This window comes from Myxocyprinus asiaticus, chromosome 16 (genome assembly GCF_019703515.2).
Source record: "Myxocyprinus asiaticus isolate MX2 ecotype Aquarium Trade chromosome 16, UBuf_Myxa_2, whole genome shotgun sequence".
NCBI lineage: Eukaryota > Metazoa > Chordata > Actinopteri > Cypriniformes > Catostomidae > Myxocyprinus > Myxocyprinus asiaticus.
This window is the reverse complement of record NC_059359.1, coordinates 21,166,258-21,280,716: the sequence shown is the minus strand read 5'-3', so window position 1 is coordinate 21,280,716 and position 114,459 is coordinate 21,166,258. Positions and strand designations below refer to the sequence as shown.

The window sequence follows — 114,459 nt, the reverse complement described above, 5'->3', positions numbered from 1 at the left end:
AGGGGAGGCGTGGGGAGAGGGAAAGGGTGAACGGAGACACACAGAGAGAGAGAGAGAGGAGAGCGAGAGAGAGAAGAACTTGTTCACCGGCTCCTGGACGCGGTGTTGCCTGGTCCTCAACCACTCCCCCACCCTCTGCCGGACGCCAGCTCTCTCCTCCCCCGGTGGATAGCAACGAGTCCTCCGGCCCCTGGTGGACGGAACCGCTCCTCCCCTTCTCGGCAGATGGCCGCAGTTTCTCTGGCTCTCGCCGGCTGGCAGCGACCCCTCCATTCCCAGGCAGATGGCCGCGGCTGCTCCCCTGGCGGATGGCAGTGGCGAGGACTCTGAGACAGTGCATCTCTCCTCCCTCCCGGGTTTCGGCACCACTGTAACAGTATAAGGATGGGCAAGGCGGAGGCAGAAACCAGCTGAACAGTCAACATAAACTTTAATGATATAAATGAACTTAAAACAAACATAAACACAGACACACATGCAACATGGCCGCGTGCGTCTCTCTCTCTCTCGAACTGGCGTCTCCGGCTGCCCCTTATCTCGCTCTCCCGCTGGTCAGCTGATTCAGCGCCAGCCATGCTCCAACACGGCCCGGGCACACCCTCCTCCTCGTCACAACAACCAACACAATCAGGACACTGTATCAAATGAGCAAAATAATATCATTCAAATGGACAGAAAACAGTATCACTGATTACACCAATGCCATTGAATGTACAGAAATACAATCTCTCTTACATTCATTCCAAATACATGAATACTCTAAAAATGAATTTGGCATCAATCAGGCAGTGAAAGATCTAAATTATATATTCTACAAAACAGCACAAAAGTTATTTGGCACTCATTAAAACTAAGAAAAAGAAATTGGACACTGACAACAGTTTGATTCAGACTGTAAGGCTCTGAGAAAAAAACTCAGACATGTATCCAACCAAAAACACCATCAACCAGACAATCAGGACCTTCACCTTCATTACTGTGAGGCACTAAGACAATATAAAGCCACACTCCGAGGGAAAAAGGCACAATTTTTGCAGAGCCAGCTTGAAGAAATGGAAAAATCAAGAAATACAAACAAATTCTGGGATAAATGGAAATTATTATACAAATCAGATCTGGCAATCTAAGACGGAGAGCTGTGGGAAAAACATTTTCAAGAACTTTTCAGCTCAACTGAAATTCAAAATTCAAATCAAAATGAAATAATAAAAAAATTAGACAATTTGGAAAGATCAATTAAAGCAAATGAAAACCCCTTAGATTTCCCCATCACAATGAAAGAATTGAAAGAAAAATTGCAAATACTTGAGCCCAAAAAAGCCTGCAATGTTGACAGCATCCTGAATGAGATGCTGAAACACACAGAGCAAAACTTCAAACTGGCAATCCTAAAACTCTTCATTGATGTTCTGTGTGTGGGTTATTTCCCTGAGATCTGGAATCAAGGCCTCATCAGCCCCATTTATAAGAGCGGAGACAAATTAGACCCTAACAACTACCGAGACATCTGTGTGAACAGTAACCTAGGGAAGGTTTTCTGCAGCAATTTAAACACAAGACTTTTAAACTTCCTTATGAAGCACAATACAAAAGTAAATGTCAAATTGGATTCCTGCCAAAATGTCGCACATCTGACCACATTTTCACCCTACAGTCACTATTTGATAAATATGTACATCAAAATAAAAGACAAATTTTCGCTTGTTTTGTAGACTTCAAGAAAGCATTCGATTCAATCTGGCATGAAGGAATATTTAAAACGTATTGACAGCGATTGGAAAATTGGAAACAAAAGAACAGATTTTTTTTCTCCAGAGGCGTCAACATTTACTTTAACCAATTGGCTAATATACTAGAACATTCTCCCATTCAAGGTCTCACTCTACATGACAGAAATAAAGTGTCTACTCTAAGCCGATGACCTGGTTCTCCTGTCGCCCACTAAAGAGTGGCTGCAGGACAGCCTGAATTTGTTGGCGGGTTACTGTCAGTCCTGGGCTCTAACAGTCAACCACCAAAAAACTATTTATGATTTTCCAGAATTGTTCCAGATCTCAGGGACTAACACACACATTCACACTATCACACAGAACCACTGAAACCACAAAAACATACACTTACCTTGGCCTGAAATTCACTTCAATGGATAACTTTACTTTGGCTGTGAATGAACTCAAAAAGAAAGTTCAAAGGGCTTTCTATGCCATTAAAAGATCAATTAAAATTGACATTCCAGTTCAAAACTGGCTCAAACTTTTCAAATCAATCATTGAACCAATTGTATTATATGGCAGTGAAGTGTGGGGTCCACCTATAAAATCTGACTTCAGACTGAAACTCTACATTCAGAATTTTGCAAAAGAATACTCAAAGTCCAAAGAAAAACACCAAAAAACGGATGCAGGGCAGAATTAGGCCAGTACCCTCTCCTTCTAAACATCCAAAAAGAGCCATCAAATTCTAGAAACACCTAAAGGCAAGTGACCCCACCACATACCATTATAAAGCCCTAAAATACCAAGAGCTGAGCGAGGTGAGGAGTCCCCTCTTCCAGTTGGTGCTGAGACTGACTGACCTCACTCCTGCAGAGATCAGACAACCTCAGGACAAACTCACACTCACAATGATTAAGACCAACCAAATTCTAAACACAGAAAAAGACAAAAACATCACCAATTGGACAAACACCTTTAAAAATCAACACAAATTGGAATGTTATTCTGCACTAAATCGAGAGTACACCGTGACAAACTACCTGACAACGGTGACTGATGTGAATTTAAGAAAAGCGTTGATGATGTACAGACTCACCGAGCGCAGCCTGGCCATAGAGACGGGGCAGGGCAGACAGACGTGGGTATCCCGTGAGGAGAGACTCTGCTCCCACTGCAATCTGGGAAAGATGGAGACAGAGCTGCACTTCCTCACGGAATGCCTAAAATATGAAATCATCAGAAACCACTATTATCCCAAAATAAACAAAATATTTCCCCAATTTAATAATTGCACCCCAACTGAAAAACGTCCCTTTATTCTTGGTGAAAAAGTCGAATATGCAAATGTAGCCACAAGATTTGTTGCATCCTGCCATCTCCTCAGGGACAACCACAACTAATAAATGAACATTCGATAATGTATTATTAAAAACTCACACCGCAAACCCCTCATTACACATGAATGTAGCTAATGTTTAATTCAGTTTATATAGTTCATTAGTTAAAGTTAACTCGTTACATAATTGGATAATAATATTTTTTTTATTATCTGTTTTTCTTTTATGATTTTAAATGTTTTTCCTTTTATATTGCTTGTTCAAATCCTAATTCAATTGTTCAACTGTTCTAAACTATTTTCTATGTTGTGTTAAATGCTTTGTCATTACAAAATGTACTTTTGTCATGCCAATAAAGCAACTTCAAGAGAGAGAGAGAGAGAGAGAAAGAACAGAGGACAGTATGGAACCGTTCATACCGAACCCGTTGTTCCATCTGTCTGCGCTCTTCTTCAGTTGTTTTTCTATGTAAACATGCGCGAGACGGACGTCTTTTCATAGCCTTTTTGTTCAAGAATGTAGAGGCACGGGGACTGGGTAGCTCAGTGGTAAAATACGCTGGCTACCACCCCTGGAGTTCGCTAGTTTGAATCCCAGAGCGTGCTGAGTGACTCCAGCCAGGTCTCTTAAGCAACCAAATTGGATATAGAGGCATGAAACCAGCCATTCAGTAGAGGAGGAAAGTGTGAAAATTTCACAACCTTCCATTTTACCCCTACTGGTTGAATAGGGAACTGCATGTCCAAAATTAACATTCTTTTTGTAATAGCTTTTCTGTTGAAGGACATAGAGGCATGAAACCAGCGTCATTCAGTAGAGGAGGAAAGTGTGTAAATTTCACAACCTTTTATTTTACCCCTACTGGTTGAACAGGGAACTGCATGTCCAAAATTAACCTTGTTTTTGTAATAACTTTTTTGTTGAAGGACATACAGGCACGAAACCAGCGTCTTTTATTAGAGGAGGACAATGGGAAACTAAAATGCTATTACAAAAAGAAGGTTAATTTTGGACATGCAGTTCCGTATTCAACCACAAGGGGTAAAATGAAAGGTTGTGAAAGTTGCCCACTGTCCTCTGTTGAATGACGCTGGTTTCGTGCCTCTATGTCCTTCAACAAAAAGCAACTACAAAAAGGCTAGTTTTGGACATGCAGTTTCCTATTCAACCAGTAGGGGTAAAATGAAATGTTGTGAATGTTGCGCACTGTCCTCCTCTATTGAATGACGCTGGTTTCGTGTCTCTATGTCCTTCAACAAAAAAGCTATTTCAAAAAGAAGGTTTATATTGTACATGCAGTTCACACACCAAGCTATTACAAAAAAACAAAGGAAAATTGCACTTCCTCCAAGGTTCCTTACGTAACGCTACGCCAAGAGGAACTCTTCCCGGGGTAACTCACATTTCGACGACTTTTGCAGGCCAGTGCTCATAATATCGAGTGAAAATAATGAAAACAAGCTTGTGGAATATTATTTGCTTTCCAAGTTTTACAGTAATACTATTTTGGAAAGTATTTGCTAAGCCATTTTTGAGTTATCGCTGTTTATCGCTGAATGTGTCTGGAATATCAAAAACAAAACTATCTTAACCTCACTGAATATTTCAGCTCTGTTGGTCTACACACAATGCAAGAGAATGGGTACCAAAATTTTGAAGCTCCAAAAAGTACATAAAGTCTGCATAAATGTAACCCATAAGACTCCAGTGGTTTAATCCATGTCTTATGAAGCAATCCAATCGGTTTTAAAATGTAAATCTTAACATCTGCAGTCTCCTTGGTGTTCATGATTTCAAGCTCAATTACACTTCCTAGCACCATCTAGCTGCATCAGGCACTAGGAAGTGTAATCGAGCTTGAAATCATGATCATGCCTAGAGACTGCAATGGTAGGTTGTACAGTAAAAATTAGTTACATTTGGTCTGTTCTTACCCCAAAATTGTTTCAATCTTTTGACATTGACATTCAAATGACATTGAATAAACCACTGGATTCATTTGGACTGCCTTTATGTGCTTTTTGGAGCTTCAAAATTTTGGTCACCATTTACTTGCATTATATGGACCTACAGAGCTGAGATATTCTTCTAAAAAAAAATAAAATAAAATAAAAAAAAAATTGTTTGTGTTCTGCAGAAGAAATAAAGTCACACATCTGGGAGTAAATGGGTGAGTAAATGATGAGAAAATTCTCATTTTTGGATGAACTTTCCTTTAAAACACTTCTCCACACGCTCTGTTTGTGTCGCTGTGTTTTGCTGTTTCGTTTAGTTTTTAGTGCAAGGAGTGTGGAGTATCAAACTCCTCTTGCAATAAAAATGTATAGTTATTTGACAAACAAATGAAGCACAAACAAACTTAAATGAACTGAGAGAGACACCGCAGGCCACAGTCGTAATCTGATATTTGTAAAATACATATAAAAGTGAAATAGCAAGTAACAAGTTAACAAGAAGCAAAGATTGATAAATTAGCACAGTAACGCCATATTTGATTTTGTACTTGAATGAAAACGAGGCTTTGAGGGATAGACTTGTTGTCTCATCACTCCACTGTATAAATCCTTGATTACATCTAATTTCCCACAACTCGTGTTTTCTTTTTTGTTTACAAATTATATAAAGATATTTGATCCTTGGGTTTTTGAGAATTTCTCACTCAGAAACGTGGTGTCCACGCACCGCCGGTAGAGGGCGGTAGAGTCCTTAGGCTGACCACAGATCGCCTGAGTCCGCACTTGCACCTGGCTAAAAACCTAATTAAAACTACTCTCCGACAGTGAATTAATGCATTTTATTATTATTATTATTATTATTATTATTATTATTACGTTTGAGAGCTCTGCGTGCACAACGATAGACAATAACTTGAATGGTGGGAAGTTAATGATTGCGTTTTCTTAATAATAATATTTACATTTGATTTAAAATTAATGTGTTATATGGAACTTTTGGCCATGCAAATTGAACTGTTTGCAGTGACTAGCCAGCGATGTACACCCAAAATTAGACTTAAAATTAGATGTGAAAAATAATTTGACTTATTCTGCCTTTTAAGCATGTTTGATTGAAAACGACGTTTACACCGCAAGCTGGGTGTTAACATGAATCCTCTGGATCAACAGAAAAAGTTAATTCTGGACAGCACCTCCACAGTCTCTCAGAATGATCGGTGAGACGATCAGTCCAGTAGTGTATTATCGAACTTAAGTCCAAAAATACATTTGTGTACGTTTTTTGTGTTGTGAAGCTTGCCTGACACTGCAATATTAGGGTGCTTTAATTTTCTGTCTGTCCTGTTTTTCTCGTTCCTGTAGCTTCACCAGTTTGCTAAAACATCAGCAGGCAGGTCTGATGATGGACATCCCAGCCACAGTGAACCAGCAGACTGCAGCCTCGCTGGAGATGGTAAACAGACCCTCTGTGCTGGCTGCCCTTAAGAACACATCTGTCAGACACCTTCTTCTTGACAAAATACAAGCTGTTGATGACATCTGATGATAGACTAAATGGTTTCTGTGTCTCTTCTCTTCCTCAATGCAGAAAATAAAGGTGAATAATATATTAAGATTTCAGTGAATCAGTCGTGTTATTACTGATTGAAAGGAGTGGCTTTACATTTGTGCCATGTTTCTTTTCCTAACATTGCTTTGTATAATTCCTATTTGATTACAATATTCAGGATTGACTGTACACATTTATCTTGTTAGATTATGTGTGCTAGAGGTGGCAATTTGAAAAGAGGTAAAAAGGTTCACGTGGAACCTGAATAAACCATAAACTCACCTTGTGTTGAAAGTTGGCTTTCCTATTGTTTAATAAATGATGTTTTGAAAAATGATATCTTTATCTTAGACTTTATGTTTAATTTATTGTTGTCATCTATGCTGTTGTCTGTGGCGCAAATCTTAAAAATCCACCGTAACCCCAAGTCAAAATTATCTTATAGTATCACTAATATAGCTTTTCTTCTTTCCTATTTTAGTGGAATAGATTTTGCGCTATCCATGTTCCAATCTGACCACTATTTAGTGGAGTATTGAAGGACCTACGGAGGACTACAGATTTGTTTGTGCAGACTCATGTTGCTGTGGCAACTAAAAATGATTGTCCAGTCACTCGGAGTGTGATAACCTGGATTAGAAGCTTCAGATGGCTCAACCACTGCATCCCTCTGCACTTAAAACAGGTTTGCAGAGTGTCTGCCTGTGTCAGACAGGACAATGAGAGTGATCATTTCTTAGCACTCCAACAACTTCACACAGCTAAATGGCTCCCTGTCTGTTTTGCCTCTGTGAAATTTCTAGCAAGTTCTATCATTGCAGGTATTGTGAAATGTGTCCACAAACTTCACTTGGTTGCTTTACAAATTATCAAAATATTGTGGAGGTCAGGGGTCTTTGGGACCTCACAAAACTCTGAGCATTAAAAGTGTTTGATTGTGGTTTCTATTATTGAAGTATTCAGCATGTTAAGACAAAGTTTTTGCAATTGTCTGTCATGTCTCTTAATTGGATATACACTTCTCTTAATTGGATATACACTACCAAAAACTGGTGATTCATGAAAGGAATATTTTGGGTTCAATAAGTTAAAGGGATAGTTCACCCTAAAATGAAAATTTCTCTCATCATATGCACTCGCCCTCATGCCATCTCAGATGTGTATGACTTTCTTCTATTGAACACAAACGAAGATTTTTAGAATAATATCTCAGCTCTGTAGGTCCATACAATGCGTGGATCTACTGTCCAGTGAATGGTGGCCAGAATTTCGAAGGTCCAAAACACACATAAATGCAGTTTAAATGTAATCCATAAGACTACAGTGGTTAATTCCATATCCTTAGAAGTGATATGATAGGCATGGGTGAGAAACAGATCAATATTTAGATTAATGTTTTTCAGAAAAAATATACATTTTCTATCACTACCCCAAGAATGCATAAAGTTGGTCAAAATGACCTATGCATTTCCTATGGAGTTTTGACTTCATAGGGTATTTTTTAATTTATTTTTTTTAAATACGTTTTTTTCAACTTTTTAAAATTTATTACAGATACATTTTGAAGCACTGACATTCAAACATTTTAAAAGATATTTTAAATCAGCTAGCTAGCAAACTACTAGAGCTAATACTAGGTAGCTAGCACATTTTAGCAAGTTGGTAAGTTTGGTCTGGAAATACGGTATTTTTTTTTTTAAACTTTTAAAAACTTTTTGTGTTCAGCAGAAGAAAGAAAGTCATACAAATCTGGAATGGCGTGATTAGGGTGAATAAATGATGAGGGAATTTTTATTTTTGAGAGAATTTTCCATTTTGTATGAACTGGCCATTTAAGCTTAATCAATGGCATTTGTGGCAGAAAGTTTATTACCAAAATAAAAAAAAAATAAAAAAAAAACTATTCGTCTCTATTTCTTAAAAAAAGAAGCTGCAAAAATCAAGTTAACTGTGATGCACTTACAAGTGAATAAATTTACTTCTGTTAAAACTCGTGTTTTCTTTGAGCTTAAAAGGTTTTACCTCTCTTTTTAGGGTTTAAAGCATCATCATGTCTTCGAAGCTGTAAAATTTGATATAACTTTACACAGAAAAGATTAGTAAGCAATTTTATCACACTAAAATCATGTTAACATGCATTACGGCTATACTTATGAAATAGTGAGTATTTTAACATTTACTGATTGACCCATTTACTTCCATTGTAAGCGCCTTCATGGTTTCTTTTTAAAGAAAAGTTGGGAAAAGTTGAAATAATTTGTTAGTAATCAACATACCAAATGCTGTCGATTGAGCTTAACGTGTAGGGCGTATTTAACCCGGAATATTTCATTAATTAGCTTAGAGTTTTACACATATCTGACCTTTATATATATATTTAATGAGAGAAAGAAAAAAGAAACCAAAAAATGTAGAACTTAAATGTCAAATGTCCGGTGTGTCTTGTGTTATTGTCCTCATAGCATACAACAAGGTGTCTTTCCAGCAGATGACACTAGCTATTTGTTGTTGCTTTTCATCAGTTTTAACTTAATTTCAACTTCTGTAAAAATTTGATTTGATCTCAAAGCTTTATACAGCTTTATACAGTACATGCCATTTAAGAGACTGTAAATATGGTGCTACTGTGAAAAACGTCTATTGGCATCCCAGAGCTAGACTCATTTCACAATGGAAGCAGGTGTCCAACCTTCATTATCTTCAACACAAAGGAGGACACCATTACCCTTTCTATTTTCACGCTTCCATAGGCATTTAAACCATATATAATTTTGTATTTTTATGTAAAACAATAGCCTCTGGTGTAAGGACTGATTGTTTCTGTCTTCGCCCCCCTCACCTTCCAAATGTGTCTTGATATACGGTGCTTCAAGCTGTGAAACATAGAGACTCTTTGAAGTGCATGTCAGATCACACTGTTTGCCCTTTTCTTCATCTTTCCTTATCTGTTAGGCTTTATTTAAACATCAAGACACACTATGTGGTCTGAATCCAATCATCTTTGTCAAGCCAAATCTTCTTCATCAAGCCAAAGCTCATCCTGGGAAGCTGGCTGCAGAGATCTCTATTCAGAGTGTATTCAAGGATTAAAGGTAATTTATGATTGTGGTTTTCTACCTGGTGGGCTGGGACCCTAAAGTTGATTGCAGACAGCAGGAAAAAAAATGCTAAATGCAAATAATAAAATGCAACTAACTATATAATCATGCTTAGTTTGTATATCAAAATAAATAGGCTTATCAACTTGTGAAAGGCTGTGTATCTAACCAATCCCTACAGTATTTTGGTTGAAAATGTATCTGTGACTTGGTAGAATCTAGCCAAATAAGGTAGATAGACATGGACAGGTTGCTTGACGTCCCCATATCCCCGAAAACCATGAACATAACTCAAGGTACAAGAAAATATGACCTAGACTTGTTGAATTAGTATGGGTTCACTTGCCACAAGAATAAAAATGGCTTGTGCCTACCAAAGTGTGCTTTGTGCAGTGAATTTTCTGAAATTCAAGAGACATTTAGAAAACAAAATGGTACATTTTCCAATTCAACCTGCCATACTGGTGATTTTGCATGTTGTTGAGCTTATGCAATTCATGCTAATGGTAATAAATGTATCTTAATTTTAAGGACATTTTTGTTTTTGTTTACTTTTGTACTTTTGGTACTGTGTCACCACTTGATGTCCAATGTAAAATCCCAGTTTTATTTTTTGTCAGACAAGGGGTTTACCATTTTATTCATTTTCCTGAATTATTAAATAGACATGATTTACATTCTCATGGAGGAACTCTTAGGTACAGAGAGATAATGAAAACTCACAACAGTTTAAAATGGTAACAGACCTACTACTGGGCATGAATGCCACTCACTGTGCTGTTTAACAACCAGTTTACCAATTCAGACAGTTCTCAGATGGAAACAGGTAAAACCTATCATGTAAAACCTCTACAGTGTCCTGAAAGAGGCATTTTTCTGGCACCATTGAGCTCTTGCACTTAGCAGGGATCAATTTGGCTGATGAACTGTCACCCTGCCATCCTTTTCCTTTCTTGCTCTCATGTGTTCAGACAGTTGAACTGTAATATGGCACTCTCTCTCTGGCTGAGGACCAAAGTTGGGTTGCCATGGCATTCCTGCCAGCAGCGCCACCATTCAGCAGGAGATGATTTCATAAATGAAAGTGATTTGGCAGAGTGACGCTGAATGTCTCCTTTCTAGCTCTAATTTCAATGCATAAACAGTGTGTGAAGGCAAGGAATCAAAGATAAGATTACATGGCCAAGGGTGTCACTTACAGAGGGGTCATAAGGTGATTACAATCACTGTAATGATAAACGTCCTGTCTTGCATTATAATACGTAACAAATCAGTTATAGTTAGTTACACATTAAAATAGTGTGAAACGTCATGAAAGTTTGATTCGTGCCATTTCATAAATATTCATATTTTTGTAGAATATTCATCAATCACTTGTAGAGATGTATTAATGTAATGTCTAAAAGTATTAGTGGAACTTTAAATACTTCCTTAATTATCTCCTATTTTTCCCCTCTCAAGCACTTTTTTGCTAAAGAGCTGTGTAATTTTCCTTTACAAATTGAATGAATGAATGTTACATTTATATAGCGCTTTTCTGACACCACACTCAAAGCGCTATACACAGTGAACAGGGGACTCTCCTCAACCACCACCAGTGTGTAGCATCCACCTGGATGATGTGGCAGCAGCCATAGTGCACCAGTACGCTCACCACATACCAGCTATTGGTGGAGAGGAGAGAGTGGAGTGATAGAGCCAATTAATGGATGGGGATTATTAGGAAGCCATGATTGTTAAGGGCCAATGGGGGGAATTTGGCCAGGACACCAGGGTTACACCCCTACTCTTTTCAAGAAGTGTCCTGGGATTTTTAATGACCACAGAGAGACAGGACCTCAGTTTAACATCTCATCCGAAGGACGGTGCCTTTTTAAAGTATAGTGTCCCCATCACTATACTGGGTCATTAGGACCTACACAGTCTGCAGGGTGAGCCCCGCCTGCTGGGCTCCCTAATACCTCTTCCAGCAGCAACCTTAGTTTTCCCAGTAGGCCTCCCATCCAGGTACTGACCAAGCTCAGCCCTGCTTAGCTTCAGTAGGCAACCAGTCTTGAGCTACAGGGTGATATGGCTGCTTGCAATTGGTAATTTATAACCCCTTGTTGCCGTTGGTTTTTATGTTAAGCTCTTGTATAATATTTATGACCTCGGAGCTGAGTAGCAGAGCTAAATGCTACTCACAGAGCACAGATTTCATTGTTTGTTGGTATTTTATGACATTTGTGCCAGCTGAACAGGAAGTTGGTATGTCTCATAATACTATACTGACACACAGAGATGAGAGAGCTGAGGTCAATCCACAACCACATGTTATTTTTATTTTTGTTTTCAAGCTTTCTGGAATATAATAAAAAATTAATGAAGTGGGACTTGATTTGGTGATTTTTTTTTCAGACAGGCAGGCACATATGAGGATGATGTCATACTGTACTATTGCTTCTACAGTTTGCAGCGACACTCTTACATTATGTTAAGTGTTTTCATACAGTTTGTGTTCTGAAAGTCTGGGCTACCCACTCATCATGACCTGTCAGTTGTTTAAACTGTTATGTGTGTGCATCAAAATGCGCATCTTTCTCAGCATTGGCTGCCTTAACCGTAAAAAAGATGTCCAGTATGTACTATCACGGTAAATAATGTGTTAAAACTATGGACAGTTCATTCTGTCAGGCAGACAATACCTATACATGTACTTCCACCTTGATACATTTGTTGAAAACATGGGTAACACATATTGTTATATGTCACACACCATCAATACTACTTAAAAAAAACCTGACTCCACCCCTAAAATGATCGTTGTGTTGGCATTGCAAAAATGGCACAATTTAACAACAATCATTCCTTCAATCATTTTAGCATTTGACAAAGTTAAATTTTACAAACAGTTATATCAAACAAAGTTTTCAAGGCAACACATCCATTGTGTGTGCAGCATATCCTGAGAGGTAGGTCAGTTTTTCAAAATAACAACTCTGAGAAAATCAAACACAGTGGTGCTGACTACATCAATGCTGGTTGCAGACAGATAGAATGACTTCCATGTGAGAGCTGTAATCCATATAAATATGAGTGGATGGGTGAAAAAACATGTATGAGAATATCTACAGTATAGGTAAAATTGTCCTTTCCTCCGCCTCTGAAAGGGAGACGATGCTTCCTGGCTTTTAGAGTTATACTTGCCCCACAATGTACCTGAATATTCCTCAAATAGCTTATTTACGAAAAAACATTTTTTAATTCCTGGGCCAAAATTTAGGTTTATATTGCTGATTTTTATTTTAAGGTATTGTGTAAATGACCAAAGTCAAGCCATGCACCTCTTTGTGGTGCAAGCTGATACATTCTTTGACTTGTTCTATTAGCCAATCACAGCCGTGGGCCGTGCATTTTAAGTCTAGGCCTTCAGTGTGATTCATGACATTATGAAAACGCCGTATGCCTGTCATACATTACGTGGCAGTCAACTAGTAATACCAACTGACATTTTAAAAACACGTCCGCGCACAAAAGCCAGAATTTGAAATGAAACTTAATGCTCAAGCAAGCCTAATTTTAACTGCAGCATGACTGTTTTGTGAAATGAACATCAAAAATCATAATTTTTCATATGAATCTACAAAGAGGTCTATAATACCTGGAAAAATCGAGTTAATAATATTTGCGATTTAAATGTTGCTTGCAATAAATTTCGTTACGTCAGGTGCACGGTTATGCTGCGTTCCATTCAGGTTGAATGTGGGATATTCCTACTTGATATCGCCGACCATAAATGCATTCCATTCCCCGATATTCGGAACTGCAACGCTCCCGTTAGCTTAGCAGGGGTTTGACTCTCATTAGAGATGTCTCCTAGCAAACCAATTGATAAACAATGCTGCAGCGCTAGCATTTGTGCTTCAGGTGTATGATTACCAAAAGAGATTATAATTTACCATGTTTTATACACCTGTTTCTGCAGGCGTTTGTTAAACAAGCTTTAATAGCATGTCATATGGAAACTAACTCATTTATCGATATTATTAATAAAGTGAATGTTTATCATTACTTTGTATATCTCCCTGATTACTTTGTATATCTCCCTGATGTGTGACATCATGCCCCTGCATCTCAGCGAAATCGGAGTTGAGAATTTCTGCACGAGCCTACAGGTTGTAATTCTGACTTCAAGATGCATTCCATTGCACTTTTCCTAGTAGGAAGTTGTAAAACCCGACTTTCCGAGTTGAATGGAACGCAGCACTACTTTTCAAAACTTGATCCGACACTGAATGCTCAAGCAGCCTAATTTACATTTAGAAAACTCCTGATGTTGCTATAACAATGCAAAAAGCACTTACCAATTTACTTGAAGTGAAAATCAGTCCTCCTTTCCTGTTTAATAAATTAAGCAATCACACAATGCAGAACATCTCGTGTTTTTAAATACATAAGGATCTCTTTCTCAATGGTGATTGCGGCAGTGATGATGATCTCACACTCTTTGCTTTCAAACTACATACATCACTTAAAGCATGATTGTGTCACTCAGGGCCAGCTAGAAGGCCTCGACCGGGACATATCCTAAAGATCACACCCACCAAGAACAAATAAATCAATCTGATTGGCTGATGAATCTGACAATCTGACTTTGGATGCCTATTCACTTACACTGTTGAGGGATTTTGTGGAAATTCTGAAGGCCTGAGGGGGTGGAGCTCAGACTCACGTGCTGCTTTGGGCTTCGGGCATGCGATTTGTGAAACAGTTGTCACACTTCACTTGTAAGCATCAAGGAATAAATTCTGCCTGGATAAACTTTTCGTTTTTCTTTATCTGTTTGTAGATTAATTAAGAGTGGAAAGCGATTAAAAATACATATAAAAATACAATATTTATTTATTTGGCATGTTAGGCCAGCAGAGAAGGCTTTGCTGGCCCTGAGAATTCACCACTGGCCAATCGGCTCACTCAAATGTGGCATGTTAAGCCATTACGCTTGCATGATGTAAGCTGATTGGTGCTTTGACTTGTAATCGGGTAGCCAATCAACTTTTGTTTCTCTCTTTTTCAAACATTCAGCTCAGTTTTGCAGATAAGCTGGTTTCTCTGCAGTGCGCTGTGAGTTGTTCTCTGAAAATGCTATTTGCTCAGGTGGTTTGCTTGGGCTTTCCTTCTTGCAGCTTGCACAGTAAGGTCTGCTTTTTGCCATGACACATAGAAGCACGTTTTTAACTATATAAGCCTTAGCCTAATCTGGCTGGCACACATCGATATTTTAGGTCATTAGATTAAATAAATCCACACTTAGTCACTAGTTAAATAATATCAGGGCTTTCACATCAAATCAAATCATGTTTATTGTCACAGGTACACATTATGAGTTAGGTCACTAGCCGTTTAAGCTGTTCGGCTAAGCAGGCCAAGACACACATAGAAATTTAGTTCATTACTGTTATGCCATTTGGCCTATGGCCAGAGCACAGCTAGCATATATTCAGTGCACATGGCTCTTCGGAGCAGCAGCAGTGCATAAGTCTTGCCGATAGATCTGCTTCGTTGGGGGGTTGTGTTTATGTGTTATGCGTTTTGTGCAGCTTCCCTGCTTTGTTGGGGAATTGTTTGTAATATCTGTTTGTACAGCAGCATGTCCACATGCTAACTCCAAATGTATGTGTATTTTCAAGCAGTAGCAAGTCTCTGTACTTGCTCTGCAGCAGGAACAACGTTGGCAGATCTAGACCACCAAGACAAACATCCTGTCAATATGTCATACACACATTAACATGCTAAATATTTCAGAGAGTTGTCATGACTGAACTGGTTAAAAAGTGAAAACAAGACATGCATAATGTGCATGTGTTTCCAAAGTAAGCTCTGGTAACATAGCACTAGTTCGAGTATCCTTCCTCTCTGTTTTTCTCACTACCCAAACCTCTTCCTCTAAGTTGCCAATTGTAAGACATAAAATTACACTTAAGCTGTTCCTGTGCATTAGTCACTTTGAACACAAAGTACTCGGATAGCAGTTGATCACAAAGCCCCCCTCAAGCACAGAGCTGGGAGTTTAATGCCATGATAACACGGATTAGACTATAATGAAATGCTACTTTTTGATAATTGACAATCCGTATAGTCAATTTCAAATGTTTGCGCTGTATATGGTTTTTTACAAATTATTTCAACCACACGTAATAGCTTATAATGATTGCTAATATAATTTATTGGCCTTATTGCAGATTTTAAAATATTGAAAATATTGGTTGTGTTTTAAAACTCATTTTAGGTGTAAACTGGGGGTCCAGACTTTCTGGTTTGTGTTCACCAGTAATTTGCATTAAGGATGAATAATTCCTGTCTGTGTTCAATAATGAAATAGCCTCCACACACACACATATGTTGGTGCAGCTATCATTATGAGGACTCTCCATAGACATAATGATTTTTATACTGTACGAACTGTAGATTCTATCCCCTAACACTACCCCTAAACCTAACCCTCACAAAAAACTTTCTGCATTTTTACATTTTCAATAAAACATAGTTTAGGACACTAGAAATGTCCTCATAAACCACATTTATAGCATAATATCCTTGTAATTACTTGTTGTAACCTAAAAAAATGTCCTCGTAAATCACCCACACCTGCCCCCACACACACACGTTGGTACTATCATTACGATGACTCTCCATAGACATAATGATTTTTATACTGTTCAAACTATACTGTATATTCTATCCCCTACCCCTAAACCTAACCCTCATAGAAACCTTTTGGCAGTTTTACATGTTCAAAAAACATTGTTTAATTACAGGGACACTATAGGGTGTCCGCATAAACCACATTTATAGCATAAACCCTCGTAATTACTAGTGTTTAACCTAAAAAAATCACAAAAACCAACTCTCTCTCTCTCTCTCTCTCTCTCTCTCTCTCTCTCTCTCTCTCTCTCTCTACACACACACACACACACACACACACACAGTTCATACTGTATACAAAACTTGTGGATGTTTTGATGCCTGGGAGGGAATGAATATAAATTATTTTTAATTTGAGGAGGAATTAGTACAAGAACCAACATATATATGCTCAGTTATGATTATTTACCTCAAAGTACTTTCCAAAACTCTGCTGGATCTATGTAATGCACAGTGTTAAGTTCACACTCTTTTTTTTATACAACATGTTTTTCTACATACAGCTCTTCTCCAAAGTCACACAAGCATGTCCAACTTATGTTGGTTATCTGCTGCAGCTCTAGGGAGTGATAAAGCGAGAGGAAGGGTTATGATTTAGGACCAGGGAGCAATGACTGCTGTTTAAGGTGAGTTTCATACAATGCCACACAGTACAGCTGTATGTTGAATGTGTGTATTTGTCACATTTGACAGCTGCATTGTAAGGCAAATACTGCTTCCTCTTAAGGAAATTCCTGCTGTGTGCTAGATTTTAATCTCTCTCACTGCCTGCCTCCAACACCCCAAGTTTCTCATTTTCTGAATGGAATAGATCACCCCAAAAAAATGAAACTTCTGCCATTATTTACTCACCCTCATGCCATTCTAAACCATATACTGTTGATTATGTGGAATACCAAATGAGAATTTTTAAGAATCTTCACATAGTTCTTGTCAATACAGCAACAGTTTATAGTGACCATGGCTGTTAAGCTCCAAAAATGGCAGACAAACACCATCAAACACGTTTATTACATTTGTGTGCTATATGTCAAGTATTCTGAAGCCATCCGATAGCTTTGTTTGATGAACAGACTGAAATTTCAGTCATTACTCAATGATACATTTTCCCTTCGGTGAGTTTACACAACAGCTGTGAACAGCTGTGACCGGATCAATAGCCCCTTTCACACATACTACCTGCTAAATTGCAGTAAAATTGTTGGATTGCCTTTACATGTAAATGTACAACATCTGCTATTCACACATGCAATGGTTTTGCTACCATTCACACATCAGCACCAAAATGTCATTAAACTATGAGATATAGCTACTTATTTGATCAGTTGACCAATTTCTTTGTGTTTTAAGGCTGGATTACACTACACCACTTCTAAAAATCTGAACAGAATCTAAAAATACTAGCTATCGTTTCACATACTTACCAATCATGTAAATGGATACAGACAAAAATTGGACATCACACACCAAACAAATGTAGATTATAAACATGGAAGTATGGGAGTGCTGCCGTTAATGTGGCTGGTATACTTTTCTGAGTCTCAAAAGAAACTGTCCGAATGTTTTCTCCAATTTGAGCACTTGTTTGTCATCTCCATTTCTTCGGGGTCCAGTGTTATGGCCACGTGCAGTCGATTTCCATTGCCTGCTCACCGTATGACTTCATATTTGAGTCGTGGAGCATCAAACACTGAGATTTCCTCTTCAGTTCACTCTAAAATATTAAATATTTTTATATCCTCCAAGTAAATATAATAATTTCACTATCTGTCCAATTTAATGATTTTTTTTACTCCAGTGTAATTGAATTACCTCCATTTTACATCAACACATCCTGACCTTGTATGTGCTCAAACCAATAATCTTATGACTCTGTTCACACATGGCATCAAAACTGAACATTTCAGGTAATGTTACAACTTCTCATTCAGGGAAATAGCCAATGCAAAATTTACCAGTATTTTTTAACAGGGCGTGTTTACACATGGCCTCTAAACTGAAAATTGCAGAAAATCTTCTGGAAGAGGCTGTGTGAAAGAGACTTGAATTAAACTGAACCAGATTAATCCAAATTTTGTATGAAATGTTCTTTTGGTTTTTTATTTCACAAATCGAATGACTCATTCAACAGTCAGACTGATCTACTTCTCAGTGCTCCAGTGATAGGGGTTCTAAAGTTCACAGCTCACTAGATGGGAAAATTGTCAATAAAAACAACTTAAATTTCAGTCTTGAATATAATGCATGAGTTGTACAAACATCTTTTATAGTGCTATTTTGTGCTTTTTTTTGTGCCATTTTTGGAGCTTAAAAGCTGTGGTCACTCTGAACTGCCTTTGTATGAAAAAGACAAACTGTACAAAAAGATTCTTCAAAATATCTCTTTTTGTTTCTTTGTTTTTTCCACCGAAACAACAGTGTATGATTCTTGAATGGCACGAGGGTGAGTAAATGATGACATAATTTAAAACTTTTTGTGAACTATTCCTTTAAGTTAGAGATGGTTATAAAGAAATTAAAATTTTGAAAGCGATATAGGATGGAGAGGGAAATATTGGGAGAGGGGGAGGGAGATGCTATTATGTTGCATCCTGTTTTGGTAATCTTATCCATCTAACCATCCCAGGGCTCTTTGAGGGGTGAAAAGGACAAATCATGAACTGATCTAAAGACTGATCTGAGTTCAGTTTACATACTTCTTTTTAAAGCAACGATTGGGTTTATGGGCTGATCCCATGTCAGCAGGTGAAGAACTTTGGATTGTGGAAGATAATGCTTAGATCACAGTGGTTGCACAGATTTACAGCATCTCCAACCCATAAAAAATATTCCACCCACTCTTATTATGCTTTTTTGTTTATTGTACCTCAAATGCATTATGGAATGAAACACACACACACACACACATGTTGGTGTGGCTATCCTTATGAGGACTCTCCATAGACATAATGATTTTTATACTGTACGAACTACAGATTCTATCCCCTAACCCTACCCCTAAACCTAACCCCTTACAAAAAACTGCATTTTTACATAAAATAAATAAATAAATAAAATAAAAAATAATTAAATAAAAACATAGTTTAGTATATTTTTTAATCGATTTGAATTATGGGGACACTATGTCCTAATAAACCACATTTATAGCATAATACCCTTGTAATTACCAGTTTACCTAAAAAAATGTCCTCGTAAACCCCCCAAACTCCGCTCTGACCTGCCTTTTATTGGCTGCTACAGGATCATTGGTACCTCTTCCACAAATGACAGTGAGGGGATACCAGCTCATAACAGCATTTAAATCTTTGTAACCTCACTGCTGTGCCCACATCCACAACCACTGCAGGATGTATCATTCTGTCACAATCCTGTCACTCTGTCAGTCGGGGTTTTTATGTGACAGGACCGTGACATCATTGTCCTATGTCTGTCTTGTGTTTTGTTTTCTGTCTCTGTGTGAGTGCACAGTTTTGATTGCTATTTCCCTGCCGTGCGCTCCTCTGTTGGTCTCATGTTTCATGTACGGAGCATGGTGTCTGGATCCTGACTTCCCTGTCTGGTTCGGTTTCGGTTGGTGTTGGGATCCGGACACTCATGCTCCTTGTTCTGTCTGTTAATGGCATGAGTACATTGTGCTTATTTGGGGGGGATTTTCATATAAAATTGAAATAACAATGCTAAAATTGAACTCATTTACAGATCATAAATTTCCATTCAGGTTGTATTTCTGCTTTTTTAGCAAACATCACAAAAGACAATGTATCATGGTGGGAACTAACATCAGACAATAATTAATATCGCACTTAACAAGTTCGTCATAAAAGTATATAGCCTCTGTGGAGCTTCTATGAAGCTTAATAAAAAAATAAATAAAAAAAAACACCTTAATTCAATAATAATACAAATAATTTTGAGCATATTACCAATCCTTTTTTTTAAATTATTATTATAATGTCAATGAAATCTCTTAGTACTACTTTCAACATTCCTTTCTCTTTCTCAGGAGAAGGAACTTCCATTCAATATTTGTGAAATAACATAAATCACCTAACAGAAAAGTAAAATTTTAAACAGAAGTAGTAAAGAGGCACAATGGAAATTCAAACAAATCTCTTTTCTTGAGTTTTGAAATAATTCATCAGTAAAATACACTAAACCTCTGTCTCACTTCTTTTTCTCTGTGAGTGAGCATCACTCTGAATGATCAGTTTCAAAGAGTAGACTATCTACTCCAGCCATCTGTAATGATAAGACACTAATTCCAAAAGTTAGTGACACAACAAAAGTAGAAAACTTCCATTATTCCTGGTGATCAGAATCAACTACTTGTCTAATAGGTGCTGCACTCACTTTTTTCAGTGGTGGAAGTATAGTTTTTATCCCTAAAAATTATGTTTTAGGTTTCGCACCTGTGGATTTTTCTGCTTTGTCAGTGTTGTGCTCGGAGCACCAACTTCATTTACATAGAGAGGGGAAAGGAATGTGTAACCAGTCTAATTATAGAAGCCAAAGTTAGGGCTATGTGTGTGTGCATAAGGAAAGAGAAGTCTGTGTGTCAACGTCAAATGGCAATAGTGGGGGAAAGTTGTCTCACTCTAACTATGCTGTTCTATTGAGATATTTTTAACAGGACATCTGTTTTACATTATGGCTGAGGCGATTGCCAGTCACAGAAAAAGCCATCAGAGTAAGGGAGGGGCCCTCTCCCTCCTTTCCAGCTCTCTCTGAGAGTGTAACAAATGTCTCACCCCACCCGAATGACTACTAAACCTAGCAAAAGGAGATTTTGCACACTCATTGAAACTTTATCTTCATTTTATACCTTTTATTAAAAAAAATTCTTCTTTTCTTCTTTCTTTCCCTTTTCTCCTTTTCTTTTTTTCTTTTTTCTTTTTTCTTTTCTCCCCTTTTCTCCCCAATTTGGAATGCCCAATTCCCAATGCGCTTTAAGTCCTCGTGGTGGCGTAGTGACTCGCCTCAATCTGGGTGGTGGAGGACGAATCTCAATTGCCTCCACGTCTGAGACTGTCAATCCACGCATTTTATCACGTGGCTTGTTGAGCGCGTTACCGTGGAGACTTAGCACGTGTGGAGGCTTCATGCTATTCTCGCGGCATCCACGCACAACTCACCAAGTGCCCCACCGAGACCGAGAACCACATTACAGCAACCACAAGGAGGTTAACCCAGCATGACTCCACCCACCCTAGCGATCTATTATCAGGCAGCCTTATTCAAAATGATAAAAAAGGTCTTACCTGATTGTTCTGAGACAGATGCCTGAAGACGCTGATCCTGTTCATGATGCCAAATTGAAGACTTTAAATGTAAGTCTTTTTCCCCACTGTGAAGTCACGGAGCCACACCAGTTAAATTTGCCAAGAAAAAGTACATTTATTAATTCTGTTAGTTATCAGACAAAGAAAATATAAATTATAATCGTGTTATGCAATGGTCTTTGTTGTCTTTCCCATCTTTCTCTTTTTCTTCCTCATCTTTCTCGGTCTTGCTTGGGCTTTCTCGTTTTCTCTGAAGAGCAGTCTTTCTCATCTTTCTCTGAAGAGCAGTCTTTCTCATCTTTCTCTGAAGGAGTTACATTTGCAGGGTGTATTTAAGCGTACCATAGCAGTTTAAAATAACTTCCCCTTCCCTTATAATGTAAAACACACCTCAACACATGTAACTACAACTCATTTAAGGAAAGCTTACACATACAACCTACATAAAGATTACACATGCAACCTATATAAAGCTTACATATGGCTGTAAGAGCTTACGCATGGCTGTAAGAATGCATACAAGACACATGATGTAAAAGCACATATGCAACCTATATAAAGCTTACATATGCAACCTTGAATTACACTAGGCTTTAGACATGTCTTGACTTACACAACATAACATAAAGACATGTTTAATAATGTAATACAAATGATCAATAATGCTACTAAATTATTATGAATACTAATAACGATTAATAATACTGATCAACGGGGGTCTGGGTAGCTCAGCGAGTATTGACTCTGACTACCACCCCTGGAGTCACGAGTTCGAATCCAGAGTATGCTGAGTGACTCCAGCCAGGTCTCCTAAGCAACCAAATTAGCCCGGTTGCTAGGGAGGGTAGAGTCACATGGGGTAACCTCCTCGTGGTCGCAATTAGTGGTTCTCGGCCTCAGTGGGGCGGGTGATAAGTTGTGTGTGGTCGCGAAGGGTATCATGAACCTCCACATGCTGGGAGTCTCCGCGGTGTCATGCACAACGAGCCACGTGATAAGATGCGCAGATTGACTGTCTCAGAAGCGGAGACAACTGAGACTTGTTCTCCACCACCTGGGTTGAGATGAGTAACCACGCCACCACGAGGACTTACTAAGTAGTGGGAATTGGGCATTACAAATTGGGAGAAAAGGGGATAAAAATAAAAAAAAAAACATAAAAAATAAAAAAAAAATAATACTGATCAGCATGAAAATTTTAGTCTAAAGGAGGGTAATGTCACAGTCCTGTCAGTCTGGGATTTTGTGTGACAGGACCGTGACATCATTGTCCTATGTCTGTCTTGTGTTTCGTTTTCTGTCTCTGCGTGAGTGCACAGTTTTGATTGCTATTTCCCTGCCGTGCGCTCCTCTGTTGGTCTCATGTTTCATGTACGGAGCATGGTGTCTAGATCCTGACTTCCCTGTCTGGTTCGGTTTCGGTTGGTGTTGGGATCCGGACACTCATGCTCCTTGTTCTGTCTGTTAATGGCATGAGTACATTGTGCTTATTTGGGGGGGATTTTCATATAAAATTGAAATAACAATGCTAAAATTGAACTCATTTACAGATCATAAATTTCCATTCAGGTTGTATTTCTGCTTTTTTAGCAAACATCACAAAAGACAATGTATCATGGTGGGAACTAACATCAGACAATAATTAATATCGCACTTAACAAGTTCGTCATAAAAGTATATAGCCTCTGTGGAGCTTCTATGAAGCTTAATAAAAAAATAAATAAAAAAAAACACCTTAATTCAATAATAATACAAATAATTTTGAGCATATTACCAATCCTTTTTTTTAAATTATTATTATAATGTCAATGAAATCTCTTAGTACTACTTTCAACATTCCTTTCTCTTTCTCAGGAGAAGGAACTTCCATTCAATATTTGTGAAATAACATAAATCACCTAACAGAAAAGTAAAATTTTAAACAGAAGTAGTAAAGAGGCACAATGGAAATTCAAACAAATCTCTTTTCTTGAGTTTTGAAATAATTCATCAGTAAAATACACTAAACCTCTGTCTCACTTCTTTTTCTCTGTGAGTGAGCATCACTCTGAATGATCAGTTTCAAAGAGTAGACTATCTACTCCAGCCATCTGTAATGATAAGACACTAATTCCAAAAGTTAGTGACACAACAAAAGTAGAAAACTTCCATTATTCCTGGTGATCAGAATCAACTACTTGTCTAATAGGTGCTGCACTCACTTTTTTCAGTGGTGGAAGTATAGTTTTTATCCCTAAAAATTATGTTTTAGGTTTCGCACCTGTGGATTTTTCTGCTTTGTCAGTGTTGTGCTCGGAGCACCAACTTCATTTACATAGAGAGGGGAAAGGAATGTGTAACCAGTCTAATTATAGAAGCCAAAGTTAGGGCTATGTGTGTGTGCATAAGGAAAGAGAAGTCTGTGTGTCAACGTCAAATGGCAATAGTGGGGGAAAGTTGTCTCACTCTAACTATGCTGTTCTATTGAGATATTTTTAACAGGACATCTGTTTTACATTATGGCTGAGGCGATTGCCAGTCACAGAAAAAGCCATCAGAGTAAGGGAGGGGCCCTCTCCCTCCTTTCCAGCTCTCTCTGAGAGTGTAACAAATGTCTCACCCCACCCGAATGACTACTAAACCTAGCAAAAGGAGATTTTGCACACTCATTGAAACTTTATCTTCATTTTATACCTTTTATTAAAAAAAATTCTTCTTTTCTTCTTTCTTTCCCTTTTCTCCTTTTCTTTTTTTCTTTTTTCTTTTTTCTTTTCTCCCCTTTTCTCCCCAATTTGGAATGCCCAATTCCCAATGCGCTTTAAGTCCTCGTGGTGGCGTAGTGACTCGCCTCAATCTGGGTGGTGGAGGACGAATCTCAATTGCCTCCACGTCTGAGACTGTCAATCCACGCATTTTATCACGTGGCTTGTTGAGCGCGTTACCGTGGAGACTTAGCACGTGTGGAGGCTTCATGCTATTCTCGCGGCATCCACGCACAACTCACCAAGTGCCCCACCGAGACCGAGAACCACATTACAGCAACCACAAGGAGGTTAACCCAGCATGACTCCACCCACCCTAGCGATCTATTATCAGGCAGCCTTATTCAAAATGATAAAAAAGGTCTTACCTGATTGTTCTGAGACAGATGCCTGAAGACGCTGATCCTGTTCATGATGCCAAATTGAAGACTTTAAATGTAAGTCTTTTTCCCCACTGTGAAGTCACGGAGCCACACCAGTTAAATTTGCCAAGAAAAAGTACATTTATTAATTCTGTTAGTTATCAGACAAAGAAAATATAAATTATAATCGTGTTATGCAATGGTCTTTGTTGTCTTTCCCATCTTTCTCTTTTTCTTCCTCATCTTTCTCGGTCTTGCTTGGGCTTTCTCGTTTTCTCTGAAGAGCAGTCTTTCTCATCTTTCTCTGAAGAGCAGTCTTTCTCATCTTTCTCTGAAGGAGTTACATTTGCAGGGTGTATTTAAGCGTACCATAGCAGTTTAAAATAACTTCCCCTTCCCTTATAATGTAAAACACACCTCAACACATGTAACTACAACTCATTTAAGGAAAGCTTACACATACAACCTACATAAAGATTACACATGCAACCTATATAAAGCTTACATATGGCTGTAAGAGCTTACGCATGGCTGTAAGAATGCATACAAGACACATGATGTAAAAGCACATATGCAACCTATATAAAGCTTACATATGCAACCTTGAATTACACTAGGCTTTAGACATGTCTTGACTTACACAACATAACATAAAGACATGTTTAATAATGTAATACAAATGATCAATAATGCTACTAAATTATTATGAATACTAATAACGATTAATAATACTGATCAACGGGGGTCTGGGTAGCTCAGCGAGTATTGACTCTGACTACCACCCCTGGAGTCACGAGTTCGAATCCAGAGTATGCTGAGTGACTCCAGCCAGGTCTCCTAAGCAACCAAATTAGCCCGGTTGCTAGGGAGGGTAGAGTCACATGGGGTAACCTCCTCGTGGTCGCAATTAGTGGTTCTCGGCCTCAGTGGGGCGGGTGATAAGTTGTGTGTGGTCGCGAAGGGTATCATGAACCTCCACATGCTGGGAGTCTCCGCGGTGTCATGCACAACGAGCCACGTGATAAGATGCGCAGATTGACTGTCTCAGAAGCGGAGACAACTGAGACTTGTTCTCCACCACCTGGGTTGAGATGAGTAACCACGCCACCACGAGGACTTACTAAGTAGTGGGAATTGGGCATTACAAATTGGGAGAAAAGGGGATAAAAATAAAAAAAAAAACATAAAAAATAAAAAAAAAATAATACTGATCAGCATGAAAATTTTAGTCTAAAGGAGGGTAATGTCACAGTCCTGTCAGTCTGGGATTTTGTGTGACAGGACCGTGACATCATTGTCCTATGTCTGTCTTGTGTTTCGTTTTCTGTCTCTGCGTGAGCGCACGGTTTCGGTTGTTATTTTACTGCCGTGTGCTCCTCTGTTGGTCTCATGTTTCATGTTCGGAGCATGGTGTCTAGATCCTGACTTCCCTGTCTTGTTCAGTTTCAGTTGATGTCGGGATCCGAACACTCATGCTCCTTGTTCTGTCTGTCATTGATATGAGTGCATTGCGCTTATGTCATCTTGACGGCGTGCACTCGTGTCAGTAGTTTATATCTGTCTCTCATGAACACGGCTGCACCTCGTTGCGCTCGCGTTGAGCTGTGCGCCCGGGTTGCGAGCTGTCTTCTCATTGTGCTGAGGTTCGGTCATTTCGGTCTGAGGTGTCAGGTTTGTGTGTGGCCAAACTCTCGCACAGGTGTCCTGTCTTGTTTTGTCGCCTGTTGCGTGCACCGCGTGCCGTTTGCCTTGCAGTGTACGCTCAGACTTTGTCTAGTGTAGGAATGCGTGGCATTGCTTTGTTTGGCGTTGCTACGCATTCTCTCGTCTTGTCTGTTGGTTGGCATGAGCGTATATTGCCTTATTGGTTTGGCGATGTGTGCTCATGCCATTCGGGTGTTTTGTGTCTTGTGAGAGCATGTGGCTTCGTTTTGTTTCTGTATTCCCACGTGTCTGTGGCTTTTTGTTTCTGTATATCCGCATGTCTCTCAGCCTTGCGTCATACCCTGCCTCCTTGTTTGCCTAGTATTAGTTTATTAGTCACACCTGCCCTGTCTGTTAACCTGTTTGATTTCTTTCCCTAGTTTAGTCTCCTCGTGTGTGCTGTCCAGTGCCAGTTCGTCTTGTTTAGAGTCTGTCGGTCCTGGTCCCTATTCGTCCACCCCAACCCTACTCCGTTCTTCTCTACATTGGACTTTGTGTTTTTCCCCTATGGGGTAGTTTATGTTGGTTTTTGTTTATTTTTATATTAATAAATCCCCTTATTTTTCACTCTGTGTTTGGGTCCAGAGCCTCTGTAAATCTCTGACACATTCTGCAACAAGTAAAATTATTACTATTTTGTTTTTTCTTTTTCTTTTTCTTTTTTTTTTTTTTTTTTTGCACATTATGTATGCAACTAAGCTGTAAATGCTTGCTGAAACACATTTACAAATAATTGTCATTCCAAAAAAGCACCTTAAACTAAGAATTATCTCCACACTGCTTTATACAATAGTGAGCTCCAGTCCAGTCCTGTAGTTCAGGGGTTTTCAATCTGAAGTCTGGGGACACCCAGGGGGTCCGCAGAAAATTTCTGAGAAAAAAGTGTGAGAAATGTACAAAAAAGTAAACATTTACCCGAATGTAAAAATTTGACATAATTACTGTTTCATTTAGTTTTTTTTAAGAACTAGAAAAAGATTCCAATTTTAATTTAAGTGTATATAGTAACTCTAATAGTGGGTTTGCTTTGCAACACACAATGGTTGATCCTGCTTTAGCTTTGTTTGAAACTATTTTCTCCAGTGGACCAAGACTAGACAAAATAACTGGCCATATTTTGTCTAAAATGTAAGTTTCTAAATATTAACTGTTGTATAAAAGCAATATCATGAGTCACGACACACTCCCAATTGCCAAATCACAATCATGCTGATATTCAGTACAACAGCACAGCTAAAGTGTGATATTGGTGACTCAATTCAAGGTGTAGACTTTGATGCTACAGATTTCCTTATAACTGGAATTATAAGTTCTAATTGACGAGCATGTTTTTGGATAGCTGGGAACGTTCTTGAGTGCTGCTCTGACTAGCAGTCTGCTGGCACAAAGGAGAGAAGATACATTACACACACACACACACACACACACACACACACACACACTCTTTCGCACTCTCTTTCAGCCGGAAGTAACTGCAGCTGAGAGGCATTAATACCCTCAGAACCCCGGAGTATGGCAGGGAATGCAGCTCGATATAGAAATAAGGCGGAGCTTTCTGTAAGGTAACGTGATTTCTGACAATCACTCCTGCTCTTGGCATTCTGAATGACACAGCTGCAGAGATGAGTTGCACTGAGGCAGGGATGTGTTGTATTCAAAACTGCTTTGTGCTATGTTGAATGGACTTGTGGCTGGATTGCGCTGACTGATGCTGAGGAGACCAGAAGATACCATGTATAAAAGGTACTTCAGAAAGATGATAGTAGGTTCTGAGAGCAATCTGGCTTTAATATTTGTTTGGAGTGCTGTGTTTGAAAGTTTTTTCTTTAGCTGACTTTCAAATTGAGTTGATTTGTTTTTGCAAAATATGTTTTGACATATTTTTGTGTTATATATACAGTAGATTGTCTAGTGGTAAATTATTTTTAGTGGGGTTTTTTTTTAAAGTTCTCCACACACAATAGCATGAGGTCTATTTTAAACTATCATACAGGATGCATTCAGGTGTTCCTGTTAAATTTACAGTTCAGTGTTTGAGTTGCTTTTTATGTTTTTATATATATATATATATATATATATATATATATATATATATATATATATTGTTCTTGTTTTTTAATTACCTTTAGTTGCATGGTATTATTGTGGTCACCATTTAAAAAAAGTAGCACAGAATAAGGTTTTCTTCACAGAGGTAACTATAAAGCAATTTTCCACAAATTACATTATTTGGAAGAGAGACACACAGCTGCTATTCTGATCCAAAAACAGAGTGAATGAGTCAGTAAAATGTCAAAATCGCCTTGTACCAAAAAACATGCAATTTTATTTTTCAAAGTTTTTTTTTTTGCTAAGTTAGAATATTTGAAGTGTGTCCATGTAAAAGAATAGCCTCTGAGAATTGTATTTGTATGCAGGTGCTGGCTGAGGCTTAAAAGCATTTATCTGTGTAATTTTATGTGTTTGAAAGTGTGTATTTGGGTTATTTTTTTAAATATACTAGGCCTTGTTCATCCAAATGTGTAAGTTCAGTCATAATTTACTCTCTTATTGTTCCAAACTGTTATGTTCTTCAGTGGAACACAAAAGGAGGTTTTAAAGGTGCTCCTCCAGACTTATGCTGCGTTCACGTTGTGTAGGACTTACTGTTATTACGAGATGGCAATTCTGAGATTCTACTCGGAGCTGTTCACATCCTGGGACCTCTGAAGTTATTTGTTTCTATGACAACGTTCATAACAGCAAAATATTTATCTTTTATCTCTAAATATTTATTAAGGTGTGGGTGCCTCGTGTCACCCCACCGCAAGATGCCGCCGTGGACAACTGCACGTCGCCCATGCCTGAATCTGCTACTGATCTCTACATTAATTCATTAATTCACCTTTATACTCTATGTCCCTGCAAAATGTTTAAGAACAAAGAAAGTGATCCAGGTATCAATGGCACAATGAAATGGCATATCAAATAGAATGGTAAATGGTCTGCACTTATATAGCACCTTTTTTTTAACCTTAGTTGTTCTACAAAGCACTTTACACTGTGTCTCATTCACCCATTCACACACACACTCACACACCAATGACAGCAGAGCAGCCATGCAAGGCTAGCCTGTCATTAGGAGCAACTTGGAGTTCAGTGTCTTGCCCAAGTACGCTTCGGCATATGGAGTCATGTGGGTTGGGAATCAAGCTGCTAACCCTGTGATTAGTGGACAACCTGCTCTACCACCTGAGCCACAGCCGCCCACTGTATGTGTTCACTACCTTTAACAGTTTAGGCCATATTGGTTCTTTCTACATGATGTCATGACTGTCCAGTCGGATCTTTCATAGAATTCCAAGTTTACAATTTATAATTAAGAGTTCTATGAAGACGTGAACGCTTTTTATAAATCTGAATTTCATAATTACGGTTATTTTGACATGATGTGAATTGACAATTGTGCATACAATTGGCCATTGAGTAAGACTCCTTCTTTCCCCTCTTTCCAAAAAAGACAAGCACATACACTCAGAGACACTGAGCTTATTAAACAAAAGCTTATTATCAGAAATGATGCAGGAAAGCGTTTTAATGTCACAAGTAAGAAAATAAACATGCAATTTGATGTCTGCAAACCTGAACAGTTACACAGACATCGTATAGGTATTGTGACGTTAGCTGTGAAAGCAACAATAGCAAAGTAGCATTCTCAAACTGACAACTGGCAAACTGATTGTGGCCAATTTTTTGTCCCACTGTTTACAGTGACAGATGTGAAAATTCAAGGCTGCCATTTCAAATATATTTTTCAGGGCATTTTGACATTTTCTGCTTGTCATTTCATAAAATAAATAGTTACAGCACCTTTAAGGCAAAATGTTACCCTCAGTGATCATTCGCTATCATTGCATGTTTTTTCGATACAATAAAAGTGAATGGTGACTGAAGCCGTTATAGTTCCTAACACAATCTTTGTGTTCCATGAAAGAAAAAGAGTCATACCAGTTTGGAACAACATAAGGATGAGTACATTTTTATTTTTGTGGGAACTATCTCTATAATTCATTCTGTTCTGTGAGCATTGTAAAGTGACTGCTGCTGTTCATTAACCACAGGGCAGATTGGGCCATTGCCCACGAGCCTCTAAACCCAAGGAGCCTCAAGCTCTAAACCTTTTTTTTTATTTATTTAATGAGATATCTATTATAAATCCATGTAAATGTCAGTCTTATGTGAAATGCCTTTTGTTCGGCCAATCGCGTTCTGGGCTATATCAGCACGAGCACTGGCACTCATGTGCACGCTCAGGGAATCTGCGTCTCACTGGCGCAGTGCATTTATTTAACCACCTGAGACCCAAGCGTGACTGCTGTGTGTATTTTCCATTCCCCTATTTGTTATGTAACAAATAGTTTTCCAAACATTTGATGTCCACATACAGGTATATGGACAGTGGGACTAAGTTGTGAAATTTTTAATAATAGAAAGCTATAGGAAGTCAAACATTTATTTTATTTCTCAAATTGTTTATGTTTCCAGGAGTGTTGTTTATTCATGTTTTTGAGATGTCACAGACTTTACATCAGAAATTAGCATAAATAATTCTGATTTAAAACAATGGCCAGCATCATCCAATCACTGCCAGCCATGTTAAAATAACATTTTGTATGAAAAATTCTGGATCTTTGCACTGATTACCATCGTCCCATGTTTGCCAAACATGTTGAATGATCCAAACATCATCTGCCACCTGAAACTGAACTTTTGACCGGATGTTTGGAGTGAATGTACAGGCTGCATAGGAATGCTATAGGATGCTCCCTTGCTCCCTAATTAGGGAATGACTTTCTCTGATGCATTGGTCTCAGAACAGTTTGAAATGCACTTTATTTTCATTCATATACAGCCTCTGAAAGCAACATTTTCCAGCTTTTGGATGCATCCATTGATTCTCAATTTGATAATGCACAGTAAATATAGGATATTTCAAGGAAAATTATGTTTAACAGAGTGCCGTTTCACAATAAATCAATGACATTTTTTCAAATGGAATATTGGATGATACTAGAGACTCTTCTTTTTGAGTCAAACTAATGTAAAAACTTAATGAGTTTCTTATCAGATGTAGTTTTGTTGTCTTTTCTCCCAAAGAGAAACTCAGCTGAGATTGGCACCATGTTGTTTTCACACATGTCCCGGAGCGTCGAAAGTTTAACCCTTTAATGATAGCCTAGAGTCTCCTGAACTGAGATCAGTAAGTTTAAATTAAATTAAAGTATGCATAGCCTATAGCAAAGCCAAAACTTAATGTCCACGCATGTGGACTCGGGGTCTCAGAACGTTAAAGGACAGATAGTTGAAATGCTTCCAAACACAGAGATAAGGTGCAGTTTACCCTGGCTGTGTACAAAGCTGATGGGTTAAATTCATTTGTTACTGTATAGGCTAAGCGACTTTGTGATGGACTTTAAAATATTTAAGTCCTGCATACATTAAATGTTTAATGAAATAGCGAAAGCAGGCCTTTATAATGCATGATCTTGCTTTGGTTCATAATTCATAAGTAAATATAGGCCTAATTGGCCATGTATGACACTGGTCACATTTGTTACTGTAATAATTACTACTAAGTTTCCCCAATTTTTTCTTCTATTTGAAAAATCCGACCAATTCTGCCAAACATCCTGTGCAAGACTGCATAAGGGAGAATGTAGTCACTTAATTAGTGTCATGCAGTAGTAGTAATAATATTTGTATTATTACTTTCTTTGGGCATGGGGGGCCTCCATTGTGTATCTGCCTATGGGCCTCTCAGTTCTTAATCCGTCCTTGCTGCTGTTTTATTCTTTTAAAATGGAATCTCATATGATTTATTTCTCTTTTTCTTTGTATGTGTGTGTGTGTGTGTGTGTGTGTGTGTGTATGTGTAGTGTTTGTGATTAGTTTGAATAGTGAGCTGAAGTGATATGAGTCTGTTGATCTGGTTTCGAGGAGGCAGACCATTTCTGCTGCTGCTGCTCATGCTCTGCTGCAGGATTCTGCCAACCTGGACCAAGACCAGCAGACGCCAAGGGTCCCACAGACCCACACACAACCACACAGATGATATCATACTGGCTGTCATACTTCCTCAGCATAACACTTCCTACCCCTGGGCGTGGCCTCGTGTGGGACCCCCACTGGAGCGCGCCATCGCCCACATTAATGCCAACCCCACCCTGCTGCCCAGGCATCACCTCCGACACATCTTTGCAAACAGTGAGGATGGAGATGGCATCTGCTCGGAGTCCATTGCTCCTCTCATGGCTGTTGACCTGAAGTTTGAACACAACCCTTGGGCCTTCATAGGACCTGGCTGCGACTATACCGCCTCCCCTGTTGGGCTGTTCACAACTCATTGGGGCCTTCCCATGATCACAGCAGGAGCCCCTGCCGTAGCTTTTCTGAACATGGAGATGTACACTTCTATCACTAATACAGGCCCCACACACAAGAAACTGGGCGAGTATGCCCTCCACCTATACAGGCATTTCGGTTGGCACCAGCACACCCTGCTGATGTTCAGTGACACTAAAATGGGCGACAGGGCATGCTACTTTGCCCTGGAGGGGCTGTACACAGAGATACATGAGGAGAACATCACAACCATGGACCTAGTGTTCGAGGAGAATAAAGGACCTGTTAACTACTCTGAACTCCTGCACAAGATCCAGGAGGGTGGCAGAGGTGAGTGACTTGTTTCTCACAGTCTGCTGAATGCCTGATGTAACTGGGCATCTGTGTGTTCTTCTTTCATTCACTAATGCTCTTCAAAGAGACACTACTGTCAACTGTTTGTTCTTGGTTGTGTTGTAATAGATGAGGTGATTTTAAACTCCACTCAATCTTCAATCACCGATTTTATATCAGAAATCTGCAAGTACAATGCAAACGTATCACACATGTAATTATTTATTTATATAAAGTTGGGAATTTTTCCTGTTTCTTGAAAGCCTGAGTGAGTTATGTTTATCTATATCAAACAGTAACTTCAGCTGCAAACAGATAAGCGAAATGTAAACAAGTTCACTGAGACATTCAGAGACATTAATTGCAAACATCGAAGTATTAGTTCTGAGTTAAATACCTTATGTATTTTTTTTTTTCATCAAAAAGTGCCTTTTTTCTAGCAGTCACTTGCCTGAGAATGCACGTAGCGGGCACGCAGAGTTTGAGGGAGACAATCAAAGCCAAGATGGTTCAAATTAAACTGATACGATATGTTTAATTTTTTTTTAATGGATAGTGCACACAGAATGTATGACATGTATCTATGTATGACTACAGACAGCACTTTAATATAAAAAACAGGCAAATCCCAAGCATTTTAGGTGAATTAGAAACACTGGTCTGACTTTTTAAGGACCCTCTGAGGGAAACAACGTGTTGTAACCCTATACCTATATATGTATACATGTTGTTTCCCTACTTACATTACAACTTGTGGACAGTTTTGCCATGTCCCTTGTGAACATTGTGCTACATTGATAAGCTGCACACCAGGACAGGTGAATGCTCTGACATTGCAATCTGCATATATCTTCTCCATCGTAATTAATATTATCCATAACGAGCAAATTAAAAGTTAATCATGATTGTCACTAGAGGGCAAAATGCGACTGTTATATACTGTACAGACGGTGAAACGGTGGCGTTATCGCCTGTCAGTCGTTGAGGCTCTATGGCAATTGGGGCACACCAAGATGGCCGCTTGAACACTTCCAGTTGCTTCACCTCCTGCTAGCAGTTTACCATTGCATCAGCGATCCAGTTCTATATATATATATATATATATATATATATATATATATATATATATATATATATATATATATATCAGTGAAAACAACTGCAAAAATAGCAGTTCAGCAACACTGAATTTTAAGTCATCCTGAATTGTACAGTCATCCTGTCGGTATCACAAAATAAACCCGACAGGGTTATCAGGACCACAACGCAAAGCATCTACATATTTGGTAAGCTAAAAAAATGAAATATTGATTATTCTTTTAAGTAAAATTATTTTATTGTGTGAGAAAACTGTTAAGTCCTAAGAGATGTACGAAGCTAGCACAGTGTAGGAGATTGTTCGCCTGGGACAATGGTTAAATATACAGCTGTTATCATACAAAAATATTTGACCACAGAATGTCGCGATTGACCAATCAGAACGAAGTATTCCATAGAGCTGTTTAACAGGCCGAAATAGTGCACAGCTTGAGCAGAAGTGTAATTACAAACAGAGAAAAGAGAAAAGGGGATTTCTTTAGTAATAAAAGGTGGCTTTATTTATCACATGGTTATGGATTAGTTAAGTGCTAATGGAAGATGTGTGTCTTTAGACGTTTTTTCAAGGTTGTTGTGATGGTCTCAGCATGTGTGAAGGTTTTAGTCAGTGACTTTATACCCTAGTTTTTTTTCCCGCTGAGCTTGATTTTCTCTGCACTCTGTAATTCAGAAATAAATGCTGCATAAGGTCACTAGATCAAGGCCCATAAACAAGTTTAATGGCATACAGACTTACGAATATAGCATAACGGGAAAGGGTGAGCGAGAGTGTAAACGAGTGAAGGCAAAAAGTAAGAGTTAGTCTGACAGTAGAGAGGTGGAGGACAGTGAAAAATGTTTAGATATTAATCTAATTGGGCGATTCTCCATTTGATCCCTTTTTGAACTAAGTGACATAAGTTGAGATAATAGACATCCTGTTACCTTCTCTAAAGCAGAACTCTGTGATTTATTGCTGGAAACATTAGAATAATGCATGTTATTAGATTAAAATAAACTAAAATGTTAAAACACAATATAACAACCCACTGTTTGCATACCAACCTTAATGTAATACTCCACTATTACATTAAGTGAAAACTGTATATAATAACTATAAATATGTCTAACTATGTATAATAAACTATATATAATAACACACGAATAATTCTGCCATCCATTATAGGTTTTATCACAAGACATCACTGAAGGGAATGGAAATATTAAGATAATTTTGGAATAGGCTACACTGGAAAATTAAATCTTCTGTTGGATAGACACTGAAACTCTCCATGGAGCGTCACTAGCATTATAAAAATAACATGTGAATATATCTCAGGGTAGGCTTATTTTTGAAAGTCAGTTTCTTCTTAGACAGTCTTGGCTACAAAAAGCTAGCTAACAAATTGGCTAGGAAAAAAGATACAGTTCATTGAACACACGTTGAATTTTTATGACAGCATGCCTCAATAGAGGAACATATTATCACACAATATGGGGCAAGTTGTCACAATGGAACTTGTCACTAAACAACTAGTGCAGATTTCATGTGAACATTGGAGGGTGTTGAGGGAACGTTACCACACCATCTCGTGAAGCAGTGTATCAAAGTGGAATTGTCTGTCATTGTCTGTGCAGTTAAATGTCATGCCGTGTTCTGTTATCAGTATCAGATTTATAGTTCTACAGAAAGGAAAGGAGAGCTCAGGAAACCTGTATCTTGCAAAAAGATTCTAATGGGGAAAATGTGCTGTAAACCTGTTTTCTTTTTTTTTTTTCCAGTTCCCACAGGGGCATAAAATGTCAACAGAAAAACATTTATTAACAGAGGTCACAACCCTGTGACCATACACATTTTAGCACACACTATCTGTTCTGTTGGAATTTCCTGTGAAAGTTGAGAGCTGAGAGTTTTTCATTCACTGATTTTGACTTTAATTTTTCATTCATCATTAGTCACTGGATGTTCTGTTGAGTCACGGAATGAATAGCTAGGCAAATGTAATTGAGTTCAAAATTAAATAATGCGGTAAAAAAAAAAGCTTAAAATATTCTCTTACAAAGCTATTATCTTTTTCATCCAAGCTTTATCTGTATTTGTAAATTGTGTGCTTAAAAACACAAGGGGAGATTTCTCAGGTGGGGACTTTGTATATCTTATAAAACCCTTTGAGGACACATAACACTGTAAGCACATCTAGATATGTTTTCATGAGATGATGTCAGCAGTATCCCTTTTTCCGATCCTCCACAAAGTGACAAAGTCTAAGTAAAACATTCTGCTCAAAAACAGCCAATAAAAAAATCAAATAAAATGGTAACACTTTATAATAACTGTACATGAATAATCATTAATTAATGCCTGAATTAATAGTTACTTCTGCATAAATTAATGATGAGTTAAAGAATGTACTAATCAGGAACTTATGAAGAGCTAACATTAACTACAACATGAGTCATATGAATTCATACATTAATAACGGTCACCTTAATGACATGTTTGTACATGTTTGATAGTTAATGCATTAATTAATATTAGGGAATAAACTAAATCAAATACACTTTATAAGAAATAATGTAAAATACTTCAACCTTGAATTAAATGTTTATAATTTAATATGGTCATAATTTAAAAAAATTATACCTTTTGATGCCTTCAGTTTCGCCACAAACGCAGGATTATTCTGCATTGCATAATTTACTTGGATCATCTTTATCAAATGTTGAACTTATTAAAGGAATAGTTCCCTATCTGTCACTCACTCAACATTTTGTCAATGTAGTGACACTAGGGGTTACCCATGGGAGCCCCAGACACCTCTGATCTTTGAGAAAAGGCCAAGGGGAATTGGCGAGTGGAATTTGAATGCCACTTCCCCGGACATACGGGTATAAAAGGAGCTGGCTTGCAACCACTCATTCAGATTTTTTCTTCGGTGCCGAGTGGTTGTGTTTCAGCGAGCTGAATTCCTCCGCCAATCCATTCACCTCGAAAGCTGTTGGATTTACAGCGCATTACAGCGGTTTCTCCCCCTCTTGCACCGGTGGTGTGCAGAGAACGCCCCTGGGCACTTCAGCAGCTAAAAGAGTATATTCTTTCTAATAAAAGAGTATATTTTCCTACTAAAAACTGGCACAGATGGAGCGTCTTTTTAAAGATGCCTTTCCGTCTGTGTATAATTCCAGGTTGCGGTCGCTATCTCTCCGCTTCTGATGGCCACGATCGTTGTCTCACGTGCTTGGGCGCTGCCCACGCGGAGACATCGTTCATGGATGGGTCATGTCCTCATTGCGAGAACATGACCATGGCAACGTTGCGGTCGCGGCTTTCCTTCGTCAGATGGAAAGCCATCCTAGTGTCTCCCCGCCTCGGTCCTTCTACCTACGGGTATGAGGCCATGGCGGTTAGCACTGGGGGAGATTTGGGGACCTCAGTGGGAGCTTCTCCGCCGGGAAACCCCCCACGGACTTCCCATTCCCCAGTTGCTCGTGTGCGCCGGCTCATCTCAGAGTTTGCGATCTCATTCGGGGCTCACAAAGAGGATGAGCTCTCGATCGCAGCATCGGAGAGCAGGCTCGTCCAGTCTGACGCTGAGGAATTGACTGTGCTCCCACCCTCGGGTGCGGTGCCAAGTCGCAGGCTGATGCGGAGCTGGCGGCCATGCTTGCCTGGGCGGCTGTGAGTGTCGGGCTGGAGTGGAACCCTCCACTCCCCCAATCCCTCATGGCTTGACGATTGGTTCCTGGGCTCAGAGCGTCACTCACGGCCGTGCCCCGCCCCGCCCCGTTTCCTTTCTTCCAGGAGGAGCATGATGATCTCATGAGATTGTGGCCCGGACCCAATTTATGGGCTCCTCCGCTCCCACCGCGAGGCCCCACCTGCCGGTACGTCCGACGCAATTGTTCCCTTGGTCCCCCTTGCCCGGAACTTGGGACCGTGGCTTGCACTCCCCAACCCATTGCGATGGCTGACCAGGACCGTCCGAATTGGCTACGCGATTCAGATCACCAGGCGTCCGCCCAGGTTCAATTGCGTCTGCTTCACCTCGGTGATGGGAGAGAATGCTGCTGCCTTGCATGCGGAGATCGTGTCCCTTCTTCAGAAGGACGCGATAGAGCCTGTCCCTCTTGCCGAGATGAAGAAGGGGTTTTACAGCCCCTACTTCATCGTAACAAAGAAAGGCGATGGGTTGCGGCCAATCTTGGACCTGCAAGTACTGAACCGGGCCTTGCACAGACTCCCGTTCAAGATGCTGACAAAAAACGCATTTTAGTGAGTGTCCGGCATCAATATTGGTTCGTGGCGGTAGACCTGAAAGACGCGTACTTCCATGTTTCGGTTTTACCTCGACACAGGCCCTTCCTGCGGCTTGCTTTCAAGGGCTGGGTGTACCAGTACAAAGTCCTCCCCTTCGGTCTGTCCCTGTCAACTCACACCTTCATGAAAGTCGCAGAGGCAGCCCTTGCCCTGCTAAGGGAAGTGGGTGTCCGCATCCTCAACTATCTCAATGACTGGCTGATTCTAGCTCACTCTCGGGATTTGTTGTGTGTGCACAGGGACTTGGTGCTCAGCCACCTCAGCTGGCTGGGGCTTCAGGTCAACTGGGAAAGAGCTCTCCCCGGTTCAGAGCATCTCTTTTCTCGGCATGGAGTTAGACTCAGTCTCTATGATGGCGCGCCTCACGAGCGAGCGTGCACAGTCGGTGCTGAACTATCTGAAGCAGCTGGCCCCGGGGGCTACGCAATTATGTGTTCCCCCAGTGAGCCTACTTGCACAGATGCTATGCAAGCTCAGGGAGGACGAGGAGCAGGTTGTCCTAGTAGCACCTTACTGGCCCACCCAGACTTGGTTCTCTACCTCACGCTCCTTGCGAACCTGAGGAAGGGCCTTCTTTCTCAGGGATGGGGCACCATCTGGCACCCACGACCAGACCTCTGGAATCTCCACGTCTGGCCCTTGGACGGGACGTGGAAGACCTAAGTGGCCTACCGCCCGCGGTGGTAGACACAATCACTCAAGCTAGGGCTCCCTCTACGAGGCGCCTGTATGCCTTGAAGTGGCGTCTGTTGCTATGTGGTGTTCTTCCTGATGCAAAGACCCCCAGAGATTCCTTCTTGCAGGACAGGCTGGAGGGCAGCTGTCCCCCTCCACCTTGAAGGTGTACGTGGCCGCTATAGCAGTGCACCATGATGCAGTTGACGGTAAGTCTCTTAGGAAGCATGACCTGGTCATCAGGTTCCTTAGAGGTGCGAGGAGGCTGAATCCTCCCAGACCGTGTCTTGTCCCCTCGTGGGACCTCTACGGGGAGCTCCATTTGAGCCCCTGGAGTCAGTTGAGCTAAAGGCACTCTCCTTGGAAGACTGCCCTCCTGACTGCGCTCACTTCCATCAAGAGGGTAGGGGACCTGCAGGCGTTCTCTGTTGGCACACATGCCTGGAGTTCGATCTGGGATACTCTCACGTGGCACTGAGACCCCGACCGGGCTATGTGCCCAAGGTTCCCACAACCACGTTTTGGGATCAGCTGGTGAACCTGCAAACGCTGCCCCAGGAAGAGGCAGACCCAGCCTTGTCGTTGCTGTGTCCGGTGTGTGCTTTGCGCATCTATTTGGATCGCACGCAGAGCTTTAGACGCTCTGAGCAGCTCTTTGTCTGTTTTGGAGGACAGCGGAAAGAGAGCGCTGTCTCCAAACAGAGGATTGCCCACTGGGTCACTGACAGCATCGCTTTGATATATCATGCCCATATATCATAGCCTTGGGGCTACAGGCACACTCTACTAGGAGTGTGGTGGCCTCTGGGCTCTGACCAATGGTGCCTCTTTAGCAGACAACTGCAGAACAGTGGGCTATGCAACACCCAATACATTCGCGAGGTTCTACAATCTCCAGGTTGAGCCGGTCTCGTCCTGTGTGTTGTCAGGTACGAGCAGGTAAGTTGCAGGACAGCTTTCCCCTCCCGGAGGTGAAGACGTGCGCTTTTTACCCCCAGTCATGTTCACAAAGTCGTGGACCCTGGATGTCCTTCCTCCTTAGCCCTGTGGCTGGCAAGTTTGCGGAGAAACTCGTTGCCGGCCCAGTACGTGTCCTAACTTGGCCCTGTACCAGGGTAGGTGCTCCACATGCACTGATTGCCCATATGTAACCCCGTGTGATGTATCTTCTGCGAGATGGTTCCCCCGTTGGTGAACCCGCGTCTTCCTTGGGCAGAGACCCCTGATGTATTTGTGGTCTCTGCTGTGTCTTCCCTTGGGAGTGACACCCCCCCCCCCCCAATGTGGACGCTATATGGCCCCCAGCTGAACGATTTTTCCTTTTGGGGAGAAGAAAGAGAAGAGGCCGTGGCTGGGGCAGCTGGTCCCCATTTTTTGGGCAGTCGACTTGTCCCCGAGGTGCAGGGAACCGTACGCCGCTCGTAAGAGTGTTGGGGGAGGTTACGTGACGGCCGGGTGCGCTGACTACGAGGCACACAATGGTTTGCCCGTCTCGCACTGCCAGTTCACGTAACACAGTTCAACTAGTTGTGGCGTTTTTGTATAGGAACCCCTAGTATCACTACATTGACACTCCGGGGGAGTGGCATGCAAATTCCACTCACCAGTTACCACCTGCCTTTTCTCAAAGATCAGAAGTTTTTGGGGCTCCCAAGGGCGACCCCTAGTGTCACTACATCGACACAGCATCTCATTCCCTCCATCGGGGAACGGAGGTTACGGAAGTAACCAAGACATTCTCCCATCATTTACTCACCCTCATTACAGGGTTGGGAGGGTTACTTTTGAAATGTATTCCACTACAGATTACAGAATACATGCTGTAAAATGTAATTTGTAACGTATTCCGTTAGGTCAGTAACGTATTCTAAATACTTTGGATTTCTTCTTCAGCACTGGTAAATTTTGTTTGACTTGTTTTGACTAAAAAAACTCTACCAGTACAGTAAGACAAAATACACATGTTAAAAATACATTCTCTGAAAAACCTAAATATCTTATTCAGTGTTGTTTCTAAAACACGATCAGTCTAATTTATCTTGTTTTAAGGATTTTTAGATATTTTTATAGGAAAACAATACAAAGATTATCATTAAGAATACGATGCCCTAATATCAAAGGTCTTACTAGAAAAAAGAAATTATGATCTAACGTGAATTTTCTTGATAAAAAAATATGATCGTGCCTGGTAACATGTGCATGTAAAATGGCTAGAAATAGCATTTTAGCTTAGCGTAAAGCTGACAATTTACACAAGGTTTATTTCTATTTCTTCTGCTCCAAACTTACTTCAAACTTACTTCTCTGTCTGCTCGTATGAATGAACACATCATAAGAAAGTGTTTCACTGCTGTTCAAATGCACTTTGGATCGCATCATTTATGTTGTTAATGTAAATGTTTTCCATCTGAAAGGACAAAATTTTAAATGAAACATATGACAATAAAATGCAAAGAAATCTCTTCAGTAATCAAAATACTTTTTGAATGTAACTGTATTCTAAATACCAATGATTTAAATTGTAACTGTAGTGGAATACAGTTACTTATATTTTGTATTTTAAATACGTATTCCCTTTACCTGTATTTCATTACTCCCCAACCCTGCTCATGCCATCCCAGGTGTGTATGACTTTGTTTTGTCTGCAGAACACAAACAAAGATTTTTAGAAGAATATCTGAGCTCTGTAGGCCCATATAATGCATGATGCAAGTGAATGGGGACAAAATATTTTAAGTTCCAAAAAGCACATATAACAACATAAAAGTAATCTGTATGATTCCAGTGGTTTAATCCATGTCTTCTAAAGTGATGCAATCAGTTTTGGGTGAAAATAAACCAAAATGTAACTAATTTTTCACTGTTCATCTTGCCATTGCAGTCTCTAGGCACAATCATAATTTTAAGCTTGATTACACTTTCTAGTGCTTGACGCATGTGCAGAGTGCTAGATGGTGCAAGAAAGTGTAATCGAGTTTGAAATCACGATGGCCAAGGAAATTTGTTGTGGAAAAGGAGTTATGTTTTGGTCTGATCTCACCGAAAAGCAGGGGTGGACTGGGAATAGAAATCGGCCTGGGAGTTTACATAGAGACTGGCTCAAAAGTTGTTGGGTGGGGGGGGGGGGGTGTTGATGTCCTTTTTGGCATATCGCTACCTCCTTCAGCATATCACGGTGCTGTTTTGTGACCCGTTCTGCATAACGCGGCAGCTCGTTTCAGCTTAATGCGGCCCATTCGGCCCATTTCGCGGCCAGCCAACTGGCCCGCCCGGTTCTCCCGATGGCCAGTCCACCACTGATTGGCCCCAAAGTGTGTCGGCCCACCGGGAAAATGCCCGGTATGCCAGATTACCAATCCAGCCCTGCCGAAAAGCGATTTTACAACTTCAGTAGACATTGTTTAAACCACTGGAGTCCTATGGATTACTTTTCGGCTGCATTTATGTGCTTTTTGGAGCTTCAAATTTTTGGTCCCCATTTATCATTTTATGGACCTACAGAGCTGAAATGTACTTCTAAAAATCTTAGTTTGAATTCTGCAGAAGAAAAGAGTGTCATACACATCTGGAATGGCATGAGGGTAAGTAAATGATAAGAGAATTTTAAATTTTAGGTGAACTTTTCCTTTAATGACTGCCACATATAATTATACTTAATAATAATAATTGACCTCAACCCGTTCTGTGTGATTCTCCGTTCCTTTCCCTTCATACTCACCCTACCATTGTGGGTCCTACCACTCAGTTCACTTGTCATCCAAATGCAGGCCATGTCCGCATCTCAGCTTTTACTTCATGACAAACAAACCAAATGATACTAAACAATATGTGATTTAACTGGGATGCATACTAGTGTAGTTCATTTGTAGTTGATAGTAAGTTAATAATGATGTGCCCCACCAAGTAAAGGCATGACATGATGATGCATTAACAAGTCATCAGTTGATGATGATTTATGAGTAGTTAACAATGAGTTAATAATGATGTGCCCCACCAAGTAAAGTCATGACATGATGATGCATTAACAAGTCATAGATTCATGGGTAGTTAATAATGAGTTAGTAATGATACACATGCACTAAGGTGATCCTTACCCTTTTGCACAAGTGAAATAAAGACTAATATTTTTTTTAAAGATCTGCTTATTTGAAACTACAAATCCACCAGCATATATGAAAAACAACATTTTAAAGGAAAAACACCTTTAATGTGGAAAAAAAAAATACTGAAATGTCAATCTTCCACCAAGATGCTTTAAATGAATGAAATCTCTTTTAAAACATATACAGACTCAAAAGAAAATCCAAACATACTTATTAAGACATACAATACATTTTTAAATTATTTATAAGCTGTTTTTTTATCTCTCAATCTCTCCTGATGCTAAAAATGCTAATGTTACCACTTAATACGTTCAAATAACAAAATTAATTCAAATACTCCACATAACGTTGTCAAAATTGATATTATGAACACTCTGACTTCAATCCTTAATTCAGTCCAACAAAACAAGCAATAATTTTAGATTAAAAATGTCAACATTACCATAGGAAATAATGGAAAGCAGCCAAGAGAGTGCCACTTATACAGTATGTGCCCTATCAGAAACAAACTCTCCACACACTGTAGTTCTGGGCAGAAATGTAGCGAACTATCTGCACTTGAAATGGATGAAGTTCATAGAAAATTTAACAAAACAAATTACTATTATTAACAATGATGTTGAAGATGATGATGATGATTCAATCATTATCATCATTCTGAATTTCTATTTTGAGTTCTGATGAACCTCACAAAGTATCCATGAAAAAATATTGAGAAATATATATAACAAAAACAAATATTGATCCAGCAACATAAAGACAACCTTTCCTATTTCTATGGTCCGGATGACAAGTGAATTGAGTGCTAGAGTATGAAATGAAAGGGATGGGGAATAATGTAAAATGGGTTGAGATCAAATTATTGGTATTCATTATTATTTGTGTTTTTCTACGTTTTTATTTATTTATTTTTTTATTTAAAAAAATGGCAGAATTATACTGCGTCATTCAATGACGTTTGTGGCAAAACTGCAGACAGATAAATGCATAAAATATTTAAATTATGACAATATTAAATATGCATGTTTAATTCAAGTTTGAAATGCTTCAAATTCTTTCTTAAAGCCTGTTTGATTTAGTTTATTCCCTATAGTTAATTAATGCATTAACTATCAAACATGTACTAACATGTAAATAAGGCTGCCGTTATTAATGCATGAATTCATATGACTTGTGTTGTAGTTAATGTTAGCTCTTTATTAGTTCCTGATTAGTACATTCCTTAACTCATCATTAATTAATGCGGAAGTAATTATTAATTCAGGTATTAATCCATGGTTATTCATGTCCTGTTATTATGAAGTGTTACCAATAAAATTAATTTGCTCTCTGTGGAGGACAAACAACAACCCTGAAGATCAAAAAGTGGCTAGTTCAGGATTTGCGTCATATTGGTAAAGAATTATATTTCAAACAGTTTATAAACACCCTATTACTCTACAGCGTCATCTAAGATGAATCGTTAGAGTGCGCACACCCTTCAGCAGTCACAGAAATGCAAACAGACATACAAATTAACATAATTCATGCTTTAAATGTATTCCTAATGTGGCCCAGGGGTGCAGAACAAAAAAAATTATTTTCGAAAAGAAATTTCTAGCATACGTGAAGTCTCTTCTGTTCAGATTCCCATGCTGGAAACCAATTGATTCTCTTGTGAGTGACTTGCAGAGGGACGAGCACCTCTGCTTCTTCCAAGCAGCCTCATGAATTAGTCACACTGCCACAAATTAAAATACAGCATTTAAAGTATATATATATATTTTTTTATTTTTTATTTTTATTTTTTTTGTTAATTTAGTTGTGTTGTGGATTAATTTAGTTTTTTTGCGGCTAATTTTGTAGTGCTGTGGCTTAATTTCTGTGTGTTTTTTGTATTGTGCACCCCTGGGCCACCATAGAATTCTTCATAATTAATATTACTTTTGAAATGTGTAACCCAAATAATGTACTTAAAAGTAATTAACTTCATGGAATGTCAGTAATTGTAATCTGATAACAAGAATTTAGAATGTAATGTGTTACACTACTTTTGTACATTAATTTCTTTATATTTATTTCACAATTTTATATTTTATATTTATTTAAAATGTATTTTATACACCTTTATATTTGTAGTTTACAGTAACTTATTACTTTCTAACCAGACTACACCCAACAAATACATTTTGAAAAGTGCAAATATTCCATGTAGTCTCTTGATAAATATGGTCATAAAATTACATTATTATAAAAAATTAAAAAATAAATAAATAAAAAAAGCAAAATGTAATGTATTTCATGTCACCTACCCACTCACATATGCATAAGATGTCAGACCTCTCATTCTCTCAGTGCTGAGGTGATGTGCACTTAGCTACTGCTTTGCTCCTAAATAAAATCTCTGGCACTGCAAGGCGCCATAAGTCAGCAAGTGCTTCAGCATCAATCTCTCTCTCTCTCTCTCTCTCTCTCTCACACACACACACACACACACACGCACGCACACACACACACACACACACAAACACACACACACACATGTTGGGTTTTCATGTTTTATGAGGACTCTCCATAGACATAATGGTTTTTATACTGTACAAACTTTATATTCTTTCCCCTACCCCTAACCCTACCCCTAAACCTAACCCTCACAGAAAACTCTCTGCATTTTTACATTTTCAAAAAACATAATTTAGTATGATTTATAAGCTGTTCTCCTCATGGGGACCGACTGATTGTCCCCACAACGTCAAAAATTTCAGGTTTTACTATCCTTGTGGGGACATTTGGTCCCCACAACATGAGGAATACCTGCACACACACACACACACACACACACACACACACACACACACACACACACACACACACACACACACATACTTCAAAGCTGCTCTGTTGATGAGGACTGTGCTCTTCTGGTTTAATTTTCCATGCACCCAATCACTTCCATCACACCTGATTCTGCACATGGTGGAAACCAGCATCAAAGAGGACCCCAGCTCCAGAGTGCCAAGAGAAAGATCCTGTTCTCTGGTCCCTTACATCTGCAAATTACTGCCATCCACTTTCATCTATGTGTGTGAGAAGCCCCATTTAATCAAATTTAAACTGAACATAAATTCTTGAATTTTGAACACACCAACTCTGTGCATTCCTAGAACTATGAGAGCAAGCAGGACAATACAAGCTTAAATTAGTTCTTCACAATGAATTGAGCTTATTTTATGGGAACACAGAAAGTATTCCCGTCAAATGTACTGTTCTAGTGGAGCGGTTACATCAATCTGCCTTGTTGTCATCTTTTTAAAATGCCAATCTGTGTGACTAGAGCTTCCTGCCCTCTCATCGCCATGGTTGCAGAGCGCAAAAGCGGCCATGCTGAACTAAACTACCCACAAGGCCGTTCTGAATGTTCTTGCATCTCCCTGCTTTTCCATCCATCTGGAGCATCTTAAAAATTAATCTGAACTGTGGGGTACAGAAGGATGGAAAAAAAGAAAACTACACAAATTTAATACTCATAATGCACACTTTTATAGACAGCTTTTCATTGCTGGAGCAATGTGCTAAATCTAGATAGTGTGGATTGATATTTTCCATCGTTTTTTACCTTTGGATGCAATACTGAACTGAACATCTCCAGATCTAAACCCAAAAATTTCAAAAGCATCATGTATAGTGGAAAGCTTGGTCTTTATAACCCTGAGATCTAGAATCTGTCCCCCTGTTAACAGCCATTAAAGGAATATTCAGGGTTCAATACAAGTTAAGCTCAATTGAAAGTATTTATTGGCAGAATGCTGATTACCATAAAAATAATTTTGACTCGCCCCTCGTTTATTGTAACTTACAATGGAAGTAAATAGGGTCAGTACATAAATGTTAAAATACACAGTTTCAAAAGTATAGCCACAAGATGTAAACATTATATGTGTATACGTAAAATTATTTTAGTGTGATAAAATTGCTTGAGTTTTTTTTTGTTGTTTTTTTTGTTTTTTTTGTCATTAACTATTTTTATTGATTCCATACTTAAAATAACAGAAACAGCACATGAAAACATGGAATCAACTTTTATCAATATATGAAAATACTTGATGACATAAAAAGACATAAAAATTAACAAAAAAAAAAAGAAAAAGGGTTCTGCATATTAATTAATTACATTTATTTAATCCAAACTGTCCTTCTCCACTGCTCCTCCCTGGCATTCCTCTAGGAAGGCCAAATAAGTGCCCCACTTCTTGCCATAAGCACCCAAACTGCCCAGCCATCTATGCAACATCTTTTCAAAAGCCTCCACTCTGCCCAACTCGGTGCACCACTCATGAAATGAAGGCGCACCAGCCGGCTTCCATCCCCCAAGAATCACCTTCCTGCCGATCATCACGCTGGTAAGGACCCAGTTTTTTATGTGTTTGTTCCCTATGTTAATACCCACCCCATCACCCAAAATACAAAGTCTGGGTCAGAATAAAATCTGAGTGCTCAAGACCTCACAGACATAACTCTGAACCCTCGACCAAAACTCTTGAATCTTAGTACAGAACCAAAAAACATGGGCTATCCTCCAACTGACATCACCATCAAGTAGGTGTGTCTTTAAGGCCAAGCCTATACAATCTAGAGGGAGTCCAATAAAAATGATGCAGGATCTTAAATTGAATGAGTTGCACCCTTGTATCCCTAGACGTAGACTTAGAAAAATCCTACCCCATTCTTCATCCTCCAGTACTAAATTCCAGTCTCTCTCCCATAACTTCTTAAGAGATGTTAAAGCCTGGAATAGCCAGGAATAGTACACTGAAGCCTCGTGACCCTTTCCAAAAGCAGCAAGCACCATCTCAAAAGTGTCTGCTGCTTTAGAGGGCTGCGTACTACACCCAAAATTGGTACAAAGTAGATGGCACAGCTGTAAGTACCTGAAGAATTGAGATCTGGGAATCCCAAACCACTGTATAATATTTTCAAAGGACCTCAACGCTCCATTTTCATACAGGTCACCCAGCGTAGCAACTCCCTTCTCAGTCCATACTGTCCAGCAGGAAGGGGACTTGTTAACGCACAGTTTAGGGTTTAAACAATACTTGCAGCAACATTCAGGTAAATGTCAGAATTGAACACGCAGGAAACTTTTGTCCACAGTAAATGCATGTGTGAGATAACGGGATGTGTCTTTACTTCTCCGGGCAGCTTGGTAGGAAGACTTTGCAATGGCAAGATAGGGGCAAGGACCTCCTGTTCAATAAAGAGCCAGGGAGGGGCTCTCTCAGGTGGAAGTGACCAATGAGCCAAATGTCTGAGACCAAAAGCATAACATTAAAACAAAATCTTGGGGAGAACTAACCCACCTTTGTCAATTGGCCTGTGTAACTTATTAAAATGCATCCAAGGACATTTAACATTCCAGATAAAGGATTTAGCTATACTATCAAATTGTTTAAAATAAAAGAGGGGAACTTCAATGTGGAGAGACTGTAGTAGGTAGTTGAATTTTGGAATACAATTCATTTTTATAACATTAACCCAGTCATAGATAAATGTAATGTAGCCCACCTGTCCACATCACTCGAAAACCTTTTTATTAAAGGGTCAAAATTAACTCTAACTAAATCACAAAATTTGCTGGGAATAAAATACCCAAATTCTTAATGCCCTGTTTGGGTCACTGTAAGGCACCTGGCTGGAAAGCCGTTACTGGGCAGTATGCTGTCAGAGCCAACGCTTCGGATTTAGACCAATTAACTCTGTATCCCAAGAACTTAGAAAAGGAATTAATAATTCTGTGGAGGCAAGGCATAGATCTGGTAGGGTTGGAGACGAATAAAAAAATATCATCATCAAAATATCATAAAGCAAAAGCTTATGTGCCACATCTCCCACCACCACCCCCTCAAAATCACATCCTTTCTTATAATGCTAATGGTTCCAGGGCAAGACAGAACAATAATGGGGAAAGAGGGCAACCCTGCTGGGTGCCCATATCCAGAGTAAAATAATCTGAAATTAATTCATTCTTTTGTACCGCCGCTACCGGGTGTCTATAAAGTTACTTAATCCAACCAATAAAAGTATTCCCGAACCCGTACATTTCCAAAATCTTAAAAAGATAATCCCTTTCTACCACATCAAATGCTTTTTCGGCATCAAGTGAGATAGCAGTGACCGGAGTCTGGTCATTCGCCACTGACCATATGATATTGATGAAACGCCTAATGTTATCAGAAGAGCTACGGCCCCGAATAAACCCCACCTAATCTATATGTATAAGAGATGTCATAACTTTACTTAATCGGTTAGCCAAAATGTTTGACAATATTTTTATGTCTAGCTGGATCAGGGAAATTGGATGGTAACTCTTACACTCGCTTGGATCTTTGTCCTTTTTAAGAATCAGACTGATCCGGGCTTGTGTCATAGTTGGTGGAAGCTTTCCATTCTTTAATTATTCCGTATAAATTCTAGCAAAAGTGGAGCCAGTTCTGTATCATAAGGATAAAAAAAATTCAGCGGCAAAGCCATCTGGCCCCAGAGCCTTGCCTATAGGCAAGGCCTTAATTACCCCGCCGAGCTCCTCAAAGGATATCTCAGAATCAATTATTTTTTTCTCAGTCTTCAGTCTAGGAAGTTCTAATGGTTCCACAAATTTCTAATATCTTCATCAGTAGACATAGACGAAGACGTGGAACTATAGAGATCAAGATAGAATTCTTTAAAAGCATTATTAATATCAATGGCCGAGGTAAATATTTTACCACCAGCAGATTTCACTGAGTGAATGGTAGAAAAAGACTCTTTCTGCTTTATATATCTAGCCAAAAGCTTCCCTGCTTTGTCCCCAGACTCAAAGAATGACTGCTTTGGCCTGAATAGCCAAAACTCCACCTTCCGCAACAAAATAGTATTATATCTGTATTTCAATCGGGTCAGTTCTCTGAGGCCATCAGATGACATTCGGCACTTCAGCTCTGCCTCGGCACTTTTAATATTCCTTTCCAACTCCAAGAGTTCTCGTGCTTTGAGGCGAATGAGGCATACTGTATGATCTGACCCCTAAGAACCGCCTTAACTGCCTCCCAAGCCACGCCCACAAAGGACCAGTTGGTCTCCATATAAACATTGATTTCAGCCTTTAACATTTGTTGGAATTCAGGATTTTGCAAAAGGGATACATTAAGGCACCAAATATATGATTTCTTTTTCTTTGTATGTGGCAACATTTCTAAACTCACCAGGGCATGATCCGAGACTAAAATGTTTCCAGTTGAGCAATCAAAAACAGATGAAATGAGGGACTTGCCTCCAAATTCAAACAGTCCATGTACACCTACGAGAGCCCCTGCGACAACTTTGCCGTCAGATTGCTAAAGTCCGGTGTTTCTATACAAATTTTGTGAGACAGAATTACATAACAGAAGATAATCTATAAAACAAACTCCAGCCAATAGGCAGAATAAACACAAAGAACGTGTAGATTCCTCCACATCCGCAAGGTGTGCTCCTTCACAAAACAAACTCCAGCCACTAGCGGAACCAGCACAAAAAACTAACAAAACATTCAGTTTCCTCGGGCAGTCAAACAAATGTTCAGTGAGTCAGGCCCATTCGGCTGTTTCATGAGTGCAACAAATGACCCAATCACTCCAATGTCCTGCAAGAAATACTCCACAAAACAAACTCCAGCCAATAGGAGGCATAAGCACAAAGAACCTGCAGATTCATCCACAACACTGTCCCGAAGGAGTGCTGCTTCACAAAACAAACTCCTGCCGCTAGGTGGAACCAGCACAAAATGAAACAAAAAAGGTGCTCAGTTTCCTCGGACGGTCAAGTGAATGTTCAGTGAGTCAGGCTTACTTGGCTGCAACGTGAGTATCACACAATTACTTACCCAGTCCATTGACTTTATGAAGGACATGGCTTGTTGGGAACATGTAAATACTTTACAGCCATCCTTAGTATGTACAGGTGCATCTCAATAAATTAGAATGTCGTGGAAAAGTTCATTTATTTCAGTAATTCAACTCAAATTGTGAAACTCGTGTATTAAATAAATTCAATGCACACAGACTGAAGTAGTTTAAGTCTTTGGTTCTTTTAATTGTGATGATTTTGGCTCACATTTAACAAAAACCCACCAATTCACTATCTCAAAAAATTAGAATACATCATAAGACCAATAAAAAAAACACTTTTAGTGAATTGTTGGCCTTCTGGAAAGTATGTTCATTTACTGTATATGTACTCAATACTTGGTAGGGGCTCATTTTGCTTTAATTACTGCCTCAATTCGGCATGGCATGGAGGTGATCAGTTTGTGGCACTGCTGAGGTGGTATGGAAGCCCAGGTTTCTTTGACAGTGGCCTTCAGCTCATCTGCATTTTTTGGTCTCTTGTTTCTCATTTTCCTCTTGACAATACCGCATAGATTCTCTATGGGGTTCAGGTCTGGTGAGTTTGCTGGCCAGTCAAGCACACCAACACCATGGTCATTTAACCAACTTTTGGTGCTTTTGGCAGTGTGGGCAAGTGCCAAATCCTGCTGGAAAATGAAATCAGCATCTTTAAAAAGCTGGTCAGCAGAAGGAAGCATGAAGTGCTCCAAAATTTCTTGGTAAACGGGTGCAGTGACTTTGGTTTTCAAAAAACACAATGGACCAACACCAGCAGATGACACTGCACCTTAAATCATCACAGACTGTGGAAACTTAACACTGGACTTCAAGCAACTTGGGCTATGAGCTTCTCCACCCTTCCTCCAGACTCTAGGACCTTGGTTTCCAAATGAAATACAAAACTTGCTCTTATCTGAAAAGAGGACTTTGGACCACTGGGCAACAGTCCAGTTCTTCTTCTCCTTAGCCCAGGTAAGATGCCTCTGACGTTGTCTGTGGTTCAGGAGTGGCTTAACAAGAGGAATACAACAACTGTAGCCAAATTCCTTGACATATCTGTGTGTGGTGGCTCTTGATGCCTTGACCCCAGCCTCAGTCCATTCCTTGTGAAGTTCACCCAAATTCTTGAATCGATTTTCTTCCACACTTTTTTCTTCCACTCAACTTTCTGTTAACATGCTTGGATACAGCACTCTGTGAACAGCCAGCTTCTTTGGCAATGAATGTTTGTGGCTTACCCTCCTTGTGAAGGGTGTCAATGATTGTCTTCTGGACTACTGTCAGATCAGCAGTCTTCCCCATGATGTGTAGCCTAGTGAACCAAATTGAGAGACCATTTTGAAGGCTCAGGAAACCTTTGCAGGTGTTTTGAGTTGATTAGCTGATTGGCATGTCACCATATTCTAATTTTTTGAGATAGTGAATTGGTGGGTTTTTGTTAAATGTGAGCCAAAATCATCACAATTAAAAGAACCAAAGACTTAAACTACTTCAGTCTGTGTGCATTGAATTTATTTAATACACAAGTTTCACAATTTGAGTTGAATTATTGAAATAAATGAACTTTTCCACGACATTCTAATTTATTGAGATGCACCTGTATTCTCAATTTGGCCGGGAACATCAGAGCAAAAGCGACCTTCCATTGATGTAAGAGTTTCTTGCATTCCTTGAATCGATCACGTTTCTCTCTTGTCGAATTTGCAAAGTCTAGGAACAAGAAAATGCTGTGGTTCTTCCTAGAAAGCCTTCCTTTACTCCTCGCCTTGTGTAACACAAGATCTTTATTGGATGATCTCAGAAATTTGGCCAGAATTGATTGGGGCCTGTCTCCCTCAGCTGATCGCTGAGCCGGGACCCTGTGAGCTTGATTTCCATCTTATGACCTGTTATGTCAAGCAGATTTGGAAAGAGACCATCCAGGAATTTTACCATATCTCGACCTTCTTCATCTTCAGGAATTCCAACAATTCGGACATTATTCCACCGGTTATGATTTTATTTTCCATATCCTCCAACTTTTCCCAGACGTGCTCCAGATCTGCCTTGGTCGATAGTGGGTTAGCAGCTTATTCCCTCTCCGATGACTCCAGATAATCGATTCATTTCTCGACATCCATATTGCAGCAAGATCCTCCAAATCAGCAATGACCTTCGTCAGCATTACCGATACGGTTCAGCAATTCTCACCGAATCTCTGTCATCTCTCTGGTCAAATCGACTCCCAGGCTCGAGGCCTCCTGAGTGGTGTCAGTTTGAGCACATAAGTGTCTTTTAATGTCTCCAGAGCCCGAGGATTTTTAATTCTTTGACATATTGTCTTCCTAGAACAGGTATGAATCAGGGTGTATTGAATCTCACCGGTTTATATAATTAAAACTATCAAAACTAGCAAAGTGCGCAGAGCTCGCCTTTCACACGTCCGAACCTTGCATGGCATCATGTCTTATTTATCTTAAATTAAATCCAATCCCAGAATTACAGGGTTTTGTTCTCACTACAACAAAGGTGTGATATTGGATATAACTTTTCATGTTAAAGTATAATTTTTGCATCCTGTGGCTAGACTTTTGAAACAGTGAGTATTATAACGTTTATGGACTTTATGTACCAATGTTTTTGCTTTTTTTTATTTAATTTTTTTATAAAGGATGGATGAGTCTAAATAAATGTTTGTGGTAATCGAAAAATCTTAAAAGGATAGTTCACCCAAAATTAAATATTCTCTCAACTTACTCACCTTCATGCCATCCCAAATGTGTATGACTTTCTTTCTTGAGCTGATAACAAACATTGTTTTGGAAGAATATCTCAGCTCTGTAGGTCCTCACAATGCAAGTAAATGGGTACCAAAATTTTGAAGCTCCAAAAAGCACATACAGGCAGCATAAAAGTAATCCATATGACTCCAGTATTTAAATCTGTCTTCAGAAGCAAGAAACAGATCAATATGTAAGTAATTTTTTGCTATAAGTTCTCCTCCCTGCCCAGTAGGTGCTGATATGTACGAAGAATGTGAATCACCAAATATACAAGAAGAAGGATGTAAAAGTGGAGATTGATAGTAAAAAAGACTTAAATATTGATCTGTTTCTCACCCACACCTATCACATCACTTCTGGAGAAATCAGTTTAACCACTGGAGTCTATTCAATTACTTTTATGTTGCCTTTATGTGCTTTTCAAGCTTCAGATTTAGGTACCCATTCACTTGCATTATATGGACCAACAGAGCTGAAAATTCTTCTAAAAATCTTTGTGTTCAGCAGAAGAAAGAAAATGTATTACACAACTGGGATGGCATGAGGATGAGTAAATTATGAGAGAATTTTCATTTTTGGCTGAAGTATCCCTTTAACTTGCATTGAATCTGGAACATTTCTTTAAGTTCTACAGTATTTTTATGTTAATTTTAACAGCAGAACTTAAGGTTCAGTTTAACACAAAAAAGGACCTCACATCCACTTCTAACATGAAGTAATGTTAGGCAGACCTCTTTTAGATCATATATCCTGCGCTAATAGAATTTGTAACCCTATACTGCCTTGTGTTAAGCAGCATTAGAGGAGAAACGTGACAGACATGACTCTGAATGGATCCCGAATTAGCTTTTTTCACAGATGTGTGCATGCTGGAGTCCACACTTTTAGCAAATTGGTTTTTCCATAGTCAAACATAAGATTTCTGTCAAACAATCCCCTCTGAAAGTACTTAATGTATTTTCAAGAATGGAATGGCAAACTTCATTGCATTGGTCTATTACTGTTGACAAGCATGAGTAAAAATCCCATTAGTGTTTAGTACCAGCACCAATTACCGTACTGAACCCCTTAAGCTATAGTAAGATGGCATCTGGGTCATAAGCTGCACAGCTGGTGCACCAGTCCATATGAATAAATACTATAATAACATTCATATACTGTATGACCATGAACGTTAAAGAAATGCTGATGCAGTTACTACAGATGCCATCTAACCTTTTCTTTGTTGTGTTCTTAAGAACAGCCAAGCAGAAAGCTCTTGTGTGAGTTGTGGTTAAAGCTTTTATTTATTTCCTCTCTCTGCTCCGTTTGATGCTGTTGAATTCAAATCGTGATAATCTACGTTTTTTTTTCTGTCTCAGAGAGATTCTGTCCTGATGCTTTGTCTCACCCTATAATGTAGAGTGAGTCTGAACACATCTCTCCATTTCTTTCATCTTCTGTCAGAACACTCAAGGCTCATAAGGATTATCTTGTCAACAAATAGCTGAATAAGTGCGCTCATATAAAGCCCGTCTGTGTGCCTGTTTGCCCATCTTGCCGCCACTCAACCTGGTCAACAGACACATGAAAACTGAGCCTTGAAGGATTCCTTCCAGATCAATAAAACTGCTGCTATTTCCTGCAGTAATTGCTCTGATCACTTTGTCTAGCTGCTGGAGTGTTGTGCCTGCAACTGTAGTGTCGATATTCTTTAGAAAAATTTACTGCCGACCTTAATTGTTGATCAAAGGGAAGGGTAACAGACAGGGACCCAATTTTTAACTCCACACCAGTCAGTGGTGGGAACTGAGAAAATATACTGTCCATAAATATTTCTTATCAGCCATGAAACTATTTATTGTACTCTATACACTATTTAAAAACAATGTACTGTATATGACAGTACATTTTATTTCTTTCTTTCTTTCTTTCTGTCAGTGATAGTCAGCTGCTTTTTGTCATGGCAACAGGTATGTGGGCAGATCATGCAATGGACTTATTCTGGTTAGTTCGGCATCGACTGCAGACACAGGGGCTGTTCCGCCAAGAGCACCAGAGAACAGAACCTATGACTCACTCACAGCAAGGGGTGAGAGGGCAACATTTGCTCACCGATACAAAATGTGTGTGCCAAAACCAGTTTCCAATAATTTAGAACAACATCTACCTTGTTCATATATAAAATTAAAGCTCTCACTTTCAGGAATGTGACTGTACAGTTTATTTTGTTGCCCTAATACCACAGTTCGAAACAATTTCAAAGGAATCACAAACTGAAATATGATTTCTGTAAGTCATCAAATACAAACTTCTCTTATATTCGCTGATCACTGCTGCTGTAAGCCCCAAATAGCTAAAGATTTATTTCTGCTTTTATCTTTTTATCAGTTGTTTACTTGTCTATGAGCTTGCTTGGCTGAATACTCTAATGCTATATCAGAATCAGAATCAGAATGAGCTTTATTTCCAAGTATGCTTACACATACAAGGAATTTGTCTTGGTGTCAGAAGCTTCTAGAGCACAAACAATACAACAACAAGACAGAGATAGAAAAAAAAATAGAATAAAAATAAAAAGCGAATAGAATATATAATTATATATAGAAATGCACAATAAGACTATATATATATATATATTGACTTGCTTTGAGTCAATGTGAGTCTCCCACTTCAGGTCAGTGAGATGGTAGAGTCCAGGAACCTGAATGACTCCACTGCTGCCACAGTGCTGTTCAGAATGGTGAGCGGGGTCAATGTTGGGGTGTTCCTCCTGAAGTCCACTATCATCTCCACTGTTTTGAGCATGTTCAGCTCCAGGTTGTTTTGATTGCACCAGACAGCCAGCTGTTCAACCTCCCTTCAGGTGGGCCAACACCAGTCTCTCAAATTACTTCATGACCACGGACATCAAAGTGATGGTTCTGTAGTCATTAAGTCCTGTGATTTGGGGTTTCTTTGGGACAGGGATGATGGTGGAGCATTTGAAGCAGCAGGAAACTTCACACTGCTCCAGTGGTCTGTTGAATATCTATGTGAAGATGGGGGCCAGCTGGTCAGCACAGGATTTTAGACAAGTGGATGAAACACCATCTGGGCCCTGTGCTTTCCTTGTCTTTTGTTTCCAGAAGACCAGCACACATCCTCTTCACGGATCTTAAGTGCAGGTTGAATAGGAGGAGTGGGGTCACAGGAGGTGTTGATAGTATTGAGTAGTTTATTAAATATTGATATCTGTGTGTGTCTGACAATTCATAAGTTTACTGGAAACAACAGACACTCAACTTACTAAAATCACATTTGCAGAACTCCCTTTGAATGCTTCTAAATATATAATTTCTTTACAGTGATAAGTTATGATCAGACTAAAAGTCTGACTAATATTTTAGCATTTTATTGTTCTTCGAAGTAACACAATGCAACCAATTGTGTTCTACTAAAACACAAGAACATTGGCCGGAAGATAATTATATAATAGCAAAGAAGGTCCAAGGTTCCAGCTCAAGAGAACACCAATTACCATAATGTTGTCTTCAACAATATACAACAATTTATAACAAAACAACTACACTAAATAGCTAAGACTTCTGTAAATTCTGAATAAAAACTTTTGTACATGTCCCCATAAAGCTTTAAGTGCATCGCCCAAGCATACATTCTTACAGTATTCAAGGGCTTATCTGTATTTCACCATTTTAGGATCCCATAATGCAGAGCAATACTGTTATTTTACTAAATAAAATTTCTGGGGGGGAAAAATTCAGTGACACTGCTACACAGGCTGAATTGTACTTTTTATTAGACAGAGGTGTGAAGGCTGCAGGGTGGCAGGACTCAAGGGCATAGTTTTGGCTTCAACATTGGGGGGGTTACAGTATGAAGAATTTACATGTTTCCATTGATCATGGTATAATTATTGGGGGGGTTGTACTTGCTTGTTTTGTATAGTGGTTTCCTCCCCCACCCCCTGGAATCTACGCCCCTGGCAGGACTTGAAACTGAGCCCCCACAGGAACATTGTTGTTTTTATGTGTCAACAGCATGAAGATTGTGCAACAGCTATGTAAATATATGGCTCAAAACATCACTAGCTTTTGCCAAGATTGTATAAGCCTTTTTTTCCCAAAATGCCTTGCAAGTCACAGTTACTTACTGTAAACATCACAATGAGCCTGCTTTTTATCTCCCACAATGCAACATTTTCTACAGCAAACTATTGTATTAAAGAATTGCAATAGATTGCTGTTAGATTTTTTTTTTTTTTTTTTTTTTACAGTGATCCCTTTTAATCTTTTATTTATACTTACATTTACATTTATATTTATTCATTTGGCAGCTTATTTACATATTTACATACTTTACTGTCTGCAGTTGATTAATTGAATAAGTCTTGTTGTCTTATTGTGTTTATGTTGCGTTAAGCATGACTATTGTGTTATGTATATTGAATTAAGGTCATAGATATGATTTTTAGCCCTGTTAGGACACTACTTTCAAATTGTTGACAGTTGGTTGTTGACATATTAGATCCCATACTCAGAGACACATTAGCTGGACCTTGTCATTGGACTCCTTCACTACCCAGATCTGCCAATACAAAGAGAGTGAGGGAGAGTGAGAGAAAGCTAGAGTGAAGACAGGGTGACTGGACTGTCTGTCTCTATCTATATCCTGTCACCTGGTCTGACCTTCTCACTTGATACTGACCTGTTAGTCCTCAGGGTATTTTTTAAGGTTAATGAACAAACAGATGGATGGATGGATGTCCATATTTGCCATTATCCTTGACTCATGTTCCTCATTATTTCGACAGAGCTGCAAGAAAGTTCTTCAATTTCAGAATTAATCCAAAATGCAAAATCCATCTCTCAGTTTGTGTTCATTATCATGCACAAACTGAAATCAGAACAGAGACAGACAGACACACACACACACACACACACACATTGGTGTGGCTATCCTTATGAGGACTCTCCATAGACATAATGATTTTTATACTGTAGGAACGATAGATTTTAACCCTAACCCTACCCCTAAACCTAACCCTCACAAAAAACTTTCTGCATTTTTACATTTTCAAAAAAACATTGTTTACTGTTTTTTAAGTGATTTGAATTATGGGGACACTAGAAATGTCATCATAAACCACATTTATAGCATAATATCCTTGTAATTACTTGTTTGTAACCTAAAAAAATGTCCTCTTAAACCACCCAAACCCACCCACACACAGTGGCTGTTAGAGTAGGTCTTCTGTAATTACACCCCTCCTGCAAATGAGTGTCTGGTCTGGAGTCAATTTCTTTCAAACTCTCTCTCTCTCTCTCACTCTCTGTGATCACTTCACTGATTTTATCAGAGTCAAGGCCGTAACCATGTCTTGAACATTGGGGGGGAACCATTTTGTGGGGGGGGGGGGGTGTCACGGGCGTTGAGGTCATAAATATAATGGTCCTCTGTGGTCCTTTAATATAGTAAAGGCGCTGAATGCAATAATTTTCTGAATAAAGGCTTGAAATGCGATAAAGGCCCAACATTTTATGATTTTTGGTTTTACAAGAAACATGTATTTTTAAAGATCACACAGTACAAGACAAACACTGTGTCTGCATTGCTAGCAATTTGCCTGTTTCAGTCATCTTTTCTTTCTTTTTTGTGCTGTCTCAAAGAAAAGATTAATATAATTTGAATTTCTTTTCATCATTGATGTATCTGGAAAATGACATGACTGTATCAGCTGGCTAACAAAAGGAAAATAGAAAAATTATTTACTGCCCTCAAATTGTAGAATATTAACACAATATTTTCTTCAAGAATCCTAATGCTGCTCTTTTCCATACAAAAACAGTTCATATTGACCACTGCTGTCAAGGTCCAAAGAAAAAAAGAAATCATTACAAAAATACCATAAAAGTAGTTCATACAAAACATAGCTGTTGTATGGCCCAGAAAGCTTGGAATATAGGGGCACTTGTCATATGGACTACTGTTATAATGTCTTTTATACTGAATCTTTAATAGTGCTTTATAGTATTTGTACTTTTTGAAGCTTGATAGCTCCTGTTCACTATAAACTGTTATTCTATGGAATAGAGCTGCTTAAAATATCTATTTTTATGTTTCAATAAAAAACCCAGCATATGGGTTTTGAATAACATAAGGGTGAGTAAATGAGTGAGTAAAAGTACATTTTCCATTTTTAGGTGAACTACTCCTTTAAATGGTGGCTAATTTTTTAAGCAAAGACCTTGACAAGAGATACTCAAAAAACAGTCTATTATAAAAGTAGACTCTTAGGAGATGCTGTACAAAATTCAGAATTAATTAAAGACATAATTAAATAATTTAGAAAATCTTACATTGATTTTAAATTGTTACCTAATAATATTTGCATTAAGAATATATGACACTGTTCTTGCCAAAACCTAAAAGCACAATAGAAGTCACAAGTTAGGTCTTACCATATTCTAGTTCTGATCTGGGTGATAACACTCTACTTTGTGTTTTTTTTTATAGATAATTTTCTTAGACAATGTCAAGAGAATTTTCTAAAAAGCTACTTCAAAAGCCTGTCAGATTACCACATTCATTCAATTCCTTCACAATATACAAACATTCGCGTTTGTCTTAAGCTTGATTCGCTGAAAACTGCTCCGTTAATGTTTTCACATTCACAGGAATGACATACAAATCACATACTGTACATGACATATTTAAATTCAAAATGGTGAATAGTTTGCACCCTTGGAAATTAATGTTGGTCGGTATAACATTTCAATCATAAAACAGAGGTCAAATATTGCATGTTTAGTTAAATACTTACATCTCATATGACACAAACACTCTTAACCTGAATTTCTTGATGATGTGTGGCGCCGGGATAATCCACATGGTTCCAGGTTAGCACCTTAAACTTGAGTCCCGCCTTCATCTATTTGATTGGCTATCTCATATGACACTGACGAGCGGTGCAGCAGAACAGCTACAAGGATATCAATTATTGGGGGGGTTGGGGGAAATCTGGCCATCTCTGATTATTGGGGGGGACTTGTCCTCCTCAAAGTATATTGTGATTACGGCCCTGATCAGAGCTAATGAAGCATTTTGTTTTCTAGTCCGTATCTCTTTTCCCCCTTATTTGTGGTTCCTTCCCTCACCTGTCTATTTTTGTATGATCAAAAACCTGAAGGACAAGCTCTACAGTCGTCTCACATGAAATATGTTCCCTACGAAACACCCTGTTTAGCTCTGTTCAGTAACAAATTAATTATGGAAATATAGAATGTTTCTTCTGTTTAAATTTTAACAATTCATGAGAAACCACTTCTGATGGTTTCCAATAGTATGACTCATAAAGCAAAGAATGGAGAGTACAGACAGATTCAATGCCATAAATGTACTAATGCATCAATATCGACACACACACATAAACATCATAACACACACATGCCTTACTGCTAATTCCTGTCTAAATGTCCTAAATTGACACTTTATGCTGAGCTAATCTCATTACAGTATTGATGACTACGTCAGTTCTGGTAAAAGCAGGAATGGGAGTACCAAAGCTATTTGGGCTCCTATCTCTTAGGAAGGAAATGCAGTAGATATCTTCTTTGTTCCATAGAGTCAGAATGTGTGTTTGTGTATGCAGGGGAGGGAATTATGAGGAAACCCAAGGCTCATGCCTTTTTACTTTTCTGAATTTGATGAGACAACATTTTACTTCTGTGAGAACAAACACTGCATTAAAAGATGTAGTACTTACAACTACAACAAATCACAACCAGGGTAAAAATTAACAAATGTCATGCACCAAATGAGAATAAAAATTGGCTGTTGAGTTGCTTGCCAGTGGCTAGTCAGAAACGTGATGTGAGTGATTTAAAACACATACCATTTGTAAAAGAAAACAATTTCTGATGACTTTTACCTAAAAAGTACCACAGACGTTTATCTAAAATGCCTAGTTAAGTTTGTTTCTCTCTATATCTCCATATGATCTGCATATGAAAAACTGCTTTAAACCACCCAAGCAAGAATATGTGGTACAAAAACATAATGTGTTTTCATGTTTTTATGTCAGGTGCTGTTTCACTGTGAGATGAAGACTCATCTCATACTTGAATCTTCAAGTGACACACTATTTGTCACTAAAAGGGAATAAATAGCTAGATAATTACAGTAAATGATCATAATGGGATAATAATTGTAATTTATTTGGACAAAAAGTTTTTTTTTGTAAAAAAAATAAAAATAATGCAAAATACAGTTTCATGGCCATTTATAAATATTTATGGTAGTGAAAGTTTCACTTGCCATTATCAGTTGAAAAAAAAGTTTTGTACCCTGATCACAACTGAAAATGTAATTCTTTCTCTCTTTCCTCTTTCTGGTTGCAGTGGTATTTGTGTGCTGCTCTCAGGATGTTTTCCGTCAGTTGATGGTGAACTTCCGCAGGGCAGGTCTCCCTCAGGAGGAGTTTGTCTTCTTCTACATTGACATCTTTGGACGTAGTTTGCAGTCCCAGCCTTCTCAGCCGTGGATAAGAGGTGACCCAGACGATGCCCTTGCAAAGGAGGCCTTCCAGGTGATTAAAGCCCTGCAACAGGCAAATAGCGATTAGGATAGATAAAGAGCAAGACAGACAGATAGATATAAACAGAGACATAACTGCTAATCAGGCTGGTGGTATGTCAAAACAGAGTGTCATTATTAGCTGTCCTTTTCAAAGCTAGCCAATATTTTTAAAGCCCCATGTCAATACAGTAAGCCATCCTAGGAACCCATAACACACACAAACATGCACACACACACACACACACACACACACACACACACTCTCCATAGACATAATGAATTTTATACTGTACGAACTATAGATTCTATCCCCTAACCCTACCCCTAAACCTAACCCTCACAAAAAACGTTCTGCATTTTCAAAAAAACATAGTTTAGTATGTTTTTTAAGCGATTTGAATTATGGGGACACTAGAAATGTTTTTTAGCACATTTATAGCATAATACCCTTGTAATTACCAGTTTGTAACCTAAAAAAATGTCCTCATAAACCACACAAACTCATCACACACACACACACACACACACACACACACACACACACACAAATAAATCATCCTTAGTTTTATGAGTTTCTCCAAAGATGTGGTTCTACGGTTTTTACCAGACGCACAAGGATTTGATATGATGGAGGAGAGAGACACTTTCCATCATTTCTGTAGCTTATCATCAGAAGTGTTCTGGTCTTTTGAGCCTTAAAAAACCTCAGAGAATCTCCTCAGCACACACATCAACTTAGACACCCCCTACATTCTTGCTCTTATTTCTTGTCTGTGTGTGTGATTGAATTTAATTAAAATGTGTTCGTTGAAAATGATTACATTACAACACATTAAACTGTGCATAATAACAGTTCAAATTAATGCACAGATAATAAAAAAATTATATTTATTGCATACACTTAAATATATATACACTGTGTTTCATATTAGACATTCAGAAAAAGAATCAGAAACTTAAAATTCTTAACTGCTCCGTTTTAAGTTATATTTTAAGTTTTGTGTGGGTAACAGACCTACAGACCAAAATTGCACATGTTGTCAGCCAATGACTGGGTCTTGTGAGACACAAAGTTTTATTTCTGCAGGGGGCGTTTGACACTCTCAGAAAAACCCAAACAAACAAACAGACAAAAAAAACGAATCTTCCACGCATCCGCGTTTAAATCTCCGAACGTTTTATAAACCTTTGGAGATATTTTACACTGGATAGTTATTTTTAATAAAAACTGATATTTGCCTATACCTGTAAATGGAAATCAGTCTCAGCATTATCTATAAAAGCATTTTTAAAAATCCTCATTCAGTAATAATAAGCGACTGTGATTGGCCCATCCTGGCCTTCGCTGAGAAAAGAAACAGGTACCATGTGATACCGCCGTCAATGCTAGAGGAGGATTGTGCAACACTATTTGGGCAATACCAATTCGTACAATGGAGGGGGGACTTCAGTTTTTTGTCTGATTATGACAGACTCACAGTTGCGCAATTGCAAGGTATCTCATTCTAAATTATTCTAAGCGTTGATAATATATAAACAAGGACAGATGCATGATGGTGAAATAAACATGGTCTTAACAATAAATGTTTATATTCATTTTGTGAAAATGATTTATATACATTTTTATATAAATTGCGACAAAGCCCAAAGTGCCGACAAGTTAAAGAAACACCTACAAATAAACATTTATTGTTATTCTTTATTTTCCTACCAGACAAAAAAAAGCTATTTCTATTTATTTTGGGAATTATGAGAGAAGTACTTGAGTAAGTAAAAAAATAAATAAAAAATGAAACTGTTAAATAATTGTTTGACAGGTTTTCAGTTTTTACAGATACTTGCAGCTCATCTGATTGCAATTTTGCTAAGGCCTCTCTTTCAGACATAACCCTGTAAATATTTTGTTTGATGATAATTGTATATTTTGCTTCTTAGAGTGTGAAGATTCTGACCTATCTAGAGCCCCAGAATCAAGAGTACAAAGAATTTGTCACTAATCTAAAATCAGATGCCAAAAGGATGTTCAACTTCACAGTGGAGGATTCTTTGGTAAGACAGATTATTGCTCAATGTTTGTGTCTACATCTTGAACTGGACTTTCTTTTACATAAAACTATGAATACTATTCTATTTTTCATTTCTTTTGGATTAATGTGACTTTCTGCCAAGACTCCACTGTGCTCGCCATCTTTTCTATCTTCTCTAACAATTACTGTTTGTTTTTGTCTCATTAGAATCTCTGTGTGCCTCCATTACAACCAGGGTTCTTTCATAAAGTGCTTAAAGATACTCACCTGCTCAGAATGAATAAATGAATGTTTTTTTTTTTTTCTTTGCCAAGGTGCATTACATGTGTTTACAGCCTTTTCTGTCATAGTCATCTATTCAGTCTATAATAGATACAAACAGGCTGCAGTAGCGCTTTTGTACTCCCTCTCTTTCACTCTCTCACCAAACATGCTACTTTGGTAAAAATTTTCTGTGATATATAAGAAATGAATGTGCTGTTTACCAGTTCAGCTGTAAGTTGCATAGAGTTCATCAAAAGACCCCCAATCTGAATTCCCATGCATTTACGTTCAATTCCTGTGAACTGGCTAATTTGTGTGCCTTCTAATGTACTAGTTGTACACTTTAGTGTGAAATTTAATCTTGGCCTTGACTTCATATGCATTCATGAAACCACCTCCAAGAGTTCTGCTCAAAGTTATGTCAGAGCTCGTGCCCTTTTATTGATATGTAAGAGCACCTTAGTTTAATCTGAGCTCTTGAAGTTTAAAAGATTCAGTGCCAACCTCGAGGCCTGTTTATATTCATGCTTAATCTCTGTGATTAATAGTGAGGTATGTTTCTGAGAGAACCCCTGTAGGAATTACACAGTTCTCTCCCAGACGTACATGCAGTATGAGCACGTCTGATTGTGTTTATTTGTCTGAGGCTGGGTGGATTTTCCCCTCAGCGTTGATTCTAATTGAGAGGCCTATGTCTGATAAGTCTAAGATTGTCTCAGTCTAACCAGTCTCAAGTGTTTTTCTGGGTCCCTTGCATGCAAATGAAACTGTGGGGGTAAAATGGTCTAAATATAAAAGAGAAAAGATTAAAAGATGAAGATTCTGGATTGAACCCTGGTTTGAAAGAGGAAGCACGTTATCCTTGTGCAATCTGATAAAACACTTTCATTTTTCCTTTCATTTATGACAGATGTTTGCTAAAGGAATTGCACAAAACAAACATTTCATAAGATCAGTTTAGAAAAACCAACAGAACAATAACATGCTCAAAGTAGAGTTTGTGTCGAGAAAATGCATCTAACAAGTCCATCAGCACCTGTGGATGCTGAACACAGATTGGTAATTCTGATCAAATCTTGTCACAAAAGAAATTATGTTTACAGTGTAAATAAGAAATAACTTACAGTCCCTTACTTATTTTCATTGTCAGTCAGCCAGACAGTCATTGTCGCAAAATAGTCCCTTTCAGGATGATATAAAGAATGGCATCCTCACTCACAGATATGCACATTCTTGATATCAAAATGAAATTTCCACTAGTAAAAACTGTAATTCTTGATATCCGTAACTGCATATTCACTAATAGAATTTCACAATAATCTTTGGCAAGCCGAATTGATCTTTTAATCATTTGCAGGATATGATTTATTGATATCAGCTATTCAGTTTTCACTAGTTAAAATGCTACATCTTGATATCAGGAATTTAATTTCTACTAGGAAAAACGTGAATTCATGATATAAAAAATGGCATCCTCACTTGCAGAAATGCACATTCTTGATATCAAAAATTAAATTTCCACTAGTAAAAACTGTAATTCTTGATAAATGTAATTGCATTTTCACTAGAAAACTTCACAATGATCTGCCATTCTCTCCCATTCAAAACCCAATTACATATATCTACAATAATGTTTTTACTAGTTGGAATTCCAGTTTCACATATCAGCATTGTGTTTCCTACAAGTAAAAATTATATGTTTTTATATCAATAATTAAATTGTTAATAGTGCAAATGTTCATTCTTGATATCAATAATTAAATTGCAACTAGTGGAAATGCTAATGTTTATATCAGTTATATGGTTTTCACTAGTGGCAATGTCAATTTCTGTTATCTGTAATGTGATTGTAACTATTAAGAAAGCCTTTTTAGATATCTTTAATTAGTCTCCAATTTAGTACGTAGCTGATACTGTATGTGTTCTTGGAATTTAAATTAGTAAGAAACTAATTGTAGTTATCTGTAATTGTTTTTTTAATAGAAGTGAATGACAGATCACTGTGAAGTTCTGCTAGTAAAAATGCAATTACAGATATCAAGAATGACAGTTTTTACATATGGAAATTTTATTTTTGATATCAAGAATGTGTATTACTGTGAGTGATGACTTAATTTTTTATATCAAGAATGAACCTTTGTAGTGGTGCAAATGTAATTACTTATATCAAGAATTGCCATTTTCACTATAGAAATTACATTTCTGACATCAAGAATTAGCATTCTAACTTCTGAAAATTTAATTGTTGATAATAGCAATTCATATCCTGCAAATTATTAAAAGGGCTTGTGAATGAAAGGGCTTGCCATAGAATGCGGCCAATAATTTTTTTTTTTAACCATGCCTGGTATTGATTATTATGAATTTTTTTTTGGCATAATTTGGCTCAGTATCATTATATTCATTTATTTGTTTTATTTGTGCATTTAATTTCAGATGAACATCATCTCAGGTGGTTTCTATGATGGTCTGATGTTGTACTGTCATGCTCTGAATGAAAGTCTTTCTGAGGGACACGGACGACCTTCGAGAGAGTCTGTCACAAAAAGAATGTGGAACCAAACTTATTATGGTAAGCACACATCCCCAGTGACATATGTAAAATCCTTTACCCTAACCCCTAACTCTAACCCCACTGTGAAACCCTTAAAATTAATATAAACCTTACCTAGGGGTTGTCTCAGAACTAAACGAGGTACGATACTGCCACTAACATTAGTCATAATTCCAGTGCGGCAAAACATAAAATACAAAAAGCTTATTTAATAGTATTTAATTTGTCTTTGTTTACTTTGCTCCATAGCTGAGCGAGAAGCAACCTCGCCATGATGGTAATTTTATATTGGCATAGTTCAATGGAAGAACCATGTATCTCTCCAGCACTAATGACATGTGATGTGATGTGATGCTGATTCATTTTAGTAAGGTCTAAGAGGTTCAAAAGCGATGTGGGATATCTTGATTAACGAAAGACTGAATTATAGCTTTTCTTTATTTTTCTTCTCTTTTCTGTAGAGGTCACAGAGTGCACAAATGTATCTCTGGTCTAACACTCTGCTCAAAGGGGATGACTGTGAAAATAGTTATGGTAATGTTTCTTTTCAACTACTAGGAGATAGATGGAGTCTGTTGGCTAAAGGCAGACACTTAAATGTATCTTAAACAGATTCCTTTTACCACTCAGCCTGGTGATGTTTTGTGCTAGGGTGAGTGTGTGGAGTTTTTAATGGCTTTCTCACATGCATCTGCATACCAAAAGGCAATCTCTACCACTGATCAAGTGTTGTGTGCCTTTATAAAGATGCATTTTGTTTAATGTATAGTGACTGTATACTGTATCTATTGTTTGTATACAGTCCTTATAGGAGCATTGCCCTCGAATGAGTTTGAGTGTATAGTATGTAAGGTACAGTACATGTTGGTGGTCTTTGCAGGTCTGTGTTGTATATACAGTGTGTGTCATTGTTAAGTGGAGGTCAAGTGTTGGTTTGTATGTGCAGAGTCTTTTCAGTGAGCATTTGGGACAATATGCTCCTCTTGGTCCTCTGCCATTCTTTCACCCAGTGTCTTCTCACTTACCATATTTTACTTTACCATGGCAACCTTCCCTAGAATAATGTCTTCATACATGTAATTATTTATTCCCTTTTTCATTGTTCTTATGGCATTTTGGCAGTTTTCCTCCTCCCGGTAACTCTAATCAGCTCAGCCCAGGCAAGCTGTCTGTCTCTCACCTCTCTCTGTCTCTCTCTATATCTCTCTTTTACTGCATCTGTCGTATCTGTCCTTCCACCTGTTCCCTCTTCCACCTCTCTTCTTCTAATCTCTCTGTTCTTCTTGAGCTCCCTCCCTGTGAATGCAGATGGTTTCGTGGCACATGGAGCCCCAAGGTTCCTTTTTCACCATAGGCTTCATCGATCATGTAGGCCCTGTTTACACCTGGTATTAATATTCACGAACGCTTCGTATTCCCCAGATTTGTTAGTACAACTTGTGTATGTAAGTGAATTCCAAACATTCGTAAATAGAGTGCGTGTGCACGTTCATTCACAATTATCATAATCCATGCCCACGAAACGCAATATAAGGAAGGCTTCAGACTCACTAGTAAATGAGAATAGGAAGCTTTTAACATATTGTATATGCGAACAGTAATAAACTTTTTTTTAATGGAGTGCATTCACATCGTAAAATATTGATTTAACAAACACATCGCATCTAAAAAGAAAGTGAGGAAATTACAGTCATCTTTGCTGTCATTAGAGGTTCTTTTGTGAATTAAGTCCAAGAGGTCAATAAAAATGGTTTGACATGAAGCTTTAGTATAAAAAAATGTCAGTTCATACCAACAGGATTTTGTCCACCACCTTTAACCTTCTCTAGTTCGGTTGAGCACATCACCAACATAATTGGAGAAACTTCTCGAGTAAATCCAAGACTGTACTGTGATATTCTTCCCTTGCAACAGGAACAATCTTCAAAGAAATTGATAGAATGTCTGAAGAAGATCTTTGATTGAAACGCTGTAAGATATTACAGATTTAAAAGCTATACGGAAGTGTGCATGCTCTTTCTTTATTTTTCCACCGTTGTATTGTTTACGCACCTGCCCGCGATGTTTATTTATAGTTTTACCACTGACCATACGTCAACTGAATGCAATTTACCGATGCCTATACTAAATTATGAAATGTGTTTTTAAGGTTTCATTTGGTATTATTAGTTGACTGCAACATAATGTATGGTGTGTTATTCATTGTGAAACTGTTTCTTAATGGCATGAATCGCACTGAAGGCCTAGACTTAAAATGCACTGGCCGCGGCTGGCTTCAGAAGACATTCACTGATCGACTGGAGTCGTGTGGATTACTTTTATGCTGCCTAAATATGCCCTTTGGACAGTCAAACAGCCAGCAGTGTCATGGCACCCATTTGCTTTCAATGTATGGACAAACAGAACTGAAATTTGCTTCTAAAAATCTTCATATCAGTTCTGCTGAAGAAGGAAAGTCATACACATCTGGGATGGATTAAAGGCGAGAAAATCATGAGAGAATTATAATTTTTGGGAGAACTAATCCTTTAATCCCTTAAACAGTGTAAGAACATCAGCGTTCTCGTTTACATGATGTTTCAGAATGCTGCTTACTGCAAAAACCCTGAAATAAACAGGGTTCAGGAAAGCTGTTTGAATTTTTTTTTTCTTTTTTTTTTTTGCAATTCTATTTGATGACATTAGTGGTGCAGAAATAATACATTTCAGCTTTAAAAAAGTCCTGTTTTGTTACTTGAATCTTTGTATATGTGTTTTGTTTTCTTTTCATCTGAGGGAACCTTTATGCCATCATCAGAGAATATAAGAATATAACAATTAAAAGCAAAACAAAACAACATTTTCTGATTTATTTTAGAGTTCATACAGGCAGTGAACCTTATCAGCCACTTATTTTTCTAAACGGAATCATCACTAATCACTAAAAAAAGAGAAGAAAATAAAAAGAGTAAAAATAGCTACTTTTTTCTGTTAATATTAACCTATTTAAATTTTTATTTTTACCTGCTTAAAATGAAGTTGATTTGGGGGACAGAATTTGGACAAAATGGCTCAGTGCTACTGAGAGATAATCAGCCAGGCTTTCAAAGAAGAGCTGTCAATGTGTGTGTATAAGTGTGTATGACATTCATAACTATCAGAAAGATTTGTTTAACTGATGATTGCACTTAAATCTCTGTAAAAATTTAGAAGTGCATTCATACAGTACATCTGTTAAAACTGTTGCCCTTTTTAATAACTACTCAACATTTTAATAACTACTCTGGATGCTAGCAGAGTTATATCCTGTTATTTTGTATACAGTCACCTGAATAGACGGGAAGCACAGAATGTTCTAAACATTTTTATTGCCTTTGAAATGACATCTGAAGGGGGAAGGAGATCCACTTCATGTTACACTTCTACAATCATCCTCTGTAATAAAGATAATGTAATCCTTTTAAATCTTTTGATCAAGTACATGGTGCTGTTATACTATACTGGTTTTGCACAGCTGTGTCTGTGAAGGACTGATTCAATACAGTGTGCAGTTGGTACAATCTATATAATATTGTATATTACTAAAATGCACTATAATACAATATATAATATAATATTGTATTATAGTATAGTATAGTTATATAAGTTAAGTTTTGATTAAAAAACTAAAGTTTTATTAAAATATAGCCATCATATACAGTCTTTACAAAATATTGTGACATTAAAACATACATTTTGAGAGAGACATACATTCTCTTGTACTTTTTTCAAGAGAGATACAATGTTTTTAAGAGGGCTTAACACTAAGATTTCTAAAAGGTAATAACAATTGCGTTAATGAAAGATGTATTTTTTCATTTTATGATATTTTCCTGCTTTCAGCATCATTCTGCCATGTATGTTGTTTTTAATGCTGGCATGCGGTAAGTATGCTCAAGTAGTTTCCTGTGCTACCTGCTGAGGTAGTCATCACACCACAATGAATGTCCTGTCTTCAGCTCAGCAAATGACTCAACATTACACTTCACTGTTATTTTGATTATATGATGCATGGAGACATTTATTTATTTTTGGCTATGTCACAATATACACACTCTCTCTTTCTCTATCAGTTTTCCTCTTAATCTTTTTCTCTGTTTGTAATGGAAAATCTATGAGCAGATATTTCTTCTGGTTTAATATCCTTTAAAATTTAGGTTGTATTTCCCTGGAGAGCATGTTAGATTGAGATGTTAAGTGCCAATGTCCAGAAGTTTCTTTTCCCCTTCACCCTCCTTTCTTTCTGTGCCAAAACAGTCCGAATATAATTTGTACAAGATGAGCATTGCTAATAATTGCTGATCATGGTTTAATAACTGTTCTTTGTGTCCATATCTAACTCATGTATTAAACCCATCCTCATCACCTTGCAATGTGAAGTCTTTCTCTCTCTCTCTCTCTCTCTCTCTCTCTGTCCAGTGTGGCTTTGACATTTCTAGGTTGATAACAATTAAGCTTTTCATATCAGTCTAAATGTCACTGTGTGCTTCCTCTACTTGGCTCTGTAGCCCATTTACAGAGGTGATTGGCCTCCACAGGAAATTACCTGACCCTCATCAGGAGATGGAACCACTGGGCACAACCAGAAGCTTTTAAGAGACGCAATCAGATTTGATCAAACTTTCAGATGCACACATTGTTTATGTGATGTGCAATGTGTTAGTGATTGTCGTGATTATATTGTTATTGTTACTCATAATGTGGCAAAGTGATTGATATTTACCACTCATTTAGACATTTCAGGAGGTTTTCAAACTTATTTCTATGCCACTAGTGTCACCAAATAGAAATGCAAAAAATAATGAAATAAACATTCCTTCCATCTGCCATTGGCCTAAAAACAGATAGTCCCGCCCCAAACTCATGCCATTGGTGAGAATACTCAAACAATCAGTGCAATGATAGTGCCACAGTTTTTACACTTTTCAGGAAAATCAACCTATGAATGGCTTACATATTATATAATCTGCATTTTAAGCAGGAATAGGAGAAAGTATTTTAAACATACTTTCAGTTGCACAGTTCAGCTTTAGTTTTAAACCAACATAAAGTTAACATGACAAACTCGGGGGCCTGGGTAGCTCAGCAATCACTGATGCTGACTACCACCCCTGGAGTTGCGAGTTCGAATCCAGGGTGTGCTGAGTGATTCTAGCCAGGTCTCCTAAGCAACCAAATTGGCCCAGTTGCTAGGGAGGGTAGAGTCACATGGGGTAACCTCACCGTGGTGTGATTGGTGGTTCTCGCTCTCAATGGGGCGCGTGGTAAGTTGTGTGTGGCTCGTGGAGAGTAGCATGAGCCTCCACATGAGGAGTCTCCGCGGTGTCATGCACAACGAGCCACGTGATAAGATGCGTGGATTGACGATCTCAGAAGTGGCGGCAACTGAGACTTGTCCTCCACCACCTGGATTGAGGTGAGTAACCGCGCCACCATGAGGACCTACTAAGTAGTGGGAACTGGGCATTCCAAATTGGGAGAAAAAACAAAACAAAACAAAAAACATGATGTGACAGTCAGGCAGCTCATGAACCTGAATGAGGTCAAAATCTGTAATGCACTTTATCACAGCTAATGTTTTTGTCAGGTTTTTGGTGTTCAGGTGTGAATTTGATGCAGTGAGGTCTGTAACACTCTCTCTCATTTTCTCCAGGTGTCACTGGTCTGGTGCAAATTGATGAAAATGGAGACAGAGAGACTGATTTTGCCTTGTGGGACATGACTGATACCAACAATGGCAACTTTCAGGTCAGTGATATTCACAAATGCATACATATACACGTTTGTTTCACTACATTAGTGAGGACATCTCATAGACACAATGGTTTTTTTATATAGAGGTAATACAATTTTCTATACCCTAACCTTATCCCTAAGCCTAACCCTTACACCTTGCAAAATATGATTTGGATTTGTGAGCCTTTTTAACTAGTAAGGACTGCTGAAAATGTCCACACAAGTCAGTTTTCAACATGTTAAACTGTCACATTTCACATTAACATGTTTGTTTTCTATCACTGTGGGACTTTCCATTGACTTTATCCATTGTCTGTGTTTTAATACTGAGATAATGATCTTTTCTATCCACTAACATTAAATTTAATCCTCACAAACTTTTCTGCATTTTTACGTTTTCATTGGGGTATTATTTATGTTTATTGAGCTGTTTCCATTATGGGGATGGTTGGCTTTTCCCCACCAATGTTGGCAAACCTGACCCCCACATACACAACTTTGTAATTTGTCTGTTTCTTAATGCTGTTACCTACTGTCAATAATATGTGAATAAAATGCCATCTCACTTTTATACCGCTGCAGGTGTGTGTGCCATCCAAACAGTTAAGCATTTATTAGAGGCTAATGAATTATAATATAACACCTGAATCTTACAACAGTCTTACAAGTGGCATATTGGTGGCATAAATTTAAAATCAGAGTGAGCACACACATTTACACACACACACACACATGCACACACAAAATTTCTTTCTGAAAGACACTTGATTGGTAATTGGGAGGCCAAGCTGTAGGAAAGTTAATTATAGGAAACATATTGAGTCAGGGGAGTGTTTTTTGTATGCGTGCATGAGCATGAACATTAATGCTGAATAGATAATAAAGATCTCAGCTGGTCTCTGAATGAAGCTTGTCCTCTGTCATTTTTTTCCCTTAACTATGGCGATTGTCAACATTCTTGCCTGTCACTGCTGCAGTTAACTCTCCACTTCCGTTTTCTGTTTTGCTTTTGCTGCCTTTGTCAGTTAAGATCTTGCAGAAGGCCTAACATTGATCACTGCGGCTTTCCTTTGCACTTTTAGAATTTAATTCATCATTGAAAAGAAATATGGATAAAACCAAATAGGTCTGTAATACTATCAGTTCACATTCCCATTTATCTCAATAGTAGTTGCTCGGATGGCACATGAATTCTGCCATACAGTTTTTTTAAGACAATCACCTGAGCTATAAATGTCATGTGGCTAAATACTTTGTAGCTACATGAAAATAATGCCATGACAACACTGATTGGCTGATGGCACCACAAGAATGCTCACAGTATCAGTCCCTTCACTAGCAGCTATCCTAAGCTCTGTCATCAAAGTTGAAGTCAAAGCCCTCCAAAAATGTTTTTATTTGCAATTAACATTAAAAAAAAAAAACAAATAAAAAAAAAAAAAAAAAAAGCAGAATACACAGCTACTTTTAAGTGTCTGTCAATAGAGAAAGCTTTTTGCCCGAATCTTATGTAGTTACGGCATTTACCAGCAGGGGCTAACTGGATCATGCTAATCAGCCAAACCTTGACCCCTTGGATCAAACTGGCTGATTTAGAATTGAATTGGACCTCTTATCTTTTACTTTTTGTTTTGTGATACAGATTGTGGCAGTGTATAATGGCACTCAGAAGAAGATGAAGATTCAGCCGGGGATGACCATCCAGTGGCCAGGGGGTGACATTCCTTTGGATGTGCCTATATGTGGGTTTAAGAATGACAACCCTGCCTGTCGTGCACGTGGGTATCGTACACTTGTTCTACAGATATCAAGGTCCAACTGCTTAATACTTCACACACTCTTTCTCTTTCACTCTTTTTTTAGGAACCATTGCAATGCACCAGATGATTTCCATTGTGATCTTTTTCATCCTCATCATCATCTTCACTGTGATGGTGTTTGTATACAGGTGAGAGTGAGCAAGAATATTTCGGTTAATTTTATACTTGATTAATCATTTATAATTGTAATATATGGTTCTTGATATATGAAAATATGGCTACATCTTAAACATAATGGCTTCATAAATGTGGTCATTAACACACACAAACATATATAATATACTGTGTGTGTGTGTGTGTGTGTATATATATATATATATATATATATATATATATATATATATATATGCATACAGAAAGCTGAAGCTGGAGAAGGAGTTGGTCGCTCAGTTATGGAGGATCTCTTGGGAGGACATTCAGATGAGCAACCTGGAAAAGGTCATGAGGAGCACTGGCAGCAAACTCACACTCTCTTTGGTAACACACACACATGTTGGGGTTCTAAATGAAATTTCAGGGGAAGCATGTTCATTAAATCCTTTCAGTCATAATGCACACATATATATATATATATATAAAGGGTATATTAACCATATAAAGCAGTGCGTACCATATACATGAATTCTAAAGACGCTTCATCATCAGCATGATAAATACTTTGCTGAAAAACCTGTTGTATGCAATGTACTAAATGTCTACCATCTCCTGGTGAAAATTTCCGTGCTCTTCTGGAAGTAGAAGATTTTGTAATATAATTTCCAAAATGGCTGCACTTTTACTGTATTGCATGTTTTTTTGCTGTGAAATCTTTGCTGAACAATAATGTTTAAATTTTTACTGATATTTCAAAATCAATATTTGCTGAATTGAAGCAACCTGTGCTTGGTTAAAAAAAAAGTAATTATTTTATAGAAAAACATCTTTAAAATGTGTGTATCAAATATGATACAACAGGCTTTTGAGGTATACAGGTGCATCTCAATAAATTAGAATGTCGTGGAAAAGTTCATTTATTTCAGTAATTCAACTCAAATTGTGAAACTCGTGTATTAAATAAATTCAATGCACACAGACTGAAGTAGTTTAAGTCTTTGGTTCTTTTAATTGTGATGATTTTGGCTCACATTTAACAAAAACCCACCAATTCACTATCTCAGAAAATTAGAATACATCATAAGACCAATAAAAAAAAACATTTTAAGTGAATTGTTGGCCTTCTGGAAAGTATGTTCATTTACTGTATATGTACTCAATACTTGGTAGGGGCTCCTTTTGCTTTAATTACTGCCTCAATTCGGCGTGGCATGGAGGTGATCAGTTTGTGGCACTGCTGAGGTGGTATGGAAGCCCAGGTTTCTTTGACAGTGGCCTTCAGCTCATCTGCATTTTTTGGTCTCTTGTTTCTCATTTTCCTCTTGACAATACCCCATAGATTCTCTATGGGGTTCAGGTCTGGTGAGTTTGCTGGCCAGTCAAGCACACCAACACCATGGTCATTTAACCAACTTTTGGTGCTTTTGGCAGTGTGGGCAAGTGCCAAATCCTGCTGGAAAATGAAATCAGCATCTTTAACAATCTGGTCAGCAGAAGGAAGCATGAAGTGCTCCAAAATTTCTTGGTAAACGGGTGCAGTGACTTTGGTTTTCAAAAAACACAATGGACCAACACCAGCAGATGACATTGCACCCCAAATCATCACAGACTGTGGAAACTTAACACTGGACTTCAAGCAACTTGGGCTATGAGCTTCTCCACCCTTCCTCCAGACTCTAGGACCTTGGTTTCCAAATGAAATACAAAACTTGCTCTCATCTGAAAAGAGGACTTTGGACTACTGGGCAACAGTCCAGTTCTTCTTCTCCTTAGCCCAGGTAAGACGCCTCTGACGATGTCTGTGGTTCAGGAGTGGCTTAACAAGAGGAATGCGACAACTGTAGCCAAATTCCTTGACACGTCTGTGTGTGGTGGCTCTTGATGCCTTGACCCCAGCCTCAGTCCATTCCTTGTGAAGTTCACCCAAATTCTTGAATCGATTTTGCTTGACAATCCTCATAAGGCTGCGGTTCTCTCGGTTAGTTGTGCATCTTTTTCTTCCACACTTTTTCCTTCCACTCAACTTTCTGTTAACATGCTTGGATACAGCACTCTGTGAACAGCCAGCTTCTTTGGCAATGAATGTTTGTGGCTTACCCTCCTTGTGAAGGGTGTCAGTGATTGTATTCTGGACAACTGTCAGATCAGCAGTCTTCCCCATGATTGTGTAGCCTAGTGAACCAAACTGAGAGACCATTTTGAAGGCTCAGGAAACCTTTGCAGGTGTTTTGAGTTGATTAGCTGATTGGCATGTCACCATATTCTAATTTTCTGAGATAGTGAATTGGTGGGTTTTTGTTAAATGTGAGCCAAAATCATCACAATTAAAAGAACCAAAGACTTAAACTACTTCAGTCTGTGTGCACTGAATTTATTTAATACACAAGTTTCACAATTTGAGTTGAATTACTGAAATAAATGAACTTTTCCACGACATTCTAATTTATTGAGATGCACCTGTATTTCTCAGTCATCATTCTATTCCATCCATGCCCACCACAATAAAAAATACTGACATATATTTTTTGTAAGATATATTTAAAGTGGGAACTGATATTTATATATTCTTTATATACAGTATATGCAGCCTGCTCTGTCATTATAAAGAAATCAGTGTTTACATTACAAGCTATTATGATGGCATATTACTATTGTAACCTCCTAGTTTCTACAATTTTGCCTTTTTAATGTCAGTGTAGTGTTTGGTGCTTAAAAAGCATATGATAGTGATTGTTTTTTGAATTTTTTCAAATGTAATTATTATTTTTATTAGATTTGATGTGCAAAGTTATACATTTCTATAAACCAAGGAAAAGAAGGTGTCATGGCCAAACTTCCAAACATTTGGTATCTCTGAAAAGCCCAGGGAGTCCATATAAGAGACCCCAAGATTTACTACTGTGAAATTTATGGGCTAAGAGTAAAAAAGTCCTATACAATTACGGTTGCCACCCATCCCGTAAAATACAGGATCATTCTGTATTTAAAGATGAAATGTTGCATCCCGTATCGAATCAATAAGGGACGTGATTTGTCATGTATTTAAGCTGGTCAGATGATGTCACTTTGAAATCGCTCCAGATCGCTAATTTAGCATTGATATAAGTTGGAAATTTTGCCTAATGTGGGTAAGGGACCATCTGAAATGTCCACACATTGTGCTATAATGTGCTAATACTGTGGAGGGCGTGGTAAGGGACTGTTTGAAAAGTCCACACATTGTGCTTATACTGTGGATTTTTTTCTATATAAATGTTCAGTAAGATGTAAAAAATGACAGAGATCGAACAATGAATGAATACAATCACTAAGTGATAAAGACACTTAAAGTACAGGTGAAGGAAAAATAAATAATAAAATAAATAAAAAATTTAACAAATATATGTATAAACCAACCAAAATGTATACATAAATAAGATAACGAAGACAAATAATCGGAAAAATAATAATAAAAGAAATATATAAGTCATGGGTCAGGAAAGTTCTCATTTTCACATATAAGAAAGGAGATACATTTTTTTATTAATAACACATATTGGAGGTTAATTTGTATCAAAAGTAGCAACCCTATATACAACATATTTCATGTGTCTTAGGAGGATAATGACCATTAAAGCCAGATGTATCAAACATGATACAGAATAAATAAATAAATCACGTTTTCAAAAACAAATTAAAAAAATAAAATCCGATTTTGTCTATAGGTTAAAAAAAAAAAAAAAAAAAAATTTAAAAAAAAACATTCTGACTATTATTTCATATGTCAGGCTTTATATGGTTAAGTAATTTGGTGAGGGGGTGGCTTTAAAGTCTAGTCTCGTGCTTGAGCCCACCATCACGGACAGCAAGCCATATTTACCTTTATCTCATTCAAGGATTATATGGAACTTGTACATTTTCAAAAGTTTTGGTACAATTATCCTCTCAAGTCCTTTCCTCTCCAGCTTTCTTCCATTTATTTTTCAATTTAACATAGTCATCTACTTCTCTTCATAGTTACTCTTGCTATCTCACTCTGTCTCTAGAGAGGCTCAAACTATGGATCACTGCTGACAGGTGATGGAAATTTCCAAGTGTTTGCTAAGACTGGCTACTTTAAGGTATTGAACACACACTGAAGTGATCCGTCTGAATGTTATTCCAATCTACTGCCATGGTTTAATATTTACATGCATACATGTTGCAACTTCAAAATGCAAATGGCTATACTGCATGAAACATGTCTACATGTTTATGTGTATGCACTTACTTCTTCCCCAGGGCAACATTGTGGCAATGAAATATATCAGCAGAAAGCGCATTGAGTTAACGAGGAAAGTGTTGTTTGAACTGAAACATGTGAGTCTGTGCTGTGGTTCATTTGCTATGCTGAATGGTTTTACAGTATCTGCTAGACTAGTTGTAATCATTAGAAATAAATTCACAAGCCACTGACAAGTAAAAGTGTTAATGTTATGTAAATGTTTGTAAGGATGTACTGTAAATAATTGTGTTTTTGTTCTTCAGATGAGAGATGTGCAGAATGAGCATTTGACACGTTTTATTGGTGCCTGCATCGACCCACCCAATATTTGCATCGTCACAGAATACTGCCCTCGAGGAAGTCTGCAGGTTTGTTTTTCTAGCATGGTGGGGACTTTTCCTTCTATAGTTTTTATATTGAGCTAACGACACTGAACCACAATGTACTGTTGGTGAATTAAGGTTTTACTCTCTTTGTGGGGACTTTTGTTCCCCATAATCTAGGCAAATCCTGACCCTCACATTCAATCTCTTAATAAACATTCAATCTCACTCACACACAAGATATACACATATACAGTTGAAGTCAGAAGTTTACATAGATCTTAGCCAAATACATTTAAACTCAGTTTTTCCACAATTCCTGACATTTAATCATAGAAAACATTCCCTGTCTTAGGTCAGTTAGGATCACTATTTTAAGAATGTGAAATGTCACCACCCCTGGAGTTCGCTAGCTCGCTAGTTCGAATCCCAGGGCGTGCTGAGTGACTCCAGCCAGGTCTCCTAAGCAACCAAATTGGCCCGGTTGCTAGGGAGGGTAGAGTCACATGGGGTAAACTCCTCGTGGTCGCTATAATGTGGTCCGTTCTCGGTGGGGCGCGTGGTGAGTTGAGCGTGGTTGCCGCTGTGGATGGCGTGAAGCCTCCACACAAGCTATGTCTCCGTGGCAACACGCTCAACAAGCCACATTATAAGATGCACGGGTTGATGGTCTCAGACGCGGAGGCTACTGGGATTCGTCCTCCGCCACCCGGACTGAGGCGAATCACTACGCTACCACGAGGACTTAAAAAAAGCACATTGGGAATTGGGCATTCCAAATTGGGAGAAAAAAAAGGGGAAAAATCCAAAAAAAAAAATTTTTTTTTTAAATATCAGAATAATAGTAGAGAGTGATTTATTTCAGCTTTTATTTATTTCATCACATACCCAGTGGGTCAGAAGTTTACATACACTTTGTTAGTATTTGGTAGCATTGCCTTTAAATTGTTTAACTTGGGTCAATGTGCACTTGCAAACTGTAGTCTGGCTTTTTTATGGTGGTTTTGGAGCAGTGGCTTCTTCCTTGCTGAGCAGCCTTTCAGGTTATGTCGATATAGGACTTGTTTTACTGTGGATAGCATCTTCACAAGTCCTTTGCTGTTGTTCTGGGATTGATTTGCACTTTTTTTTCGCACCAAACTACATTAATCTCTAGGAGACAGAATTCTTCTCCTTCCTGGGCGATATGATGGCTGCGTGGTCCCGTGGTGTTTATACTTGCGTACTATTGTTTATACAGATGAACGTGGTACCTTCAGGCATTTGGAAATTGCTCCCAAGGATGAATCAGACTTGTGGAGGTCCACAGTTTTTTTTTTTTCTGAGGTCTTGGCTGATTTCTTATGATTTTCCCATGATGTCAAGCAAAGAGGCACTGAGGTAGGCCTTAAAATACATCCACAGGTACACCTCCAATTCAGTACACCTCCTATCAGAAGCTAATTGTCTAAAGGCTTGACATCATTTTCTGGAACTTTCCAAGCTGCTTAAAGGCACAGTTAACTTAGTGTATGTAAATTTCTGACCCACTGGAATTGCGATATAGTCAATTAAAAGTGAAACAATCTGTCTGTAAACAATTGCTGGAAAAATTACTTGTGTCATGCACAAAGTAGATGTCCTAAACGACTTGTCAAAACTATAGTTTGCTAATATTAAATCTGTGGAGTGGTTAAAATTTGAGTTTTATGAAATGTAAACTGACTTCAACTGTATGCAATCACAATCTCTCTCTCACACACTCGCAGTCATATATTCAGATACACGCTCATAGACAAATTTGCAGCATACATGCACATTGTGGTTGTGGAAGATCTCAGTTGTGGTTTGTATGGATGGTGTTAATGTTTTAAATGTGCTGGATCTAAAATTACCAGCCTGATAAAAAAAGACATACAAATGTTTAGATTTATGCAATTATCTATGTGATTTTTCTGTATCTGTGTACAGGACATCTTGGAAAATGAAAGCATCACACTAGACTGGATGTTCAAATATTCTCTGATCAGTGACATAGTGAAGGTACTAAGTGTTCAAACTTCTCTGTATTTTACATGGGAGATGCACCTTATTTATTTTGTGATTACTTGTGATAATTTTCTTCATCCCTGGCCTCTCGCTTTCTCTTTCATACACTTATTTTCGATTAACTCTCTCTCTCTCTCTCTCTCTCTCTCTCTCTTGCCATTATTTTCTCTCCTTAGGGCATGGCTTTCCTCCATAACAGTGTGATTGTATCCCATGGCAACCTGAAGTCATCTAACTGTGTGGTGGACAATCGTTTTGTGCTAAAGATCACAGACTATGGGCTGTCCAGCATCAGGACGGAGTCAGACACAGAGGACGCCCACTCTTATTATGCACGTCAGTCATGTGACCTTTTGTGCTGCTTTATCACTTCACATTGAAAAATTTGTCATATTGACTCAAATGATTAAAGGTGGTGTGTGTAATTTCTGCACTATTTGCAGCACCAAATGGAATAACGAAAATAAGAGACAAGTTCCCAAACAGTCCCCACATCTGCCAGGGGTTGGACAAACAGATAGTCCCACCCCAAACCCATGCCAGTGGTTGAGCCAATGTTGCTCTGTCAGAGTAATATTTTGAAAGCACCACAGAGCTTCAGGTCAATCAACCTATAAATGGCTTACTTACAGTTGTCAGTACATATTAAGCTGGGGTAGGAGAAAACAATGAATAATGACAATGAATAAATTACACACTTCACCTTAAAGATTTCCACAACTAGTTTGGATGACCACTTTAAACTCATGCATATGCGCACTTTCAAACATAGATACAAACCTCAGTCACCATCTTGCTGTTCACTCTCAGTCCCCTATCTTTGTGTATGTGTGTGAATCTGCATGTGCTTGCAAATAGGTAAGCTGTGGATGGCTCCTGAGCTGTTGAGGTTGGAGTGCTTTCCTCCTGGCGGCACGCAGAAGGGTGACGTCTATAGTTTTGGCATCATCCTCCAGGAGGTGGCACTACGCAGAGGAGTCTTTTACCTGGAGGGAGATGCGCTCAGCCCCAAAGGTCAGAGATAAAATCCTGCTGACCCTTGTGCATTGCATTAATTTACACCTTTACCATAAACCATAATCTGCCCTTTGATCTTAAATCTGTCTTTGACCTTAAACCCTGAACCTTAAAGCTAAAACTTCTGTTTTTTCTTTACGAAGAAAAATGGCAGAGACTGGTTTGATGTGTTGCTCATTTGAAATTATTTGCATCTCTTTGAGATTTGGGGTCTGAAAAATGTTTGGGGTTAAAGTTCAGGATCTAACTGCGTGCAGCTCAAAGAGACTGTCCTGCTGAAAAAAAAAATAAAACAGCACAACTTGTCACCAGCATGTTACAAATGCTTTTCCACAGCATGTGATGCTAATGTGCTGGTGTTTCAATAAGGTGGTGTGTCAAAAAGCTAGACCAGCATCAAACCAGCACTAACCTGCATAAACCAGCTTGGGCCATCATGGCAATTCATGCTGGTCAAAGCTGGGGCTGGATTCATTTACATTTACATTTAGCAGACGCTTTTATCAAAAGCAGCTTACAAATGAGGAACATAGCAAGCAATTTGTCATACAAAGTTCAACAACATCTACAGTGTTGTACTGCCAAGCTCTCAAGGTGGTTGGAGTAGTATAGGTGCTAGCACAGAAGAAAGAGACAGTCATTTTTTAATTATTTTTTTGTACAGTAAGTGCAAGTTAAGTTCAGTAGTAAGTGCAATTAGTGTGGATTGGTTAAGTGCTCACAGAACAAATGTGTTTAGCTGGTTTTTAAAAGTTGAGATGGTATCAGCAGTTCGTGTGGATGTTGGAAGCTGATTCCACCACAGTGGAACAGAGAAAGTGAAAGATTGTGAAATAGACTTTGAGCCTCTTTGTGATAGGACCACCAGGCGGCACTCATTCATAGATCGCAGAGAGTAGGTTGGCGCATAGGCCTGTCGAGGTTAATTGAAGAAAAAGTGTGCGGTTCCATTGGCTGTCCTGAAAGCCAGAGTCAATGTCTTAAATCTGATGCAGGCAGCTGCAGGGAGCCAGTGAAGTGAAATCAAGAGTGGGGTGACATGAACCCTTTTTGGCTGATTGAAGACCAGATTCAGAAAAATCCTCTGAAAAAAAATATTAAGAAAGTTCTTAGGATAAATTATAAGAAGATATAATCATAAGAATACAAAATATTCTTAACTTATTATAATAATTATATTATATTATAGTAAAATAATTGTAAGACTACAAAATATTTTTAAGTTAGAAAATAAGAAGAAAACAGAAAATAGTAGTTGTTTTTATTTTTCTTAATCTGGCCACTGGTCTTTTCAGCAGTTTCTGTCTTTTCCCAAAATGCTTTAAAATATTGACGCATGTCTCTGCTCTCAGTGAAACTCAGAGCCCTCACTCAAATTACCCTTAAGAGTCTCGGCATCGACAGGGATGAAAGACACTAATGAATCAGGTTCTTCAGAGAAGTCAACAAATTCACTAACACAGACAGACGTCATTCACAGGTGTGCAAACATACAGATATACAAACATATTCTCTTTCACACGCATACACATCCCCTCTTTACTACATACATAAAAAATCCTTATGTATGCACAAAAACACATTCACTCAAAAACACACTCTCACAGTGTGTTCACACTCTTAATTTGCCAATACATCATCCTTCTCACTCCAAATTCTCTCAGTTTGTCTGAAGAGGAACACTTTTGACATTATCTTTCCACCCCTGAACACATGCACAAACACACATTATGTCCCCTGTTTTTGTTTCTTTTGTTTGTGGAGAATAACACTTGAAGGGTGAAGAGCTCGTCTTGCAGTATCTGCTCTTTACATTCAATCACTTTTTAGTTATTTTGTGTATAAAAAACTTTTTGCCTCTTGATTCCACTTGATTATGCTGGGTTCCTGATTGCCATAAATTGTAAAAATCATGCAACATTCAGGTTCTAAAACATTTCCATTGCTACTCCTGATGCAGCCAGTAACTGCATTTATAATTTGAGATCAAATGAAATCAAAGAAAAGTTGTCATTTTATATTAAATTCAGAGACACTAAATGGCTTACCGGTTCTTTCTCACACAGACACACACGCATACACAAATACTAATATTCACTTTCTTTCATTCTGTTTCCCTCTCTTGCTTTCCTAATCTTATTCATGGGCTTAATCAAGTGAAAGAGAATACAGAAAAGAAAGATATGGGACTTTATATATGTATGTTTATATGTCTTTTATATGATGAACAGAGGGTATGTTGTCAACGCCCCTGGAACTCATGAGGTCATCACTATAATCAGAACTGACACAGGAGAAGAGATCATACCAGTCTCCTCCAGCACACCTTCATCTGGTCACCTAGGTTATTGGATTACCAAGATTACAGTTCTGGACTTGGGAACCAATCAACCTAGTGTGTGTTTGGTCAACCAATCAACCAGCACACCTAAGAAAACACAATTTTTGTGTAGCAGTAAAGACAGCTGAGAATTTGAAGAGCTTTCAGGAGGTTTCATCGAGCTCTAAATTGTCAATGAAATGTCTCAGCAGGAGCAGAGAGTGTTTTTAGAGTGGTAGCATACAGACATTTCTTCCAGCATGACAGATCAGTAAGAGCTAGATGGATAGTGCTGACATAGATCAGGCAGAGGATGGAAATTAGAGATAAAACATTGTGGGAGTTCATGGGAACAAGACAAAAAAAAAAATACTCTGATGCAACAGATAATTGAAAGAAAGAAAGAAAGAAAGCAATTTGACATGCTGTAGGACTTGTGCCTGCTGATACTGTTGGTTCTACACCACTTGTTTTCCAGTAAAAAATATTTAAAACACCCTTAAAGGGGTCATGACATGAAGAATAAAAATTGTCCTTGATCTTTTTACATATAAGAGGTCATTGTACTATAAAAACATACTGTAAGTTTTAGAACTAAAAATTGTATCCTCACTGCAAAAAGAGAATTTTTTTAAACTAAGCTGCCAAAACACAGCTACCAAAACATCACATTGTGGTAGACATTTGCATCTGACCGCCTCCACAACAATACATCAATGCCTACTTTACATTATCACTTCCATTGCATGGCCAGTAGCAGTGAGATGGCAAGTAAAGAGAGGAGGTCAGTCAAGAGCAAAGAGCCAATCAGAACAGTGGCCGTTTACTGTAAAGTCTTAAAGGAGAAGCAGCACCAAAACTGAGCGTTTCTGACAGAGGGTCAGAATGAAGGTGGAAAATAATCATGTTTTACAAATATATGATTTTTTTTTTTTTTTTTTTTTTTGCAAAACACTTTACTAATATTACAAGTGAACCTCAAGGAACATATTAAAATAATAAAAATAGGCATGTTATGACCCCTTGAAAACAAGATAAAGTTATCTGATAACCTAAACTGTATAATACACTAGGACTTGTTTTTACATAATATATCTTGAATATAAGTGCATTTTGCTTGTTCCATTGGCAGATTTTATTATTTGCTATAAGCATACACCTCCCTAAATGTGTTTCATTTAATTTCTCATTTTATAATGGAATTTGTTATTATTATTATTTTTTTTTTTAAATATATATATACTTTTTTTTTTTTTTGCAGTGTAGCTAAAAATTATCTTCTTTCTCTCTCTCTGTCTCTTTCTTATAGAGATTGTGGATCGATTAGCTCTGGGTGAATGGCCATACTTGCGGCCATCAGTGAACCCTCAGGCCCACAGTGAGGAGCTGGGCCAGCTGATGCAGCGTTGCTGGGCTGAAGAACCTTCAGACAGACCCGAGTTCAACCACATTAGTGTATTACTCCGCAAACAGAACAGGTTTGACCCTTTTTTTAGTTCTTGCTGTTACCTTCAGTTTCCTTTAATATTTCTGTCACATTTAGTAAGTCATTTAGCAAACAATTTTATCTAAAGCAGCTTGACAGTTCAAAATCTCCCTAGAGCAACCTGGGGTTGAGTGTCTTGCTCAGTGATACTACATAGCTCATGGATTTGAACCTACAACCTTTCAGTTACAAATCCAAAGCTTTAACCACTATGCCACATCACTGTATTCTGTGTCTGGTCCATCTATTTCCCATTTTCTATAAGATTTCAAACAACTGAGCTACTTTTCTCATGCTAACCTAATGTTTTATACTCTGTACTCACCTCTCATCCTCCATTTTTGTTTGTCTCTCTGCCTCTCATCTATCTCTGTTGCAGGGAGCACAGAAGTAATATCTTGGATAATCTTTTGTCTCGCATGGAGCAGTACGCTAATAATCTTGAAGAGCTGGTAGAGGACAGAACTCAAGCCTACCTGGAGGAGAAACGCAAGGCTGAAGCTTTACTGTACCAGATCCTCCCTCAGTCAGTTGACAGTACCCGACAGAATACACGCTAATGAAATACTAAACTATAACTGTAGCTGTGTACACATTGGTTAAATCTCATAGGCCTTATGTTCTTTGGTCTTTTGCTGTTGTAACTTGCACTAGCATTGATAATGCGTGTGTGCCTGTAACATTTCTGTTGTATATGTTAGTTCAGTGGCAGAGCAGCTAAAGAGGGGTGAGACGGTGCAGGCAGAAGCTTTTGACTCTGTCACCATCTACTTTAGTGACATTGTGGGCTTCACCGCTCTATCAGCAGAGAGCACACCTATGCAGGTATAGCAACCTACACCTGAACCATAGAATAACTCTGTTTTTTTTTTTGTTTTTGTTTTTTTACCTTCAAGCGCTCTAATGTTTTTTTCTTTGTCTAATATAGGTCGTCACCCTCCTTAATGATCTCTACACTTGCTTTGATGCCATTATAGACAATTTTGATGTTTACAAGGTACTGCTACCTCATCTGTAAATAAGCCCATATTTATCCTCCTGAGACCCGAGTGTGACATTTTGATTTGTAACTAGTAGCACTTAATAAACAGGAAAAAAAAATCTAGAGCAAATAGTTTTCCTAAAAATGAATGGCAACGTATTTAGACAGTGGGACTAAGTTGTCAATTCGGATTAAATTAATGGCCAGCATTATCCAGTCACTACCAACCATGTTAAAATAAAATTAAGCATGATACATTCTGAATCTATGTACTGATTATCATTGTCCCATGTCTGCCAAATATGTTGAGTGGCCCAAATATCATCTGAAACTGAACTTTTGTACGGATTTTAGGAGTGAATGCATTTAGCTGCATAGAGAGCTATAGGATGCTTCCTTGCTCCCTTGCTTCCAATTTAGTGAATGACTTTACCTCCAGTGTGCTGTCTGTCTGTACTGGTCTCAGAACAGTTTAAAATGCACCTTTTTTTATCCTAACTCCATATAAAGCCTCTGAAAGCAACATTTTTCATTTTTTTGGATGAACCCATTGATTCTCAATGTGATAATGCAGAGTAAATATAGGATTTCTAAGGAAAAAAATGCGCTGAAGTACACATTAGTGTACATTGTGTTTAGCAGCGTGGCTTTTTGTGATAAATCACTAAAATTTTACAAATGGCATATCGGATGAAACTTTTGGCATTAATCTTGACTCAAACAGGTTTCAATGTAAAAACTTAATTTGCTTTCTTACCAGATGTAATTTTGTTGGTGTTTCTCCCAAAGACAAACTCTGCTGTGGTCGGCGCCATGTTGTTTTGTCACATGACTCATGCGTTGAAAGTTTAACCATTTACTGACAACACAGAGTCTCCTGAACTGAGATCAGTTTGTTTAAATTAATTTAAATTATGTGTTACATATAATGAAGCCAAAATACAACGTCCACGTGTGTACGCAGGGTCGCATGAGGTTATAGTCCTGTAGGATGTATGCAGTGTATTTTTTTACATATGTGTTGATTCTGTTAAAATAAAAAGTTTTTTTTTTTTTTTTTTTTTTTGCATAATGTTGCTTTTGTTATAATATGCAAATTTGTGCATATTTCATAAGATGTAACATTTTAAAAACTTGAATATTTATTTATTTATTTGTATTTTCATACAGTTTTTTTTTTTTCTTCTTCTAATCGGCCCTTAGGTGGAAACAATAGGTGATGCCTACATGGTGGTTTCAGGACTACCAGTACGAAATGGGAAACTGCATGGTCGTGAGATTGCACGCATGTCCCTAGCTCTATTGGAGGCTGTCAAAACATTTAAGATTCACCACCGACCTGATGAGCAGCTCAAATTACGAATCGGCATCCACAGTGGTAAGTGGTACCACAATAGTGGCAATGATCACTTCAAAACTTGCTTTGTCAGTCTACATTGGTAGCCTGCAGTGGAAAGACTTGTTACACTAGACGTTTAACCATAGGTGAATTACGGACCAGGCCAATGGGGCCAGTGCCCAGGGGCCCTTGACTACCAGGGGCCTGGGCTGAGGTCTCATGGCCCATCAACTTTGAAAACAAATGTTTATATATGCTTAAATATGAGAGCCCAACAGCTTATTCAAGGCCACCTCAACTGGGCCCTGTGACTGTGAGGGCCCCCAGCCCACTCACAGGACCCTTTTGCTTTCCTGTTTCTAATAAAACATTTTGAGCAACTCTTTAACCTTACAACGCCACATGTATCATATTTAATACATGACTTTCTAAAGCCTCTACATCATCATCATGATGTGTATGAGATATTACAGAAAATAACTTGGCTTAGGTGGTTGGGAAAAAAGAAAATATTGATATTTTACTTTGTGTGATTCAAAAGTACCGATTAAACTAGATACGTAATGTTTGTTGAGACAAACTATAATGTTGATCTGACAAAACCTTGTCTGAAAGTTTAAAATAGGTTTAAATGCTTGAAGTTAGACATTTTTACAGGTTTTACAGTCAGTAAGAAAGAAAGAAAGAAAGGGAGTATCTTAAAGCAGATTAAAGGACTTGTGTGTAAGTTTTGACTTTTAACTCATGTAAGTTTTAACTCATTTTAACATTCTGTCAATGTAATGTAGTCTAGGGGTTTTTTGGACACTTTGAAAAGGCTTAAATGATGCCTTCGCAGGGCTTTTCGATGGAAGAATAATAATGTTAGCCAAGTTGTGGGATCGTTCCAAACAGAATTTCCCCAAAAATGACCACTATTTTTGAGCCCCACACTTTTCAGCCCTTCGAAGCTCTCACAATGGAGGGTAAAGTCTTTGAAGGAAATAGGGTGTAGGGATGATCACTTCTGAATGGAACGCACCCCATCATTCAGATTATTTAAAAAGATATAGCAGCGCGAGCCAGAACTGCCTGAACTCTTTGCCAAATTTCACTAAACCCTTGCATACTGTAGGAACTTAGAGTATTTGTTAAATTCATCAATATTTAAAGTGTTTGTTGAAGTTAAAGTATTTCGTAATTTATTATGGCCCCTTTAAATATATGCATTTTGTATGCATCATTTGTAGTATTTACATTGAGTTTGCATTATGTATAACAAATGATAAAATGGCACTGTCTCTTTAAGAACAGTGGCTGTTCAGCGACATTTCAGTTGAGTGGTTTCTTTACCACATCCACATGTTTGAATTAATCTGACTGTAACTAACAGAATAGGTATAAAAAGAGACTTCGAAAGATAATTGGACCGGGGGGCCCTTAAAGAAAACTGGCCCGGGGCCCTTGCTAGTCATAATCCACCCCTGTCTTTAACATATTGATGGGTAACACATAATGATTTGTGTTAAATTATAAACTAAACTCATGTGTATGTGTGTGTTTTAGGCCCTGTCTGTGCAGGTGTAGTTGGGCTAAAGATGCCTCGGTATTGTCTTTTTGGAGACACAGTGAACACATCCTCTCGGATGGAGTCAAATGGAGAAGGTAAGGACTTAATTAACTGATCCCAATCCCACCGAAATTCAACCTGTGTTCATAACTATAGCAACTGTAGTAGTCAAAAATGTTAACCTAAAAAATGTGTTCATATGGTAACATCTAAATTAAATGTTTTTATTCAAACCAAAATTATTATTTAACATCACTGAAATAGCCTGAAATTATTAGGTTACACCAACAAAACATTTTTAAGGGTTAGATTAGGTGGAAATATCTCCTTCAGGTAACAACTGCAGGATACCACTTTTACAGTGTATACGGAGAGTATGAAACAGGCACAGAGGGATCACTCTGTATATGGTTCTACAATAGATTTGTATTGTACAAAAGAGAAATTACCAAACAAAAGTTTCTAACATCACAGTTCATAAGTACACTGATTATTTACTGATTTCCACACTAAACTACACTTAAAGGGATAGTTCACCCAAAATTGAAAATTCTCTCATCATTTACTCATCCTCATGCCATCCCAGATGTGCATGACTTTCTTTCTTCTGCAGAACACAAACAAAGATTTTTAGAAGAATATCTCAGCTCTGTAGATCCTTTCAATGCAAGTGAATGGTGACCAGACCTTTGAAGTTCCAGAAAATAAAGGCAGCAAGAAAGTAATCCATATGACCCCAGTGATTAAATCTGTCTTCAGAAACGATATGATATGTGTGGGTGAGAAACAGATCAATATTGAAGTCCTTTTTTACGATAAATCTGTAATACAATTCACATTCTGAAAGTGAAAGTGGAGATTTATTGTAAATAAGGATTTAAATATTGATCTGTTTCACACCCAAAGTAATTGCATTGATTCAGAAGACACTGGAGTCGTATGGACTACATTTATGTTGCCTTTATGTGATTTTTGGTGCTTCAAAGGTCTGGTCACTATTCACTTGCATTGACTTTCACTTCTTCTAAAAATATTTATTTGTGTTCTGCAGAAGAAAGAAATTCACACATCTGGGATGGCATTAATTTGAGTAAATGATGAGAGAATTTTCCTTTTTGTGAGCATTATCCCTTTAAAATATACTAATTGAGATTAGACCTGTAAAACATATTTCTAAATTATTGTTTTTATTTCTAACTATGTAATGTTTTTCTCATATAATTAATGTCTGCCTCAATATCTAAACAGAAATCCTTATGTAGGGTTTGTTTTATCTAAACACCGATTGTCAATAATGAAATTCACAAAGATTCACAAAACCTAAACAAAAGAAGATTCCTTTGTCATTCAAATTTAATTGTTTTCACCTACCACCCCCTTCTTTACATAAACACTGTCAGATAAATGAGAAATATCAGCCTGGGTTAGATAACACATGACAAAAGCAAAGCAAATTGCTACAACAAATTGCAATCAGAAAAACGATTCATTTTAAAGGTTGCTAATTTATTCCTCCAGGGAGAGGATTAGAATACATGCTCTGCTTTGACTGTCACAATCTTCCCTCAACCTTTGTACTGCGGGGTTTTACAGCACCGTTCTTATTGTACTCATGGGCTGTACAGACACTGTAGCCCTTACAGGTATTATCAATATTAGCACCCTGCTAAACTGTGTGCAAGCAGAAATAGTTTGAATGCCAAGGTAATTTACTGGCTCTTCTCATTAAAGCTAATATACCTGATGGTTGTGGAAACTACACGAGTAAATAATGTCTGGCAACACACACTAGTCAACCCAGCTGTGCTCAGTTGAGTGAGCTAAAGGGAACTAATTAGTTGTTTTTTTTTTTTTTTTTAACTGTAACCCACTGTAATTATTCACATGCTGTTATCCTGCAGCTCTTAAGATTCATGTGTCGTCAGCCACTCGAGATGTGCTACAAGAGTTCAACTGCTTCCAGCTGGAGCTGAGAGGAGATGTTGAGATGAAGGGAAAAGGGAAGATGAGGACCTACTGGCTTCTTGGGGAGAGCAAGATCAATGATTGAAACAGTGGGAATAAGCAAATTGCTCCACAGGATCAGCCCAGAAACATTGAATGTAGTCAGTTGCACCCACAGGGAAACCTTCGAGACTGTTTAGGGCCAGCCCAATTTGCCCAGTGCACACCAACATTACTGTGTACAGCACTGTTGGAGACGAAGTCTGACCTTTGTATATATGGACTTCAAGGTGGATTTTTTTTTTTCTTTCTGTAAGATGTTATCACCATTCAACACAAGTTGTTATTGCAGCTGTAAATCAATTGAGTGAAGGTGAAAGAGTGTGTGTGTATCAATATTGACCCCTGGTGGACAGGTAGAAGTATTAAAGGTGCAGTATGTAACAATTTTCATGTAATATTCACCGTTTTTTTGCCAATGTGTGAACAGCTTGTAACGCAACTTAAAAAATTAGCCCTTCCCAGACTTCCTAGGTTGCCTATTAAAGCCTGTAGACTGATTTTCATGCGAAGGGAGCGGGTCGGTTTTGCCGGGAAAATCCAAAGGATGTGAAGTTTATGCGTGCTCCCGAGAGCCTTGCCTCAGTGCTTCTCTTCTGCTATTCAACAGCGACAACAAACTGCAACTCTAGGTAACGTTATCTTAGAGATGGAATCCAGCAAACGTCTGTCTCCCGGCACAACACTGACTCCTACACAAACTCAGAGGAAGCCCAAAAAAAAAAAAAACATGAATCTACTGAATCCCGTCTGGCTAAGCGGGAACGTGATCTGTGTAATTTTAGCTAACTTGATCTTGCCTGCTAACACTGACGAATTTCAAGATACCTTGCTTCGTAACTTTCAAATAATTTCAACGATCTTCTCTTTACACAAAAAGTCAGGTATACAGGATAAATTTAAGCAAATACACGGGTTTCTTGATCATAGGACAACATATGACATACAATAGTGCAACATAACAGTGCAGTGCAACAGTAAACTCTCTAGTATAGTTTGGTAGTATGTAGCTGTATGTGTGTATCAGTATGCTATGTTAGCTGATAAATAGTTTTAGTTTAGTCTCAAAGTTTGTAGTAAAACAATCATAACTGTGTTATTTTAATTATGCTACCTCATCTGTCATCATGATGCCTTTGGATCACGTTCAGTCTCTTTGTACGTTACGTCATTGTTTTGGCCGATGCTCGCTCACTCGCGTCCCTATGGAGTGTGTGCACGAGCGCGAGCACGAGCAACAGCTAGCTGGCTGCAGTTCACTTAACGGCCACAGGTGTCATTAATAACAAGGGTTTCTGAATCTTACATACTGCACCTTCATACAAATTTCATTTATTTAAAAGTTATTGCCTACCTAATAAGAACACTTTGAGGGTGTTGCGTGAGACATTTTTATTTTGAGTTATTACTGGGATTTTAATCTCACCAAAAAATCACTTTTGTTGGCCTAATTCATATGGGTTGAAGAAAAACGTATTTACCTTTTTTTTCTTTTTCTTTTTTTTTTTTTTTTTACCATATCGTAAATGTACAGTATAACTGTTATTCCAAATCTTTTTTCATTCTGCTTTAATTTCTGTTATGACAGATCAGACACTTGCATGCGTATGTATTTAAGAGATATAACTCACTGGTTCATCTTCTCTAATGGACCTGTCTGCCAAATCATGGTGAATGATTGAGAGTGCTTTAGTTTTGAGAGACAGTTTGTTTTGTTGATTGTTTTGTGGTGTGATTGATGCCTTAGTTTTGTGAGCCACGCAGACCTACAACAGCTTTAGGACACAAAGCATATAAATAAATATAAATGGAACTTTCTTACAAATCAATACAGCTCAGTTTAATTTTAGATCATTTGAAGGGGACTATTTTGCTGGTCTAAAAGAGGAAAAGGGAGATTTCTTTTGCTTAGCTGTGTCATTATATTTTCGAATGAATGACACGAGTTTGATTTTATGTCAGAAATCATCTATGTAAGTTTGCTTTTAACTATTTGTCATAACACTTGCTTTACATGTTTCCATGTGTTTCTGTCTCTGCAGGAACAGTTTTTTTCTTTCTGTGTATTTGTCATGTTTTATGGTCAGTCAAATGTAAGCATGCTGTAAACTTATATTTCTCAGGATAGTGTTTTGGGGTAATAATGAAGCTGTTAACATCTGGCACATGGAACCAGTCATCAGGAACCAGCAAAGCAGTTACTGCCCCTGAAGGATTAGGATTATAATGCAGAACATCCACACAGAACCTTACATTATTTTCCAACTCTGCAATCAAGTTTTGAATCCTCAGTGTGAAAAAAGGATTGTTGAGAAAACTTAAAATATCCAGGCAACATGATGCAGTAAGATTTTTGAGTTCTCAACAACTGTCTAAATAATTGTCCTTAGTAACATTGCTTTGTTTAGTCAATGTGAATTTGTTTGTTCACTAAATTCTTGTTGAGAGAACTACTGATTTCTTGTTCATTCAACTATCAATTCGCAATACGAGAACTTTCATTTCGTCACAATTTCAAACTTATATATGGTTTTAAATGACTTTTACATTAAGTGAACTGCAATCTTTGCCTTTGAAGAAAGGAATGTCTTGCAAGGCAAGTACTTACAATTGTTTGACATAGACACACAACAGACCTCAACCCTAAACACACAAACCTCAATAACCGTGACAATCAACAAACCTCAGTAAGTTAAAAGATGAGCTCCTAACATCACCACACAACAACTGACTTACAGTGGCAACAAAAAACAAAAATAACAGTTTAGTTCTTTCAGACAACTCTGTTAGGCTAGTTGGGACAACATCTGGGGAATACTGGTCTAACATGTTTTTATGTATGCAAAGTAATTCACATTTCGTAATATCTGTGACTTATATAAAATGCAATGTAATTTTTTACAGTGAAAGTAATCTCTTAATTTCTTACCTACCTGTTCTGCATAATTACCTGCCCGACACTTCAATTACTTTTTAAACATCCTCACTTGATTCTCTCTGATGATTTAGATCATTATTCTCATGCGCATATAAAAGTGCCCTCAAATTATTAAGAGCGAAGGTTAATCTTTACTCTCTTAAAATCTGTCAGACACACTTAATAACGGGTCCTTTGATGTTATCACACTTATTGAGTGTTTGATCTTTACATTGAGGTTACCCATGGGTCATCAGATATTTAGAATATTATGTAGTGAAGTCATTCATATTATTAGTCATATTATAATTTTCGCATACGATAAACCCCATGTAGCACTCACTTCATCCATTACAGTGTTATAAGCAATGGACATTAAAAAGTAAATGTTTTAAAATTGAGATGTACTGTTGTGGAAGTAAAGAAGAAGTAAGTTCAGTTTCTACTCAAGATTTTCTCTAAAATAGGACATTTACAGCACTGTGCAAATATTTAAGGCACTTGTGAAAAATTTTGCATAGTGAGGATTTCTTCAAAAATAATGCCATAAATACTTTTCATTTGTCAATTAACATACAAAATCTGGTAAACGCACAAAAAAGCTAAATCAATATTTGGTGTGACCAAATTTGCCTTGAAAACAGCACCAATTCTCCTAGGTACACCTGGACACCATTTTTCTTGGTTGTTGGCAGATAGGATTTTCCAAGCTTTTTGGAGAATTCCCCACAGTTCTTTTATCTATTTAGGCTGCCTCTATTGCTTCTGTCTCTTCATGTAATCCCAGACTGACTCAATGTTTAGTGGGGGGCTCTGTGGGGGCATTGCCATCTGTTGTATTCTGTTCTATTGTATTCTATTCTATTGGCAAAAGGAATGTTTGGAAGTCTAAAATGTATGTTTCCTATTGACACACTAAAGAAAGATAGTGTGTGAAGAAAGAAGAGATATATAACCAACTTTTGGTCGATAAACATCAAATGTTTTTGTGAAACATCTTAAATGCTTAAAACTTTAGCACAGTACTGTATATGTCCTGTCTATAGGCATTGCTTGATGGATGGCCCTGTGCTGTCCCGCTTTGTATCAAATAAGAGTGAAGAAGCAAAGAAGTTAATTAAAGCAATTGGAAAACCCTCCAGAAACTCATGTGTGGACAACTACCAAAGCCTGACCTAAATATTTTGGAAAAGTGAAATAAAATCTCTTATATTATTCAGTTAAATGATCAGAATCTCACCAGTTTGCTACAGGCAGAAATGTACTTATTTACTTACATTATTTGCCCCCTGGATTTGATTTTCAGGGGAATTTTATTTTTCTTGTTACTTTTTATGAGATTTTTTTCTAGCAATATAAAACAAATACTCTGTGTCGTACTTTTTTGTCTAATGCTTGTATTTAATCAGTTCATTAACATTAATTTTCACTTTTAAATTAAGCCTTGAATAGGATATTATGAAATATATCAGATTACAAATAAAAAACAAACAAAACAACAACAAAATCATATGGGGGCAATTTTTGTCAACACATTTTTACTTTCGAGGGCATTTTTTCTCAATTTCTGTGGATTTTTTGCCCCAAGCCCTGGTTAATTTCTTTCACAGTTAACAGATGTTAAAATATTGGAATATGTAATTAATGTACAGTAGTGGCCAATAAAGAAGGCTGTGAAAAAAATCTGCATTATTTAGCCTTTTGATCTTTCATTAAAAAAAAAAAAAAAAGAATCACCAAAATCTAACCTTTAATTGAAGTAAAACAAGTGAAACAGGGGAAATATCTCATAATTAAATAAATATTTTTCTTCAAAACGCATTGGCCATAATTATTGGCATCCTCTTATTCAATACTTTTTGCAACCTCCCTTTGCTAAGTTAACAGTTCTGAGTCTTCTCTTATAATGCCTAATGAGGTTGGAGAACACCTGGCAAGGGATCTGAGACCATTCACCCATACAGAATCTCTGCAGATCCTTCCAATTTGGAGGTCTATGTTGGTGGACTCTCCTCTTCAGTTCACCCCACAAATTTTCTATGGGGTTCAGGTCAGGGGACTGGGATGGCCATGGCAGAACCTTGATTTTGTGGTCAGTGAACCATTTTTGTGTTGATTTTGATGTTTGTTTTGAATTATTGTCCTGCTGGAAGATCCAACCAGAGCCCATTGTAAACTTTCTGGCAGAGGCAGCCAGGTTTTCATTTTTTATCTGTTGGTATTTGATAGAGTCCATGATGCCATGTATCTGAACAAGACATCCAGGACCTCTGGCAGAAAAACAGCCCCACAACATTCAAGATGCAGCACAACATTGGATACTTCATCTCTGTGTACGCCAAACCCATCTCTGGTGTTTGCTGCCAAAAAGCTCTTTTTTGTTTCATCTGACCATAAAACCCAGTCGCATTTGAAGTTCCAATGGTGTCTGGCAAACTGAAGACACTTGAGTTTGTTGTTGGATGAGAGCAGAGGTTTTTTTTCTTGAAACCTTCCCAAACAACGTGTGATGTAGGTGATGTCTGATTTTTTTCTTTTTTTTTCTTTTTTTTTTTTTTTTTACTTTCTGACCCCAAGTCCCAACTAATTTCTGCAGTTCTCCAGCTGTGATCCTTGGAGATTCTTTGGCCACTTGAACCATCCCCCTCACTGTGATTGGAAACAATATAGACACAAGTCCTTTTCCAGGTTAATTCTTAACATCTCCAGTTGATTGGAACTTGTTAATTATTGCCCTGATGGTGGAAATGGGTATTTTCAATGCTTTGACTATTTTCTTATAGCCACTTCCCATTGTGTGAAGCTCAACAACCTTTTGCCGCACATCAGAACTATATTCTTTAATCTAACCCACTGTGATTGATGATTAACTGAATTTGGCATGTGTGTTACCTCATATTTATACCCCTGTTAAACAGGAAGTCATGGCTGAACAATTTCATGTTTCTAATCACCCAGGTGCACTAAAAAATTTAAAATATGAATGGGAATATATTTTCCAATAATATTGGGGTGCCAATAATTGTAGCCAATGTGTTTTGGAGAAAAATTTTTATTTAATAATGAGATATTTCTACTCATTCGTTTTACTTAAATTAAAGGTTAGATTTAAAATAAAGGTTATTAATTTTTTGCATGAAAGATCAAAAGGATAAACAATGCAGATTTTTCTTTTCCACAGCCTTTTTTGCTGATATTTACCAAGGGTGCCAATATTTTTGGCCACTACTGTACATTTTTATACAATGTCAAAATCAGACAGGATGTCCAGTAAATGTCTATGAAGTTTGAGCTTTGACATTATCAGATAAAAAATGGGGTGAATAATTTAAGGTTTTTCCATAAACACTCCTTGGAAGGGCAACTTGAAGACCGGCAGGTGTTACAGAGCTTGGTGCCCCGAGGGATATTCCAGCCGCGACCCCGGCCGGGGACACGGCCATGCCCCACATCACTCTTGCCAAGATGGGGCAGCAGGATGACCCTGAGATGTTTATCGAGCTCTTCGAGTGTGCGGCTGAAGTGTGGGGGTGGCCAACACTCAGTGGGCGGTCCACCTGCTGCCACTACTGTCGAGGGAAGCCCAACAGCTCCCGGTCACAAACCTCCTGAAGTACTCAGACTTAAAAGCCATCTTGTAGCGGGTTGGCCGCAATACCGAACAGCAACGTCAGCGCTTCTGCTCGTTGATATTCAGCGAACTCGGCCACCCATTCGCATTCGCCCAACAGCTCCGTGATGCCTGTCGGACGTGGCTGCTGGCAGAGGAACACAACACCAAGGAAGTGATTGATCTCATGGTGCTGGAGCAGTTCATTACCTGGCTGCCGAAGGGGATGGCAGAATGGGTCCAGTGCCACCGCATAGTGTCAAGGCTGCGGTTAGTCCTTGCCTCTCCATCCACTAATCTTGGGTACGAATTGGCCGGCATTTACATCTTTGAGGGGAATATGTGTGGATGGGTCCTGCAACAAAGTGTATTGGTGTGTGATTCACTGGCTGGGGACGTGGTGCTAGGGCCTTCTACGTCAGCTCCACGTCAGGAGGAAGTAAGGAAGGGGGAAGTCTCTGCTTCCCCAGCTCTTAGAGGATTCCCTGCAGGGGATTTCCCTCTGGAACACATGAGACGAGACCCTTAGGCACGCCTTCGACCAACTGAGTGTAATTGTCAACACCTCCAGCCAAACATTGCACTTGCATATCCGTATTTTTTGATTATCAGGAATCAGTAGTATCGAGTGATGCAGGACACTCAGACAAAGGAGGATACAACCCAGTTGTTAGTACCAAAGAGCAGTCAGGAAATTTTATTCCAGACGGCTCATTATAATCCGATGGCGGTTTACTTAGGGCAGGAAATAAACACTCTAACCATCTAATGGCCCGTTTCTATTGGCCATTTGCAGGGGTGTTCGCAGGTGGTGAAGAATATGATTCGTAAGCTTGTGTATGAAGACGCACGGAATTGGGATAAGTGGCTCAAGCCCCTGTTATTTGCAGTGCTGGGGTACTCCCCATTTGAATTATTTTATAGGCGACCACGTGGAGTGCTCCACGTCTTACGGGAAAATTGGGAGGAGGGGCCTTCAAACAGCAAAAACGAAATTCAATACATTCTTGACCGGAGAGCAAAACGTCATGGTTACTTGTGTAACCTCCATGGTTACATTGTGTCGATGTAGTGACACTAGGGGTCACTCTTGGGAGCCCGAGACACCTCTGGTCTTTGATAAAAGGCCAATGAAAATTGGCAAGTGGTATTTGCATGCCACTCCCCCGGACATACGGGTATAAAAGGAGCTGGTATGCAACCACTCATTCAGGTTTTATGCTGAGGAGCCGATATAAGGTCCGGCCATTTCAGCGGGTAGTTCAGCGTTGTGGCAGGAGGGACACAATGTCTCGTTCCCTCCATCAGGGAATGGAGGTTACACAAGTAACCATGACGTTCCCTATCTGTCACTCACGCGAAGTTGTGTCGATGTAGTGACACTAGGGGTCCCTATACGAAACGTCACAACTGGCTGAACTGTGTTATGTGAACTGGTGGTGTGTGGTGGGCAGACTACTGTGTGCCTCATAGCCAGCACACCAGGTCAACACGTAACCTCCCCCAACATAGTTATGAGTGTCGAACGGCCCTTTTTGGGGACAAGTCGACTACCCAAAAGGCTTAACCCAGTCGTGGCCTCTTTTCCCCTTCTTTTTTTCCACTCTCTAAAAAAGAAGGGGGATTATCCGACTGGGCCACCAGGTCTAGTCGGGGGGTGTCCCTCCCAAGAGGAAGACACAGCGGAGATCACACCTCGCCCAAAGAGAGGGGGGGATATTTAAGTGGAAGAATACGTCACATGGTCTTTCCAACCATGTGGAGAGTCTTCAAGATAGAGGGGCTCTGCCCAAGGAAGACGCAGTTTGCCAACAGGGAAACAAACTAGCGGAAAATATATATCGCATGGGGTTAGCCTTACAGGGAACCGCCACATGCGGAGCACCTACCCCAGAACAGGACTCTTAATTAGCACGTGTACTGGGCCAGCAGCGAGTCTGTCCGAAAACTCGACTGTCACAAGGCTCGGAGGAAGTCAACCAGGGAACAAAGTTTGTGAACACTACTGGGAATTAATGGCGCACGTCTTCAGCTCCAAGGGAGGTGGAAGGCGCTATGTGCAAGCGATACACTCGGCCAGCTATCCCGGGCTTATCCGCTTGTGTTGCGTGCCACTACCTGGGACGAAGCCGGTTCCACCCGGAGGTTGTAGAACCTTGCAAATGTGTTGGGTGTTGCCCAGCCCACTGCTCTGCAAATGTCTGTTAGAGAAGCAACTCTGGCCAGGGCCCAGGAAGCCGCTACACCTCTGGTAGAATGGGCTTGTAGCCCTACCGGGGGCAGCATGTTCTGGGTGAGATATGCCATAGTTATGGCATCAGTGAGCCAGTGGGTGATCCTCTGCTTGGAGACAGCGCTTCCTTTCCGCTGTGCACCAAAGCAGACAAAGAGCTGCTCAGAGATTCTAAAGCTCTGCGTGTGATCCAAATAGATGCGTAAAGCACGCACCGGACACAGCAATGACAGGGCTGGGTCTGCCTCCTCCTGGGGCAGTGCTTGCAGGTTCACCACCTGGTCCCTAAGAAAGAAGGTCCCTCCTCAGGGGAATTCACCAGGGGGGAGCTGTCACGAGGAGCGTGAGGTCCGAGAACCACGTCTGGGTGGGCCAGTAGGGTGCTACCAGGACGACCTGCTCCTCATCCTCCCTGACCTTGCACAGGATCTGTGCAAGCAGGCTCACTGGGGGAAACGCATATTTGCGTAGGCCAGGGGGCCAGCTGTGTGCTAGCACATCTATGCCGAGGGAAGCCTCGGTGAGGGCGTGCCAGAGCAGGCAGTGGGAGGATTCTTGGGAGGCGAACAGGTCCACCCATGCCCATCCAAATCAACTCCAAATCAGCTGGACCACCTGAGGGTGGAGTCTCCACTCTCCCCTGAGGGTAACCTGCCATGACAGCACGTCCGCTGTAGTGTTGAGGTTGCCCGGGATGTGAGTGGCTTGCAGCGACTTGAAGTGCTGCTGACTCCAGAGAAGGAGACGGTGGGCGAGTTGTGACATACAACGAGAGTGCAGACCGCCTTTGCGGTTGACATATGCTACCGTTGCCATGCTGTCTGTCCGAACTAACACGTGCTTGCCCTGGATCAATGGCCGGAACCTCCGCAGGGCGAGCAGAATTGCCAACAACTTGAGGCAGTTGATGTGCCAATGCAGTCGTGGGCCCGTCCAGAGGCCGGCGGCTGTGTGCCCGTTGCAAATAGCACCCCAGCCTGTTTTGGAGGCATCTGTCGTGACCAAGATGCACCTGGAGACCAGTTCTAGAGGAACACCTGCTCGTAGAAACGAGAGGTTGGTCCAAGGGCTGAAAAGACGGTGACGGACCGACGTGATGGTCACGCCCATCTCGGGACTCGAGTCTGGAGCCAGTGCTGAAGCGGCCTCATATGCATCAACCCAAGTGGGGTGGCCACCAGCGAGGATGCCATATGCCCCAGGAGCCTCTGAAAAAGTTTCAGTGGAACCACTGTTCCCTGTTTGAATCCCTTCAAACAGGCCAGCACTGACTGGGCATGCTCGTTCGTAAGGCGCGCCGTCAAAGAGACTGAGTCCAACTCCAATCCGAGAAAAGAGATGCTCTGAACCGGGAGGAGCTTGTTCTTTTCCCAGTTGACCCGAAGCCCTAGTCGTCTGAGGTGTGAGAGCACCAGGTGTGCGCACAACATGTCTCGAGAGTGAGCTAGGATTAGCCAGTCATCGAGAAAGTTGAGAATGCGAATGCCCACCTCCCTTAACGGGGCGATCTTCGTAAAGACGCGAGGAGACAGGGACAGGCCGAAAGGGAGGACTTTGTACTGATACGCCTGACCCTCGAACGTGAACCGCAGGAAGGGTCTGTGTCGAGGAAGGATCGAGACGTGGAAGTACGCATCCTTCAGGTCTACCGCAGCGAACCAATCTTGATGCCGGACGCTCGCCAGAATGTGTTTTTGCGTCAGCATCTTGAACGGGAGTGTGTGTAAAGCCCGGTTCAGTACTCGCAGGTCCAAGATTGGCCGCAACCCACTGCCTTTTCTAGGTATGATGAAGTAGGGGCTGTAAAACCCATTCTTCATCTCGGCTGGAGGGACAGGTTCTATCTATTCTATCTAGGGTAGCGATCTCCGCGCGCAGGGTGGCAGCGTTTTCGCCCTTGACCAAGGTGAAGTGAATACCGCTGAACCTGAGCGGGTGCCTGGCAAACTGAATCACGTAGCCGAGTCAGACAGTCCGGATCAGCCATTGCGATGGATTGGAAAGCGCGAGCCACGCATCCAAATTCCGCGCGAGAGGGACCAAGGGGACAACGTCGTTGGACATACCAGCAGGTGGGGCCTCGCGGCGGGGCGGAGTGCGAGGTGCCACAGTACGTCATGGCCGTGCTGAGTCTAGGGACATCGAAGTACTTACCTGGCTCCTTGTGACCACCCCCGGAACAGCCTGGGACGGGGGAGGAAGAGGCCTGTCCTCATAACCTGTGGAGACTGCCACATCGGGGGTGGCTGTGTGCTACAGCTGGGTGATCAGGGGTGGAAAGGGCACCGCTGGAGCGCCAATCCTGCAAGAAAAAGCCTGTGGATGGTAGTCATGGTGACGACCGTACACACCGGGTATGTGACCCAGGGAGGAAGGAAGCCGCTCTTTTGCTGAACTGTTGGGTACCGCAGCCACTTGGGCGTGCGGCGAAATCAAACAAAAAGGCAACAAAAGATTTTCCACCCAGCCCTCCACCGGGGGATGGAGTGGTCTTCCTACCAGCTCCATGTGAGCGGGTTCCCTTATCACTGGGTCGCCCGTCTCAGGGGCACTTCGGCGCCGGCTGTGAGACGGGTGGCGTCGGCTTCCTGCGGTGGGCTCCACGCCAGGGCCGGGCCAAAGGGGTGGGCTGCGGCGGAGCTGGTGCAGTCACCGCAGGGGGATGCCCTTGGTGACGAGCAGATGGGGTGCGGGATCTTGAACCACGCCGGGGCAGGATGTGCCGGATTGCCTCCGTCTGCTGCTTCACCGTCGAGAACTGCTTGGCAAAGTCCTCGACGGTGTCGCCGAATAGGCCCGCCTGGGAAATGGGGGCAGCAAGGAACCGTGTCATGTCGGCCTCGCCCATCTCGACAAATTGAGCCAAAGGTGGCGCTCCTGGACCACTAGTGTGGCCATCGTCCGCCCGAGAGACCGCGCCGGAGACCTCCGGGCGACCTTCATCGCCCGGAGAGCGAGGTCGGTCACCGAGCGCAGTTCCTGCATCAAATCTGGGGTGGAACTACCCTCGTGCAGTTCTTTCAGCGCCTTGGCTTGGTGGACCTGCAGGAGAGCCATGGCGTGCAGGGCAGAGGTGGCTTGTCCATTAGCACTGTAGGCTTTAGCCGTCAGGGACGACGTGAGCCTACAGGGCTTGGACGGGAGCTTAGGGCGTCCATGTCAGGTGGCGGCACTCTGCGGGCATAGGTGCACCGCGAGCGCCTTATCCACCAGGGGAATCGCCGTATAGCCCTTGGCCGCCCCGCCATCGAGGGTAGTGAGAGCGGGGGAACTGCGGAGTCAGGGCCGGGCAGTAAAAGGTGCCTCCCACAACTTCGTCAGCTCTGTCACCACTGATAGAGTCACCCTGGTAACTTGTGGAGACCACCTCTCACCATCCCATGTAACAGAGGTTGCCAGGTTGCAAGAAGAGTTCTCCGACATGTTCTTGCCTCACCCCGGTCATACGAATCTCATAGTGCACAATATCGAAACAATCCCAGGGGTAGTGGTATGCAGTCTTCCCTGCTGTTTACCTGAGCACAAAAAAGAAGTGGTACGGGAAGAATTAAAAGCCATGCTGAAAATGGGTGTAATAGAAGAATCCCATAGTGACTAGGCCAGCCCAGTGGTTCTGGTTCCTAAGAGCTCGGCTCAGTCCGGTTCTGTGTAGATTATAGAAAAGTCAATGCGGTGTCTAAATTTGATGTGTACCTGATGCCTCAGATTGATGAACTACTCGATTGGTTAGGTGTGGCTCGCTTTTATTCAACACTGGATTTGACGAAGGGATATTGGCAGATCCCCTTAACTCCCATGTCCCATGAAAAAAAACAGCGTTTTCCACACAGTTTGATTACACCAATTCGTGACGCTTCTGTTCAGTTTGTTCGGGGCCTTCCTGAGAGGAAGATGAGCAAACAACCTAAAAAAAATACATCTTCCAGATGTAAACACACTTCAAGTAGATGTCTAGGTGATATATGTGTGCTTTTAGGGCTGAAACACTCTCACACATAGATCTACTATTGTAGCAATTGTAGGGCTTTACTGGTTGTTTAGATCAGTGTTACTATCAGAAATAATTAATAATTATTTCTGTAGTTATTAATTAATATTTAAATTAATCAATTGAATCTAACTCATTAAAACCTCATATGGGACTCCAGTAAATGTAGTGTGCTATGTTTAGGAGCAAGTTTGGTTATTAGCAATAATTAATAATTATCAAAGATAATTATTAATTATTAAAATCAATAGAACATTGATGAGAATCAATGTTAGCTTTTTTTTAATCCTTTAAATCAACAATTATCAAAGATAATCGTTAATTGTTAACATCGATGAAACATTAATTAAAATTAACACTAGCTTATTGATCATTCAAATTCAATCAAAGATAATTATCAAAAATCAATAGACTATTAATAAGGATTAACACTGATGGGGCACCACCCTGAAATCAGGGACTAATAACCAAATAGTAAAACAGTCTCAATATTAGATTGTTTTCTTAGGAAAATCGACATCCGAAGAATATCGATTTTCGGGAAAAAACAATGAATGAAGGTTTGAATCCGAGCACTGACATCCCGTCAGCATGACACAGGCATATGCAAAACCAAAACAAACCAAAACACTTCTCTTTGTAATATAAACAAAGTTTATTTATGCAGTAATATCAATTAATAATTAATACAATGCAGTCAATAAACTTCCGACTTACAACTACAAACTAAACAGTGATATGATTATATATGGAAATAAAATAATCCTATAACACATAAGGTGTGTGTGTGACAGTGTGTGTGTGTGTGTGTGTGTGTGTGTGTGTGTGTGTGTGATTAGTAAGAGAGAGAGAGAGAGAGAGAGAGAGATGAAACGATTAAGTGACAGCCCTAAAGCTGATTTCGCGATAGCGGGAGAGAAAGCAGCTGTGCTCATCACTCAGAGATGCGGTTTTACAAGCGGGGCTCGTAAAAGTCCTGCGTTATTTGACTCTTTAATGGATGAAATCAGTTTCTGCTTCACCCGCGATGGCGAAATTGCACAATCCAATTTGGTTGGACCACAATACAGCAAAACAAATTTGTGATAATTAACACCCTGAGTATTAATAATGAGCGGACATGGCGGTCCGTAAACTGTATGAGCAAAAACCTTGAAACACAAGAATAACACGCTATAATATTCTATCTCTGCCTAGACGTAACCTCTTACTTGAATCGCATGAGGACACAGGTAGAATGTGTTTTCCTCCGTCCCTTAACTTTGACCTGGTTCCTTGAGGCTCGGGTGATGACGGGAGGCCGTTTCCTCGCTCTGTCGGTGGGCGGTATGGCTGTTGATTGTCAGCGGGCGGTACGGCTGTTGATTCTCGGCAGGCTGGCGGAGAACTCAGAAATGTCGACTTGATTGAAGATGGAAGAGAAATCTTTAATCTCTTCACTTCTGTAGGCACACGGATGAAGATGCGAATTACTCGGCAGTCTCCTTCGGATCCGTTAGAGTGTTTGGTTGAACACAGAGTAATCTCAACTCGTCCAGCGAGATGGAGATTGTATGGCTACAGTTTCAAGTCGGACATTACTTCCTTGTGCCATGAGGTTGCACCGGAGAGCAGCAGAAAAAAGCTACGTCTATATTCGGTGGACGAAGTCGCTGGAAGCGAATTCTGGAAGCATCTCAGAATTATTTCAACTCCTGATGATGTCATGTTTGAGGGACGTTCTGTTGTGTGCCTCATCCAATAGGAGTTGAGAGCTCGATCCTTTAGTGAGCAAGGCTTCATGGATCTGTAGTCTGTTTTGGACTCCCTTTGTTTGATTTTGGTGCGATTTTTATCAGTAAAATTTACGACTTGAGTTATGTTTTTACGACTGTGTTAGGCCTGCCTTTGTCTTCTATCTGAATATATGAGGCCCAACACAATTATCTATACCAAAACATAAGTTTAGTAAAACATTTGCTTGCCATTAAAGTGACACAAGATTCATCAAATTATATTTGATGAAATTAAAGGAATATTACCCAAAAATGAAAATTCTCTCATCATTTACTCACCCTCATGCCATCCCAGATGTGTAGGCCTACAACTTTATTTCTTCTGCTGAACACAAATGAAGATTTTTATAAGATTATCTCAGCTCTGTAGGTCCATACACTGCAATTAAATGGTGACCAGAGCACAGAAATGCAGAATAAAAGTTATTCACATGACTCCAGTGGTTAAATTAATATTTTCAGAAGCGATATGATAGGTGTGGGTAAGAAACAGATCAATATTTAAAGCTGAAGTATGTAATTTCTGCGACACTAGTGCCACTGATCAGAATTGCAAAAAAAAAAACAAAAAAAAAAACAATGCTTTCAAAACAGCTTTCCAAATTCGTCTCTCATCTGTTGGTATTCAAACTGTCACACTCTATTGGTTGAGTAATGTTGCTGGGGCAGGGTCTAAGCGGGTCACTCAAAACAAACAGAGACACAGTGTATGCATGGCTTATAGTTGTCTCTGCATATTAAGCTGGAATAGAAGAAAGTATTTTAACACTAAAAAAGTTACATACTTCAGCTTTAAGTCCTTTTTTACTATAAATTCTTCTCACTTCCCATTGTGACGATATTCCCAAAGAATGAAAATTGCCAAAAACAAAAGAATGTAAACGTGGAGATTTATAGTAAAAAAATGATTTAAATATTGATCCGTTTCTCACCCACACCTATCATATCGCTTCTGAAGATATGGATTTATCTACTGGAGTCATACGGATTACTTATGTTTCCTTTATATGCTTTTTGGACCTTAAAGTTCTGGTCACCATTCACTTGCATTGTATGGACCTACAGAGCTGAGCTATTCTTCAAAAAATCTTTGTTTTTGGTCAGCAGAAGAATGGAAGTCATGCACATTTGGGATGGCATGAGTGTAATAAGTGATTTGAGAATTTTCCTTTTTGGGTGAACTATCCCTTCAAGTTCTGTTTAAGCTATTAAAATACTATATTTTAAAAGACGCCATGGTTTTATGCAGAGTGAGCTATTGGAAGCCACGGTCAGCGGAAGAGGGTCATTATCGGAGGAGCAGTAAACAACAGAAAACAATACTGAGTGGTGGAAATGGTTCGGTGAGATTGTTTATCTATCATGGGTGACAGTTCAGATGGATTTGAATGGGAAGATGAAGAGGGAGTAGGCTTTCAGGAAGTTAGATATCAAACAAAGCATAAAGGGTCCAACAGTTTATCGCCAAGGATGAACAGTAGCTCAGTAATGAGATTGCAAAAAAGGCTAGGGGAGAGAGGACTTCTCCAGAACAACAAAGTGATAAAAAGCAAGAATATAAAGTGATACTTACATTTGAGGAAGAATTGGGATGACATTTACATCCTGTTACGTTCCATGTTTATTTATATAATATTGTTGGATGCTACATGCTGCTGTGTGCTCTTTCTCTCTCTCTTTCTGTGATTCTCCGTGTGTTACTGCTGCTCAACCAGGTGCGGAGGAGAGGAAGGTGATCGCTAGCACCTGCCGCTCATTACTGTGCAGAGGCTGCAAGCTCAAAAGCTGTTCAACATGCCTACCACACTGAAGCTTGACTTGCAAAGTGTTGTTCTAGTAGTTTTGTCAGAGATTGATACTGTGTAAAACTTACTCAAGTTATGGCTTATTGTAGCCCTTCAAATAAGTAATTAGCGTTGTTGTTGCGCAACGTGTTTCTCTGTGTTGGAAGCCGTAGGGAGGTGGGTGCCATTTTATTTCTGTGAATCTTTTCTCTTGTTTCTGCTTAGTTAGGGAGTTAGTGTACATTTCTGTTGTTAATTTTCTTTTGTTTTGTCAGTTTAGGCAGTTTTACTCCTTATCTAGTTGGAGGGTCCTTTTGTTTGTTGTTTTGGCCTTTCCCCCTCCTGAAGTCTATTTTGCTTCCTATTTTACTTTGTCATTTGGAAATATTGTAAATAAAATACTTGACTTTGGAATTTGACGTGTCTGTTGTGCTTGGCAGGGGACTGGTACTCACTCACCCCAACCAATTTTATGTTTACCTTTCTCTGTTACTCCCTTACTCTAGACCCTTACATCTGGGACGTAACAGTGAAAATGAAGACTTCAGGAACACAAATAGTGTTTCCATCACAGCGCATGCTGCAGCTCCTAGACGGTTTCCAGCAGTCTGCTTCATCAGACTGATCCAAACACTGAGGAGACACATCACACACCTGATTCATTTCAATACATCTCCCTCCAGAAGCACACTGGAACTGCCCTGGTTGGCATTGAAGATCACAGTTCTGTTCATCAGAACCATCTTTACAGTCCAACCAGGGCAGTTCCAGTGTGCTTCTGGAGGGAGATGTATTGAAATGAATCAGGTGTGTGATGGGTCTCCTTAGTGTCTGGATCAGTCTGATGAAGCAGACAGCTGGAAACCATAAGTTGATCTAAAGATATTAACAAAAGCTTTGGTACTGTTAAACTTGCTATGTGTCTGAGGGGTGGAAGAGTGGTAGTGATTGTATAGTAAATAACCAAGCACAACGAGACAAATTGTTTAAATGCAAAACATTAAACGGTAGGAGACCTAAAGGCAAAAGAGGTAGGAGCAAGGGAATTTAGTAGATGGGTGATTGTGGGAGTGCCTCTGTCATTTTCAGTTGAAGAAATTAAAGCTAATGTGAAAGAAGTACAAGAAGCCAAGCGACTAATATCATGCAAAGATAATTAAAAAAACAAGAAAGCCTGTGTGTGTTACTCCAGTTTCAAGGTCCCTTACCTGAGCAGTTTTTAATTGGAATAAGTTATCTGGTTCGAGAATATATACCGCCATCATTACGCTGTTTTAAATGTCAGCGAATGGGTCATGTAGCAGCAGTGTGTAGAAGCAAAGGTGTGCAAAATGTGGAGGAGAGCACGAATATGAACAACAAAACAATGTTGCAACTGCAGAGGAGAACACAGTGCTGCGTATGGAGGATGTGAAATACAAAAACAAGCACAAGAGATTCAAAAATTTAGGATTACTAACAAAATGTTAAAGCTATCAGTGGTATCAGGAAAATGGAAAACAGAAATACAACAGAGGAAGGGTTATCTAGAGGATCATCTACAGCAAAGATGAGTGGCAATCACACCAACGAACCTAGGAAATGTTCACATAGCTGTACAATATCAGAAAATACTCTAGTAGTGGATAAGGTTAGGTTTGTGGCATTCATGGTAAGAATTATAAACCCTCAGATGTACAGAGGTGTAGATCAGGTAGACTAAAAACCATCGTAGAAACAGCAGAGTTTCTTAACATAAGCGGAATATCTCCAAAAAGATACACGAGTTATCAAAATCATCTCATGAAGAAATCACCACAGGCATCTAGTTAGGGAATAAAAGGCCTCCACATGCACTAGGTCTCCGCGGTAACGCGCTCAACAAGCTACGTGATAAGATGCGCGAATTGATGTCTCAGATGTGGAGGCGAGTCATTATGCCACCACAAGGACTTAGAGTGCATTGGGCATGCCAAATTGGGGAGAAAATAAAAAAAAAGATAGGGGTTAGGGAAGAGGTGGGGGAGTAATTACTTTGGTCAGTAATGAGTGGCAGTACAGAGAAGTAGATGTGCCTATTGATATGGCATGTGTTGCAGTGGAAGTATATTTAGATGAAGGAAACATTCTTTAATCTCTAAGAGTGTTGTCACGGTATCAATTTCAGTAGTCGGTAACGATACCAGTGACATTTCACTGTTCTCGATACCAATTTAGGTACCAAAGCATGCTAATGACAATGTGCTATTGAACACACCTGTTTAGCCTATTTTAAAGTTACATTTAATGTAAATAAATTAAATGCATGTTTACTTCAAGTGTTTCTCAATCAAGGATGCATTGCTTAAGTGTATAATGACATGCTGACTCAGAAGCTTGAGAAACCCAGATGCGGGAGTTTATTATACAGGACACTGGAAAAGCAGGTAAAGCAAGCAAGATAAGTATTCAGTTATGGTACAGTTTTTGGAGACAGTCTTTGATCAAACAGAGAACCAAGGCAGAAGGCACAAATCCATTAGTAGTAATTTTCAAATCAACATGTGCCCAAACAGGTAACGTTAACGTCAGACAGGAACACAGGTGAGTTACGTACATACAGAGGAGCAGGTTAGTATATCGAAACAAAGTATTTTCAGAGTTCTCAAAGTCACATTTCCTGAGCATTCAGAGAGTTTCGTGGAATAACAGGTAGGTTTCAAACAGGTAAGCAGATATACAGTAAACTCGGATTTCACAAAGTCACTTATCTTGTGCGTCTGGAGCGGATCGTAGACAAACAGGTGAGATTAGCCCAGGTGAGTGGAAATGCCGTATTCTCAGAGTCACTTGTTGTGTATATTGAGAACAGTTCGTTGACAAACAGGTGAGGTTAACACAGGTAAGCAGATATGCCGTAATCACAGAATTCTCAGAGTAACTTCTTATATCTCCAGAACAGGTTGTTGACAAAGTAATAAACAGAAAAGCAGCTTTCTACTGAGGCTAAGCAAAAGGTGACTCCGAGGTGCCTACAACAAGGTTAGACGCTGACTGAGGCGGTGTCTCGTTTGAAAGGCTGTGTCCTTCGGAGGTCAAATTTGTCAGCCATATACGTCATCGAGGCTGTCTTATTTCAGAAAAGCGAGTAGGATACTTCGAATGCGACCTTCTTTCATGTGAATTTGGAGGATGCATGAGGTGTGTCCTTTGTGGGCACTCATAACCCACAATACTTTGCTTCAATGGAAATGTCTAAAAAAAAATAAAAATAACGTCATTATTGAGTAATAATGTTAATTCCCAAGTTGAAGTACCTCAGTAGATGGGTGCAGAGTATATAATATGTATAATTATATTAATATATAATTAAAATAAATTATAGACTAAAAGTACACCTGTAAAAATCTATTTTCTTTTCTCTTTACATCATTATAACTCTCCTCAATTTTACCTCATACACTCCCTTCTAAAGGGGTTCCCTTCTCACTCAAAGTGCTCCCACTTGTTAGAGTGGCATGCTGTCATCAAATCAAATCAAATCAAATCACTTTATTGTTACACAGCCATATACACAAGTGCAATGGTGTGTGAAATTCTAGGGTGCAGTTCCGATCAACATAGCAGTTGTGACAGTGATGAGACATAGGTGAGACATATACCAATTTACAATAACATCAAATTAACACAGCACAATTTAAATGTCTGATATACACATAATTACACACAACAATATACAAATAATAACATACACTGTACAGTATACAATATGCACAATATAGATACACATTATTCAATAAAAATAAAAAAATATATAAAAAAGTATATATAGTAGTATATATAGAATGCACAGTAGGTTGCATTGTACTGTATTGACAATCAGGCTGTCGGTTGATAGTAAGTTGTTAAGAGAGAATATAATATAATAATTATATAATTTATGACAGTCCGGTGTGAGATATAAGAGTAAGAGTAGTAATAATAATAAAGTGCAGTGCTAATGTATTTTGATTGTGGGAGATCAAGAGTTCAAAAGTCTGATTGCTTGGGGGAAGAAGCTGTCATAGAGACAGCTGGTGCGGGTCCTGATGCTGCGATACCGCCTGCCTGATGGTAGCAGTGAGAACAGCCCATGGCTTGGGTGGCTGGAGTCTCTGATGATCCTCCGAGCTTTTTTCACACACCGCCTTGTATATATTTCCTGGAAGGAGGGAAGCTCACCTCCAATGATGTGTCTGGCAGTTCGCACCACCGTATTGCCGTACCAGGCGGAGATGCAGCCAGTCAGGATACTCTCTATAGTGCAGGTGTAGAACCATGTGAGGATGTGGCGGTTCATTCCAAACTTCCTCAGCCGTCTCAGGAAGAAGAGGCGCTGATGAGCCTTCTTCACAACGACTTCAGTGTGGATGGACCATGTGAGTTCCTCAGTGATGTGGACACCCAGGAACTTGAAGCTGCTGACTCTCTCTACTGGTGCTCCATTGATGGTGATGGGACTGTGTTCTCTATCTCTTCTCCTGAAGTCCACCACAAGCTCCTTTGTCTTACTGACGTTGAGGGAGAGGTTGTGCTCCTGACACCAGTGTGTCAGAGTGTGCACCTCCTCTCTGTAGGCTGTTTCATCATTGTCAGTGATCAGACCTACCACCGTCGTGTCATCAGCAAACTTAATGATGGCATTGGGCTATGTGTTGCCACACAGTCATGTGTGTACAAGGAATACAAGAGTGGGATGAGTACACAGTGTTGAGGGTCAGTGATGAGGAGATGTTGCTGCCTATTCTAACCACCTGGCGTCTGCTTGACAGGAAGTCCAGGATCCAGCTGCACAGCGAGCTGTTTAAGCCCAGAGCCCGGAGTTTCTCATCTAGCTTGGAGGGCACTATGGTGTTGAATGCTGAGCTGTAGTCTACAAACAGCATTCTCACATAAGTGTTCTTTTTTTCCAGATGGGAGAAAGCAGTGTGTATTGTAGATGCAATGGCATCATCAGTGGAGCGGTTGTTGCGGTAAGCAAACTGCAATGGGTCAAGAGATAGAGGCAGCACAGAGCAGATGTAGTCTCTGATTAGTCTCTCAAAGCATTTGCTGATGATGGGGTTCAGAGCAACAGGATGCCAGTCATTTAAGCAAATTTTTTTGATTGCTTTGGAACAGGCACAATGGTGGATGTTTTAAAGCATGTGGGGACTACAGACAAAGAGAGGGAAAGGTTGAAAATGTCTGTAAAAACACCAGCCAGATGGTTCGCGCATACTCTGATGATGCAGCCTGGAATGCCGTCTGGGCCTGCGGCTTTGCGGATATTCACCTGTCGGAAGGATCGGGTTACATCCGCTACAGAGACGGAGAGTGAACTAACCTCTGTAGTTTCGGCCGCGAGAGCTCTCTCCGCGAGGGCGGTGTTATTTCCCTCAAAACGAGCATAAAATGTATTTAGCTCATCCGGGAGAGAGGCAGCGGTGTTCATGGTGGAGTTTTTATTCCCTTTAAAGTCCGTGATGATGTTAATTCCCTGCCACATGCTTCTAGAGTTGATGGTGTTAAACTGTCCTTCAATCTTGCTCCTGTATTGACGTTTTGCTGTTCTGATAGTTTTTCGGAGGGCATAACTGGCTTGTTTATGCTCCTCCACGTTCCCGGAATTAAAAGCGGAGGTCCGCACATTAAGTGCCACGTGAACATCGCTATTTATCCATGGTTTCTGATTCGGATAGATCCGTATTGTTCTGGTCGGAACCACGTCCTCCACGCACTTTTTGATGAAACACATTACGCTATCAGCGTAAAGCTCGATGTCGTCATCAGATGTGGACCGGAACATCTCCCAGTCCATGTGATCAAAACAGTCCTGTAGCGTAGAGTCTGATTGGTCTGAC

At 39.2% G+C, this 114,459-nt stretch overlaps 1 protein-coding gene across 1 annotated transcript; it reads left to right on the top strand.

Annotated features, from left to right (window-relative positions):
• Positions 1–28,033: 28,033 nt before the first annotated feature.
• npr1b (natriuretic peptide receptor 1b) lies at positions 28,034–94,762 on the top strand. Its single transcript, XM_051721972.1, has 22 exons — positions 28,034–28,167; positions 32,340–33,135; positions 62,332–62,519; positions 64,445–64,558; positions 67,237–67,372; positions 73,026–73,120; positions 74,751–74,886; positions 74,972–75,056; positions 75,285–75,405; positions 79,047–79,121; positions 79,282–79,359; positions 79,528–79,632; positions 81,538–81,609; positions 81,792–81,951; positions 82,474–82,629; positions 86,262–86,430; positions 86,818–86,964; positions 87,140–87,263; positions 87,367–87,435; positions 88,624–88,798; positions 90,305–90,403; positions 92,210–94,762. Exons 2-22 carry the CDS (start codon positions 32,376–32,378, stop codon positions 92,356–92,358), a joined length of 3,213 nt encoding a protein of 1,070 aa, XP_051577932.1. The 5' UTR covers positions 28,034–28,167; positions 32,340–32,375; the 3' UTR covers positions 92,359–94,762.
• Positions 94,763–114,459: the final 19,697 nt, after the last annotated feature.

Excerpts from the sequence above, each read along its gene's own strand:
- npr1b (XM_051721972.1), top strand. The coding sequence starts at position 32,376 with ATGAGTCTGTTGATCTGGTTTCGAGGAGGCAGACCATTTCTGCTGCTG. Across the intron at positions 33,136-62,331 it reads GATCCAGGAGGGTGGCAGAG|TGGTATTTGTGTGCTGCTCT; the intron begins GTGAGTGACTTG and ends TTCTGGTTGCAG. Across the intron at positions 90,404-92,209 it reads GATGGAGTCAAATGGAGAAG|CTCTTAAGATTCATGTGTCG; the intron begins GTAAGGACTTAA and ends GTTATCCTGCAG.